This window comes from Somniosus microcephalus, unplaced genomic scaffold (assembly GCF_052327205.1).
Source record: "Somniosus microcephalus isolate GS21.2 unplaced genomic scaffold, FLI_Smic_1.0 unresolved_chr8, whole genome shotgun sequence".
NCBI classification, from domain to species: domain Eukaryota; kingdom Metazoa; phylum Chordata; class Chondrichthyes; order Squaliformes; family Somniosidae; genus Somniosus; species Somniosus microcephalus.
The window spans coordinates 40,433,740-40,577,918 of record NW_028225186.1 but is presented as its reverse complement, the minus strand read 5'-3'; the positions used below and the strand labels follow the sequence as shown (position 1 = coordinate 40,577,918).

The 144,179-nt window shown below is 45.2% G+C and overlaps 1 non-coding gene across 1 annotated transcript in view; it reads left to right on the top strand.

Annotated features, from left to right (window-relative positions):
• The first annotated feature begins 144,158 nt into the window (after window positions 1–144,158).
• The window catches only part of trnaq-uug (transfer RNA glutamine (anticodon UUG)), an 89-nt gene continuing 68 nt past the window's right edge, over window positions 144,159–144,179 (top strand). Inside the window, exon 1 of the tRNA in view lies at window positions 144,159–144,179. This exon is cut by the window's right edge and continues 16 nt beyond it. This is a non-coding gene — a tRNA (tRNA-Gln).

Here is a 144,179-nt window from a genome sequence, read left to right as displayed (position 1 = left end):
CAGCCTCAGCAAGCTCTTTCTCAGATCGGGCAGCTCCATTCAAAGTCTCAGAAAGCTCATCTTACAGATCCTGATAGATCGATTTCCAGACACAAACATCTCAATTCACAGACCAAGACAGCACCATATCCAGACTAAGAAAGCTCATTTCACAGACACAGACAGCTCCAGTCAAATACTAGGACAGCTCCATTAACAGTCTCAGAGAGCCATTTTTACAGACAAAGACAGCTACAGTCACAGACCCAGACATCGCCATTCGCAGACATAGACAGCTTCATTCACAGACTCAGAAAGCTACATTCACCGATCCAGACAGCACAATTCACAGTCCCAGACAACTCATTTCACAGACTAAGACATCTCCATTCACTAATAAAGAGAGCTCAATTGACGGACCCAGACAGCGCCATTCACAGACACAGACACGGACAAATCATTTCATAAACACAGACATCTCCATTCACAGACCCAGACGTCTCAATTCAAAGACACTGGCAGCACATTTCACAGACCCAGGCAGCGCCATTGACACGCACAGACAAATCATTTCACAGGCTCAGACAGCTCCATTCATAGACACAGACATCTCAATTCACAGTCTCTTGAAGCTCATTTCACAGAAACAGAAAGCTCCAATCACATACCCAGACATCTCAATTGAAAGACACAGGGAACTAATTTCACAGACCAAGACAGCTTCATTCACAGACACAGACAGCTCCATTCACAGACCCAGACAGCGCCATTCACAGACAAAGACAATTCATTTCATAGACTCAGACAGATCTATTCACACACACATATATCTCAATTCACAGAATCTTAAAGCTCATTTCACGGACTCAGACAGCTCCACTAACAGACCCAGACATCTCAATTCAAAGGGACAGATAGCTCATTTCACAGACTCAGGCAGCTCCATTCACAGACCCAGACAACTCATTTCACAGACCGAGACAGCTGCATTCACAGAACAGTACATCTCAATTCAAAGTTCCAGACAGCTCATTTCATAGACACAGACTGCTGCATTCAAATACCCGCAGCTCCGTATTAGACTCTGAAAGCTCCATTCACAGACTCGGAGAGTTTCAATCACAGAACAAGACAGCTCCATTCACAGTCCCAGTCAGCTCGATTCACAGACTCAGACAACTCATTTCACAGACTCAGACAGCTCCATTCACAGACACAGACAGCGTCATTCACAGACACAGAAAGCTCCGTTCACAGATCCAGAAAGCTCCATTCACAGATCCAGACAAGTCATTTCCCAGACCCAGACAGCTCCATTCACACACTCAGAGAGCTCCATTCACAGAACGGGACAGCTCTTTTCATAGATTTAGAAAGCTCCATTCACAGACTCAGACAGCTCCATTCACAGACCCAGACAGCACCATATACAGACCCAGACAACACATTTCACAGACTCAGACGGTGCCATTCACAGAACAAGAAAACTAAAATCAAAGGCGCAGACAACACATTTCATAGAACCAGACAGCTCCATTCGGAGACTCAGAAAGCTCCATCCATAAACCCAGACCACCCATTTCACAGACACATACAGCTGCATGCACAGACCCAGATATCGCAAATCAGATACCCAGACAGCAACATGCACTCAGAAAGCTAATTCCACCGACCCAGACATCTCCATTCACAGACACAGTGATAACCATATACATACTCAGAAAGATCATTTCACTGACTCAGACAGCTCCATTGACAGTCTCGGAAAGCTCATTTCACAGACCCAGACAGCTCGATTCACAGACTCAGACATCTCCTTTCACAGGCCCAGACCGCACCATACACAGACTCTGAAAGCTCATTTCACAGACACAGACAGCTACAGCCAAAGAACCAGACAGCTCCATTCACAGTCTCAGAGAGCTCTTTTCACAGACACAGACAGCTCCACTCACACACCCAGAGCGCTCCATTCACAGGCACAGACAGCTCCACTCACAGACTCAGAAATCTCCATTCACAAATCCAGACAGCTCTATTTACAGTCGTTCCAATCAACTGATTTCACAGATTCGGACATCTCCATTAACAGAACAAGACTGCTCCATTCAAGGGCCCAGACAGCTCCATTCACAGACAGAGACATCTACTTTCAAAGACTCAGACATATTCCTTCACAGACCCAGACATCCCAATTGAAAGACCATGATGGCTCATTTCTCAGCCCCAGACAGCGCCATTCCCAGATCCAGACTGGTCCATTCACAGACACAGAAAGCACCAAATACAGACCCAGGCAACTCAGTTCACAGACCCAGACAGCTCCATTCACAGGCCCAGGCAACTCATTTCACAGACAGAGGCAGCTGCATTCATAGAACCGGACATCTCAATTCAAAGACGCAGACAACTAATTCCATAGACACAGAATTCACATACACACAGCTCCATATTAGAATCAGAAAGCTCCATTCAAAGACTCAGACAGCTCCATTCACAGAACAAGACAGCTTCATTCACAGTCCCAGTCAGCTCAATTTAATGACCCAGATAACTCATTACAAAGTGCCAGACTGCTCCATTCACAGACACAGACAGCATTATTCACAGACTCAGAAAGCTCCATTCACAGATCCAGAAAGCTCCATTCATAGACCCAGGCAAGTGATTTCCCAGACAGAGGCAGCTCCATTCACACACTCTGAGAGCTCCATTCAGAGACCCAGAGAGCTCTTTTCACAGATTTAGAAAGCTCCATTCACAGACTCAGATAGCTCCATTCACAGGACAAGACAGCTCCATTCACAGTCCCAGTCAGCTCAATTCACAGACCGAGACAACTTATTTCGCAGACTCAGACAGCTCCATTCAGAGACCCAGACAGTTCATTTCACAGATTTAGAAATCTCCATTCACAGACACAGACAACGCATTTCACAAACTCGGACAGCTCCATTCACAGCCTCAGATAGCTCATTCACAGACTCACAAACATCTTTTCAGAGACTAAGACATCTCCATTCACAGACACACAAGGCTCGTTTAACAGGCCCAGACAGCTCCATTCTCAGACCCAGGCAGCTCCAATCAGAGACACAGACAGCGCTTTTCTCAGCCCCAATAGCTCCATTCACGGACACAGAAAGAGAATTTCACAGACCCAGGCAGCTCCATTCACAGATACAGGAAGCTCATTTCACGGACAAATACAGCTAAATTCACAGACTCAGACAGCTCCATCCACAGAACCAGACAGCTCCATTCATAGACTCAGAAACCTCATTTCACAGACCCAGACAGCTCCATTCGCAGTCACAGACAACATATTTCACAGTCCTAGACATCTCCATTCAAAGACTCAGACAGCTGCATCCACAGACTCAGGCAGCTTGTCATGAATCTTATCATTCATGAAGAAATGACTCGTTAACTAACACTGGGCGGACAAGCTGGTGGTGCCGTCCAAGTGGTATAAATACTCGGGCGCGGGCACAGCTTGCCCAGGAAGTTTTTGTAACCAGGAAATAGGGATGTAACTAGAATATCATGGTTGTGAAACAGTTGATAAAAGCCTTGTTTTATACTCAACCAAGTGCTCAGTGAGCTTTTTACGTCATAGCTCATTTCACAGACACAGACATCTCCATTGACTGATTCAGACAGCTCCATTCACAGACACAGACATCGCCATTCAAAGACACAAACAGCTCCATTCACAGACCCAGACAGCTCATTTCACATTTCTGATATCTGCATTCACAGACCAAGACAGATCAAATCACTGTCCCAGACAGCTCCATTCACAGAAACCGACAACTAATTTCACAGACTCAGACAGCCCCATTCACAGACCCAGACATCTCAGTTCAAAGACCCAGACAGCTATTTTCACAAACCCAGACAGCTCCATTCACAGACTGAGATAGCTCCATTTACAGACCCTGACAGCACCATATACATACTAAGAAAGATCATTTCACAGATTCAGGCAGCTCCATTCACAGACTCAGTCATCTCCATTCACAGACTCTGAAAGCTCATTTCACAGACACAGACAGCTACAGTCAAAGAATGAGACAGCTCCATTCACAGTCTCAGAGAGCTCTTTTCCCAAACACAGACAGCTCCGCTCACAGACCCAGACCGCCCCATTCACAGGCACTGACAGCTCCACTCACAGACTCAGAAATCTCCATTCACAAAACCAGACAGCTCCATTCACATTCGTCCCAATCAAATCATTTCACAGACTCAGACATCTCCATTAACTGAACAATACAGCTCCATTCAAGGACCCAGACAGCTCCATTCACAGACCCAGACAACTACTTTCAAAGGCCCAGACATCTGCCTTCACAGATCCAGATATCTCAATTGAAATACCCTGACTGCTCATTTCTCAGCCCCAGACAGCCCCATTCCCAGATCCAAACAGGTCCATTCACAGACAGAGACAGCAGCAAATGCATACCCAGGCAACTCATTTCACAGATCCAGACAGCTCCATTCAAAGACTCAGACAGCTCCATTCACAGGCCCAGACAAATCTTTTCACATGTCAGACATCTCCATTCACAGACCAAGAGAGCTACAATCAGTGACCCAGACAGCTCCATTCAAAGACACAGACACAGACAACTAATTTCACAGACACATACAGCCCCATTCACAGACACAGACATCTCAATAAAATGACCCAGAAAGCTCTTTTCACAGACACAGACAGCTCCATTCAAAGACCCAGATAGCTCCATTCAAAGATCCGGACAGCAAAATATACAGACCCAGAAAACACATTTCACAGACTCAGACAGATCCATTCAAAAACCCAGATATCTCAATTCAGATACATAGACAGCACAATACACTCTCAGAAAGCTCTTTTCACAGACCGAGACAGCTCCATTCAAAGACCCAGACAGCTCCATTCACAGGCCCAGACAGCAACATATACAGACCCAGACAACTCATTACATAGACCCAGACAGCTCCATTCACAGTCTCAGAGAACTCTTTTCAGAGACCCAGACAGCTCCTTTCACAGAACAGACAGCACAATTCACAGGCTCAGAAAGCTCCTTTCACAAATCCAGACAGCCCCATTTACAGTCCCAGACAACTCATATCACAGATTCAGACATCTCCATCCACAGACCAAGACAGCTCCATTCACGGACACAGACAGCTCCATTCACAGACACAGACATCTCCATTGAATGAGCCTGACAGCTCATTTCACAGCCCCGGACAGTGCCATTCACAGACCCAGACAGGGCGATTCACAGACACAGACAGCACCATATACAGACCCAGACAACTCATTTCACAGACTCATACAGCTCCATTCACAGACCCAGACATCTCAATTCGAAGACCCAGAGAACGTATTTCACAGACCCAGACAGCTCCAATCACAGACAAAGACAGCTCCATTCACAGACACAGAAAGCTCCATTGACAGATCCAGACAGCTCCACTCATAGACACAGAAAAATCATTTCACAGACAATGACAACTCCGTTCACAGACCCAGACATCACAGGTCAAAGACAGACATCACATTTCATAGAGATCCTAGACAGCTCCATTCACAGACACAGACCGCTCCATGCACAGACCCAGACAACTAATTTCACAGACAAAGACAGCTCCATTCACAGAACCGAACATCTAAATTAAAAGACCCAGACAGCTCATTACATAGAAACAGACAGCTCCATTCACATAAACAGACAACTCCATTCACAGATTCAGAAAGCTGCATTCACAGACTCAGACAACTCCATTCACAGCCCAACACAGCTCCATTCAAAGAACAAGACTGCTCCATTCCCAGTCCCAGACAGCTGAATTCACAGACCCTGACAAATCATTTCACAGACCCAGGCAGCTCCATTCACAGACCCAGCCAGGTCTATACACAGATCCAGGCATCTCCATCCACAGATCAAGACAACAAATTTCCCAGAACCAGACAACTTATTTCACAGACTCAGACAGCTCCAAACCCAGCCCCAGACAGCACCAAATACAGACTCAGATAGCTCAATTCACAGACCACGGCAGCTCCATTAACAGTCTCAGAAAGCTCTATTCACAGACCGAGACAGCTCCATTCACAGAACCCGACAACTCCATTCACAGGCCCAGACAAAAACATATACAGACCAAAACAACTCATTTCATAAACCCAGACAGCTCCTTTCTCAGACACAGACAGCTCCATTCACAGACTCAGAAAGCTCCATTCACAGATCCAGAAAGCTCCATTCAATGACCCAGACAACTCATTTCACAGACACAGACAGCTCCATTCACAGACCCAGACATCTCAATTCAGATACCCAGATAGCACCATACACAGACTCAGAAAGCTCATTTCACAGATACAGAGAGCTCTAGTCAAAGACCCAGACAGCTCCTTTCACAGAAACAGACAGCTCCATTCACAGTCCCAGGCAACTCATATCACATATTCAGACATCTCCATTCGCAGACCAAGACAGCTCCATTCACGAACCCAGACAGCTCCATTCACAGACACAGACATCTCAATTGAAAGAGCCTGACAGGTCATTTCTCAGCAGCAGACAGCTCCATTCACAGACACAGAGAGAACCATACACAGACTCAGAAACCTCATTTCACAGACCCAGATAGCTCCATCCATAGATGCAGAAAACTCATTTGCCAAACCCAGACTGCGACATTCACGGACCCAGGCAGCTCCATTCACAGAGTCAGAAAGCTAATTTCACGGACTCAGACAACTCAATTCACAGAAAGAGACAGCTCCTTTCACAGTCCAGGCAGCTCGTTACACAGATTGGAATGCTCCACTCACAGATTCAGAAAGCTCATTTCACAAACTCAGACAGCCCCATTCACAGACTCAGACAGCTGCATTCACAGATGCACAAACATCATTTAACAGAACCAGACAGTTCCATTCACAGACTCAGAAAGAGCATTTCACAGACCCAGACAGCTCCATTCACAGACTCAGAGAGCTCCATTCACAGTCGCAGAAAGCTCCATTCACAGACTCAGAAAGCTAATTTCACAGAACCAGACAGCTGCATTCACAGATAAGAAAGCTCAATTCACAGACCCAGACAGCTCCATTCACAGATGCTGTAAGCTCATTTCATAGATCTAAACAGATCCATTCACAGACTCAGACAGCTCATTTCACAGAACCAGACATCTCCATTCACAGACGCAGACATCTCCATTCACAGACCCAGACAGGTCCATTCAAGGACTCAGACAACTAATTTCACAGACTGAGACAGCTCCATTCACAGTCACAGACAGATCAATTCAAAGACCCAGAGAGCTCATTTCACAGACACAGACAGCTCCATTCTGGGACCCAGAAAGCTCCATTCACATTCCCAGACCGCCCCATATAGAGACCCAAAAAAACATTTCACAGACTCAGACACGTCCATTCACAGACCCAGAATTCACAATTTCAAGACCCAGACAACACTTTTGACAGACCCGGCTCCATTCACAAACACAGACTGCTCCATTCACAGACTCAGAAAGCTTCATTCACAGATGCAGACAGCTCCATTCACAGACACTTAATGCTCCATTCACAGACTCAGAAAGATCCATTCGCAGATCCAGACAGCTCCATTCACCGATCCAGACAACTCATTTCACAGACACAGACATCTGCATTCACAGACACAGAGGTCACAATTCAAAGACACTGACAGCTCATTTCAGAGACCCAGATAGCGCCATTCACAGGCCCAGACAGCACCAATCACAGACCCAGACGGCACCATATACAGACACAAACAACTCAGTTCACAGACTCAGATATCTCCATTCACAGACACAGACATCTCAATTCATAGTATCACAACGCTCATTTCTCTGACCCAGACAGGTTCATTCAAAACTCAGAAAGCTAATTTCAAAGTACCACACAGCTCCATTCACATATTCAGAATGCTGATTTCATATACCTAGACAGCTCCATTCACAGACTCAGAGAGCTCCATTCACAGGCCCAGACAACGCCATTCACAGACAAAGAGAGCTCCATTCAAAGAATCAGACAGCTCCATGCATAGACCCAGACAACTCATTTCACAGACACAGATATCTCCATTCACAGACCAAGACAGCTCCATTCACAGATCCAGACAGCTCAATTCAAAAACCCAGTCAGCTCATTACACAGACCAAGACAGCTCCATTCACAGACACAGACAGCTCCATTCACAGACCCAGACAGCAACATATACAGCCATAGAAAACTAATTTCAGAGGCACAGACAGCTCCATTAATGTAATGTTATCTTAGTAATTACGAGTCTCCCAAGCAGTTGTAGTGGAGTGCCATTTATTCAGTCCTGACTCTGTGTCTCGTAGTACAGCAGCTCAAGCATGGCCAAGATTGCGTCGGATCCCGCCCCCGGATATGACGTCAGCCGTCAACGAGCTGTCAATCAAAACCCGCTGTCTTTACGACAGCTACGGTTATCCGTACAATTAACAAACTCAGACATCTCCATTCACAGACCCAGACAGAACGATTCACAGACTCAGACAGCTACTTGCACAGACCCAGACAACGCATTTCACAGAAATAGACAGCTCCATTCAAAGAATCAGATAGTCCATTCATAGACCCAGACAACTCATTTCACAGACTCAGATATCTCCATTCACTGACCCAGACAGCTCCATTCACAGACCCAGACTGTGCTGCCTTCCTTTAGGAATTTATGTTAGTTTTCAAGTTAATTCAGTGGTTTAATTAATTTGGGTCGATTCCCAATGTGTGCCACCACCTAGTGGATATTTGGTACCTAGCAAGTGCAGTAAAGTGCCGTAAAGTAAAGTGATGTAAATTAAATTGCTGTAGATTACAAGACATGCAGCTGGACACATGGTGTTGCAAGTTATTATCCTGTTACGTTTCGGCCTTGGACACTATTTGTCTGTAAGTGCTTGAGAATGTTATAGATGATTAGTGTACGCTATATTTTGTAGAAAATGTTTAATTTGTAACCTTTCTCTGTAAGCAAACCTACACAGCTAGCTGTGAATTGCTCGCTATCTGTATCTAACTTGTCAGCTTGTAGCTGTATTTTGATGCACTATGTACAGGGCTAATTTAAAGTGAATGTAAGAGAATGCTTTTCAGTTTGCTAAATGAATATTCACAGTAAGCTGTGTTTTCACGTGTTTTGGTAAGTTACATGCCAAATGTACTGTGTTGCTCATGCTCACCTAAATTTGTGTATGCATATCAGTTATGTGCTTGTTTACTAATGTATGCTTCCACTTCTGTATTGTATTCAGTTTCACAATAAGAATCTTTCAGTAAAGTTTACAAGAAAAGTCAAGCCTTGTGATTTTTATAGGAAGATATCAAGTTGTTAGCTACCTGTCAACTCTGCATAGGAATGCGCTGCAAGGACAGTATAGTGAAAAGACAACAGCACAGCGGGCTCAAGCACAAGAAGATACCACTCAGCTACCATGAGTCTACGCTCAGGAAGACAATGGGGCAGAAATTCGGGTCGGGGGCTTGCCGCGCGTGCAAGCCCCCGATCTGCACTTACCCGACGCGCCTGCCGTTCACCTCCAGGGACGCCTGGAATTCCTTTTTGAAAGAGTAGAATCCCGGGCAGCGTTTGACATCACGCTGCCCAGGAGTGCAGCCAGCGCGAAGCCTGTAGCGCGCTGTGCAAGTGAGACACGCCCCTTGAGGTCTCATTGTAACAGGACTCGCCCCCAATGTTTCCAAGCAGCTGCAGAGAACTTTGTCGTTACACAGCTGCAGGGAAAGTAAGTTATCTGCTATTTTATGAATGTTTTGTGAACTTTTATCAAATTTTAAAAACATTTAAATGATTTTGATGACTCTGAGATAGTTATAAAGAGAATTGAAGCTATTTAAGCATTATTTAAAGCCTTGAAAACATTCTATTAATTCTTTTCAGTTAATTAGCAAAGTGAAATGGCTGGAATGAGCACATTTCATGTGATTAAAAGAACTCAGAACTTCACTGATGATGACCTCAGCAATCTCCTCAACGAGGTGGAGGCGAGGCGCCTGCGCATCATGGGGAATGAGCAGTCGAGAGCTCCGCAAAAAGGTCAGATGGCAGCGTGGTCGTAAGTTGCACAAGCTCTCAGCGCGACCTCCACCATTGCACGCACAGCGGAACAATGTCACAAGAAATTCAGTGACTTGCTGCGATCTGTCAGGGTTTGTACAGTTATTACTAAAGTGTACTGTAACATTGCTTAGAATTTAAGTTAGCCAGATTTCAAAAGGCTTTCTCAATGCATTTACTGCAGTCAATTTACTTCTTGGTAAAGTCACCTGAGGTAGCAATAAAACTTTATGGCTTTGGGGCCAGCTCAGGGATACCTACTGTTCTCTTATCTTGATTCCATTGCTTGGAGCTGTAAAACTTCAATCAAAGATGTAAAGAAACACCCCACCCAGTCTTCAAAGCCTTCGCTCTCCATGTCAGAAATGCAGCTGTGTGATTCTCTTATTTCTGGTGTAATTTCAGACTGAAAGTGCTCACAACTCCAGGGAACGCACACTCACAGGCGGTGGTGTTGCCATGCTGAGGGTTTTGACTGAACATGAGGAACGGGTCCAGCAGATGCACAAATTTGCTAGCAATCGCCCCGTGGATGATTCTGAAACAGACATTGCTGACCCTCAATGTGAGTTGGCCTGGCCAGCTATATGTTAAAGAAGGTTAGGTGTGTGCTGAATATCTGTGATGTGGCACATCGTGCTTTACCTTAGCAAATGTTTTCTGCTTCCTTCCCACAGCTGGACAGAGTACCTCTCACACACGGGATGAGCAGTGCGTGGAGTCAGCAGCCACAGAGGACATTGGGGAAGGTTTTTCTGATGCAATGGCAGCAGTTACTGAGGTGGCTGAGTTGGCTGAGGAACAGGAGCAACCTGTCCTATGTCAGCAAGTGCAGCAGGAGTGTATAGACCCTGTGTCGCTGGCCACTATCTCACCATCTCGTGGCCCTTGTGGCTCTGTGCTAGTCACTGATGACTGTAGCTCCAAAGGCAGACACCATATTGACACTTCAGTGCAGGTGGGAGGAGCAGAAGTACAGCAGCACCTACAAGATGAGCAGCAAGATATTGCAGGTTTCAGGCAATTGCTGAGCTCTCTCACTGAGAAGGAAGTAGACGCTAGAGACTATCAGGCAGGGAATGGAGAATATTGGCATTACACTAAATCAGATGTCATCGCAGTTTGTGGTGCTTAATGATAATTGTCTTAATCAGATATCATCGCAGTTGGTGATGCTTAATGATAATTCTCTTAATCAGATATCATCGCAGTTGGTGATGCTTAATGATAATTCTCTTAATCAGATATCGCAGTTGGTGATGCTTAATGAAACTGTGATTGCACTAATTAATTCGCTTGTATCTATCACTACTGGCATAACGCTGACTCCAGCACAAATGCCCTCCCCAGGTCACAGTGCAGAGCCACTTTGGTCCCAGGAGCAGCAGCTGCGCCAGTCATGATGCAGGGCAGCGTAGAATTGCCTCAGCAACAACCCTTTCCTCAAGCCGCTGCTGAAGAGCAGGAACAATCTGACAGGGCCCTTGCAAATAGATCTGGAGGGCTCCAGTCACGGGTAGTGAAAAGGCACAGGAAACGTTAGAGTGTCACCTTCAGCTCACTCCGCCACCTTCAACCCTCAGTCACACAGGCCAGTTGGCAAATCGTTAAATAGTTATATTTTTCACTTTATTTAAATGTTAAATGTTTTCTTACATATTTAAATTCAAGTGTTTATTTATGAAGGAAAGGATAGGTAACCTTATCGTTTCAGCAGTACACCCAGTAATCAACGTTGAAAGAAATTAAACTTTTATTTAACTTCAAAAACTTTTACAACAAATGTTACAAAATTGTAAAATAGCTAGTTTGCACTTTGAATGTCTGTATTGCAGAAAGAAAGTAAAAATTACTGTAAAATGTTTACACTTTCTTTTCTAACAGTCACCATTTTGCACATGTTTCAAAACGTTAAAAGAAGTAGTTAGCATCTTAATATTTGTAATTTCACTAAGAATCAAACACAAATTAGTTAAACCTGTTTACAAAGTGATTTAAAACTGTTAACGTTAACATTTTTAAATTGCATAAAATATGTCATTAACATCCTTGAACGAAGAAAGAAAGAGAAGTAAAGACAAACTCTTTCCAAGAACACTTCCTCACTGTTCCTGTCCATACATTTTTTTAAAGTTCATAACTGTTACTTAAAATTTACAAGTTATTCACTTTAAATATTGAAACTGAATCAGAAAAGTGTTTGATTATGCAATAAAAGGTCACTGTTTCACTTCAATATGTGACTGCTTCTGTCTTTGCCTTGCGGGGGGAGGGGTAGGTACAGGGCGTAACTACCGCGTGAAAGTGTTGGCTACCAGCAGTTTGCGAGCAGCCTTAGATTCGGTGGCACTTGGCTCCTCCCCATGAGGCCTGGCAACATGCACATTGCCATCGCCTTCATCCTCCACTTCAACAGGCAGCTGTTCCTCATTGTTAAGGGTCAGTCCTTCCTGCAGGGCAAGGTTGTGCAAAGCACAACAGGCCAGCACAATACTTGCCACTTTCTGGTGAGAGTACTGCAAGGTCCCCTCTGACCTATCCAGGCACCGGAAGCGTGATTTCAGAACTCCGTTTGTCCTCTCCACCACTTGATGTGTAGTCACGTGTGCCTGGTTGTATCTGTCCTGAGCCTCATTATTGGTATTGCGGTAGGGGGTCATCAGCCATGGTTTTAGCGGGTAGCCCTTGTCGCCCAATATCCATGCGGATCCTGTAGGCAATTTGCTGAGAGAATCATACAATTTAGAGTTACGGAGGACGAAGGAGTCATGATTACTTCCCCGGTGTCCTGAATTAACGTTTAGGATCCTCAGGTGCGCATCACACAATATCATTACATTCAATGAATGATACCCCTTCCTGTTAATGAATGTCACAGGTGCATCCTTGGGTATCTTCAATGCAATATGTGTTCCATCGACGGCCCCAATCACTTTGGGGAATCCAGCAATGCGATGAAATGCTAAGGCCATCTCCTTCTGATGACGAGCGGACAAGTCATACATAATGAAATCAGAAATCCGACGGCAAATGGCTGCTGTGACCTGGTGAATGCAGACCCTCGCAGCATTCCTGGAGATGTTGGTTATGTCACCGGTGCCTGCTTGAAATGATCCTCTTGCAAAGAAGTTCAATGCTGTGGTTACCTTCATGTTCACTGACAAGGCAGTGCGGGTCTTCGAGCGTGGCTCCAAGTCTGCCTTCAACATGTCACATAGTCGTCCAATTGCCTCTTTACTGAAGCGCAGCCACCTGATACACAACTCCTCGGACAGCATTTCAAATGATCGCCTCTCCCTGTAAACTCTGCGGGGTGGGTAGTTGTTCCTTCTGATCAAGAGACGTTCATGGTTCCTCAATTTTCTACGTTGCTCCCTGGCATTCCTATTTCTTTGAAGCAAATACACAAATAACATCATGGCAAAATTTCTACAACAGGGCATGTTCCTCGCTCACAGGACTACTCCGCACACAGATGTACCTGTCCGGAGTAAATGGAAATAGTTGTTACACTTATTTTAATAAACTGAGTGCCTATAACATCAACTCGGCCTATGACAGGAAGCATGCTTTAACGGCTTGCAAACACATCCTTCCCGCCTGATGAATATCACAGGCCTACATCTTTTTCTAAATTGCAGAAAATCATTATTACATAAATACATTCATCCACGTACTGAAAGGAATACATACATAAATGCACATCCTAAATGGAAAATATACAGACACACATACAATCATACATACATACTTACTAAATATTACTGATGACAATTTCATTTTGTAAGCATTTTATTATTTTTAAAACATTAAATTTCACATTTTATAAAAATAAATTCAATGAGGCCTTGGCCACAACCACAATTGCTCCTTCTAACTACAGTACTGAAAACACGTTTTAAACAAAACATGTGTAAGTTGTCAGGACTTACCCTCACTGAATCCATGAATGAAATCGACGAAGTTCACTGCGCACACGCTGCCTGTGCAGTCGCACGCGCTGTGCCTCTGAACCCCTTCGTTCAGAGGACTGGAAATGCCGGTTTTCCCCACATGCGCTGTGCATGCTGAAAACAGGCATTTCCTCCGGCCAGACACATGAGTACCCCGACCGTACTCACGCGTTCAGAGAGGAATTACTGGGCCATTATACCAAAGAGGACGTCGACCAGCCAACCGAGAAGCATGAGCCTCTTCGAGCAAATAATGCCAAGTCACATTCCTCTAAAGCATCCTCTAGATCATCCCGGCTGTCCAGCAGATCGTCGTCATCGACAGCTTCTGCAGCCGCCAAAGCACATGCTAAAGCAAAAACTGCCCAGGCTCAATTGTCCTTCGCTGAAAAAGAAGCTAGTGTGATGAAACAGGGAGCTGACCTCGACGCTAGTGTGATGAAGCAGAGAGCTGACCTCGACTCCAGTCTCCACATTATCCAAAGCCAGAGAGCTGCTGCTTCCGCTGAAGCAGCAGCTGCAGCTTATGAAGAAGGTGAGGAGAATGAAGGCGGGAAGCACAGCTGTGAACCATATGTTCTTGAACAGCTCCTCAGTCAAGTGCAATGTACAAGTGAGTATGTCCAACAACACTCCAAATTGTTCTTCAAGGAAGCATCATCGAAACACAAGCCAGCAGACTCATAAGAGAACATAAGAAATAAGAGCAGGAGTAGGCCAATCGGCCTCTCGAGCCTGCTCCACCATTCAATAAGATCATGGCTGATCTGATCCTAACCGCCAATCTACTATCACAGAACCATCTCCTGAATCTAACAGAATTAGACACACGAAATAGGAGCATGATCAGGCTACATGGCCTCTGGGCCTGCTCCGCTAACTACAGGGCCATGACCGATCTGAACCTAGACTCATGTCCAAATTCCTGCCCGATCCCCGTAACACTTAATTCCCTTTACTTCTAGGAAACTGTCTATTTCTGATTTAAATTATGTAATGATGTAGCTTCTACAGCTTTTTGGAGCAGCATATTCCATGGACCTACCACCCTCTGAGTGAAGTAGTCCCTCCTCATCTGAATTTTGAAAGAGCAGCCCCTTGTTCTAAGACTATGCCCACTAGTTCTAGTTTCACCCATCATCGGGAACATCCTCCCCGCATCCAACCGATCCAACCCCTTCGCAATCTTATATATTTCAATAAGATCGCCTTTCATTCTTCTGAACTCCAATGAGTAGAGTCCCAATCTACTCAACCTTTCCTCATATGTCCATCCCCTCATCCCCGGGATTAACCGAGTGAACCTTCTTTGGACTGACTCGAGAGCAAGTATGCCTTTTCTTAAGTATGGACACCAAAACTGTATGCAGCATTCCAGGTGCGGTCTCACCAATACCTTGTACAAATGAAGCAATACGTCCCTATTTTCATATTCTATCCCCCTAGCAATAAAATCCAACATTCCATTGGCCTTCTTAATCACTTGCTGCACCGGCATACTAACCTTTTGAGTTTCGTGCACCAGGACCGCCAGATCCCTTTGTACTTCAGTACTTTCCAGTTTCATGCCATTAAGACAATATCTTGCTCTACGATTTTTCCTGACAAAGTGCATAACCTCACACTTTCCAGTATTGTATTCCATCTGCCAAATCTCTGCCCACTTACTTTGCCTGTCTATGTCCGCTTGCAGGTTTTTTATGTCCTCCTCACTCACTACTTTCCCTGCCATCTTAGTGTCATCTGCAAACTTTGATATATTACACTCGGTCCCCTCCTCCAAATAGTTAATACAGATTGTAAAGAGTTGGGGACCCAGCACTGACCCCTGCAGAACACCACTAGTTACTGATTGCCAGTCTGAGAATGAACCATTTATCCCAACTCTCTGCCTTCTATTAGATAGCCAATCCTCTATCCATGCTAGAATATTACCCCCAATCCCGTGATTTTTTATCTTAAGCAATAATCTTTTGTGTGGCACCTTGTCTAATGCCTTTTGGAAGTCTAAATACACTACGTCCACTGGTTCCCCTTTATCCACCCTATATGTTACTTCCTCAAAGAACTCCCGCAAATTTGTCAAACATGACTTCCCCTTCCTAAAACCATGCTGACTTTGTCCTATTCAATTATGTTTATCCAAATGTCCTGTTACTGTCTCCTTAATAATGGACTCCAAAATTTTACCTACCACAAACGTTTGGCTAACTGGTCTATAGTTTCCAGCCTTCTGTGTACTGCCCTTTTTAAATAAGGGTGTTACATTAGCAGTTTTCCAGTCTGCCGGGACCTTTGCTGAGTCCAGGGAGTTTTGGAAAATTATTACCAATGCATCCACAATCCCGACCGCCACTTCCCTCAAGACCCTAGGATGTAATCTATCAGATCCAGGTGATTTATCCGCCTTGAGTCCCATTATTTTACCGAGTACCAGTTCCTTAGTGATTTTGATCGTGTTTAGCTCCTCCCCCCATAGCCCCCTGTTTGTCCAGTGTTGGGATATTCTTAGTGTCCTCTACTGTAAAGACTGATACAAAATATTCATTCAGTGTTTTTGCCATCTCCATATTTCCCACCATTAATTTCCCGGTCTCATCCTCTAAGGGACCAACATTTACTTTAGCCACCCTTTTTCTTCTTATATATATATAAAAACTCTTACTGTCTGTTTTTATATTTTTTGCTAATTTACTTTCATATTTTATCTTCCCTTTCTTAATCAATCTTTTTATTATTTTTGCTGTCTTTTAAAGTTTTCCCAATCCTCTATCCTCCCACTAGATTTGGCTACCTTATATGCTCTTGTTTTTAGTCGAATACTATCCTTAATTTCTTTACTTAGCCACGGATGGCTGTCTTTTCTTTTACAACCTTTTCTTCTCAGTGGAATATATATTTTTTGGAAGTTGCAAAATAACTCCTTAAATGTACACCACTGATCATGTATCGTCTTACCCTTTAATCTATTTTCCCAATCCACTCTACTCAATTCCGCTCTCATACCTTCATAGTCTCCTTTATTCAAGCTTAGCACGCTTGTTTGAGCTCCATCCTTCTCACCCTTTAATTGAATATGGAATTCAACCATGTTATGGTCACTCATTCCAAGGGGATCCTTTACTAGGACATTTTAAATTAATCCTGTCTCGTTACAAAGGACCAGATCTAAGGTTGCTTGCCCCCTGGTCAGTTCATTACATACTGCTCAAGAAACCCATCCCTAATACACTCAATGAACTGATCCTCAAGGCAGCCCTGCCCAATTTGATTTGTCCAATTAATATGATAGTTAAAATCCCTCATAATGACAAATGTTCCCTTATTACAAGCCTCAACTATTTCCTAATTGATACTCCGTCCAATAGAGTTGCAACTGTTCGGAGGCCCAGAGACTATGCCCACTCGTGTTTTTTTCCCCTTATTATTCCTTATCTCCACCCAAACTGTTTCATTATCCTGATCTATTGACCCAAAAGCAATTCTCTGTATTACAGTGATTCCTTCCTTTATTTACATAGCCACCCCACCTCCCTTTCCTTCCTGCCTGTCATTCCTCATCGTTAAATAACCTGCAGCCATGTTTCTGTAATGGCCGCAAGATCATACCCATATGTCGTGATTTGTGCCATTAGCTCGTCTATTTTGTTATGAATGCTACGTGCATTCAGATAGAGAACTTTCAAATATGTTTTGTGACATTTAGTTCCTGCTTTTGCCCTTTTTATTACTTTACCTTTTACTCCATACCATCTGCCCCTTCCTGACACGCTCTGGTTTTTAATTTCCCCACTGCTACCTAAGTGTATGATCTTCTCTGTTGTCATTTTTATTATTTGATCTCTAGGAACCTCCCCCCCACTAGGTAATTTAAGACCCTCTCTACAGCCCTAGTTATATGATTCGCCAGGACTCTAGTCCCAGCACTGGCCAAGTGAAGCCCGTCCCAACGGAACAGCTCCCTCCTGCCCAGTACTGGTGCCAGTGTCCCAGGAAGCACAACCCATTTCTCCCACACCAGTCTTTGAGCCACGCATTTAACTCTCTAATTTTATTTGTCCTAGCCAAATTCGCTCGTGTTACCCTTGAGGTTCTGTTTTTTAATTTGACCCCTAGCTGCTCATACTCCTTTAACAGAACCGGCTTCCTAGCCCTATCTACGTCGTTTGTGCCAACATGGACCACGACAACTGGGTCCACCCCCTCACACTGCAAGTTTATTTCCAGCCCAGAGGAGATGTCCTTAACCCTGGCACCGGTTAGGCAACACAGCCTTCGGGAATCTCGCTCTCGGCTGCAGAGAACTCTATCTATCCCCGCAATAATATTACCCCCTACCACTACAACATTTCTATTTACTCCCCACTGTTGAATGGCCCCCCGTTCCACGGTGCTGTGGCCAGGTTGCTCGTCCTCCCTTCAGTCCCTGCTCCCGTCCCCACAGGGAGGAAAATCCTCGAACCTGTTGGACAAGAGCAAGGGCTGCGGCTCCTCCAACACTACCTCCTGGATCCCCGTACCTGCCTCACTCGTAGTCACAGCGTCCTGTCCCTTACCATGGGCTACATCTGAATTACTTAACTTCATAGGTGTGACCACCTCCTGAAACACAGAATCCAGGTCCTTCTCCCCCTCCCTGATGTGTCGCAGTGTCTGAAGCTCAGACTCCAGCTCATCAACACGGAGCTGGAGTTGCTGTAGCAGCAGACAATAGTCACAGATGTAATCACCGTGAGCCTCAATGGGGTCCACCGGCTCCCACATCTTGCAACAGTAACACATCACTTGCTCCATTCTATGCAATTGATTAAAATTTTTATTGTTAGTTATGGACACCCTCTGCTCAATTATAGATGCTAGTATCCCCTTTAATTATTTGGATTTAAATTAAATCAATCCCTCTAATTACACCAGTTAAATGGTTTACCAGCATTCACTCTGCACCAGAAAGGCCTTATTAACAACAACCCACAGAGTTAAAGTTTGAAAAGAGCAACCAGCACCCCACTTACCCAAACTCACACTTACCCAAACTCACAGCACTCTCTGCTGACTCGCACTCAGTGATTGCTCGCACTAGGACTGGTCTTTTTATACTGTTTGTACAAAAAGCATCCAGGTATCTCGACGCAGAACCAGCTACACAGCACAATAACAAGCAGCCTGTTTTCGGAGACACTGAGCTTAAAAGAGAAGAAGCAAGTAAGACTTACCTGCAGAGACCTCCACAGCACTCGGCCAATCCAGCCAAGGAGTCCTTACATGAGCCGCAAATGCACAAGACTTCGCTAGGTACCTCATCCGCCGAGAATTGTTAAGTTCAGGTCTTCTAGAATTTGATGACCGTCCTGAAAATTATTGGTCATGGAAAGTGTCCTTCCTGAGTACCACCAAGGACTTGAATCTGTCAGCCAGAGAAGAACTAGATTTGATGAAAAAGTGGCTCGGAGATGATTCGTCAGAACAGGCGAGGAGAATTCGCTCAGCGCACGTCCGCAACCCCACAGCAGGCCTCAACCTGGTTTGGCAACGTCTCGAAGACTGTTATGGGACACCAGAAGTCATTGAACACGCACTACTTAAGAAGATTGAGGACTTTCTGAAGCTAACCAACAAAGATAATGTCAAGCTTCGAGAACTGGGTGACATTCTCCTCGAACTGGAGTGTGCTAAGGGACAAGGTTACCTGACAGGCCTCTCGTACTTGAGAAAGCTCGTGGGGTAACCCCAATAGTGGAAATGCTCCCCTAAGATCTTCAAGAGAAATGGATAGCTAAGGGATCCAAGTACAAGGACGAGTACAGAGCGGCATTTCCTCCCTTCACCCTCTTCTCCAGGTTCGTCCAACAACCGGCAAATGTGAGGAATGATCCAAGTTTCACTTTCTCCACCTCCTGCAGTCACGCTCCTTCGAGAACAGAGAAACCCACAAAGCATAGCAACAAAGCCTCTGTGAGCATGCACAAAACAAAGGTTCCAGCCGAACCCTCAGTCAACCAATCCAGTTCTGCTGGGAATAATATGGATGATCCAGATCGTCAGTGTCCAATACACAAGAAGCGCCACCCACTCAAAAATGTCGAAGCTTTAGAGGCAAGCCTATTGACGAGCGCAAATTATACCTGAAAGTGAATCGCATCTGCTTCAGGTGTTGTGGGTCGATTCTGCACATGGCAAAAGACTGCAAGGCGACAATCAAGTGCTTCGAGTGCAACATTGAAAAACACATCGCAGCCCTGCATCCAGGTCCTTCTTCGACGACCAAGAGTGCTGCTGTTGACAAAGAGGATAGCGGGGAGCAAAGTGAAATCGCATCTTCGTCAGTCACCTCCAAGTGTACAGAGATTTGTGGAAATGCAAGCAGCCCACGCTCATGCTCCAAAATCTGCTTGGTTAAAGCATATCATGCAGGGAGAAAGGAGAAGGCAATCAAGATGTATGCAGTGCTTGATGAGTAAAGTAACAAGTCTCTAGCGAAGACAGAATTCTTCAATCTCTTTGAAGTCAAGGCCAGTGCAGCTCCAGACACGCTGAAAACGTGTTCATGGCCAACAGAGTCTATGGGTAGGACAGTTGGCAACTTCATGATCGAGTCCATGGATAGGAAACTACAGCTTACCCTCCCCAACTTAATTGAGTGTGACAAGATGCCAGATGATAGGACGGAAATTCCCTCCCCAGAGGTCGCATGCCATCAGCCCCACCTACAGCCAGTTGCCAACAAGATTCCAGCTGTGGACCCGGACGCTCCAATCCTCCTGCTCTTGGGAAGAGACATCTTAAGGGTGCACAAGGTGCATGAGCAAATCAACGGGCCCCACAATGCTCCTTATGTGCAGCGGCTTGACCTGGGATGGGTCCTCATGGGTGGAGCTTGCCTGGGAACAGTCCACAAACCAGCGGATGTCAATGTCTATAAAGCAAACGTGCTGCTCAACGGTCGCACATTCTTTCTCAGCCCATGTCCAAACAGGGTCCAGGTAAAGGAAGACTACAATGGCATGACGCAGCATCATAGGTCAACCTCCTCTGTCTGTGAGGAAGAGGCAGGCCTCACTGTGAGCATAGACAGCCTAGGATGCTCAGTGTTTGAAAGGTCCAAGGATGATGACAAACCAGCACTATCCATGGATGACAAATCTTTCCAAACCATCATGGATGAGGAGGTTTACCAGGACGATGGACACAGCTGGGTGGCACCCTTACCATTTCGCTCTCCTAGACGCCGTGTTCCGAGCAACAGGGAACAAGCTATGAAGCACTTGTGCTCACTCAGGAGAACACAGCAGAAAAGGTTAGAAATGAAGGGCCATTACATAGAGTTCATGCAGAAGATGCTGGACAACGACCAAGCCTAGCCTGCTCCACCTTTGGAGGAAGGTAATGAACACTGGTACCTGCCAACATTCGGTGTGCATCACCCACAAAAGCCGGACCAGTTATGAGTTGTGTTCGATTCAATTGCTGAATGTGAAGGAGTGTCTCTGAACGATGTACTCCTCAGCGGCCCAGACTTGAACAACACCTTGTTGGGAGTTCTTTTGTGTTTCAGGAAATAATATGTAGACCTGACAGCAGATGTGCAGCGAATGTTTTATTGCTTTGTCTTCTGAGAAGACCACAGGGACTATGTCCGCTACCTCTGGCATGAGGACAACGACATCAACAAGAATGTGGTGGAGTACAGGATGAAGGTCCACGTGTTTGGAAACAGCCCTTCACCTGCTGTGGCCATCTACTGCATTATGCGAGCCGCTCAGAAAGATGAGCAAGAATATGGCTCCGATGCAAAGCATTTTGTTGAGAGACAGTTCTATGTTGACGATGGTGTCACCTCGGTTACCACACCTGAAAAAGCAATAGATCTCCTGACATGAACCAGAGAGATGTTGGCAGAGTCCAACCTGAGACTACACAAGGTAGCATCGAACAGTGGACAGGCTATGGAGGCCTTCCCTGCAGAGGACCGTGCTAAGGATCTGAAGGATTTGCACCTGGGAGTGTATCCTCTCCCCCTTCAACGGTGCCTGGGGCTCTCCTGGAACCTGGAAACAAACAGCTTCACATTCCTGCTGTCCCGTGAGGAAAGGCCATTCACACGGAGAGGTGTCCTGTCCACAGTCATCAGTTTGTACAACCCTTTGGGGTTCGTAGCTTCAATAACAATGCAATGAAAAGCATTAGTACGGGAACTCTCATCTGATCAGAGTGAGTGGGATGCTCGGCTCCTCCCAGAAAAAGGAGCAAAATGGAACCTATGGAAGGAGTCCTTGAAGGCTTTCGAAGACCTGCACATAGAGAGGTGCTACATTCCAGTCTCGCTGTCTTCAACACAGAGAAGAGAGCTGTGCATCTTCTCAGACGCTTCCACAGTAGCAATAGGAGCTGTGGCCAACTTGAGAGCAGCTGACACTGACGGGAAATACCATGTTGGATATGTTATGGGGAAGTCCAAGTTGGCCCCTCGGCCTGCACACACCATTCCATGTCTCGAGCTTTGTGCAGCTGTGCTGGCTGTTCAGCTGTATGAGTTGATCAGAGACGAGATTGACATCGATGTGGGCGCTGTCAAGTTCTTCACGGACAGCAAGATTGTACTTGGTTACATCCACAACTCCACAAGAAGATTTTATGTGTATGTTTCCAACCGGCTGACTCGTATCAGACGATCCACTCACCCTGATCAGTGGTGTTATCTCTCCACAGACCTGAACCCTGCAGACCATGCTACCAGGTCTATACCAGCAGCACACCGACAGCAAAGCAGTTGGTTCTCGGGCCCCTCTTTCCTGTCTCCTGTCAACACAGAGGAGACCCCTGAGTCCAATCTCTTCACCCTTGTGGAGCCTGAAGCTGATACTGATATTCGGCCTGAAGTTACGACTCTGGTCACCAAAGCCTCAGAATCTCAGTTGGGCTCACAACACTTTGAGCGATTCTCAAGCTGGAGGACACTATGTCGAATCACAGCCCGACTCATTCATGTTGCAGCATTCTTCAAGGGGAATTCTGACAATGTAGAATGCAAAGGATGGAAATGTTCTAAAGAAGTATCCAGCAAAAGTGAGCTTTCACAAGCCAAAGGTGTGATCATTCGCTCTGCCCAGCATGATGTCATCAAGGAGGGACTCAAATGTCTTGAAGAAGGACAGACATTCCTCAAGCAAAGCCCACTTAAGAAGCATAACCCAGTTACAGATGAAGATGTTTTGCTTCGGGTCGGAGGTCGCATATCATCCGCAGACTTGTCAAGAGAAGAAAAGCACCCTCTGATCATCCCACGCACCCATCACATTGCCACACTGCTCGTGAGATACTATCATGAGCAAGTGGCTCACCAAGTGTGGCACATAACACAAGGAGCTATCCGAACAGCCGGATACTGGATAATCGGGAGCAAGCACTGGGCGGTGCTCTTTACGTGCATGTCTACCAGAGCTGTGCACATTGAGGTGATTGAATCCATTTCAACAGACAGCTTTATCAATGCACTTAGGAAGTTTTTCTCAATCCGTGGTCCAGCCAAACTTCTCCGCCCCGACAGAGGGACTAACTTCGTGTGTGCCTGTAAGGAGTTGGACATCCACACGGGCGATGTTGTGCTACGAAGCTACCTCCAAAAGAAAGGATGCGCGTGGGTGTTTAACCCCCCGCATTCATCCCACATGGGTGGTTCATGGGAGAGGCTCATCGGTGTTGCCAGGCTTATCTGGATGCTATGCTGCTTCGGACGGGACCCACTCGTCTCACACACGACGTCTTGAGCACTCTGATGGCTGAAGTCATGGTAATCATGAATGCAAGACCCCTGGTGCCGGTGTCCACCGACCCAGGCATGCCTGCAGGCCTCACCCCAGCGATGCTCCTGACTCAAAAGCTGAGTGCTATTTCAGCCCCCTCTGGAAAATTCGACATGGCTGATCTGCAAGGGAAGCAGTGGAAGCAAGTCCAGTGACTTGCAGACACTTTTTGGAAGAGATGGAGAGGAGAGTATTTGTCCACCCTACAGAGCCGTAGGAAATGGACAGAAGACAAGCCAAATGTCAAAGTGGGAGATGTTGTCTTGCTGAAAGACAGCCAAGCACACAGAAATGCATGGCCAGTGGGACTGGTTTTCAAAACTCTGCCCAGCAGGGACAAGAAGGTACGCAAAGTGGAGGTGAAGATTGTCAAGGAGGGGACGGTCAAAGTGATTCTGAGCCCAGTCTCAGAGATCGTAGTCCTCCTTTCTGAAGAAACCTAGAGAAAGGATTCTGAGTATGTTTGCAGCCAACGGACGTTTTCTTTAGGTTTTATTTTGTATCTGTAGTGGTACAATGGAATTATACCAAGCGGGGAGTGTGCTGCCTTCCTTTAGGAATGTATGTTAGTTTTCAAGTTAATTCAGTGGTTTAATTAATTTGGGTCATTCCCATTGTCTGCCGCCACCTAGTGGATATTTGGTACCTAGCAAGTGCAGTAAAGTGCAGTAAAGTAAAGTGATGTAAAGTAAATTGCTGTAGATCACAAGACATGCAGCTGGACACATGGTGTTGCAAGTTATTTTCCTGTTACGTTTCGGCCTTGGACACTATTTGTCTGTAAGTATTTGAGAGTGTTATAGATGATAAGTGTACACTTTTTTTGCAGAAAATGTTTAGTTTGTAACCTTTCTCTGTAAGCAAACCTACACAGCTAGCTGTGAATTGCTCGCTCTCTGTATCTAACTTGTCAGCTTGTAGCTGTATTTTGATGCACTATGTACAGGGCTAATTTAAAGTGAATGTAAGAGAATGCTTTTCAGTTTGCTAAATGTATATTCACAGTAAGCTGTGTTTTCACGTGTTTTTGTAAGTTACATGCCAAATGTACTGTGTTGCTCATGCTTACCTAAATTTGTGTATGCATATCAGTTATGTGCTTGTGTACTAATGTATGCTTCCACTTCGTTATTGTATTTCAGTTTCAGAAGCAGAATCTTTCAGTAAAGTTTACAAGAAAAGTCAAGCCTTGTGATTTTTATGGGAAGATATCAAGTTGTTAGCTACCTGTCTAGCTCTGCATAGGAACGCGCTGCAAGGGCAGTATACAGACAGCTCCATTCACAGACTCAGACAGCACAATATACAGACCGAGAGAACACATTTCACAGACTCAGAAAGTTCAATTCACAGACCGGGGCTTCTCAATTCAAAGACGCAGACAACTCATTTCGCAGACCCAGAGTGCTCCATTCACAGTCCAGGCAGCTCGTTACACAGATTGGAATGCTCCATTCACAGACTCAGAAAGCTCATTTCACAAACTCAGACAGCCCCATTCACAGACTCAGACAGCTGCATTCACAGATGCACAAACATCATTTAACAGACTCAGACAGCTGCGTTCACAGACTCAGAAATAGCATTTCACAGACCCACACAGTTCCATTCGCAGAATCAGAGAGCTCCATTCACAGTCCCAGAAAGCTGCATTCACAGCCTCAGAAAGCTAATTTCACAGAACCAGACAGCTGCATTTGGATAAACATAATTTAATAGGACAGAGTCAGCATGGTTTTACGACGGGGAAGTCATGTTTGACAAATTTGCTCGAATTCTTTGAGGATGTAACATACAGGGTGGATAAAGGAGAACCAGTGGATGTAGTGTGTTTGGACTTCCAAAATGCATTTGACAAGGTTCCACACAAAAGATTACTGATCAAGATAAAAAATCACGGGATTGGGGGTAATATACTGGCATGGGTGGAAGATTGGCTATCTAACTGAAAACAAAGAGCTGGGATGAATGGTTTGTTCTCGGGCTGGCAATCAGTAACTGGTGGTGTTCCGCAGGGGTCAGTGCTGCGAACCCAACTCTTTACAATCTATATTAATGATTTGGAGGAAGGGACCGAGTGCAACATATCCAAGTTTGCCGATGATACAAAGATAGGAGGGAAAGCAGTGAGTGAGGAAGACATAAAAACCTGCATAAGGACATAGACAGGCTAAGTAAATGGGCAGAGATTTGACAGATGCAATATAATGTTGGAAAGTTTGCGCTTATGCACTTTGGCAGAGAAAATCAAAGCGCAAGTTATTATCTAAATGGAGAGAAACTGCAAAGTGCTACAGTACAAAGGGACCTGGGGGTCCTGGTGCAGCAGGTGATCTTGAAGGCCAATGGAGTCTTGGCTTTTATTGCAAGGGGGATGGAGTATAAAAACAGGGAAGTCTTGCTGCAGTTATACAGGGTATTGTTGAGGCCACATCTGGAATACTGCGTGCAGTTTTGGTTTCCATATTTAAGTAAAGATATACTTGCTCTCGAGGCGGCTCAGAGAAGGTTCACTCGGTTGATTCCAGAGATGAGGGGGTTGACGTATGAGGAAAGGTTGAGTAGGTTGGGACTCTACTCATTGGAGTTCAGAAGAATGAGAGGCGATCTTATCGAATCATATAAGATTGTGAGGGGGCTTGAATGGGTGGATGCGGTGAGGATGTTTACACTGATGGGTGAGACTAGAACTAGGGGGATAATCTTAGAGTAAGGTGCTGCCCTTTCAAAACTGAGATGAGGAGAAACTTCTTCACTCAGAGGGTAGTAAATCTATGGAATTTGCTACCCCAGAGAGCTGTGGAAGCTGCAACATTAAATAAATTTAAAATGGAGATAGACATTTTCCTAGCAGATAAAGGAATTAGGGGTTACGTGGAGAGGGCAGGGAAGTGGACATGAGTCTAGATTCAGATCAGCCATTATCCTATTGAATGGCGGTGCAGGCCCGAGGGGCCGTATGGCCTACTCCTGCTCCTATTTCTTATGTTCTTTTGTTCTTATGCCCTTATTCACAGATAAGAAAGCTCAATTCACCGACCCAGAAAGCTCCATTCACAGATGCTGAAAGCTCATTTCATAGATCCAGACAGGTCCATTCACAGACTCAGACAGCTCATTTCACAGACCCAGACAGGTCCATTCAAAGACTCAGACAGCTAATTTCACAGACTGAGACAGCTCCAATCACCGTCACAGACATCTCAATTCAAAGACTCAGAGAGCTCATTTCACAGACCCAGACAGCTCAATTCAGGAACCCAGAAACCTCCATTCACATACCCAGACCACCCCATATAGAGGCCCAAAAAAATCATTTCATAGACTCAGAGACGTCCATTCACAGACCCAGAAATCACAATTTCAAGAGCCAGACAACACTCTTCACAGGCCCAGCTCCATTCACAAGCACATACAGCTCCATTCACAGACTCAGAAAGATCCATTCGCAGATCCAGACAGGTCCATTCACAGATCCAGACATCTCATTTCACAGACATAGACATCTGCATTCACAGACTGAGACGTCACAATTCAAAAACTCTGACAGATCATTTCACGGACCCAGACAGCGCCATTCACAGACCCAGACAGCACCATTCGCAGACCCAGACAGCACCATATACAAACACAAACACCTCATTTCACAGACTCAGATATCTCCATTCACAGACACAGACATCTCAATTCACAGTATCAGAAAGCTAATTTCACTGACCCAGACAGTTCCATACAAAAACTCAGAAAGCTAAATTCACAGTACCGGACAGCTCCATTCACATATTCAGAATGCTCGTTTCATATACCTAGACAGCTCCATTCAGGGACCCAGAAAGCTCCATTCACATACCCAGACCGCCCCATATAGAGACCCAAAGAAACATTTCACAGACTCAGACACGTCCATTCACAGACGCAGAATTCACAATTTCAAGACCAAGACAACACTTTTCATAGACCCACCTCCATTCACAAACACAGACTGCTCCATTCACAGACTCAGAATGGTTCAGTCACAGATGCAGACATCTCCATTCACAGACACGTACAGCTCCATTCACAGACTCAGAAAGATCCATTTGTAGATCCAGACAGCTCCATTCACAGATCCAGACAACACATTTCACAGACACAGACATATGCATTCACAGACCCAGACGTCACAATTCAAAGACACTTACAGCTCATTTCACAGACCCAGATAGCGCCATTCACAGACACAGACAGCATCATTCACAGACCCAGACAGCACCATTTACAGACACAAACACCTCATTTCACTGACTCAGATATCTCCATTCACAGACACAGACAACTTAATTCACAGTATCAGAAAGCTCATTTCACTGACCCAGACAGGTCCATACAAAGACGCAGAAAGCTAATTTCACAGTAGCAGACAGCTCCATTCACATATTCAAAATGCTAATTTCATATACCTACACAGCTCCATTCACAGACTCAGACAACTCCATTCACAGACCTAGACAACGCATTTCACAGAAAAAGAAAGCTCCATTGAAAAAATCAGACAGCTCCATGCATAGACCCAGGCAACTCATTTCACAGACACAGATATCTCCATTCACAGACCAAGACAGCTCCATTCACAGATCGAGACAGTTCAATTCAAAGAACCAGTCAGGTCATTTCACAGGCCAAGATAGCTCCATTCACAGACACAGACAGCTCCATTCACAGACCCAGACAGCAACATATACAGAACCAGACAACTAATTTCACAGGCACAGACAGTTCCATTAACAGACTCAGACAGCTCCATTCACAGAGCCAGACTGCACTATACACAGACTCAAATAGCACATTTAAAGACCCAGGCAGCTCAATTCACAGTCTCAGGAAGCTCATTTCACAGAGTCAGACATCCCGATTCACAGGCTCAGACATCTCCATTCACAGACCCAGACAGAAGCATTCACAGACTCAGACATCTCCATTCACAGACCCAGACAACGCATTTCACTGAAATAGACAGCTCCATTCAAAGAATCAGACAGCTTCATTCATAGACCCAGACAACTCATTACACAGACTCAGATATCTCCATTCACAGAACAAGACAGCTCCATTCACAGACCCAGACAGCTCCATTCACAGACCCAGACAGCTACATTCACAGACTCAGACAGCATGATATACAGGCCGAGACAACACATTTCACAGACTGAGACAGTTCAATTCACAGACACAGACAGCACCATATACAGATCCAGACATCTCAATTCACATACTCAGGCAGCTCCATTCTCAGACCAAGTCATCTCAATTCATGTTATCAGAAAGTTCATTTCACTGACCCAGACAGCTCCATTCAAAGACTCAGAAAGCTAATTTCACAGAACCAGACAGCTCCATTCATATATTCAGAATGATCACTTCATAGGCCTAGACAGCTCCAGTCACCGACTCAGACAGCTCATTTAACAGACCCAGAGAGCAGCATTCACAGACGCAGGCAGCTCCATTCACAGACGCAGACAACGCATTTCACAGACAACGACAGCTACATTCATAGACACAGAAGCTCAATTCAAAGACAGAGGCAGCTCATTTCACAGACCAATGCAGCTCCATTCACAGACTCAGATATCTCCATTCAAAGACCCAGACAGCTCAATTGAAAGACCCAGACAGTTCATTTCACAGACCAAGACAGCTCCATTCACAGAACAAGACACCTCATTTTAAAGACCCAAACAGCTCATTTCACAGACCAAGACAGCTCCATTCAGAGACTCAGACAGCTCCATTCACAGACCCAGACAACTCATTTGACAGATTCAGACAGTTCCATTCACAGAACCAAACATCTCAATTCAAAGACGCAGACAAATCATTTCACAGATCCAGACAGATCAATTCTCAGACAGAGACAGCTTCATTCAAAGACTCAGAAACCTCCATTCACAGATCCAGACAGCTTCATTCAGAGACACAGACGTCTCAATTCAAGACACCGACAGCTCATTTCACAGACTGAGACAGCTCCATTCACAGAACCGGACATCTCAGTTCAAAGACCCAGTTAGCTCCATTCACAGAACAAACAGATCCATTCAAAGTCCAAGAAAACTCAATTCACAGATTCAGACAACTTAGTTCACAGACCCAGACAGCTCCATTCACAGACAGCTCCATTCACAGACTCAGAATGCTCCATTGACAGACCAAGGCATCGCCATTCACAGACAGACAAAACATTTCCCAAGCACAGATAGCTCCATTCACAGACTCAGACAGCTCCATTTACAGAGCCAGAAAGCAGGCAGCTCCATTCACATTCTCAGAAAGCTCATTTCACAGAGCGAAATATCTCGATTCAGAGACTCAGACATCTCCATTCACATACCCAGGCAGTACCATTCACAGACTCAGACAGCTCCATTCACAGACACAGGAAAAGCATTTCACAGACAAAGACAGCTCCATTCAAAGAATCAGAAAACTCCATTCATAGACCCAGACAATTCATTTCACAGATTCAGATATCTCCATTCACAGACCAAGACCGTTCCATTCACAGACACAGACAGCTCCAATCACAGACGCAGACAGCACCATATACAGACCCAGACAACTCATTTCACAGATTCAGACAGTTCCATTCACAGACCGAGACATCTCCATTCACAGTCTCGGAGAGCTCATTGCACAGTCACAGACAGCTACACTCACAGACACAGACAGCTCCATTCACAGTCTCAGAAAGCTACATTCACAGATACAGACTGCACAATTCACATTCCCGGAAAATTCAATTCACAGACTCAGACATCGCCATTCACAAACCAAGACAGCTCAATTGACGGACACAGACAGCTCCATTCCCAGACACAGACAACTCTTTTCACAGACACAGACATCTCCATTCAAAAACCACGGCGTCTCAATTCAAAGACTCTTACAGCTCATTTCACAGACGCAGACAGCGCCATTCACAGTCATAGACAGCTCCAATCACAGACACAGACAGCACCATATACAGACCCAGACAACTCATTTCACAGACACAGAGAGCTCCATTCACCGTCTCAGCAAGCTACATTCACAGATCCAGACAGCACAATTCACAGTCCCAGAAAACTCAATTCACAGACTCAGACATCGCCATTCACAAACCAAGACAGGTCAATTGACAGACACAGTCAGCTCCATTCCCAGACACAGACAACTCTTTTCAGGGACACAGACATCTCCATTCACAGACCCAGACGTCTCAATTCAAAGACCCTTACAGCTCATTTCACAGACACAGAGAGCGCCATGCACAGTCATAGACAGCTCCATTAATAGAGACAGACAGCATCATATACAGACCCAGACAACTCATTTCACAGACTCATACAGCTCCATTCACAGACCCAGACATCTCAATTCACAGTATCAGAAAGCTAATTTCACTGATGCAGACAGCTCCATTCAAAGACTCAGAAAGCTAATTTCGCAGAGCCAAACAGCTCCATTCATATATTCAGAATGCTCATATCATAGACCTAGACAGCTCCATTCACGGACTCAGAGAGCTCATTTCAAAGACCCAGACATCTCCATTGAGAGTCTCAGACAGCTCCATTCACAGACTGAGGCAGCTCCATTCAAAGACCAAGACAACGCATTTCATAGACACAGACAGCTCCATTCTCAGTCTGCTCCATTCACAGACACAGACAGCTCATTTCAGAGATCCAGGCAGCTCAATTCACAGTCTCAGAAAGCTCATTTCACAGAGTCAGACATCTCCATTCACAGACCCAGAAAACGCATTTCACAGACAAAGACAGATCCATTCAAACAATTAGAAAGCTCCATTCATAGAACCAGACAACTGATTTCACAGACTCAGATATCTCCATTCTCAGACGAAGACAGCTCCATTCACAGACCCAGAAAGCTCAATTCAAAGAGCCATACTGCTCATTTCACAGACCCAGACAGCTGCATTCACAGACACAAACAGCTCCTTTCACAGACCCAGACAACTAATTTCGCAGACTCAGACAAGTACATTCACAGACACAGATGTCACAAATCAAAGACCATGACAGCTCCAATTCACAGACCCAAACATCGCCGTTCACAAACCCCAAAAGCTCCATTCACAGACCCTGACAGCATCATATACAGTTCTAGTCAAGTCATTTCAAAGACTCAGACAGCTCCATTCATGGAACCAGACATCACAATTCGAAGGCCCAGAGAACTCTTTATACAGATGCAGACAGCTCCATTGACATACACAGACAGCTCCATTTTCAGACACAAAAAGCTCCATTCACAGACCCAGACAACGCATTTCACGACCCAGACAGCTCCATTCTCAGACACAGGCAACACATTGCACAGATTCAGACAGCTCCATACACTCGCAGAAAACAATTTCAAACACCCAGACAGCTCCATTCACAGACCCAACAGCACGATATGCAGAATCAGAAAGCTCATTTCACAGACCCGGGCAGCTCCATTCACAGTGTCGGAAACCTTATTTTGCAGACCCAGACAGCTGGATTCACAGGCTCAGACATGCCATTCACTGACCCAGAGAGCATCATACACAGACAAAGAAAGCTCATTTCACAGACACAGACAGATCCAGTCAAAGTCCCAGACAGTTCCATTCACAGTATCGGAGAGCTCATTTCACAGAAACGGACAGCTCCACTCTCAGACCCAGACAACTCCATTCACAGACACAAACAGCTCCATTCACAGACTCAGAGAGCTCCATTCAGAGATCCAGACAGCTCCATTCACGTACCCAGACAACTCCATTCACAAACCCAGACAACTAAGCTCACAGACTCAGACAACACAATTCAGAGATTCAGACATCTGAATTCAAAGATCATGACAGCTCCATTTCACAGACCCATACAGCGCAATTCACAGACACCGATAGCTCCATTCATAGACCCTGACAGCACCATATACAGTCCCAGACAAGTCATTTCACAGATTTAGAGAGCTCCATTCACAAAACCAGACATCACATTTCGAAGACCCAGAGAACTCTTTATACAGATGCAGACAGCTCCATTCACATACACAGACAGCTCCATTTCCAGACAAAGAAAGCTCCATTCACAAATCCAGACAGCTCCACTCACAGACAAAGACAATTCATTTCACAGACTGAGACAGCTCAATTGACAGACCCAGACATCTCTGTTCAAAGACACAGACAGCTCATTTCACACACCTAGAGAGCTCCATTCACAGACACAGGCAGCTCAATTCACAAACCGAGACAACTCATTTCACAGACCGAGACAGCTCCATTCACATAACCGGATATCTCAATTCAAAGACCCAGACAGCTGATTTCGTAGGCACTGACAGCTCCATTCACATGCAGATTGCTCCATTCACAGACTCAGAAAGCTCCATTCACAGACTCAGACAATTTATTTTACAGACCCAGACAGCTCCATTCACAGCCCCAGACTTCTCAATTCGAAGAACCAGACTACTCATTTCACAGACCCAGACAGCTCCATTCAAAGACTCAGAAAGCTCCATTCACAAATCCAGAGAGCTCCATTCAAAGACCCATACAACAAATTTCACAGAATAAGACAGCTTTATTCACAGATCCACACAGCTCCATTCACAGACACAGGCAACTAATTTCAGACTCATGCAGCTCCATTCACAGACCAAGATGTCTCAATTCAAAGACACAGACAGCTCATTTCACACGCCTAGTCAGCTCCATTCACAGAGACCTACAGCACAATTCACAGACTAACACAGCTCCATTTATAGATACAGACAGCTCCATTCACAGATACAGACAGCTCCATTCACAGACCAAGACATCTCATTTCACAGACCGAGACAGCTCCATTCACAGAACCGGACATCTTAAGTCAACGACCCAGACAGCTCATTTCATAGACACAGAGAGCTCCATTCATATACAGACAGCTCAATTCACAGACTCAGAAAGTTCCATTCACAGAGACAGGGAGCTCCATTCACAGACCAATATATCTCAATCCACAGACTCAGACGACTCATTTCTCAGAGCCAGACAGCTCAATTCACAGGCCCAGACATCTCAATTCAATTACCCAGACTACTAATTTCACAGACTCAGATATCTCCATTCACAGATAACTCCATTCGCAGACTCAGAATGCTCCATTGACAGACCCAGACATCTCCATTCACAGGCACAGACAACTGATATCCCAGACCCAGAGAGTGCCATTCAGAGACTCAGACAGCTCCATACACAGACTCAGATAGCTCATTTCACAGATCCAGGCAGCTCCACTCACAGTCTCAGAAATCTCATTTCACAGAGACAGACATCTCCATTCACAGACACAGACAGCACCATTCACAGACACAGACAACTCCATTCACAGACCCAGACAACGCTTTTCACAGACAAAGACAGCTCCATTCAAAGAATCAGACAGCTCCATTCATAGACCCAGACAAACCATTTCACAGATTCAGATATATCCATTCACAGACCAAGACAACTCAATTCAAAGAGCCTGAAAGCTCATTACACAGACCCAGTCAGCCCCATTCACAGCCCCAGACAGCTGCATTCACAACCCCTGACAGCAGCATATACAGACCCAGACAACTCAATTCAGAGAGGCAGACAACTCTTCTCACAGACCCAGACAGCTCAATTCACAGACACAGACAGCTCAATTCAAAGAATCAGAAAGCTCCTGTCACAGATCCAGACAGCTCCATTCATTGACCCTGTCAACTAAATTTCACAGACTCAGACAGCTCCATTCACAGACCCAGACATCTCAATTCAGATGCGCAGACAGCACCATACACACTCAGAAAGCTAATTTCACAGACTCAGACAGCTCCATTCACAGTCTCAGAAAGCTCATTTTACAGATCAAGACAGCTCGATTCCCAGACTCAGATTCCCATTCACAGAGCCAGACAGTACGATGCACAGACTCAGATAACTCATTTCACAGATCCAGGCAGCATAAAGGCTCCAGACCAAAAGTTGGAAAGTGGGGTTAGGCACAAACACGATGGCCAGAGTGGCCTCCTGTGCAGCAAATTTCTAAAATTATATGGTTATATTGTACACGATATTCCTATGTTGCGATCCCAATTATTATTGACACAGTTTTAATCATTTCAAATCCAGCGCAGGATTCAAAGTTCTCAAAAATAACACTCGTGTACACATACATAGAGAAAACAATTAACAAACTTAAAACCGAATATGCTTCTGGATACTGAAACCGGAAACATACATCAAACAGACATTTTTACAGAGATTTACAAACAAATCAAATGAAGTAGTAACATTCTTAGCATTCTTAATGTTAATCAATCAGCTATTTACACATCCACACACACTGTCCTACACACTAAAACCACAAACAACAGCCTTTGCCTTCTGTTACAGGACTGATGTTAATCTTTGTTTCTAACCCATTTCTTCCTTCTACCTCACTATTTTTAGCCGATCTTCTAACATGCGCACCTACTCATCAGCACATGTTCAAAGTGCGTGGTCTGTTGGACAGTTTCCGGGTGCTTGGTCAGTTTCTGGACAATTGCTCATTTGCTTGCTGCTTGGTAAGATTTTGGTCAGTTTCCGGGAAACCAGTTATGTGATCGTCAATTGGTTAGTTTCTCAGTGATCAGTCAGGTTGTGGTAAATAGGTCAGTTTCTGGGGACTCGGTCAGGCTGTCATCAGTTAGTCAGTTTCTGGATGGTAGTCAGGTTGAGTGCAACTGGTCAGTTTCTGAGTATTCGTTCATGTAGTGGCCAAATGATCGGTTTCTGTTTGCTCGATCAGCTTCTTGTTAGCTGGTCAGTTTCTGTGTGCTTGGTCTCGATGTGGTCGTTTGGTCAGTTTCTGTGTGCTCAGTCACGATGTGTTGAGTTGATCAGTTTCTGTGCATTTTGTCAGGTTGTGATCAGCTGGGCACTTTCTCTGTGCTCAGCCAAGATATTGCCAGTAGCTCATTTTCTTGGTGCTCGGTCAGGTTGTGGTAATAGGTCAGTTTATGCGTGTTCGTTCAGGTAGTGGTCAATTGGTCAGTTTCTAGCTGTTGGGTGATGCAATAGGAACTTGTCTGGATGTTCCATCAGATTGTGGTCAATCGGTCACAGTATGGATGTTCGGTCAGTTGTCCAATTTCTACTGCTTAAGCAATTTCTAGACAGTTGATCAGTGTCTGGACATTCCAGTTAGTGGTCAATTGGTCAGTTTCATGGTGTTCGGTCAGGTTGTGGTCAGTTGACCAGTTTCTGGGCGTTCGGTCAGTTTGTGATCAGACTTTCAGTCAATCGGTGCTTGGTTAGATTGTGGTCAATTGATTAGTCTATGGGTGATCGGTTTGGTTGTGGTCTGTTGGTCAGTTTCCGGGTTTTAGTTCAGACTGTTGTGTATAGGTATGTTTCTGGGTGTTTGGTAAGATAGTGATCAGTCGGCCAGTTTCTGGGAGCCCAGTCAGGCTTCATTAGTTGGTCAGTGTCTTGGTGCTCGGCAGTTTGTGGTCAATTTGCAAGATACTTGGTATGGGATTAGATTTGGTCAGTTAGTCAGTTTGTGTGCGCTTTTTCAGTTAGTGGGTCTTTTTTCTGTTTGGCAGGCAGTGCCTAATGGTTTACCGCAGGAATTAGTGCTTGGGCCCCAGCTATTCACAATATATATCAATGACTTGGATGAGGGAACCAAATGCAATATTTACAAGTTTGCTAATGATACGGAACTCGGTGGGATTGTGTGTTGTGAGGAGGAAGCCAAGAGGCTTCTAGGCAGTTAAGACAAGTTGAGTGAGTGGGAAAATACATGGCTGATTAAGTATAACGTGAATAAATATGAAGTTATCCACTTCGGTAGCAAAAACAGAAAGGCAGAGTATTATATAAATTGTGATAGTTTGGGAAATGTTGATGTACAGAGGGACCTAGTTGCCCTTCTACACCAGTCACTAAAAGCAAACATGCAGGTGCAGCAAGCAGTTAGGAAGGCAAATGGTATGTTGGCCTTCATTGCAAGAGGGTGTGTGTACAGGAGGAAAGAAGAATTACTACAGTTATACAGGGCCTAGTTGAGACCACACCTGGAGCACTGCGTGCAGTTTTGGTCTCCTTACCTAAGAAAGGATATACTTGCCATAGAGGGAGAGCAGCGAATGTTCAGCAGACTGATTCCTGGTATGGCAGGACTGTCATATGAGGAGAATGGGTCGACTAGGCCTGCATTCACTAGTGTTTAGAAGAATGAGAGGGATCTCATTGAAACGTGTACAATTCTGACAGGGTTAGACATACTGGATGCAAGGAGAATGTTTCCCCTGGCTTGGTGTCTAAACAAAGAGTCAGAGTCTGAGGATACGGGTTAGGATATTTAGGACTGAGATGAGGAGAAATGTCTTCACTCAGTGAGTGAAACTGTGAAATTCTCTTTCACAGAAGGCTGTGGATGCCAATTACTGAATATATGTAAGATGGAGATAAATAGATTTCTAGACACAAAAGGCATCAAGGGATATGGGCAGAGAGCAGGAATATGATAATGAGACAGCAACAGCAGCGGCGGCGGCAGCGGAACTAAGTGGAACGAGGCAACAGCGGTGAGTTTAAAGAGCGGGTGAGGATCGAGAGGCTTATCAATCTTCGAGCTCAGAGGAAGGGAGAGAGAAGTTAAACGTAATCGAGGTATGATGTCACCAGAAAGCAGGTAATTGATTGGTTGGTGAGTATTTCTCTCCTTCTCCAAACTTAAACTCTCTGGTTTATAGTTTCTAAACTCTGTGGTGTAGCGGGGGCTGTTGGTACACCAGGGCCCTTAAGTATATCAGACAACTACAGTGTAATTGGTGTGATTGATTCAATTTAATTCAATTTGAATTAATTAAAGGGTAAGTCATGGCAGGGGAGCTCGGCCCCATGGTATGCTCCTCCTGCACTATGTGGGAACACGGGGACAGGTTTGCAGGAAGTGTATCCAACTGCAGTTTCTGGCAGAACGCATTGCGGTGCTGGAGCTGTGATTGGATACATACTGGATCATTCATGATGCTGAGGAAGTCGTGGATATCATGTTTAAGCGGTTGGTCACATCACAGGCAAAGCTTGCACAGGCAGAAGAGGAATGGTTGACCAACAGGCAGAGTAGTAGGCGCAGGCAGGTAGTGCAGGAGTCCCCTATGGACATCCCCCTCTGAAACAGATATACCGCTTTGAATACTGTTGAGGGGAATGGCTTATCAGAGGAAGGCAGCAGCAGCCAACTTCCTGGCAACAGGGGTGGTTCTGCTGCACAGGACGGGAGGAAAAAGAGTGGTAGAGCTATAGCAATAGGGGACTCTATTTTAAGGGGAATAGATAGGTGTTTTTGCGCCTGCAAACGAGGCTCCAGGATGGTGCATTGCCTCCCTGGTGCAAGGCTCCAGGATGTCTCAGAGCGGCTGCAGAACATTTTGGAAGGGGAAGGTGAACAGCCAGTTGTGATGGTGCATATAAGTACGAACGATATAGCTAAAAAAAGGGATGAGGTCCTAAAAGCTGAATGTAGGGAGCTAGGAGGTAAATTAAAAAATAGGACCTCAAAGGTAGTAATTGCAGGATTGCTACCAGTGCCACGTGCTAGTCAGAGTAAAAATAGAAGGATATTTCAGATGAATTCATGGCTAGAGGAATGGTGCAAGGGGGAGGGAATCAAATTCCTGGGGCATTGGAACCGGTTCTGGGGGAGGTGGGAGCAGTACAAACCAGATGGTTTGTGACTGGGCAGGGCCGGGACCGATGTCCTAGGGCTAGTGATCTGCGGGAGGGTTTAAACAATAATGGCAGGGGGTTGGGAACCTGAGCAGGGAGACAGAGGAAAGGGAAACAAGGATAAAAGCAAAACATAGGATGGAGAAAAACGGAAGTGGCAGTCAGAGAAATCAACGGTTTAAATCAAACATGGCCACATTAAATAATAATTTTCTTCGGTCTAAGAGCGTTAAGAAAACAAGCCTGTAGGCTTTGTGTTTAATGCGAGGAGCATTCATAATAAAATGGATGAATTAGCTGCCAAGTAGAGGTAAATGACTGTGATTTGATTGGGATCACGGAATCATGGCTCCAGGTGGCCAAAGCTGGGAACTCAACATCCAGGGGTATTCGATATTCAGGAAAGATAGGCAAAAAGGAAAGGGAGATGGGGTAGCTTTGCTGGTTAAAGTGGGATTTACACAATTGTAAGGAAGGATATTAGCTCTGATCATGTGGAATCTGTATGGGTAGAACTGAGGAATACTTTGGGGCAAAAAACGTTAGCGGGTGTAGTAGATAGACCTCCAAACAATATTGCGGAGGTTGGGGATGGCATTAAAAGGGAAATTAGAGAAGCGTGCAATAAGGGCACAGTAGTCATCATGGGTGACTTTAATCTTAATATAGATTGGGCTAACCAAATTGGTAACAATACTGTGGAGGAGGAATTCCTGGCGTGTTTACAGGATGGTTTCCTGGACCAATATGTCGAGGAAACAACTAGGGATCGGGGCATTTTAGACTGGGTATTATGTAATGAGAAAGGATTAACTAGCAATCGTATTGTGCGAGGCCCCTTGGGTCGCAGCGATCATAATATGATAGAATTCTTCATTAAGATGGAGAGTGAAGTAGTTGACACAGAGACTAGGTTCCTGAATTTAAATAAAGGAAACAACGATGGTATGAGATGCGAGTTGGGTAGGGTTGATTGGGGAATGTCACTCAAAGGGTTGAAGGTGGATAGGCAATGGCAAACATTCAAAGATCGCATGGATGAACTACAGAATTTGTTCATCCCAGTTTGGCTTAAAAATAAAGCAACAAAGGTGACTCAAACGTGGCTATCAAAGGAAATTAGGGATAGCATAAGATCCAAGGAGAGGACATATAAATTGGCCAGAAAAAGCAGTAAATCTGTGCACTGGGAGCAGTTTAGGATTCAACAAAGAAGGACAAAAGGATTAATTAAGAAGGTGAAAATAGAATATGCGAGTAAGCATCCAGGGAACATAAAAATTAAGTGTAAAAGCTTTTATAGATATGTGAAGAGAATAAGATTGATGAAGTCAAGCGTAAGTCCCTTGCAGTCAGAATCAGGGGAATTTATAATGGGGAACAAAGAAACGGCGAACCAATTAAATACATATTTTGGTTCTGTCTTCACAAAGGACGACACAAATAGCCTCCCAGAGATGTCGGGGAACATAGGGTCTGATGAAAGGGAGGAACTGAAAGAAATCAGTATTTGTAGGGAAATGGTGTTAGGGAAATTGACGGGATTGAAGGCCGATAAATCCGCAGTGCCTGATAATCTACATCCTAGTGTCCTTAAGGAATTGGCCCTAGAAATAGTAGATGCATTGCTGATCATCTTCCAACATTCGATTGAATCTCGAACAGTACCCATGGCTTGGAGGGTAGCCAATGTTACCCCAATGTTAAAGATGTAATAGTAGAGCACTTGGAAAACAGTGACTCTATCGGACAAAGTCAACATGGATTTACAAAAGGTTAATCGTGCTTAACTAATCTACTGCAATTTTTTGAGGATGTAACTGGTAAAATAGATAAGGGAACCAGTTGATGTTGTGTATTTGTGACATACCTTCGTCCGAAACTAGAGTTTTAGACTTTAGTGAAGCCAGTTAAGGTTATTAGGGTCGAGTAGGCTATGATAGGTTGGAAAATAGATTAAACGATATGTCGGTAGATAAGCAGTGGCTTGCATTTAAAGAAATAATTCATAATTCTCAAAACAAATATGTCCCATTGAGAAACAAAAACTGCACTGGAAAAGTAATCCAACCGTGTCTAACTATATAAGTTAAGTGTAGCATTAGATTGAAAGAATAACCTTATAATGCTGAAAAGAGAAATGGTAAACCTGACGATTGGGAAAGTGTCAGAAACCAGCAAAGGTTGAACAAAAAATTGATTAAAAGGAAAAAAAAGAATGTGAGAGAAAACTAGCAAGAAATATAAATGCACATTGGAAGAGTTTATACATGTATGTACAAAGGTAAAGAGCAGCAAAAGTAAACTTTGCTCCCTTAGAGGCTGAGAAAGGAGAAATTATTATGGGGAACAAGGAAATGGCAGAAATATAAACAAATATTTTGTATCTCTCGTCACAGTAGGATTCACAAAAAAATTCATAAAATGGTGGGGAACCAAGGGCCTGATGAAGTTGAGGAATTTAACGTAATTAATATAAGTAGTGAAAAATTACGAGAGAAACTAATGGGATTAAAAGCCTACAAATCGGCTGGACCTGATGGCCGACACGTCATGGTTTTAAAGAGGTGGCTGAAGAGATAGTGGATGCATTGGTTTAGATCTCCCAAGATTCCCTTGATTCTGGAATTGTCCCAGTGGATTGGGCAGTTGCAAATGGAGCATTGCTTTTCAGGAAAGGAGGGAGAGGAAAAACAGGGAAATACAGGCAAGTTAGCCTAACATCCGTCGTCGGGAAAATGCTGGAATCCATTTTTAAGGAAGTGTTATCAAGCCACTTAAAAATCATAACATGATTAGGCATGGTTTTATTAAAGGGAAATCGTGTTTGACTCATTTATTAGAGATTTTTGAGGATTTAACTAGCAGGGCATAAACGGGAACCAGTGGATGTCATATATTTGGATTTCCAAAAGGCATTCGATTAGGTGCCACATTAAAGGTTATTGCACAAGATTAGTGCTCATCGAGTTGGGGGTAATATATTAGAATGGGTAGAGGATTGGTTAACGGACAGAAAACTGAAAGTAGGGATAAACGGTTCGATTTCAGGGTGGCTGACTGTAAATAGTGGGGTGCCACATGGATCAGTGTTGATGCCTCAGCTATTTACAATCTATATTAATGAGCTAGGTGAAGTGACGGAATGTAATCTATCCAAGTTTGCTGATGATACAAAGTTGGTGGGACATTAAGCCGAGAGGAGAACAAAGAGAGTCTGCAAAGGTATATATATCAACTAAGTGAGTGGGCAGTAAGTTGGCAAATGGAGTATAATGCAAGGAAATGTGAGGTTATTCACTTTGGCAGGAAGAATGCTGAAATAGAATATTTTTCCAACGGTCAGAAACTTTCTAATGTTGGTGTTCAGAGAGATTTGGGTGTCCTCGGGCAAGAAACACAGACAGCTTGCATGCAGGTACAGCAAGCAATAAGGAACGCAAATGGCATGTTGGCCTTTATTGCAAAGGGGTTGGAGTATAAGAAATAGGGGCCGAGAAATTCACTAGCCTTAGCGCCGCTTTTGAGGCGCTTGAGGGACTAGCGCCAGAGTTATGGCCAGTTGAAAAATTCCCTGGGGCCCTAAAGCGGCGTTGCACCGGTAGCGCTGCGCCGGCACCGATGACGTCATCGGTGTGCGCAGCGTCCCGGTTGCCATGCCGACTGGCCCCAGCGCCGATAATCAGTTGCGGCCGCCTCACCTGTGGCAGCCGCAACTAAGACTCTGGCAACAGAGTCCAACATGTGTTTGCGCCGGCGCATTAAAGGCCCCGCGGCGGCCGGCCGCTTTCCCGCCGGCCGCCTGCCCGCAGCTCCCTCCCCGGAATTCTCCCCCCCCCCGCCGGAACAGATGCAAGCCCGGCACTTGTCCAAGGTGCCGGGCTCCTTTTTAAACAGATTTGCGCGGGCCGCGGCCGGGTGCATGCAGCTCCTCCTTAACGGGAGGAGGAGGCCTGCACTTCCCCAGCCTGCCGCACCGCATCGGGTGCCGCAGCGAAGAATTGCGGCGCTAAACGGCAGTTAGCGCCCTTTTCCAGGCGCTAAGACCCTTCAGTAGCGCCGGCAGTCTTTTTGGCGCGCGCAGGGGGACTTAGCGCCGGCACTAACTTCCGGCGCTAAAGCCCTGGCTAAGCCAAAACCCAATTTCTAGGCCAGGATGTCTTGCTACAATTACACAGGGCCTTGTTGAGACCACAACTGGAATACCGTGCACAGTTTTGGTCTATTTATCTAAGGAAGGATATACTTGCCTTGGTGGCGGCGCAACGAACGTTCACTAGATTGATTCATGGGATGAGAGTGCTGTCCTATGATGAGAGATTGTGCAGAATGGATCTATACTCAGGAGTTTAGAAGATTGAGAGAAGATCGCATAGAAACATACAAGATTCCAAAAGAGATTGACAGGGTAAAGGCTGAGAGGTTGTTTCCCTGGCTGGAGTTTCAAGAAGTAGGGGGCATATTCTCAGTATAAGAGTTAGGCCATTTAAGATTTAGATTAGGAGGAATTTCTTCACTCAGAGAGTTGTGAATCTTTTGACTTCTCTGCCCCAGAGGGCTGTGCATGCTGAGTCTTTGAGTATATTCGTGGCTGGAATAGTTAGATTTTTGGACTCTCGGGGAATTATTGGTTATGGCTGTCGAGTGGGAAAGTGGGTTTGAGGTCGATGACCAGCCATGATCTTATTAAATTGTGGAGCAGGGGTGAGGGGCCGTATGGCCACTCCTAATCTATTCTTATTTTGTTCTTATGTCCTTTTGACACCAGTCTGTAGCAGGATGAATGCCTCATGCCTGCTGCCAGGATAGCGGGCATTGACGGCGAGGGTGATCTGCCTGTGGTCGCACACCAACTGAACGTTCAGAGCGTAGTGGCCTTGGCTTTTACGGAACACTTTGCATTGTAATCAGGTGCCCGCAATGCCACGTGGGTGCAGTCAATGGCGCCCTGACACATGGGGAAGCCCGCTTTCCTTGAAAAGCCACATGAGCATTAGTCCTGCTTATCTCTGGTGATGGGGAATTAGATGTACACGCTTCTCCTTCTGCACAGAGCGTCTGTTACCGCGTGGATGCAGCAACGGCCGGCGAAATGCGAAGCATTTGCAATATCCCCTGTTAACAACCAGTGTATCCATTATTTCCATGGCTACTTCTTTTAGTACGCTGGAATGCAGATCCTCAGGCCCTGGGGATTTATCTGCATTCAGTCCCACTCATATCTCCAGCACTATTTTTTATTTCAACTAATTTCCTTTAATTCCTCCTTCTCACTAGACGCTTGGTTCCTCAGCATTTCTGGGAGTTATTTGAGTCCGCTTCCGTGAAGACAGAACCAAAGTATTTGTTTAATTGCCCAGCCATTTCCTTGTTCCCCATTATATATTCTCCCGTTTCTGAGTGTAAGGGACCTACGTTTGTCGTCACTAATCTTTTTATTTTTACATACTTGTATAAGCTTTTATAGTCCACTTTTATGTTCCTTTCAAGTCCCCTCTCAAAATCGACTTTTCCCCTATTAATCAATCTCTTGGTCCTTTTTTGCTGAACGCTAAACGGCTCCCAGTCATCAGGCTTGCTACGTTTTCTGGCAACCTTATATGACTCCACTTTGGATCTAATATTTTCTTTAATTCCTTTTGTTAGCAATGTTTGTGCCACTTTTCCTTTTGTGTTTTTGCGCCAGAAAGAAATGTATAACTGTTGCAATTCATGCATTCGTTCCTTAAATTTTAACCATTTCCTATCTACCGTCATTCTTTTAATGAGGCTTTCCAATTTATCATAGCCAACTCCCACCTCATACCTTCGTAGTTTCCTTTGTTTCGATTTAGGATACTAGTTTCGGATTGGAGTACTTCACTTTCCATCTTAATGAAGAATACTATCATGTTATGTTGACATTCCCTGAAGCACCATGCACAACAAGATTATTAATTAACCACTTCTCATTGCACAATATCCAATCCAGTATAGCCTGTTCGCTAGTTGGCTCCTCAAAGTACTGGTCTAAAAAAGCTATCTCGTACATACTCCAGAAATTTATCCTCCATAGAATTATTGCTAATTTGGTTTAGCCAGTCTATATGTAGATTAAAGTCACCCATGATTACCGTAGTACCCTTGTTACGTGCATCTCTAATTTCCTCTTTATTACCTTCCCACACATTACCACTACTGTTTGAACACCTATAGACAACTCCCACCAATGTTTTCTGCCCCTTGGTGCTCCTTAGCTCCAACCAGACTGATTATACAACTTGATTTCCTGAGCCAATATGCTCTCTCTATATTGCTCTGATTTCAATCTTTACTAACAACGCCGCCCCACCAACTTTTCCTTTTTGCCTGTCCATCGTAAATTTCGATTATCCTTGGATACACAGCTCCATGGTCAATGATTCACTCTCCAACCCAGCTCCCTATTTCTGGACTAGATATTCGTCCACACTCGCGGTTCACTGCTTCATTCTCCTACCCAGCTCATCAGGACTTGTTATTCATCTTGGGCGTGGCGATAAATGTGTGGTGTCGCATCAACCACCTTTTATATGTTTACTTTTAAACTCTAGGAATGGAGTCTTGTTACTTCAGGGCCATCATACCCGACACAACCCACCCGCATCAGTCAGCCACATCCACACTTTCCAAAGCAGCAACTGTGGAATGACTGACAGCTCAATCCTGGACTGATGTTGCGTCAGTACACAGAATCACCGAGCAGTGATCAAAAGGAGACACTTAGTCTGATTCTCTCCGTAACCCAGGTTCACTGAGTAAAGATCAGGATCAAGAACTTTGGCTGATTCCCCCAGACTAGCTCAGGGTCATTGTGTAATGCTCAGGAGCAGGAACCGGGGTTGATTCCCCCATACTAACCCAGGGTTACTGGGTAATGATCAGGAGCAGGAACCGAGGCTGATTCCCCCACACTAATCCAGAATTACTGGGTCATGATTTGTAGCAGGAACCTGGGCTGATGTCACCCAAACTAATCCAGAGTCGGCCGTTAATGATCAGTAGCAGGAACCTGGGCTGATTCCACCCGCACTAACCCAGAGCCATTGGGTATTGATTAGGAGCAGACTGAATCCAGCACACTAACACAGGGTCACTGGGTAATGATCAGGAGCAGGAACCTGAGCTGATTCCACCCACACTAACCCAGAGCCATAGGGTAATGATCAGGAACAGGAGCCTGGTTTGAACCCACCAGCCCAACACACGGTCCCTGAGTAATGATGAGGAGCACAAACCTGGGCTGCTCCTATACTAATCCAGGATCACTGGGTAATGAAAATGAGTAGGTACCTGGCCTGATACCTTATAATATCGCCAGGTCACTGTTGTGATCAGGAGCAGTATAGCTGGAATTAATCCCCCTCACTCACCCAGGGTTACTGGGTAATGAAAAGGAGCAGTAATCTGGGCTGATTCCCCTACAGTAACCCAGTGTAACTGGGGAATAATCAGTAGCAAGAACCTGGTCTGATTCCCCCACACTAACTCTGGATCACTGTGTAATGATCAGGAGCAAGAACCTGGGCTTATTCCCCTAGACTAACACAGGATCACTGTGCAATCATCAGGAGCAGGAGCCTGGACTTATTCCCCCTACACTAACTCAGGATCACTGTGTAATCATCAGGAGCAGAACCCTCGTCTGATTACCCCACAGTAACTCAGGGTCAATAGTTAGTGATCAGGAGCAGGAACCTGGTCTGATTCCCCTACACTAACTAAGGATCACTGTGTAATCATCAGGAGCAGAACCTTCGTCTGATTACCCCACAGTAACTCAGGGTCAATAGTTAGTGATCAGGAGCAGGAACCTGGGCTGATTCCCCTACACTAACTCAGGATCACTGTGTAATCATCAGGAGCAGAACCCTCGTCTGATTACCCCACAGTAACTCAGGGTCAATAGTTAGTGATCAGGGGCAGGAACCTGGGCTGATTCCCCTACACTAACTAAGGATCACTGTGTAATCATCAGGAGCTGATTCCCCCGCACTAACTCAGAGTCAATAGGTAGCAGGAACCTGGGCTGATTCCCCCACACAGGCCAGGTGTCACTGGGTTGTGATAAGGGTCACTGAGCTCCGTTCTGCTTCCCTCAACTGAAGCTTGTCTCTTGTGGTCTTTATTAGTTGCCGAAACACTCCGCTCTGTTTACTGCAGCGTGAAAGAAACTCTCAGCTCAGAAGCGACCTTTATCTGATTTCTTATAAACGGCTATTCTGCGTGTGCTATTGCATCCCCAATATTAATAACCTTGTAATATTAGTTAAGTTGAATGCCAACCTCTTTCCAGCAGATAAACCTGTCACATTTACCATCATTTCAATAAATCACTGGATACAGTAACGCATTTGCAAATCTCAATAATTACTCTGGCAAACTGATAACTTTTCTCCCAGCCTGATTTATAATTTCCCTTTTTATTTCCCTTCCTCTCATATAACATAGTGACGGTTGTGATCCTTACTCGTGGAAAGTGCAGTCTCTCAAAATGGTGGCCATGGCAGCGGCGGATCTACTGGTCGTTATACTTGAACTGATATTGAAGCAGATTCCGACAGCTTTATTTCGTGCAGTGCATCCAAATGTGTAATATCCACGCCGCCCTGCTGGATGCAGCCACATACTGTTCGGTCACAGTCACTTTCACCTTTGATTGATTTGTGGCCATTTGTTGCCAGGAACTGAAAATTAAAAATTGCACCGAGAAAACGGCTGTAGTTGTTTTGGGAACAGTGAATGTGATGAGCTGTTTAAAGGACATTAGCTGGTATTTTATATACACAGGTCGATATTTGCTTATGGACTACGCCTGGTTTTCTGACGTAACAAGCGATGTTGTGGAATCACCGGTCAGGAACAATCGAATTCCTTCATAATATTCTCACTCTTTGTGTCCCATTTGTTCTGATTCTATTCATCAATGTTTTAACCGTCATACACAATTTAGTGGCTAGAAGAGCCCGCAGGATAGTCCGGGGTCCCAGCGGTGGGGAGAGTCCCAGAGACCCAGAGATGGAGAGTCGGAGGAAATCCATCATTTTACTTCTTGTTATCTCGGGGATTATCAAATTGTTATGGTCATTGCTGATGGTGTATTCCATGTGGTAGCAAATTTGGATTTTGCAGTATAGGTCTGTGTCTCTACCACTTTTTGTACAAGAAATGGCATTGACGCTCCAGCTCCTGAGCTGCTACACAAACAATTGTTTTTATTCCGTGCCCCACAGTGGTTATGCTAGTGGAATAATATTCCAGAGTCCTGGATAAATGCTAATTAAATAAATCTGAAATAAAAATCTTGTATCATTAATGGTAATCATGAAACAATCAGAATTTTGTAAAATAATCTGCCATACTTACCTGGTCTGGACTGCATGTGACTCTAGACCCCCAGCATGTGGTTGATTCTTAACTGCCCTCTTAAATTGTCTAGCAAGCCATTCAGTTGCACACAACCGCTATGACTAATCACAATAAGATTAACATCTGATGGAACACCTGGCATCGACCTCAACACCGGCTACGGACACAAAAATGGTACACCCAGCCCAGTCGACAATGCAAAGACTTCCTCACTAACATGTGGGGCCTTACGAATTAATTGGGAGATCTGTCAAACAGACTAGTCAAGCAACAGCCTGACATAGTTACACTCACAGCTTCATATCTTTCAGCCAATGTCCCAGAGTCCTCCATGCGTGGGTATGTACAGTCCCAGCGTCAGGGCAGAAAAACCAGAGATAGTGGCACAATGGGTGGGGACTTCAAAGTCCATCAGCAAGAATCAATCGGTAGCAACACTACTGACCGAGCTGCCTGAGTCCTGATGGACAAAAGTGCCAGATTAGGACTACGGCAGGTAGTGAAAGAACCAACAAGAGGGAATAATCTTACTTGAGCTCATCCTCCCCAATCCACCTGTCGCAGATGCAGCTGTCCATTAATGAATTGGTAGCAGTGACTACCGCACGGATCTTGTGGAGACGGAGTTCGCTTTAAAACTGAGAACCCCCTCCATCATGTTGTGGGGCACTACCTCCGTGCAAATTGGGATAGATTCTGGACTGATCTAGCAGCTCAAACTGTGCATCCATGAGACGCTGATGACCAACAGTACTTCACCATTAAATGGCTACCCACGGTTGCCCTTTTCCCTGCTGTGGGTGAAACCACAATACATCCCAAGGCACAGCGACCGTGACTCGTGGTTTCTGAACATGGATCCGGGCTCCAGCTCCACGCCCAGATTGTGCCGCCTGTGACACCTGACCCGAGGCTGCAAAGCACTTTCGGGAAATCCTAAGGTGTTCAAAGGCAGAACTATCCCATAAACAAGAACAACAAATCTATAAAAATATGTGATAGAGTGGATCGCAAAGACCTATTTCCCTTTGCAGTGCGGTCTATAATCAGGTGACATAGATTAAATTAATTGGTAGAGGGATTTGAGGGGAGTTCAGTAGAAATGGGTTCACCCAGTTAGTTGTTGGGGTCTGAAACTCACTGCCTGGAAGTGTGGTCGAGGCAGAAACCTTCAGTGCATTTAAGAAGTACTTGGATATGCACTTAAAGTGCTGCATCCTACAAGGCTATGGACCAAGAGCTTGAAAGTGGGACGAGCTTGATGGCTGTTTTTCGGCCGGCACAGACATGATGGCCTAGAAATTCAGTAAGGCCCCGCCAGGTCTTCAGCGCCCGAAATTTAGCGCTCGCCCGGATTCCCGCAGCACCCGCCTGAAATTCGGTTGCCACGGGCGAAGACGGAGGCGGGCGCTACTGCAGGGTTTGGCCGCCTCGATTGGGGCGATGAACGTCTAGTTCAGCCGTCCAGCTGCCGCTGCGCCACCCGATGCGGTGCGGCAGGCTGGAGTACTGCAGGCCTCCTCCTTCTCTTAAGGAGGAGCTGCCTGCAGCCGTGAGATCACCGTTGGATTCTCCCGGCAAATGAGCCCGGCACCACGGAGAAGTGACGGGCTCGCGGGAGTCAGACAGCAATGCAGTGGGGGGGTGGTGCAGGAGTCCAGGGAGGGAGGTGCGGCCATGCGGCCGCCGGGAAAGCGGCCGGCCGCCCCTCCACCTTTATGCGCCGGCCTTTCGGAGCTGCAAGGCACCGTTTTCAAAACGTTGTTTGCGGCCGCTGCGGGCGAGGCGTCCGCAACTGAATTTGGCTTCGGAGCGGAATCGCATTGTAACCGGGGCGCTGCGCACACCAATGACGTCATCGGTGCCGGCGCAGCGCTACCGGCTAACGCCGATGTTAGGGCCCAACTTAATTTCGGGCACTAAAAAACTTCCGGCGCAACCCACTCTTTCGCCCCTAAGTGGGCGAAAACGCAACTGAATTTCTAGGTCGATGTGTCGAATGTCCTCCTTCTGTGCCATAAACTTCTATGAGACTATGATTGCAAGTGGGGTTGTGGAGCAGAGGAATAAGCTGCTGTGGTTGGGAGGAGCTGATGATATTTGGTGGGGGTTGGGTGGAGCTGCAGATAGAAGGTGTTAGGAGCCGTGGAAATTAGATGGACGTGGGGATGAGTTGAAAATAGTAGGTGGTGGACGGGCTTAGCATATTCACTGGAGGAGCTAATGGTATTAGGTGTGGTTTGGAGAAGCTGATGTCATTATTTGGCATGGAGAGGAGCAGTGGATATTAGATGGGGTGGGGAAGAGATGAGGATATTAGGTGGAGTTTGGAGAAGCTGATGTCATTATTTGGTATGGAGAGAAGCAGATGATATTAGATGGGGTGGGGAGGAGATGAGGATCTTAGGTGGGGTTTGGAAAAGCTGGTGTAATTTTGATGCATGGAGAGGAACAGAGTATCTTAGGTGGTGTAAGAAATAGCTATTAGATTCATAGATGAAGTTTGACTCTTAGAACAGAAATTAAAATGCATTAAGGAGCAGATGGTTGAATTGTCAGCAAGATGAATTAAAAAACACCAAAATACAAATGGAAATGTTAAGAGAATCGTTAAATGCAAGGAAACACAGTATAATAAAGGCGTAGCTAGACAATAAGGAGCCACGAAGTCATGAAATGACATTACAGACACATCACAAAACATTCCTCAGGAAGATAAGAGAAAGGTCTCGTCAGCCATGCAGAAAGGGACAGTGAGAAATGTATTACCACAACACACTTTGATTATAGATGATTGACACTAGAAAGATCAAAGCCCTCCAAACTATCTATAAAGATAGAGGGCTAAGAGCGCGTATAAGACAGCGAGGGGCCAAGGCTTCTTCGAGGTGGAAATCAATGTTGGCTCGGGCCTAACACCTTGACTAATTTTAGCCTCTGAGGTGGATCATTGCTGGCCTATGCCTAACACCTCCAACAGCTCGAGGGACGCATTAGCAGAAGGGACTGCTGTTACTGGCTGCGGAGACCCGCTGACCCGAGACCTTCACGCTGTCTCATTGGGCATCTATCCAACCTTCCATCCGGTCGGGCATTCCAATTCGGGAGTTGTAGACCGCTCTCTACTGTCACGGGTTGTATGTCTATTATACTTAGCTTAAACCATATGTAATATCTGATTATGCTTTAAAACTGTAGCTCTTTAATATAAAGCCTTGCAACTCCTAAGACTCTTTGGATAATCTGTGTGTGACCTGTGAACCTAAACAGGGGTGGGGAGTAGCTGAGGATATTAGGTGGGGTGGGGAGGAGCTGAAGATATTAGCTGGGTTGGGGGGAGCAGAAGATATTCGTTGTGGGTGGGGAGGAGCTCAGGAAATTAGGTGGGGAGTGAGGAGCTGTGGACATTAGTTGGGATGGGAGGAGCTGGGGATATTAGTTGGGGTGGGGAGGAGCTCAAGATATTCGTTGTGGGTGGGGAGGACCTCAGGAAATTAGCTGGGGAGGGAAGAGCTGATGATATTAGGTGAGGTGGGGAGGAGCTGATGATAAAAGGTGGGAGTGCGGTCGAGCTGAGGATATGAAGTGGGCGTGGGGAGGAGCTGGTAACATTAGTTTGGGTGGGAGCGGCTGAGGATATTAATGGGGGGAGGAGCTGGTAACTTTAAGTGGGGTGGGAGGAGCTGGGGACATTAGTTTGGGGGAAGAGCTGAGGATCTTAGGTGGGCTGGGAGGAGCTGAGAATATTAGGTTGGGTGGGGTGGAGCAGAGGATATTAGGTGAGGTGGGGTGGAGCAGACGGTATTAGGTGGGTTGGGGAGGAGTTGGAGTATTAGGTGGGGAGTGCTGAATATATTAGGTGGGGTGAGCTGGAGCTGAGGGTTTTAGGTGCAATGGGGAGGAGCTGACGAAAGTAGGTGGGGTGGGGTGGAGCTGAGTATATATGAGTTGTGGGTTGTAAGGAGCACAGGATATTAAGTGCGGAGGGAGGTGCTAAGGATGTTATTTCGAGTTGTAGAGAATCTGATGACATAAGTTGGGATGGGGAGGAGCTGAGGAAATTAAATGGCATGGGGAGGATCTGTGGATATTTGTTGGGCTGTGCAGGAGCTGAGAATATTAGGTGCTGTGGGGAGGAGCTGAGGATGTTAAAAGTGGGTGAGGTGGAGCTGAGAATATTAGGTAGGGTTGGAAGATACTGAAGATAGGAGTTGATGTTAGTCGGGGTAGGTAGGAGCTAATGAAATTATTTGGAATATAGTGGATCGAGGATATTTGATATGGGTTAGGAGTAGCTGAGGATATTCGGTGGTCATGGGGCGTTGTTGTCTCTGTTAGATGGGGTGGGTGGAGCTGAGGATTTTAAATGGTGTGAGGAGGAGCTGTGGATACTTGATGGGTGTGGAGTATCTGAGCATGTAAAGTGGGAGTGGGGAGGAGCTGAGGATTTTAGTTGGGGTGAGGAAGAGCTGAGGATATTTGGTGGGGTGGGGAGGAGCTGAGGATATTAGGTGGGGTGGGGAGGAGCTGAGGATATTTGGCGGGTTGTGGTGGAGGAGAGGGTATTGGTGGGGTGGGGAGGAGCTGAGGATATTAGGTGGGGTGGGGAGGAGCTGAGGATATTTGCTGGGGTGGGGAGGAGCTTAACATATTTGGTGGGGTAGGCAGGTGCTGAATATATTAGTTGGGGTGCGGAGGAGCAGAGGATATTGAGTGGGGTGAGATGAGCTGAGGATATTAGGTGGGTTCGGGAGGAGCTGAGGATATTTGTTGGGGTGGGGAGCAGCTGATGATATTAGGTGGGTTCGGGAGGTGCTGAAGATATCAGGTGCGGTGGGGAGGAGCTGAGGATTTCAGGTGCGGTGGGGAGGAGCTGAGGATATTAGTTGGGGTCGGGAGGAGCTGAGGGTATTTGATGGGGTGGGCAGCAGCTCAGGATATTAGGTGGGATCGGGAGGAGCTGAGGATATTAGGAGGGTTTGGGAGGAGCTGAGGATGACAATGTTGGGTGGGATATTATCTGCTGTTGTGGTGGTGCTGACGAAGTTTTGTGGTATGGGGAGGAGCTGAGGATTTTTGATGGGTGTGGGGAAAAGTTGAGGATATTGAGCGAAAGTGGGAGGTGCTTTGTATGATAGATGCATAATTAGACACCGAAAGACACAAAGATAGGCTGAAGAGGGACAGCGCTCCTGTTAGTTGACATAATTAATAACTTCATCCATTTTATCGAAAAGCTGTAGGACAAAGTGACAAGAAAAGTGTTTCCTCCGCAATGAATCTTCAGATTTTCTGATAAAATTCAAAACCTCACAAAGTTTGAGATGTCTGCATTTATTAATTATTATTGCTCATTTTTAATTTGGAAGCAAGTCATCCTCGGTTCCTAGGGACTGCCTAAGAAGAAGAGAGACAAGATACTGCACAAGTTAAAAAATCACGGGATTGGGGGCAATATACTGGCATGGGTGGAAGATTGGCTATCAAACAGAAAACAGAGAGTTGGGATAAATGGTTCATTCTCGGGTTTGCAATCACTAATTAGTGGTGTTCTGCAGGGGTCAGTGCTGGGACCCCAACTCTTTACAATCTATATTAACAATTTGGAGGAAGGGACGAAGTGCAACGTATCCAAGTTTGCTGACGATACAAAGATAGGAGGGAAAGCAGTGAGTGAGGATGACATAAAAAACCTGCAAAAGGACATAGACAGGCTGGGTGAGTGGGCAAAAATTTGGCAGATGTAATATAATGTTGGAAAGTGTGAGGTTATGCACTTTGGCAGGAAAAATCAAAGAGCAAGTTATTATCTAAATGGAGAGAAACTGCAAAGTGTTAAAGTAAAAAGGGATCTGGGGGTCCTGGTGCATGAAACACAGAAGGTTAGTATGCAGGTGCAGCAGGTGATCAGGAAGGCCAATGGAATCTTGGCTTTTATTGCAAGGGAGATGGAGTATAAAAGCAGGAAAGTCTTGCTGCAGTGAGGTCACACCTGGAATACTGCGTACAGTTTTGGTTTCCATATTTAAGAAAATATATATTTGCTCTCGAGGCAGTTCAGAGAAGGTTCACTCCGTTGATTCCGAAGATGAGGGGGTTGACTTATGAGGAAAGATTGAGTAGGTTGGGCCTCTACTGATTGGAATTCAGAAGAATGAGAGGCGATCTTATCGAAACATATAAGAGGGGCCTTGATCGGGTGGATGCGGTGAGGCTGTTTCCACTGATGGGTGAGAATAGAACTAGGGGTCATAATCTTCGAATAAGTGGCTGCCCTTTCAAAACTGAGATGAGGAGAAACTTCTTCACTCAGAGAGTCGCAAATCTATGGAATTTGCTACCTCAGAGAGTTGTGGAAGCTGCGACATTAAATAAATTTAAAACGGAGATAGACAGTTTCCTAGCTGATGAGGGAATAAGGGGTTACGGGGAGAGGGCAGGGAAGTGGACGTGAGTCTAAGTTAGGATCAGCCATGATCCTATTGAATGGCGGAGTAGGCCCGACGGGCCATATGGCCTACTCCTGCTCCTACTTCTTATGTTCTTATGTTCTTACAGTCGAATTGGTCCGAATGGCCTGTTTTGCTGCATATTCTACGTTATATAATCATCTAAACTACAGATCAGCTCTTTTTGCTTAACTATTTTGGACGCTCTTACTCTTGAAGCTGCAAAAGAGTTGCTGCACTAAATAGCTGAATTGACGCTTTACAGAAGAGCTCAGACGGAGTGCAACAAACTAGTGGTCCTGCCACGAAAGGCAATGCATGAACTGTCTATCAGGAATAGTGCCGTGTCCTAAACACAGTGGTTGCCCTGCCGCTGGTTGTATTTTCAAATTAAAAGCGATTCCCAGCGTAATTCAGTTGATGGTACCTTTGTCTAAATATTTCATTCATGGACTCGAAACCCTGGGACCCACCTATGGGCTGCGCTCAGTTGTTTTGTTTATTAATGAATTGAATAATTGAGGTAACCGGATATTTTACCGCGCTCTTGACCTGCCCTCTGAACTTCGACTGGGTCACCCCATAAATAAATGTGTTTGTGCAGCAATTTAAAATCTGCAGCATATATCCGACATTTTGAAAGCTATACAAATAATTATTGGAATCTCCGGGATCTGTTCTGGAAATGTTATAGTACAAGAAAAACATAACGTTTGCAAATAACAGAAGTATGAAGCTGCCGGATATGCTGAAGAGTAAAATCACAGACTTCCTTCTATTCTCAATCTCTGGGTCACTGCGAGTCTCTCCCTTGCTCTGATCCCTCAGTCCCTTACGGACTCGACTGGCCACTAAAATATTTCTGACTGTCAGAGTGTTGAGCAACAAAGTTAACGTGAATGGGAGCAATGGGGTTATAACCGTATCAATCCAATCAAACCCCACCCATCCAGGCTCAGTTTAATAGCTTGGGATTGTAATACAGAGCAATGGCACATTGTCTATCATCTTTCCAGGTTCATATGCGATGTAGTGGGGAACATTTTTTAAACAGAGCACAAGGCAGGTTGTTGCCAGGACCACATGGTGCAGGATGACCCATTGAATATGTAGGCAGGTGAGGAAAAGAGGAACCGTATCATGGTTCTGGGAAGGAGGGGAAAGGTGAGAGCAGAAGTGCAGGAAATGGAACGGATACGGTCGAGGGCCGTGTCAACCATGGTAGAGGGAATCCCTCATTGAGGAGCAAGGAAGACACACTGGAAGTACTATTATGGAACGTGGCATTATCAGAACAGATGCAGCGGAAATGGAGAACGTGGGAGAATGGAATAGAGTTGGTACAGAAAGTAGGGTGGGAGGTAGTTTAACCCAGGTAGCTGTGGGAGTCAGTGGCATTATAGTGTCAGAGTTCTCGCTCAGGCCAACATCCCTAGCATCGAAGCTTTGGCCACGCTCGATCAGCTCCAATGGACGGGTCACATCGTCCGCATGACCGATACGAGAGTCCGAAAACAAGTGCTCTAATCGGAGCTGCAACACGCTGAGAGAGCCCGAGGTGGGCAGAGGATACGCTGCAAGGACACCTCAAATCCTCTTTGAAAAAGTGCAATATCCCAACGACATCTGGGAATCTCTGACCCAAGACTACACAAAGTGGAGTAAAACACCCGGGAAGGCACTGACCACCTCGAGCCTCTTGGCCGGAAGCAATTGGAAGCCAAGCGCCAGCAGCGCAAGGAGCGCACGTCAACCCAAGCACCCGACCCACCCGCCCCTTCAACCACCGTCTGCCCCACCTGTGACAGAGCCTGTAGGCCCCGCATTGGACTCAGTCACTTGAGAACTCATTTTTAATGTGCAAACAAGTCATCCTTGGTCCCGAGGTTCTGCAAAAGAAGAAGAAGAGTGGATGTTGGTCGAAAGCCTAACCCCAGAAATGGAGACAGAGAAGTCGAGAAAGGGAAGGGCAGAGTCGTAGATGGGCCATGTGAAGGTGAGGGAACGGTGCAAATCGGAAGCAAAGTGATAGAAATTATCTAGATAACGGCGAGAGCAGGAAATGGCACCGATACACTCAGCAACGTGCCAGAAAAAGAGGTGAGGGAGGGGACCTGAGTAGGACTGGAACAAAGAATGTTCCACATAGCCCATGAAAAGGCAGGCATAGATAGGACCCATGCGGTTACCCATTGCAACACTGTTAATTTGGAGGAAGTGAGTGGAGTCAAAGGAGAAGATGTACAATGTGAGAACAAGTCCAGCCAGGCAGAGCAGGGCGCTGGCAGACGGGGACTGGTCAGGCCTCTTTTCAAAGAAGAAGTGGAGCGGCTTAAGGAAATGGTAAACAGGCTGGGTCCGTTTTCTCTTGAAAAAAGAAGGCTGAGGAGTGACCTAATAGAGATCTTTAAAATTATGAACGCTTTTGAAAGAGAGAATACAAAGAGAATGTTTCTACTTGTGGGGAAGGGCATAACTAGACGACATGAATATAAGATAGTCACCAAGAAATACAATAGGGAATTCAGGAGAAACTCATTTACCCGAAGAGTGGTGAGAATGTGGAGCTCGCTACACCAGAGAGTAGTTGAAGCGAATAGTATAGATTAATTTAAGGGGAAGCTAGACAAACATATGAGGGAGAAGGGAATAGAGGGTTATGCTGATAGATTTAAATGAGGAAAGACGGGAGGAGGCTCGAGTGGAGCATACACGCCGACCTGGACTGGTTGGCCAAGTGACCTGTTACTGTGCGGTTTGGTAATAATGAGTGATTAAACCCAGGGATTGTATTGGTTTCAGTTCTATTCTTTGCACTCCAAACCGATTACCGGCTGTGAACCATTCACTGATTGTAATACGAGAATTCCCTTTGGATCTGGAATTGTGCATTTAACACTGAAACACTCCGCAGGGCAGAACTCAGTATTAACAGATTTGCTTCAAATTAATGCTGGTCCTGTGTGAATTTCAATCTAAACTTTTTAAGAAATAACAAAATTAAGAAACTACCCTCCCCCCACAAAATCAAATAGCCCGTATGAGGATCGAACCTGCGTTGTTAACACCACGCTGTATGCAGCTGAGCTACCCGGCCTTCATGATTTGCTCTTTCCGTCAAACTCTACCCAAGCTTATATTTTCGAGACACTATCTGACAATTTCCTGCATTAATCTTTCAGCATACAACCTGTGGTTGTCAATCATACACTATCCGATCAGCAAATACTGTACATATGTCACTGTGTGCCACACATAACCACAGCTAACACAAGTGCCAGACAATGGCCAGCTCCATAAAGCGAAAGTCTAACCACCGCCCCTGGACAGTCAACAGCATGACCATCACCGAATCCCCCATCATGTTAAACAACAACAACAACGTGCATTTATATAGTGCCTTCAACGTAGTAAAACTTTCCAAGTCGCTGCACAAGAACATTTTCTGAAAAAAATTGACACCATTCCACATAAGGAGAAATTAGTGCAGGAGACCAAAAGCTTCGGCAAAGAGGTAGTTTTTATGCAGCGTTTTAAAGGAGGAAAGAGAGGCGGACAGGTTTAGGCAGGGAAATCCAGAGCTTAGAGCAACAGAAGGCACGGCCAGCAAAGGTTGAGTGATTATAATCAGGGATGCTCAAGAGGGCAGAATTAGAGGAGCGCAGTTATCTCAAGGAGGGTTGTGGGGTTGAAGGAGATTACAGAGATAGGGAGGGGCGAGTCCAAGGAGGGAGTTGAAAATAAGGATGAGAATTTTGAAATCGTGGCGCTGCTTAACCGGGAGCCAATGTACGCCAGGCAGTGGTGATGTTTGAACGGGACTTGGTGCATTTTAGGACAAGGGCAGCCGAGTTTTGGATTACCTCAATTTACATAGGGTGGAATGCGGGAGGCCAGCCAGGAGTGCATTGGAATACTCAAGTCTAGAGGTAACAAAGGCATGGATGAGGGTTTCAGCAACGGATGAGCTGAGCAATTGACGGAGATGGGTGATGTTACGGAGGTGGATGTAGGCAATTTTTGTTAAGCTGCGGATATGTGGTTGGAAGCTCAAGTCAGGGTCAAATATGGCAACAAGGTTGCGAAAAGTGTGGTTCAGCCTCAGACAGATGTTAGGGAAAGGGATAGAGTCAGTGGCTAGCAAATGTAGTTTGTGGTGGAGGCCAAAAACAATGGTCAAAAACAGTCGAAAATATTAACATCATATGGGTTACCATTGACCAGATCCCTAACTGGAGCAGTCACATAAATAGTGTGGTTAGAAAAGCAGGTCAGAGGCTAGGTATACTGCGTCGAGTGTCTCGCTTCCTGACTTCCCAAAGTGGAATACTCTCCGCTTGCTTGGATGAGTGCAGCTCCAACAACACTCAACAAGCTCGCAAACATCCAGGACAGAGCAGCACGCTTGATTGGCACCCCATCCACCACCATAAACATTCACTTTCTTGACCACCAACACACCGTGTCTGCAGTGTGTACCATCTACAGGATGCACTGCAGCAACTCACCAAGGATCCATCGACAGCACCTCCCAATCCCGTGACCTCTACCACAACCAAATCTGCTGATGATACAAAGATATGTGGGAAAGCAAGTTGTGAAGAGAATACAAAGAGTCTTCAAACGGATTTAGATAGATTAATTGAGTGGGTACACATTTGGCAGATGGAGTGTAATGTGGGGAAATGTGAGGTTATCCACTTTTGTAGGAAGAATAGAAAAGCGAAATATTATTAAAACGGAGAGAGACTACAGAATGCTGCGGTAAAGATGGATATCCCTTACTCTGGCTCCAGGTAGGCAACACACCCTTCAGGATTCTCGTTCTTGGCTGCAGATTATGCTATCTATCTCCCTAATTATAGAGTTCCCTATCACTATCACATGTCTATTCTGCTCTTCCGCCCTTGGACAGCCTTCTGAGCCACAATGCCTTGGTTTGCATTGTGGCTGTCCTTCCTGCAGTCTTTCTCCTTGCCCTCACAGGCAGCGAGTATATTGTACCTGTTGGACAGGACCAGTGTCTGCAGGACCTTCTTCTCGACCTCTCCTAAATTTCTGCTACCAGTCTCTCGAACAGTCACACCCCCACCTTTGCTGAACCTGTGCTATCCTCTGGGGTGTGACGATACACCTCCTGCAGATGTGCTCATGCGTGATAGTCTTGCTGTCCAAAAACTGCTACTCGCTGCAGTCCCGACAGAAACCCAGCCCCGCCATATATATTCTAGCCTTATTTTATTCATTTAATTCGTTGAAATCCTAAATCACCGATTATTTATAGTTATATATTTTATTTTACCAGTTAATATATATGAATTGAATACAATATGTTATTGTTACCTGCACCTCGTTTTAACCACTGTCCTAGGTTGGAAAAGAAAAAAACCTTAATACTCACCAACCAATCATGGATCTGCTGTCCTGCGACATCACACCTTGCTTTTTGGAAATCATGGACGGTCCCACCGCCACTGATACCGCCTCCGTTAAGGTCGGCGCTATTTCTCTGCTCTTTCCTTTATGACCCGCCACCACTGGTGTCTCTCAGAGCAAGTTTCAGCCGGGGAAAATTTAGGCAACAGTGATCATAGTGCCTCAGATTTACATTTGCAATGGAAAAAGACAGGGAGCAATCTCGAGTCAAATTACTGGGCAAGTTCAGTGGATTGAGATTAGATCTGGCCCGGGTGAACTTGAATCAAGGATTGGCAGGCTAAACTGTAATCAAACAAAGTGCTGCATTAAAGAGGAGATGGTTCGGTACACTCAAGGTACATTCCCAAAGACAGACTTCTCTGGATCAAGAAAGAGATAGAGAGAAAGATGAAGTAGAAAAAGGGCGTGTATGCCAGATGCCAGGTTGAAAATACAAGTGAGCACAAGTTTGAATATTTGAAGTTCAGAGCAGAAGTGAAAAAGGAAATAAGAGCGGAACAGAGAGATTATGGGAATAGATTGGCAGCAAACATAACAGGAAATGAAAAAGTCTTCTTTCAGCTTATAGATAGTAAACGGGTATTAAGAGGGGGGGTGGGGACGATTAGGAACAAAAATGGAGACCGATGCATGCAGGCAGTGGTCATATATGAGGTACTATACGAGTGCTTTGCCTCTATCATTACCATGGAAAAATATGTTGGCAAAGTCACTGTGAAAGAGGAGGTAGTTAAGATACTGGATGGGATAAAATGTGATTAAGTGGAGATACTGGAAAGGCTGGCTGTACCTAAAGTAGATAAATCAGCAGTAAGAAGGAGATGCATCCTACGATGCTGAGGGAAGTAAAGGTGGACATTGTGGAGGTACTGGCCATAATTTTGCAATCCTCCTTGGATACGGGTGTGGTGCCAGAGGACTGGAGAATTGCAAATGATACACCACTTTTCAAAAAAGGGTGTAAGGATAAACCCAGCAACTAGAGGCTAATCAATTTACCTCCATATTGGGGAAGCTTTTAGAAACGAATATCCAGGACAAAATTAAATGTCACTTGGATATGTGTGGATTAATTAAGGAAAGCCAGCCCGGATTTGTCAAAGGCATATCATGTTTAACTAACTTTATTGCGTGTTTTGTTGAGGTAACAGAGAGGGTTGCTGAGGGCAATGCGATTGATGTGGTGTACATGGACTTCCTAAAGACGTTTGACAAAGTGCCACGTAATTAGCTTGCTAGCAAAGTTGAAGCCCATGCAATAAAAGGGATATTGGCAGCATGGATACAAAATTGGCTAAGTGACAGGAAACAGAGAGCAGTGGTGAACGGTTCTTTATCAGACTGGAGGAAGGTACAGAGTGTTGTTCCTCAAGGATCGGTAACAAGACCATTGCTTTTCTTGATATATGTTTCTAGCTTGGACATGTTTGTAAAGGGCACAATTTTAAAATTTGCAGATGACACAAAACTTGGAATTATAGTTAACAGTGAGGCCGATAGGGTTAGACTACAAGAGGAGATAGACAGGCTGGTGAAATGGGCTGATACGTGGCAGATGAAATTTAACGAAGAAAAGTGTGAACTTATACATTTTGCAAAGGAAGAACGAGACGAGGCAATATCAACTAAATGGCTCAATTATAAAGGGTGTGCTTCAACAGAGAGGCTTGGGGGTATATGTTCACAAATCGATGGAGGTGGCAGGACAGGTTACTAAATCGGTTAAAACAGCTAACGGGATCCCGGGCTTCATAAATAGAGGTACAGAGTACAAAGGCAAGGAGGTTATCTTGCAGCTTTATTAAACACTGGTCCGGCGTCAACTGGAGTATTGTGTCCAATTCTGGTCACTGCACTTTAGCAAGAATGAGAAGGCCTTAGAGACGGTTCAGAAAAGATTTAGCAGAATGGTTCCACGGATGAGGGTTTCAGGGATGAGGGACTTCAGTTACATGGTTAGACTGGGGAATCTGGGGCTGTTCACCTTAGACCAGATAAGATTGAGAGGGCATTTCACAGTTGTGTTCAAATTCATGAGGGGTCTGCACAGAGCAGGATAGTTTTATACATCAGTATGTTGTCGAACCAACGATGGAACCGACAATTTTAGATCGAGTATTGTGCAATGAGAAAGGGTTAATTAATAACTTTGTAGTAAAGGAGGGGCCTTTCCGATGTCCCTACGGGTGTGTACAAAGCCCATACGCATCCGCAGGCATGGGAAAATAGGGGCCATTGTTATTACTAGAAAAGTATTACTGGAGAAATTAAAGGAACTGAAAGCGGATAAAGCACCTGGACCTGTTGACCTACATCCAAGGGGTTGGAAAAAGTTGGCTATAGAGCTAGTGGATGCATTGGTTGATATTTTCCAAAATTCCATAGATTCCAGAATGGTTCCCGTGGATTGGACGGTAGCAAATGTAACCCCACTATTTATGAAAGGAGGGAGGGAGAAAACGGGGAACTACAGGCCAGTGATCCAGACATTAGCAGTCGGGCAAATGCTAGAATCCATTATTAAGGACGTGGTAACAGGGCACTTAAAACATCATATTCGGATTGTACAGAGTCAACAAGGATTTAGGAAAGCCAAATCGTGTTTGACAAATCTGTTAGAACTTTTTGAGTTTTAACAGCAGAATAGAAAATGTGGAGCCAGTGGATATGGTGAATTTTGGATTTTCAGAAGGCATTCGATAAGGTGCCACACCAGAAATTATTAAACAAAATTAGGGCTCACGGGATTGGGATTAATGTAGTAGCTTGGTTAGAGGATTGGTTACGAGACAGAAAACAGAGTGTAGGAACAAACCAGTCATTTTAGGGTGGGAAGGCTGTAACTAGTGGGGTACCGCAAGGATCAGTGCTCGGGCCTCAGCTATTCACAATATATATCAATGATTTGGATGAGGGAACCTACTGTAATAATCCAAGTTTTTTGATGATACAAATCTAGCGTGGGAATGTAAGTTGTGGGAAAGATGCAAGGAGGCTGCAAGGGGAAATAGGCAGGCTAAATCATAGAATCATAGAAAGTTTCATCATGGAAGGAGGCCATTTCGGCCCATCGTACCTGTGCCAGCAATCACAGAGCTATCCAGCCTAGTCCCAGTTCCTAGCTGTTGGTTCATAGCCCTGCAGGTTAAAGCATCCCAAGTGCACATCCATGTACGTTTTAAATGTGGTTAGGATTCCTGCTTCTAGCACCCTTTCAGGCAGTGAGTAGCCAAGCACATGTCAAAAGGAATATGATGCGGAGAAATGTGAAGTTATCCACTTTGCTAGGAAAAATAGAATTGATGAGTATTTTTTCAATGGTAAGAGATTGGAAAATGCTGTTGTTCAGAGGGACTTATGTGTCCTTGATCCCGAATTACAGGAAGTTAACGTGCAGGTAGAGAAAGCAATTTGGAAAGCAAATGGTTGTTTGGTCTTTATTACAAGAGGATTTGAGCATAAGAGTAAATACGTTTTACTGAAATTTTATAGGGCACCGATTAGACCACAGCTGGAGTATTGTGTACAGTTTTGGTCTTCATAGCGAGAGGATTCGAGTACAGGAGCAAGGAGGTCCTGCTGCAGTTGTACAGGGGCTTGGTGATACCACACCTTGAGTATTGTGTGCAGTTTTGGTCGCCTTATCTGAGGAAGGATGTTCTTGCCATGGAGGGAGTGCAGCAAAGATTCACCAGACTGATACCTGGGATGGCAGGAATGATGTATGAAGAGAGATTGGGTCGATTAGGCTTGTATTCACTAGAGTTTAGAAGAATGAGAGGGGATCTCATTGAAAATTACAAAATTCTAACAGGACTAGACCGACTAGATGCAGGAAGGCTGTTCCCAATGGTGGGGGAGTCCAGAACCCGAGGTTACAGTCTATGGATAATGGGTAAGCCATTTATGACTGAGATGAGGAGGAATTTCTTCACCCAGAGAGTGGCGAACCTGTGGAATTCTCTTCCACAGAAGGCAGATGAGGCCAATTAATTAATATATTCAAGAAGGTGTTAGATAATTTCTTAAGGCTAAGGGGATCAAGGTATATGGGGAGAAAGCAGTGACAGGGTACTGAATTTGGATGATCAGCCATGATCACATTGAATGGTGGAGCAGGCTCCAAGGACCAAATGGCCTACTCCTGCTCCTATCTTCTATGTTTCTATGTTTCTATGGAAGGGTACACTTGTCATATACAGAATGCACCGACGGTTCACCAGACCTGTTCCTTGGAAGGGGGATTGTCCAATGAGGCGAGATTGAGTAGACAAGGCCTATATTATATAGAGTTTAGAAGACTGAGAGCTGATCTCATTGAAACACACAAAATTCTTACAGTGCTTTACAGAGTGAATGCATGGAGGATGGTTCCCCTGGCTGGGAGTCTAGAACTAATGGTCACAGTCTCAGAATAAGGGGTTGGCCGTTACTGACTGAGATGAGGAGAAATAGCTTCATCAGAAGGTAGTGAATCGTTGATATTCTATACGCAGAGGGCTGTGGGTTGAGTAGATTCAAGACACAGATCGATAGATTATTGGATATTAAGGGAATCAAGGGATATGGGGGCAGCTCAGGAAAGTGGAGATGAGGAAGAAGATCAGCCATTATTTTTTGAATGGCGGAGCAGGCTCGTGTGGCCAAATGGCCTAGACTTGCTCCTATTTCTTATGTACTTATGTTATGTTAAGTAGATAGATAGAAACTGTTCCTATTCGCGGAAGGGTTGAGAACAAAAGGAAACAGATTTAAGGTGAGTGGCAGATGAACCAAAGGTGATTGAGGAAAAACATTCTTTATGCAGCGAGCAGTTAGGATCTGGGATTCATTGCCTGAAAGTGTCTGGAGGCAATTTTATTCGTGGTTTTCGGAAGTGAATTGAATATAACTGAAGGAAAACATTTGCACGGCTATGGGGAAAGGGCGGGGGAGTGGGACTAGCTGAAGTGCTCTTGCAGAGATCCGGCACGGGCTCGGTGGGCCGAATGCACTCCTTCTTTGTATTAACCATTCTATGATACTCTGATTCTATAATTTATCTCATTGGTTAATATTATAAGCGTTGTCCTTTGAATCCTTGTTATCAATACTTTGCTCCTTTCATGTATAATTCCCCTCGGTAAAGCATCGGTAAAGCAGCATGACATATTTGGCTGGGTAAGGCAATTCTTCAGAAACAACTTGTTCATGTTCTTGTTTTAGATTCAGGCAGCAGAGAATGCGCAGGGAATGAGATTCCTGGACTGAGGCACGAGCAGTGTAATCTAGGCGGCCCAGGGATTATATTCCCAAACTGCGGCAGGAGCAGTGTCATGTAGGCCAGTCCCATCGTTCCATCACTGGGATCATTTCTAAGACCCTGTCATTTAGGAACATTTATTTCTGGTGAATGATTTTGCTCTGACGGCCTAGCATGGAATAAACCAGAAAACAATTTTGGGGCAATCCAGCTTTGTTTTTCTGTTAGTCATTCCTTATTCCTGCCACTTCCTCATCTTCGGCTCTCAGTTTCAGTTCAATAGGACAAGGAAGGAGATTCTGCTGAGGGAGTTTGAGCAGCTAGGGGACAAATTAAAAAGCAGAACCAGAAGGATTATTACCTGAGCCACGAGCGAATTTGGCTAGGACAAATAAAATTAGAGAGTTAAATGCGTGGCTCAAAGACTGGTGTGGGAGAAATGGGTTTTGCTTCTTGGGACACTGGCACCAGTACTGGGGCAGGAGGGAGCTGTTCTGTTGGGATGGGCTTCACTTGGCCAGTGCTGGGACTAGAGTCCTGGCGGATCATATAACTAGGGCTGTAGAGAGGTCTTTAAACTAACTAGTGGGGGGCGGAGGTTCCTAGAGAGTAAATAATATAAATGACAACAGAGAAGGTCATAGACTTAGGTAGCAGTGGGGAAATTGAAAACCAGAACGTGTCAGGAAGGGGCAGAAAGTATGGAGTAAAAGGTAAAGTAATAAAAAGGGCAAAAGCAGGAACCAAGTGTCACAAAACACATTTGAAAGTTCTCTATCTGAATGCACGTAGCATTCGTAACAAAATAGACGAGTTAATGGCACAAATAACAACATATGGGTATGATCTTGTGGCCATTACAGAAACATGGCTGCAGGGTGACAATGGCTGGGAAATAAACATACCAGGTTATTTTACGATTAGGAAGGACAGGCAGGAAGGAAGGGGAGGTGGGGTGGCTAAGTTAATAAAGGAAGGAATTACTGTAATACACAGAAATAATATTGGGTCAAAAGATCAGGATAATGAAACAGTTTGGGTGGAGGTAAGGAATAATAAGGGGAAAAAACACTAGTGGGCGTAGTCTATAGGCCTCCGAACAGTGGCAACTCTGTTGGACGGAGTATCAATCAGGAAATAGTTGAGGCTTGTAATAAGGGAACATCTATAATTATGGGGGATTTTAACTATCATATTAATTGGACAAATCAAATTGGGCAGGGCTGCCTTGAGGATGAGTTCATTGAGTGTATTTGGGATGGGTTTCTTGAGCAGTATATAACTGAACCTTCCAGGGGGCAAGCAACCTTAGATCTGGTCCTGTGTAACGAGACAGGATTAATTAAAAATGTCATAGTAAAGGATCCCCATGGAATGAGTGACCATAACAAGGTTGAATTCCATATTCAATTAGCGGATGAGAAGGTTGTATCTCAAACAAACGTGCTAAGCTTGAATAAAGGAGACTATGAAGGTATGAGAGCGGAATTGAGTAGAGTGGATTGGGAAAATAGATTAAAGGGTAAGACGATACATGATCAGTGGTGTACATTTATGGAGTTATTTTACAACTTCCAAAAAAATATATTCCACTGAGAAGGAATGGGTGTAAAAGAAAAGACAGCCATCCGTGGCTAAGTAAAAAAATTAAGGAAAGTATTCGACTAAAAACAAAGGCATACAAGGTAGCCAAATCTAGTGGGTGGATAGAGGATTGGGAAAACTTTAAAAGACAGCAAAAATAAAAAAATGATTGATTAAGAAAGGGAAGATAGATTATGAAAGTAAATTAGCAAAAAATATAAAAACAGATAGCAAGAGTTTTTATAGTTATATAAAAAGAAAAAGGGTGGCTAAAGTAAATGTTGATCGCTTAGAGGATGAGACGGGGAAATTAATGGTGGGAAATATGGAGATGGCAAAAACACTGAATGAATATTTTGTATCAGTCTTTTCAGTAGAAGACACTAAGAATATCCCAACACTGGACAAACAGGGGGCTAAAGGGGGGGGAGGAGCTAAACACGATCAAAATCACTAAGGAAGTGGTACTCGGTAAAATAATGGGACTCAAGGCAGATAAATCACCTGGACCTGATGGCTTACATCTTGGGTCTTGAGGGACGTGGCGGTAGGGACTGTGGTTGCATTGGTAATAATTTTCCAAAATTCCCTGGACTCGTCAAAAGTCCCGGCAGACTGGAAAACTGCTAATGTAACACCCTTATTTAAAAAGGGCAGTAGACAGAAGGCTGGAAACTTTCGACAGGTTAGCCTAACATCTGTGGTAGGTAAAATTTTGGAGTCCATTATTAAGGAGACAGTAACAGGACATTTGGATAATCATAATTTAATAGGACAAAGTCAGCATGGTTTTATGAAGGGGAAGTCATGTTTGACAAATTTGCTGGAGTTCTTTGAGGAAGTAACATATAGGGTGGATAAAGGGGAACCAGTGGACGTAGTGTATTTAGACTTCCAAAAGGCATTTGACAAGGTGCCACACAGAAGATTATTGCTTAAGATAAAAAATCACGGGATTGGGGATAATATTCTGGCATGGATAGAGGATTGGCTATCTAACAGAAGGCAGAGAGTTGGGATAAATGGTTAATTCTCAGACTGGTAATCAGTAACTAGTGGTGTTCCACAGGGGTCAGTGCTAGGTCCCCAACTCTTTACAATATATATTAACGATTTGGAGGATGGGACCGAGTGTAACATATCAAAGATTGCAGATGATACTAAGATGGGAGGGAAAGTAGTGAGTGAGGAGGACATAAAAAACCTGCAAGGGGACATAGACAGACTAAGTAAGTGGGCAGAGATTTGGTAGATGGAATACAATACTGGAAAGTGTGAGGTTATGCACTTTGGCAGGAAAAATCGTAGAGCAAGTTATTATCTTAATGGCAAGAAGCTGGAAAGTACTGAAGTACAAAGGGATCTGGGGGTCCTGGTGCACGAAACTCAAAAGGTTGGTATGCAGGTGCAGCAAGTGATTAAGAAGGCCAATGGAATGTTGGCTTTCATTGCTAGGGGGATAGAATATAAAAATAGGGAGGTATTGCTTCAGAGGTATAAGGTATTGGTGAGACCGCACCTGGATTACTGCATACAGTTTTGGTGTCCATACTTAAGAAAGGACATACTTGCTCTCGAGTCAGTACAAAGAAGGTTCACTCGGTTAATCCCGGGGATGAGGGGATGGACATATGAGGAGAGGTTGAGTAGATTGGGACTCTACTCATTGGAGTTCAGAAGAATGAGAGGCGATCTTATTGAAACATATAAGATTGTGAAGGGGTTGGATCGGGTGGATGCGGGGAGGAATTTCCCGATGATGGGTGAAACTAGAACTAGGGGGCATAGTCTTAGAATAAGGGGCTGCTCTTTCAAAACTGAGATGAGGAGGAACTACTTCACTCCGAGGGTGGTAGGTCCATGGAATATGCTGCCCCAAAAAGCTGTAGAAGCTACATCATTACATAAATTTAGAACAGAAATAGACAGTTTCCTTGAAGTAAAGGGAATTAAGGGGTATGGGGAGCGGGCAGGAATTTGGACATGAGTCTATGTTCAGATCGGTCATTGCCCTCTGGGTAGCGGAGCGGGCCCAGGGGCCATGTAGCCTGATCCTGCTCCTATTTCGTGTGTCTAATTCTGTTAGATTCAGAAGATGCTTAAGTGATAGTGGATTGGCGGTTAGGATCAGATCAGCCATGATCTTATTGAATGGCGGAGCAGGCTCGAGGGGCCGATTGGCCTACTCCTGCCCCTATTTCTTATGTTCTTATGTTAATACAGGAAGAGAAACTCCGTTCTCCCTATTCTGAGCTCGACATTTGATGGGCGGTTGAAATATTTCAGATTCCCTCACCTTTAATTTAAAACTGTGTACAGTAAGATGAGCTAGAGTGTGATGCTGTAAAGTGTTGTTGTGACATTGGTTCAATGAGTCTGTTTTTTCAATGTCTCTAATTAAGGCCAGTTACAGTGAAGCCTAATGATGGCTCTCGGGGGATTACTCTCTGCTCTAGATAAGAAGCACCCTTCACTGTTCACCTCACACTATCCAGCATAGATATCACCAGCCACTCACAGAAGTGATATCATGGTTGTTCCACCCGCCCCACTACTTCCTGATAATTTTGTTGAAGAAGTGCGGATAACTTTAATATTTGGTGATATACAAAGTATCTACTTTCCCCTCCTCGCTGTTTTTGGTGTTCCGAGTAAGTATCTATATCCAGTGATTATTTGTATCAACCATGTTACACTGCGCTATTATTCTTGCTATTTAACGTTGTATACTCAATTATTAATGATATTCTGTGTTCCAAGTTGTTGCACCATTGTCAATGCTTGGTTTGTTATATAAAAATACTGGCACGTTCTTTGTGCAGTTTATCAATAATTAATTCTGTAAATCGTTACTGTCTGTATTACTGTTCATGTCATTTCCTCCCGCCTCCTCCGCCCTCGCTGCTGTTGGTGTCCCTGGTAAGTGTCTGTATCCTGCTATTAATTCTGTAAATGATGCTTAACTGTATTTCTCTCCTTGTCATTCACTATCCCACCCGCGCTCCTCTCGGCTATTGATTTTGTGAATGCTAATGTGTTAATAAGCTAAAAATACTCTACATTCAACTCAAGCAATGATACTGGACGAGACTCTTTATTTACCGAATTTCAGACTGCTATTGATAGTGAACATTTGTGACAGATCAGAAGAATGGGTTCTTTGTTCAGGATTTTTTTTTCAACGAATGCCGGCAGCTCATCGATCTAACATATTAACTCTGAAACTCTCTCCACAGATGCTGCCTGACCTGGTGAGTATTTCCAACATGTTCCGTTTTCATTTTAGATTTTCAGCGTCCGCAGTATTTTGCTTTGATTTACACCTAATGCTCGGTGTGGTTCCTTACAGAGAGTCACGTGAACAAATCCTGGCAGATCACATACACGTCTTCAAATATCTGAAATATGCGCTAATCATTCAGTTGCAGTCAGTGCCTCCATTCACACCATATCCAGTTCTGCATTACTGGCACTGCTTTTGATGGTTAGAATAGGTTTATGAGGATAATTTACATGCTCACAAAATATGCATTCAGCCAAATTTCAATATATTTATTTTCAACCTTTGTTTTGAATTTAAAATTGGATGCCGTGCCCGTCTGTCACATTTCAGTAGATCTCTCAGTGAGACCCAGAGTGATTCAATTTTTCCTCCTGCTATACTTCAGGATAACCGATCCCAGCTGATTGTAACTGAATTACTGAGGATAAGAAAATCCTCTGACCTTCCTCGACAAAATTCTCTGCACAAGTTGGCAACCAACAAGTGAAAAAGTGCAAGGATAATTTTCTTCAATTTGTTTTCAGCTCCTTTACAAAAGCAATCAGCGGCACTTTGCCTGTGGGATAATTCGTCTGATTTCACTGTTAATAAATGCATTCAGTTGGACATTACCTGGTAAATGATAACTGATTATTTTAATCTAGAATCCATTCGTTGTAATGTTAATTGGAAAATCTTCCTTTCAATAAGCTGCAATTTTGTATTTCAAAATAATGCACAACTCTAAAGGTTCAAAACACATCGGGCTAGATTTTCAGTTGATAGTGCCAGCAGTTAGCGCCTTAAGAGAAGTGATTTTCGGGCGCTATGCGTGTAGCGCCCGTGCGCAGCGCAGTCTGCGCCCCGCCCCAAATTAAGTTGCCCGTTAGCGCCGGCGCAAAGTTTAGCGCCCGCCCGGATGCGCGCGCAGAAAATTACGTCACATCCTCGTGCAACGCCCTTTGTGCGCCCCGATTCCAAACTTAAGTTGGACCGCCCCATTGTGCGGCTGGCGGCCGGAGCGTTTGGAAAAAGGAACGCAACACAACCAGCGTGGGCCCCGGGGGGCGCAAATTAAAGGGGACGTGCTCTCCAGTATAAAGGCCAGCCTTTTTTCAGAAAACACTCTTGTGCAACGCATTTCTGGAGACACAACAAGGAGGATAGCTAACTGGTTTCAAGCAGCAAGAGCTCAGGTATTTTTGGACTCAGGCCAGAGCGCTGCAAGCGGCCTTTTGGAAATTTGAGTTTTTGCCAGGATTTGATGGGGGTTGCATGGGGTGCCAACGCGGAGCTGCAGCTCCATGTCCGTAGGGCTCGCAGACGCATTGTGAGAGGGGCAGCCCTGGCTAGAGGCAGAGGGGGCTACAGGTGTCGGCCACGTAGGCCTTACCCAGTCAGGCTATACCGCCAGCAGCGCTCCTACCTAAACATGAGTGCCGCGCGATGTGTTAAAAGGCTCCGATTCTGAAAGGAGGTGATTGCAGAGGTCTGCCACCTGCTTCGCCAAGATCTGTGGCCAAAGCTCAGGTGCAGGACGTCTCTGTCGGTGGAAGTGAAGGTGACGGTGGCATTGAACTTCTATGCCACCGGCTACTTCCAATATGCTGCTGGGGGCATAGCAAACATCTCCCAGTACGGTGCGCATTGCTGCATCTGCCAGGTGACCGAAGCACTGTTCAGAAGGAGAAGCCAATTCATCTCCTTCCCCATGGCCCTGGAGAGCCAGCATCAGTGCGCATTGGGATTTTCCAGACTCGGGGAATTCCCCTTGGTGCAGGGTGCCATTGAATGTACGCATGTGGCTTTGCGGGCCCCTCTGGAGCATGGCGAGCAGTATCGCAACAGGAAGGGCTACCATTCTCTGAATGTGCAGCTGGTCTGTGACCACAAGCAGTGCATCATAGCAGTCAATGCTAGCTTCCCAGGCAGCAGCCACGATGCCTTCATCCTGCGGCAGAGTACTGTGCATGACATGTTCCAGGCAAAGCCTCCCCCAAGAGGATGGCTACTCGGGGACAAAGGCTATCCTTTGTGCACCTGGCTCATGACCCCGCTCCGCGCGCCCAGGACCACTGCTGAAGAGGCCTACAACGAGAGCCATCAAACCACCCGCAACATCATCGAGCTAACTATTGGGGCCCTCAAGCAGCGGTTCCGCTGCCTTGATCGCTCCGGAGGAGCTCTCCAGTATTCGCCGGACCGGGTCTCCCAATTTGTGGTGGTTTGCTGCATGCAACACAACCTGGCTATCCGCAGGACTCAGGCACTGCCACCTGACGTTGGACCTGCACCTCAGGAGGAGGAGCAGGAGGAGCATGAGGAGGAGGAGGAGGAGGAGCAGGAGTACGTTCCCAGGAGGGTGCGACCAGGGCCAAAGGCCGCACGACGCCACCTTATTACACGGTACTTCTAAGCCCCCTGTCAGGGAATGGCCAGGGGCCATGAGGGAAGATGAATGCAGCCGCTCCGCAACCCCTCAGCCGGCGAAGCCAACAAAAACTAAGAAGAACAACCATGGAGACTGCATGAATAAAGATAATTTTTTATTACACAAAAATGAAAAGCCCTTCCCACATGAATCCCCCAAAAAAATAAACGGGCCCCACAAAAAGCCCAACAAACGAGTCACTCCCACAAACTGGGGAGGAGTCACTCCACCTTTCTTCAAACCGGGCCTCAACGTCGGCCTAACGCAAAAAATAAGCCCTCCAACAACACAACCATGGGCAAAATAAAGTTGGCCACCGCCATATAAAAGGAAAGCTGGCCACACCCTCTACTGAGTGGCCCGCAAGGGCGAGACCTTGCCCAGCCTTTTCCCTCCCCTGCCCGGCCTGCTGCTCCTTCGCAAGCTCTGCCCAGTGGCTGCTGCGAGGCTGGGGGAAGGTGCCTGAGGCTCAGATGCCCTTCCGCCAGATGTCGCTGGGGGGCGGCCTACACGGCGTTTGGGCCTCGAGGGGCCGTCGGCTGAGTGGCGCACCTGAGTCTGGCCACCATCAGCTGCAGCCGCTTGCCCTTGACGCCCCAGTGGGGGAATGGCGGCGATGGATGGCGAAATGTGGGCCAGCTGGCGTCTGGGATGCGCTGGCTGGTGCTGTGGCGTGGTGGCACTCGGCCGGGCCCGCACTGCAGGATCCGCAACAATCAGCCGAGGGGCGGCTTGCTGTGATGGCCCAGCGCGGTGGCTGCCCTGGCGATGCCTGCCTGAGACAGCGCGTGTGGCAGCAGTGAGTGCCCCTGTTGTCCTGGTGTGCGCGCGCATCACATCCGCCAGGGTCTTGATGGCATCAGTCAGCATGCGGCCACTCGCGGCAGTTGCTGCCCCGAACTCGCGCACACTGGTCGCCAGCGACTCGATGGCCTCGGCCATCTTATCCAGCTTCCGCACCTCCTCCGAGGTGAAGGTGTCCGGACTGGAGTCGCGACTCTCCCGCTGGGGAGGAGGGGGCCGAACTAAGGGACCCTTGCCACGTTGGTGGCGGCGAGTGTGCCGATCAGCAGCACTCCCCTCTGATCCTTGCCCCCTTTGGGGGGAAGGCCGCGGGCCACGCGCACGGCTCCTGGGTGGCTGGACGCCACTGGTCCCAGAAGCTGCATTGCCCTGCAACATTTCCTCCAGGCACTCGTCCAGTGAGGAGGTGTCAAGCCTTTCCTCCTCTCCTGCGGGACGTGACTGTTCCCCCGATGGTCCGGCTTGCTCCGCCTCCTCCTCCTGCTCGGAGGTGCTGTCACTGGCAGCTTCAGGGTCCTGGTCGTCACCAGCTGAAAGCAGGAATACACAAGAGTAGCTTCAGAGTGAGGAGACGGCGTCAGCGAGGGAGTTAGGACTGGTGGCATTCAGCGCATTGGTGGGACAGTGGCAAAGGAGGTAGCTCGGATGGGCCAGTGCGACGCGAGAGGGCCAAAAGGCGAGGTCCTTACCATTGCCGGGCAGTGGAGGGTCGGATACTCCGCACGCTGTGGGGACGATCACACGGGCTCCCATGAGCACACACACGCGCTCCTCCAGCCGAGTGAGCTTCTGCAGCTTGGCGCGGCCACCCCTGGTACGGGCCTGGCGATTAAAGGCTACTTTAGCCTGCAAGAGAAAGGACGGGCTGTAAGTGCACAGTGTAGCCCTGATGTAGTGTGCACTGCCTCCCATGGTGGAATAGCTTGGCCAGAGTGAAGCCCTGATGTAGTGTGCACTGCCTCCCATGGTGGAATAGCTTGGACAGAGTGAAGCCCTGATGTAGTGTGCACAGCCTCCCATGGTGGAATAGCTTGGCCAAAGTGTAGAGTGCTGAATGGCCATTTGATGCTCATGACTGTCCCAATGCTGCTGGCTGAGGGCTGGCCAATAGGACTTTCAGCTCCCTTTGCCCATCATGTCAGGTGTACATGCAAGAATGAGGAGGAGACTGGAAAGGCTACTCACCTTGACAATCCTGGTCAGGTCGTTGTATTTTTTACGATATTGTTTGTTGTTCCTGGGGGCATCGCCGGTGAACGTCACCCTCTGGGCGATCTGCTTCCAGGCTTTGGTGTAGTCGTGGTGGGTTGGATTCCTCCCACTCTCTGGGAACAAGATCTTGCGCCTCACCTCCAGAGCTGTGACCATTATGTCCAGATCACCCTCTGAGAAGCGCAGGGCACGCTGACGGGCCTTCTCTGGCGTTGCCATGACTCCCTGGGGCTGAGCAGCAGTGTTGAGGCCTCTTTGCAAGGCTGCAGTGTGCAGGGCGTGGCAGCAGACCAATTCGTCCCTTCCCCCTTTAAGAGCTGGTCGGCGCCACGGGGTCTGCTGTCAGTCCAAAAATGACCGCACCCGCGCTGCGCCCTGCCTGGACGCTATCCCTCTGGACCACTGGCTTAGCGCCTAAAGAGAGTAGTGGAATGCCTCTTTTAGCGCTCCACCAACCTCTTAGGGCGAAGCCACTGAATTCCCGGCAACGGGGCGCTACTTTGGGGCGGGCGCTAACTTCGGGCGGGCGCTAAGGTTAGCGCCCCAAAACTGCCTATACTGAAAATCTAGCCCATCGTATAGCCCAGTTATATTTATAACTGCAGTGCACTTGTAGATAGTATCGTAGCATTTGCATATTACAGCCGTTCAGTTTAAATATAATTGCCTATAATTATTACATGTCAAGGGATGCAGTTTCTCTATTTTGCGGTTGCAATCATTTTCTGTTCTAAATATAATGGATATTCTAAACAGGAGCAGGAATCCAAGCAGAAATTGCCCCCTCACTAACGCAGGGGCGTAGAAGTGAATTGCACTGCTCCAAATGCTGACTGATCCTGGGACACAAAGGCTTCCTGAGGGGCTCTAGCCCATTGTATCTGCTACCTTGGGTGGTGCTTTTGTCTGCTGGGTTGAAGGTACATCCAGCATTTAAAATCACATTGATGAAACATCTGTAAATGTGATGTTTTATTTATTCCCATTTAATTTATTGATGGATCATTCTTACAATAATGCTTGAATTCAGCTGTACATTGATAATAGAATTAGATTATGTCTTTGAATATCTCTAATGATTTACACATTTCACACCGAATTCCCGAAGGCTGTGTTGCTTGTCCGGTGCTAGGTTTAAGGACATCTCCTCTGGGCTGGAGAGAAACTTAGAGTGGGAGGGGGAGGATCCAGTTGTCGTGGTCCATGTTGGTACCAACGATATAGATAGGAGAAGGAAAGAAATTCTGCTGAGGGAGTTTGAGCAGCTAGGGGCCAAATTAAAAAGCAGAACCACAAGGGTAATAATCTCTGGATTTCTACCTGAGCCACGTGCAAATTTGGCTTGTGTAAATAAAATTAGGGAGGTAAATGTGTGGCTCAAAGACTGGTGTGGGAGAAATGGGTTTTGCTGCTTGGGCCACTGGCATCAGTACTGGGACAGGAGAGAGCTGTTCCGTTGGGATGGACTTCACTTGGCCAGTGCTGGGACTAGAATCCTGGCGAATCGAATAACTTGGGCTGTAGAGAGGGCTTTAAACTAATTAGTGGGGGGGGGGGGGAGGTTTTAAAGAGCTAAAAATAAAAATGACAGTGGAGAAGGCATTAGAGCAAGGTTGCAGTGGAGGAATTAAAAACCAGAGCGTGTCAGGAAGGGACAGAATGTATAATGATAAAGGTAAAGTAGTAAAAGGGGAAATAGCAGGAATACATTGTCAGAAAACATATTTGAAAGTTCTTTATCTGAATGCACGCAGCATTCATAACAAAATAGACGAGTTGACGGTACAAATAACTGCACATGGTTATGATCTGGTGGCCATTACAGAAACATGGCTGCAAGATGATCATGACTGGGCACTAAACATACAAGGGTACTTGATAATTAGGAAGGACAGACAGGAAGGAAAGGGAGGTGGGGTTGCTATGCTAATCAAGGGTGGAAACACTGCAATAGTCAGAAATGTTATTGGGTCAAAGGATCAGGATAGTGAAACAGTTTGGGTGGAGATAAGGAATAATAGCGGGAAAACGTCACTAGTGTGTGTCGTCTATAGGCCTTCTAACTGTTGCACATCTGTTGGTCGGAGTATATATCAGGAAATAGTTGGGGCTTGTAATAAGGGAACAGCTATAATCATGGGGGATTTTAACTTTCATATTGACAGGACTAATCAATTTGGGCATGGCAGCCTGGAGGAAGAGTTCACAAAATGTGTTAGGGACAGATTACCTGAGCAGAATTTAACTGAACCAACCAGGGGGCAGGCAATCGTAGATCTGGTCCTGTGTAATGAGACAGGATTAATAAAAAATATCCTAGTAAAGGATCCCCTTGGAATGAGTGACCAAAATATGGTTGAATCCCAAATTCAGTTTGAGGGTGAGAGTGTTGGATCTCAAACCAGCATACTGAGCTTAAATAAAGGAGACTATGAAGGTATGAGAGTAGAATTGACTAAAGTGGACTGGGAAAGTATATTAAATTGTAAGATGGTACAAGAGCAGTGGTCTACATTCAAGGAGATACTTCACATCTTTCATGAAAAATATATTCACTGAGGAAAAAGGGGAGCAAAAGAAAAGACAGCCATCCGTGGCTTAGTAAAGTAATAAAGGATAGTATCCGACTGAAAACAAGGGCATATAAAGTAGCCAAATCTCGTGGGAGGATAGAAGATTGGGAAGCATTTAAAAGCCAGCAAAGAATAACTAAAAGATTAATGAAGAAGGGGAAGATAGATTATGAAAGTAAACTAGCAAAAAATATAAAAACAGATAGCAAGAGTTTCTACAGCTGTATAAAAAGAAAAAGGGTGGCTAAAGTTGGTCCCTTAGAGGATGAGACCGGGAAACTAGTGTTGAGGAACATGGAGATGGCAAAGACGCTGAACAAATATTTTGTATCAGACTTTACAGTAGAGGACACTAAAAATATCCCAACACTGGACAAACAGGGGGCAATGGGGGGGCGGGGGGAGGAGCTAAACTCGATTAAAATCACTAAGGGGATAGTACTCGGTAAAATAATGGGACTTAAGGTGGATAAATCCCCCGGAACTGATGGCCTACATCCTGGGGTCTTGAGAGAAGTAGCGGTAGGGATTGTGGATGCATTAGTGATTATTTTCCAAAACTCCCTGGACTCAGGAAAGGTCCCGGCAGAATGGAAAACTGCTAATATAACACCCCTATTTAAGAAGGGAAGTAGACAAAAAGCTGGAAACTATAGACCAGTTAGCCTAACATCTGTGGTTGGAAAACTGTTGGAGTCCATTACTAAGGAAACAGTAACAGAGCATTTGGATAAACATAATTTAATAGGACAGAGTCAGCATGGTTATATGAAGGGGAAGTCTTGTTTGACAAATTTGCTCGAATTCTTTGAGAACGTAACATACAGGGTGGATAAAGGGGAACCAGTTGATGTAGTGTATATCGACTTCCAAAAGGCATTTGACAAGGTGCCACACAAAAGGTTACTGTTCAAGATGAAAAATCACGGGATTGGGTGTAATATACTGTCATGGGTGGAAGATTTGCTATCTAACAGAAAACAAAGAGTTGGGATAAATGGTTCCTTCTCGGGCTGGCAATCAGTAACTAGTGGTGTTCTGCAGGGGTCAGTGCTGAGACCCCAACTCTTTACAATCTATGTTAATGATTTGTAGGAAGGGACCGAGTGCAACATATCCAAGTTTGCCGACGATACAAAGATGGGAGGGAAAGCAGTGAGTGAGGAGATCATAAAAAATCTGCGAAAGGACATAGACAGGCTAAGTGAGTGAGCAGAGATTTGGCAGATGGAATATAATATTGGAGAGTGTGAGGTTCTGCACTTTGGCAGAAAAAAATCAAAGAGCAAGTTATTATCTAAATGGAGAGAAACTGCAAAGTGCTACAGTACAAAAGGATCTGGAGGTCCTGGTGCATGAAACATAAACAGTTAGTATGCAGGTGCAGCAGGTGATCAGGAAGGCCAATGGAATCTTGGCTTTTATTGCAAGGGAGATGGAGTATAAAAACTGGGAAGTCTTGCTGCAGTTATACAGGGTATTGGTAAGGCCACACCTGGAATACTGCGTGCAGTTTTGGTTTCCATATTTAAGAAAATATTTTCTTGCTCTTGAGGCGGCTCAGAGAAGGTTCACTCGGTTGAGTCTGGAGATGAGGGGGTTGACGTATGAGAAAAGGTTGAGTAGGTTGGGCCTCTACTCATTGGAGTTCAGAAGAATCAGAGGCGATCTTATCCAAACATATAAGATTGTGAGGGGAATTTATCGGGTGGATGCGGTGAGGAAGTTTCCACTGATGTGTGAGACTAGAACTAGGGGGCATAATCTTAGAATAAGGGCTGCCCTTTCAAAACTGAGATGAGGAGAAACTTCTTTACTCAGAGAGTGGTGAATCTATGGAATTTGCTACCCCAGAGAGCTGTGGAAGCTGGAACATTAAATAGATTTCAAACGGAGATAGACAGTTTCCTAGCAGATAAGGGAATTAGGGGTTATGGGGAGGCGGGCAGGGAAGTGGACGTGAGTCTAGGTTCGGATCAGCCATGATCCTATTGAATGGCAGAGCAGGCCCGAGGGGCCGTATGGCCTAATCCTGCTCCTACTTCTTATGGTCTTATGTTCTTATGTAATTCCAGAAAACTGCTGCGTTTGGTCCCAGCCTGATTTATAATTTCTCTCTTTATTTTCCTTCCTCACAGTTAACTTAGTGACGATTGTGATCTTGTCTCGGGGAAAGTGCGGTCTCACGAAATGTGTCACTCGATACCTGGTGGCAATGGCAGCGGTGGATCTGCTGGTCATTATCCTCGACTTGATATTGAGGCAGATTCCGATTGTTTATGCGAGACAGTTTGGTTTCATGCACTATATCCCCCTGTGTAACATACACGCCGTCCTGCTTTATGCAGCCACAGACTGTTCTATCTGGTTCACCATCAGCTTCACCGTTGATCGATTTGTGGCCATTTCTTGCCAGAAGCTGAAAACTAAATATTGCACCGAGAAAACAGCAGCTGTGGTTTTAGGAACACTGATTGCGCTGAGCTGTTTAAAGGACATCCCCTGGCATTTTATGATGACTGGTAAATATGTGTTTACGAACACTCCCTGGTTTTGTAGTGTAACATTCGATGTTGTGTATTCATGAGTCTGGGCAACAATCGAACTCCTTCATTATATTCTCACCCCGTGTGTCCCATTTGTTCTGGTTCTGCTGCTCAATGCTTTAACCGTCAGAAACATTTTAGTGGCCAGCAGAGCCCGCAGGAGGCTCCGGGGAAACAGCAGTGGGGAGAGCCCCAAAGACCCAGAGATGGAGAGTCGAAGGAAATCCATAATTTTACTCTTTCTTATCGCGGGAAATTTCATACTCTTATGGGCAATCTTCATGTTGTATTCTGTATGGAGCCGGATGCGGCATTTGGGGTATCAGTCTGTATATCTACCTATTTACGTGCAAAAAATTGGATTCATGCTCCAGCTCCTGAGTTGCTGCACAAACACTTGTATTTACGCCGTGACCCAGACTAGGTTCAGAGAGCAGTTGAAGAATGCGATGAAATATCCGTTTACTCTAATTGTTAAATTAATTAAATGATGAGAAGAACTTTCCAGCATCATAACTATATCCCGCCTCATAAGCTGTCCAAACCAAGAGGCCAGTGACACATGTTAATATTAACACACACACGTTCACACTGTGTGTATGATAACCAACCACCAGAGACACCCTGTGAACCGTGAAGCTTCCCACTTCCCTCAGGGCTATTAACACTCTGACAGAGACAACAGCGTAATATTAACACAGTTCTCTGCCAAGCTCCGACAGTAATCACTAAAACCCTCCCACATATCCGTGACTCATATACACGGATTGGGTGAGATACCCACTCTAAATCTAAACCCAGTCACCATGACAATATTAGTGGAATCACTGAAACCCCTGCAGAAATTAGAACACTACTAAAGGCATTCTTTGTGCAATACAATACTCCCACAGAGCAAAAATGAATATGAAGACACGTATATATAGAAACATTGGTCATAGTAACACTGTAGGAATATATCACTCCTGCCTGGCTTGCTTCACCTCTCCCACTCTCACAGTGACCCATTCTTTCGCCGGTCCCCTCTCACTCTCACCTGGCCCGTCTCTCTCTCTCTTTCTCTCTCTCCCTCACTCACTCATATACACTCTCGCCTGGCCTACCTCACCTCACTCTCTCTCTCTCTCTCTCCCTCTCTCTGTCTCTCTCGCTCGCCTGGCCTACCTCACCTCTCTCTTTCCCTCTCCCCGAAACGACCTCACCTCTTTCTCTCTCTCTTTCTCGCCTGGGCTCCCTAGCTGCACCCCCTCTCATCTGAGCAGTTCCCCTCTCTCTCTCTCTCACTCCCACACTCTGTAGTCTGGCCTATTATCTCCCTCTCTCTCTTTCTCTCTCTCTCTCACACACACACACACACACACACACACTCACTCACATACTCACTCACCAGGCCTACCACTCCTCCCTCTCTCTCTGACTAATGCTGCCGCCTAGCCTGCATCACTCTCACTCACTATATTTTATCCAATGTTCACATTAGAGACAGGAGTTGCGGCTGAGAAACACAGGGGCCATACATTAGCAGAGGGGAGTTAATTGTTCCCTATTACCAGCTGTGTGCTATACATGTACAGGAGGTGGCACTGACATGCACGATCAATACAGTACCAGGCGGAAGTGAGCAGTTCCATTTTACCCGCTGTGTGCTGTTCATGTACAGGAGATGACACTGAGAAAAGAAGAACATAAGAACATAAGAAATAGGAGCAGGAGAAGGACATTCGGCCCTTCTAACCTGTGCCGCCATAAAATGAGATCATGGCTGATCTTCTGCTTCAATTCCTTTCACCGGCCCTATCAGCATATCCCTTGATGCCCTTACTAGTCAGCAATCTATCGACTACTGTTTTGAATATACCCAATGTCTGAGCCTCCACAGCCCTCTGGTAAAGAATTCCAAAGAGTCACCACCCTCTGTGTGAAGAAATTTCCCCTCATCTCCGTTCTGAATGGGCTACCCTTTTATGCTGAGGCTGTGGCCCCTGGTTCTAGACTGCCCAGCCAAGGGAAACATTCTCCCAGCATCCACCCTATCAAGCCCTGTATTAAAATGGTATGCTTCAATGAGTTCCCCTCTCATTCTTCAGAATTCAAGAGAATGCAAGCCTAGTTTACTCAATCTCTTTTCATATGAAAGCCTCGCCATCCCAGGAATCAATCTCCTGAACATTCGTTGCACTCCCTTTATGGCAAGTATATCCTTCCTTAGGTAAGGAAACCAACATTGTACAAAGTACTCCAGGTGCGATCTCACCAACGCCCTATATAGTTGGAGTAAGACTTCTTTACTCCTGTACTCAAATCCTCTAGTAATAAAGGCCCGCATACCATTTGCCTTTCTAATGACTTGCTGCACCTGCACATTCACTTTCAGTGATTCATGTACAAGGACATCATGTCCCTTTGAGCATCTGCATTCCCCAATTTTTCACCATTTAGGAAATACTCTGCCTTTCTGTTTATTCTACCAAAGTGGATATCTTCTGATTTTTCAACATTATATCCCATCTGCCATGTTCTCGCCCACTCCCTGAGCCTGTCGAGAGCCCCTTTAAGCCTCTTCCCATCCTTTTCGCAACTGACACTGCCACCTAGCTTTGTGTCATCAGCAAATTTGGAAAAGTTACATTTAGGCCCCTCATCCAAATCATTGATATAGATTGTAAATAGCAGGGGCCCAAGCACCGAACGTTGTGCTACCCCACTAGTCAGAGCCTGCCATCCTGAAAAAGACCCGTTTATCCCTACTCTTTGATTTCTGTCTTTTAACCAATTCTCAATCCATGCTAGTATATTACCCCCAATTCCATGTGCCCTAACTTTGTTCAAAAACCTCTTGTGTGGGACTTTATCGAAGGCCTTCTGAAAATCCAAATACACCATATCTACCGGTTCCCTTTTGTCTAGTCCACTACTTACATACTCAAAGAACCCCAATAGGTTTGTCAAACAGGATTTCCCTTTCATAAATCCATGTTGACTCCGTCCAATCTTACTATTAGTTTCATATGCCCAGTTATTGCATTCTTTATAATAGAATCCAGCATTTTCCCAAATACTGATGTGAGACTAACAGGTCTGTCGTTCTCCGTTTTCTCTTGCCCTCCTTTCATAAAAAGCGGGGTTACATTTGCTATCCTCCAATCTGCAGGACCGGTTCCAGAACCTATTTAATTTTGGAAGATGACAACCAATTCGTCCAGTATAACAGTGACAACCTCTTTCAAAACCATAGGATGTTGGTCTTCTGGTCCTTGGGAGTTATTGACTTTTAGACCCATTAATTTTGCTAGTACATAATTTTTACTGATAAGTTGATAAGTTCCTCATTCTCGCCACACCCTTGGTTTCATCATAATTCTGAGGTTTTATGTATCTTCCTCCATGAAGACAGAAACAAGTCTTTCTTTAATTACCCAGCCATTTCCTCATTCCCCATTATAAATTCTCCCGTCTCTGACTGTATGGACCTACATATACCTTCGCCAGTCTTTTCCTTTTGAAATACCTGTAGAAACTTTTACAATCCATTTTAATATTTTTTCACTAGTTTGTGCTCATATTACATTTACCCTTTGTTTATATATCAACTTCTTGGCCCCCCTTTGCTGATTTCTAAAATATCCCAATCATCATGCTGACCGCTTTTTCTGGAATCTTTATATGCTTCCTCCTTTGACTTAATACTAGCTTTAATTTCTTTTGTTAGCCATGGCTGGATCACTTTAACTTTTGGGTTTTTATGCCTTAGAGGAATATATGTTTGTTACAAACTATGCATTATTTCCTTGATTATTAGCCATTGTATGTCCACCTTCATACCTTTTAGTGTAGCCTCTCAATCTACCATGGCCAAATTATCCCTCGTGTAGTTTCCTCTGTTTAGATTGAAGATCTTACTTTCAGATTGGTCGACATCACTCTCAAACTTAATATCAAAAAAAATCAAATCAAATCAAATCAAATCAACATTTATTGTCATTGTTAGTGCACAAGTGCAGTACAACAAAATGTAGGCTTGCGGCTCCCGAAAGTGTACATTTAGATTGAGACATTTAAACATTCAAAATACATTTGGCTGGTAATACATTAATATAAACATAACCATAATGAAGTGCATTGGCAGATGTGCAGGCTTTAGAGTTTATTTGTGGAGTTCAGTAGGATGACAGCCCTGGGAAAGAAGCTGTTCTTAAATCTGGTCGTTCGGGTGCGAATGCATCTGTAGCGTCTCCCAGATGGCAGGAGGGCGAACAGACTGTGGCTGGGGTGGTCAGGTTCTTTGATGATGGACCGTGACCTCCGTAAACAGCGTTTCTGGTATATGTGCTCTATGGTCGGCAGCCGGGTGCCGGTAATGCGTTGGGCAGTTTTGACTACCCGCTGCAGGGCTTTCCAGTCATAGTAGCTACAGCAGCCATACCATACTGTGATACAGTTCGTCAGGATGCTCTCTATTGTGCAGCGGTAAATGTTAGAGAGGATCAGGTGTGACAGGTGACATCCCTTCAGCCTCCTTAGGAAATATAGGCGCTGCTGGGCCTTCTTCACCAGAGAGGAGGTATTGAGGGACCAGGAGAGGTCTTCCGTGATGTGGACTCCGAGGAACTTAAAACTGTCCACCCTTTCCACCACAGCTCCATTGATGTGGATGGGGGTGTGACTTCCGCCTTTAGACTTCCTGAAGTCCACAATGATTTCTTTGGTTTTCTTGATGTTAACGCACCACTTCCCGAGATGCTGGACCTCCTCCCTGTAGGCTGACTCATCGTTGTTGGTGATCTGGCCTACTACCGTGGTATCAGCCGCAAACTTGATGATGGTTTTGGAACCATGAACAGCCACACAGTTGTGGTTGAAGAGGGGGTAGAGGAGGGGGCTCAGCACACATCCTTGTGGGGCCCCCGTGTTCAGTGTCAGGGGGGGAGGTGTGGTTACCTAATTTGACAGACTGGGGTCTGTTTGTTAGGAAGTCCAGGGTCCAGTTGCAGAGGGAAGTGTTCAGACCAAGAGTTTGGAGTTTGGTGGCCAGCTTGTTGGGGAGGATAGTGTTGAATGCTGAGCTGTAGTCTATGAACAGCATTCTGATGTAGCTCTCCTTACCATCTAAGTGATTCAGTGCCGAGTGTAGAGCAGTTGGGATTGCATCCTCCGTTGATCTGTTTGCACGATAGGCAAACTGGTGTTGGTCAAGTGAGGCGGGAACACTGGCTTTGATGTGAGCCAGGACCAGTCTCTCGAAACACTTCATTATGATGGGTGTGAGTGCGACAGGTCGATAGTCGTTCAGGCACGTCACGGCCGTTTGTTTTGGCACAGGAATAATGGTGGCGGTCTTGAAGCATGTAGGGACTACTGCCTGGGCCAATGACAGATTGACGATGGTGGTGGAGACATCAGCCAGCTGATCAGCACATTGCTTGAGCACCCGTCCAGGGAAGCTATCTGGTCCAGCAGCCTTTCGTGTGTTCACTCCGCATAGAACACCCCTTACGTCGGAGGTCGACAGAGTGAGCACCTGGTCTTCCGGGGGTGGCAAGGCTTTGGTAGCTGGCTCCCTGTTGTCCCTGTCGAAGCGAGCATAGAAGTTGTTAAGCTCCTCCGGAAGGGAGGCATCGTAAACCGCGGGGCTGGTTTTTTTGCCCTTGTAGTCAGTGATGGACTTGATGCCTTGCCACATGCACCGGGGGTCCGAGTTGTTGTGGAAATGATCCTCTATCCGCAGTGTCTGTTTCCTTTTGGCAGTCCTGATACCCTTTTTTAGGTTGGTCCTAGCTGCACTGTAAGCCGCCACGTCGCCAGATGTAAATGCTGCGTCATATGCTTTCAACAGCGAGCGGACCTCTCCGTTCATCCAGGGTTTCTGGTTGGGTATGTCCTGATATTTTTATGGGTCGTGACGACCTCGACGCAAATGTTAATGTAGAATAGCACTGCGGATGCGTATTCGTCGATGTCATTATGGGCAATCATGCCCCAATCAGTGCGTTCGAAGCAATCCTGAAGCTCCGAGACTGCCCCCTCTGGCCATACTTTCACTGATCTCACTGATGTTCTCAATCTTTTTATGAGCGGTTTATATGCCGGGGCTAGAAACAGGGAGAGTTGGTCAGACATCCCAAGGTGGGAGCAGGGAATGGCCTTATAAGCATCTACAATGCTCGTATAGACTTGATCCAGTGTGTTCTCCCCTCTTGTCGGGCAGGAAACATTCTGGTGGAAATTCGGTAGTACACTTTTTAGGTTTATGTGATTGAAGTCCCCCGCGATGATAAAAGCTTTGTCTCGTTGCGCAGTTTGTTGTTCGCTGATGGCCCTGTAGAGGTCCTTCAGTGCTAGTTTGGCATTAGCGTGTGGTGGGATGTAGGCCCACAAAATTGAATCATATTATGGTCACTTGTCCCTAAATGCCCCTTTACCACAAGATTATTGATTAGCCCTCTCTGATTACACAGTACCTGATCGAGGCTAGCCTTTTCCCTGATTGGTTCCTCCACATACTGATCCAGGAAACCATCTCGCATGCATTCCAATAATTAGTCCTCCACACCATTAGTGGTAATTTGATTTGCTCAATCAATATGTAGATTAAAGTCCCCCATGATTACCGTATTGCCCTTGTTACATGCAATTCTATTCTCTTGATTGATACTGTGCCCTGCATTATCACTACTGTTTGGTGGCCTATACACAACACCCACCAATATTTTCCACCCTTTGCTGTTTCTTAGCTGCACCAAACTGATACCAGACCTACACCACGATCTGGCAAGCCAATACATTTTATCACGACCTTACATGTCTTATCCCTTATTAACAGCACTACGCCACCTCCTTTCCCTTTTTATCTATCCTTCCTAAATGCTGAGTACCCTGGAACATTCAGTTCCCAGCTTTGGTTAACCTACAGCTATGTCCATGTAAAGGCAATTACATCATACACATTTACTTATATTAGTGCCATTAATGCATTCACCTTGTGGCGAATGCGACATGCATTTAGATGAAGTGCGTTCAAATTTGCCTGTTTAATATTTTTCTGCACTTTGTCCCTCTTTACGGTTGGCCTTTGTTTTTGCCCCCTACTAGTTTTGCTGACTACTTTTCTAACTTGCAATTCCACCTTGGTTTTTCTCTGTTCTGGGCCCGCACATAGCTTCCCAGGCTCCTGTCGAACTACTTTAAATGCTTCCCAATAGCAGTAGCAAATCCCGCTGCATGGATATTTATCCCGGTTCGGTCGAGGAGTAACCCGTCCAGCTTGTATGGGCCCACCTTCCCCAGATTCGGTCCCAATGCCTCAGGAATTTAAATCCCTCCCTCCTACAGCATCTCTCCAGTCACGCATTCATCTGGTCTATTCTCCTATTTGTTCGCTCACTGGCACGTGGCACTGGATGTCATCCTGTTATTACTACCTTTGAAGTCCTGCTCTTTAACTTAAATCCTGGCTCCCTATATACTGCTTGCAGGACCTCGTCCCTCTTTCTACCTATGTCGTTGGTACCGATATAGACTACGACCTCTGGCTGTTCACCCCCACCCCCTGCTTCAAAATGTCCTGCAGCCTCTCAGTGACATCCTTGACCCTGGAACCAGGGAGGCAACATATATCCTGCAGTCACGTCTGCGGCCACGGAAATTTCTATCTGTTCCCCTTATGATAGAATCCGCTATCTCAAGTGCTCTCCAACTCCTTTTCCTCCCCTCCTGTGTAGCTGAGCCACTCATTCTGCCACGGACTTGGCGCTTGCTGCATTCCGCTTTCGTTGTCTGTGAATGGACTTGTCTGAGTCTGTGAATGGATCTGCCTGAGACAGTGAATGGAGATCTCTGAGTCTGTGAAGTGACCATTCTGAGTCTGTGAAATGAACTCTGTGTCTGTGAATGGAGCTCTCTGAGCCTGTGAAATGAGATTGCTGAGTCTCTGAATGGAGTTCTCTAAATCGGTGGAATGAGCTTTCGGTCTCTGTGAATGGAGCTGTGCCTGGGTCTGTGAATGGAGCTGTCTGAGTCTGTGAATGGAGCAGCCTGAGTTTGTGAAATGAACTTTACGATTCTAGCAATTAACTTTCTGACTCTGTGAATGGAGCTGTCTGGGTCTGTGAATGGTTATGTCTGTATCGGTGAAATAAGAACATAAGAAATAGGAGCAGGAGTAGGCCAAACGGCCCTTTGAGCCTGCTCCACCATTCAATACGATCATGGCTGATCTGATCCTAACCTCAAATGTACTATCACTCTACATCCCTCCAGAACCCATGTGATCTCCTGGGCAGCACGGTGGCATAGTGGTTAGCACTGTTGCCTCACAGCACCAGGGACCCGGGTTCGAATCCGGCCTCGGGTGACTGTCTGTGTGGAGTTTGCACATTCTCCCCATGTTTGCGTGCGTTTCCTCCGGGTGCTCCAGTTTCCTCCCACAGTCCAAAGATGTGCGGGTTTGGTTGGTTGGCTGTGATAAATTGACCCTTAGTGTTAGAGGAATTAAATACGTGGGGTTACGGGGATCAGGTGGGATATGTGTCGGTGCAGGCTCGATGGGCCGAAATGGCCTCTATCTGCACTGTGGGGTTTCTGTGATTTCTGTGAGATGCGAAAAAACAGTTAAAAAACCCAAAGGCCAAGTTGTGGGAAAAAATCTGGGAAATTCCTCTCCGACCCATCTAGGCGATCGAAACTCGTCCAGGAGATCACTGTCCCTATATTTTCTACAGCACTTACCTTCTGTAAATGGTAATCTCCAGCCCAGCCAGGAACAGGAATAGAACCATCTCCTGAAATCTAACACATAATTAGAACACAAGAAGTAGGAGCAGAACCAGGCTACATGGCCCCTGGGCCCGCTCCGTTACCCACAGGGCCATGAACGTTCCAAACATTGACTCATGTCCAAATTCCTGCCCGCTCCCTGTAACCCTTAATTCCCTTTACTTCTAAGAAACTATCTATTTCTGTTTAAAATTTATTTAATGATGGAGCTTCCACAGCTTTTTGGGGCAGCAAATTCCAAAGACTTACTACCGTCTGAGGGAAGAAGTTTCTCCTCATCTCAGTTTTGAAAGAGCAGCCCCTTATTCTAAGATTATGCCCTCTAAATCCAGTTTCATCCATCATTGGGAACATCCTCACCACATCCACCCGATCAACCCCTTCTCAATCTCATATGTTTCAATATGATCGCCTCTCATTCTTCCGAACTCCAATGAGTAGAGTCCCAATCTTCTCAACCTCTCCTCATATGTCCACCCCCTCATCCCCGGGATTAACCGAGTGAACCTTCTTTGTACTGACTCGAGAGCAAGTATGTCTTTTCTTAAGTATGGACACCAAAAATGTATGCTGTATTCCCGGTGCGGTCTCACCAATACCTTGTACAACTGCAACAATACCACCCTGTTTTTATATTCTATCCCCTTAGCAATAAAAGCCAACATTCCATTGGCCTTCTTGATCTCTTGCTGAACCTGCATACTAACCTTTTGTGTTTCGTGCACCAGGACCCCCCAGATCCCTTTGTACTCCAGTACTTTCCAGTTTCTTGCCATTAAGATAATAACTTGTTCTATGATTTTTCCTGCCAAAGTGCATAACCTCACACTTTCCAGTATTGTATTCCATCTGCCAAATCTCTGCCCACTTACTTTGCCTGTCTATGTCCCTTTCCATGTTTGTTATGTCCTCCTCACTCACTACTTTCCTTCCCATTTTTGTAACATCTGCAAACTTTGATATGTTACACTCGGTCCCCTACTCCAAATCATTAATATAGATTGTAAAGAGTTGGGGACCCAGCACTGACCCCTGCGGAACACCACTAGTTACTGATTGCCAGTCTGAGAATGAACCATTTATTCCAACTCTCTGCTTTCTCTTAGATAGCCAATTCATAACCCATGCCAGAATATTATCCCCAATCCCATGATTTTTATCTTGAGCAATAATCTTATGTGGCACCTTGTGAAATGCCTTTTGGAAGTCTAAATACACTACGTCCACTGGTTCCCCTTTATCCACCCTGTATGTTACTTCCTCAAAGAACTCAAGCAAATTTGTCAAACATGACTTCCCCTTCATAAAACCATGCTGACTTTGTCCTATTAAATTATGCTTATTCAAATGTCCCGTTACTGTCTCCTTAATAATGAACTCTAAAATTATACCAACCACAGATGTTAGGCTAACAGGTCGATAGTATCCAGCCTTCTGCCTACTACCTTTTTTAAATAAGGGTGTTACATTAGAAGTTGTCCAATCTACCGGGACCTTTGCTGAGTCCAGTGAGTTTTGGAAAATTATTACCAATGCATCCACAATCCCTACCGTCACTTCCCTCATGACCCTAGGATGTAAGCCATCAGGTCCAGGGGATTTTTCCGCCTTGAGTCCCATTATTTTTCCAAGTACCACTTCCTTAGTGATTTCAATCGTGTTTAGCTCCTCCCCCCCTAGAGCCCCCTGTTTGTCCAGTGTTGGGATATTCTTAGTGTCCTCTACCGTAAAGACTGTTACAAAATAATTGTTCAGCGTTTTTGCCAACTCCATGTTTCCCACCATAATTTCCCGGTCTCATCCTCTAAGAGACCAACATTTAGTTTAGCCACCCTTTTTCTTTTTATATAACTATAGAAACTTTTGCTATCTGTTTTTATATTTTTTGCTAATTTACTTTCATAATCTATCTTCCCTTTCTTAATCAATCTTTTAGTTATTTTTTGCTGTCTTTTAAAGACTTCACAATCTTCTATCATCCCACTAGATTTGGCTACCTTATATGCCCTTGTTTTAAGTCGGATACTATCCTTAATTACTTTATGTAGCCACGGATGGCTATCTTTTCTTTTACACACTTTTTTACTCAGTGGAATATATTTTTTTTGGAAGTTGTAAAATAACTTCTTAAATGTACACCACTGATCATGTACCGTCTTACCCTTTAATCTATTTTCCCAGTCCACTCTAATCAATTCCGCTCTCATACCTTCATAGTCTCCTTTATTCAAGCTCAGCACGCTTGTTTGAGATCCAACCTTCTTACCATCTAATTGAATATGGAATTCAGCCATGTTATGGTCACTCATTCCAAGGGGATCCTTTATTAGGACATTTTTAATTAATCCTGTCTCATTACACAGGACCAAATCTAAGGTTGCTTGCCCCTTGGTCGGTTCAGTTAAATACTGCTCAAGAAACCCATCCCTAATACACTCAATGAACTCATCCTCAAGGCTGCCCTGCCCAATTTGATTTGTCCAGTTAATATGATAGATTACATCCCCTTAATTATAGCTGTTCCCTTATTACAAACCTCAACTATTTCCTGGTTAATACTCCGTCCAACAGATTTGCAAATCTTCGGAGGCCTATAGACTACGCCCACTAGTGTTATTTCCCCTTATTATTCCTTATCTCCACCCAAACTGTTTCACAATCCTGATCCTTTGACGCAATATCTTTTCTCTGGATTACAGTGATTCCTTCCTTTATTAACATAGCCACCCCACCTCCCCTTCCTTGTTGTCTGGGTCTGTGAATGGAGTTGTCAGAGTCTGTGAATGGATATGTCTGAGTCTGTCAATGGAGATGTCTGGTTCTGTGACATGAGCAGTCTGGTTCTGTGAGTGGAACTATCTAGGTCTATGAAATGCACTTTCTGAATCTGGAATGAAGCTGTCTGGGTCTGTGAAATGAACTTCCTGAGTCTGTGAACGGAACTGTCTGGTTCTGTAAAATAAGTTGCCTTGCTCTGTGAAAGGAGCTGTGTGGGTCATTGAATGGAGCTCTCTGTGTCTGTGAATGGGGAAGTCTGGTTCTGTGAATGGAGCTGTCTGCCTAGGGAATGAATCGCACTGGTTCGTGAAAAGAGCTGTCATGGTCAGTGAATGGAGCTGTCTGGGTCTGTGAATGGAGCTGTCTGTGTCTCTGAATTAACAGATCTATGTCTATGAAATGAGCTTAACGAATCTGGAATGGAGCTGTCTGGGTCTGTGAAATGAATTTCCTGAGTCTCTGAATCCATCTGTCTCGTTCTGTGAAATTTGTTTCTGAGTCTGTGAATCGATCTGTCTGGTTCTGTGAAATGATGTTTCTGAGACTGTATATGGTGCTGTCTACTTCTGTGAATGGAGCTGTCTGGGTTTGTGAAATTAGCTTTCTGACTCTGTGTATGGTGCTGTCTGGGACTGTGAATAGAGCTCTCTGGATCCGTGAATGGTAATTTCTGAATGTGTGAATGGAGCTGTCATGGTCTGTTAATTGGGCTGTCTGGATCTGTGAAATGAACTTTCTGGGTCATGGAATTGAGATGTCTGGTCCGTGAACGGAGCTCTCTAGGTCTGTGATTGTAGCTGTCAGAGTCTGGGAATGGAGATTTCTGAATCTGTGAAATGTGTTGTCTGGATCTGTGAATGGAGCTGTGTGCGTCTGTGAATGGAGCTGTCCTCGTCTGTGAATGGAAATGCCTGAGTTTATGAATGAAGCTGTCTGGGTCTGCGAAATGAGCTGTCTGGTTAATTTGAAATGAGATGTCTTGGTCTGTGAATGGAGCTGTCTGAGTCTGTGAAATGAGCTGTCTGGGTCTTTGAATTGAGATGTCTGGTTCTGTGAGTGGAGCTGTTGGAGTCTGAGAAATGAGTTGTCTGGATCTGTGCATGGAGCTGTCTGGGCCTATGAATGGAGTTGTCTTGGTCTGTGAAAGGAGATGTCTGAGTTTGTTATTGGAGCTATGTGAGTCTGTGAATGGACTTGCTGGGTCTGTGAATTGAGCTTCATGAATCTGAGAATTGAGATTTTTAAGTCGATGAAATGCACTTTAGATGTCTGTGAATCCATCTGTCTGTGTCTGTGAATGGAGCTGTCTGGGTCTGTGAAATGCGTTTTCTGAAACAGTGAATGCAGCTGTCTGGGTCTCTGACTGGAGCTGTCTGGGTTTGTTAAATGAGCTTTCTGTGTCTGTGTATGGTGCTGCCTGGAACAATGAATGGAGATGTCTGAGTCGATGAATGGAGCTGCCTGGGGCTGAGAAATGAGTTGTCCATGTCTGTGAATGGAGCTTTCTGTGTCTGTGAATGGAGTTCTCGGTGTCTGTGAATGGAGCTTTCTGGGTCTGTGAATGGAGTTGTTAGAGTCCGTGAAATGAGTTGTCTGTGCCTGTAAAATGAGCTTTCTGAGTCTGTGAATCGAGCTGTCTGAGTCTGAGAAATGAGATTCCTGAGTCTCTGAATGGAGTTCTCTAAGTCGGTGAAATGAGCTTTCGGTGTCTGTGAATGGAGCTGTTTCTGGGTCTGTGAATCGAGCTGTCTGAATCTGTGAATGGAGCTGCCTGAGGTTTTGAAATGAACTTTCCGATTCTGAGCAATTAACTTTCTGAGTCTGTGAATGGAGCTGTCTGGGTCTGTCAATGGAGATGTCTGGGTCTGTGAAATGAGTTGTCTGGGTCTGTGAATGGAGCTTTCTAGGTCTATGTAATGAGCTTTCTGAATCTGGAATGGAGCTGTCTGGGTCTGTAAAATGAACTTCCTGAGTCTGTGAATGGAACTATCTGGTTCTGTGAAATAAGTTGTCTTGCTCTGCGAAAGGAGTTTTCTGGGCATTTGAATGGAGCGGTCTGTGTCTGTGAATGGAGAAGTCTGATTCTGTGAATGGAGCTGTCTGCGTAGGGAATGCAGCTCTCTTGTCTATGAAATGAGCTGTCATGGTCAGTGAATGGATCTGTCTGGGTCTGTGAATGGAGCTGTCTGGGTCTGTAATTTGAGATATCTAGGTCTATGAAATGTACTTAACGAATCTGGAATGGAACTGTCTGGGTCTGTGAAATGAACTTCCTGAGTCTGTGAATCCATCTGTCTGGTTCTGTAAAATGATTTTTCTGAGTCTGTATATGGTGCTGTCCACTTCTGTGAATGGAGCTGTCTGGGTCTGTGAAATTAGCTTTCTGAGTCTGTGTATGGTGCTCTCTGTGTCTGTGAATGGAGCAGTTATGAGTCTGTGAAGGAGGCTATCTGGGTCGATGAAATGCGATGACTTGGACTGTGAATAGAGCTCTCTGGATCCGTGATTGGTGATTTCTGAATCTGTGAATGGAGCTGTCATGGTCTGTGAATGGGGCTGTCTTGGTCTGTGAAATGACTTTTCTGGGTTTTGAATTGAGATGTCTGGGTATGTGAACGGAGCTCTCTAGCTCCGTGACTGGAGTTGTCTTTGTCTGTGAATGGACCTTTCTGAGTCTGTGAATGGTGGTGACTGTGTCTGTGAATGGAGTTGTCTGGGTCTGTGAAATGTGCTGTCTGGGTCTTTGAAGTGAGATGTCTGGGTCTGTGAATGGAACTGTCTATAACTGTGAAATATGTTGTCTGGATCTGTGAATGGAGCTGTCTGGGTCTTTGAATGGAGCTGTCCTGGTCTGTGAATGGAGATGCCTGAGTTTGTGAATGGAGCTGTCTGGGTTTACGAAATGAGCTGACTGGTTATTTTGAAATGAGACGTCTTGGTCTGTGAATGGAGCTGTCTGAGTCTGTCAAATGAGCTGTCTGGGTCTTTCAATTGAGATGTCTGGGTCTGTGAATGGAGCTATCAGAGTCTGTGACATGAGTTATCTGGATCTGTGCATGGAGCTGTCTGGGTCTGTGAATGGAGTTGTCTTGGTCTGTGAATGGAGATGTCTGAGTTTGTGAATGGAGATGACTGGGTCTGCGAAATGAGCTGTCTCGTTATTTTGAAATGAGATGTCTGGGTCTGTAAATGGAGCTATCAGAGTCTCTGAAATGAGTTTTCTGGATCTGTGCATGGAGCTCTCTGGGCCTGTGAATGGAGTTACCGTGGTCTGTGAATGGAGATACCTGTGTTTTTTAATGGAGCTAGCTGAGTCTGTGAATGGAGTTGCTGGGTCTGTGAATTGAGCTTCCTGTGTCTGAGAATTGAGATTTCTAAGTCGATGAAACGAGCTTTATATATCTGTGAATGTAGCTGTCTATGTCTGTGAATGGAGCTGTCTGGGTCTGTGAATGGAGCTGCCTGCGACTGTGAATGGAGCTGTCTGGGTCTGTGAAATGCGATTTCTGAAAATATGAATGCAGCTGTCTGGGTCTCTGACTGGAGCTGTCTTGGTTTGTTAAATGAGCTTTCTGTGTCTGTGCAGTGTGCTGTCTGGGACAATGAATGGAGCTTTCTGTGTCTATTAATGGAGCTGCCTGGGGCTGAGAAATGAGTTGTCCATGTCTGTGCATGGAGCTTTCTGAGTCTGTGCATGGAGCTCTCTGTGTCTGTGAATGGAGCTCTCTGGGTCTGTGAATGCAGCTGTTAGAATCTGTGAAATGAGTTGTCTGTGCCTGTGAAATCAGCTTTCTTAATCAGTGAATGTAGCTGTCGGAGTCTGTGAAATGAGCTTTCTGAGTCTTTGAATGGCGTTCTCTACATCGCTGAAATGAGCATTTGGTGTCTGTGAATGGAGCTATGCCTGGGTCTGTGAATGGAGCTGCCTGAGTTTGTGAAATGAACTTTACGATTCTGAGCAATTAACTTTCTGAGCCTGTGAATGGAGCTCTCTGGGTCTGTGAATGGAGATGTCTGTATCGGTGAAATGAGTTGTCTGGGTCTGTGAATGGAGTTGTCTGTGTCTGTGAATGGAGTTGTCTGAGTCTGTGAATGGAGCTGTCCGAGTCTGTCAATGGAGATGTCTGGGTCTGTGAAATGAGCTCTCTCAGTCTGTGAATGGCGCTATCTAGGTCTATGAAATGAGCTTTCTGAATCTGGAATGGAGCTCTCTGAATCTGTGAAATGAACTTCCTGAGTCTGTGAATGGAACTGTCTGGTTCTAGAATTAATTTTCTTGCTCTGTGAAAGGAGCTGTCTGGCTCCTTGAATGGAGCTGCCTGCGTCTGTGAATGGAGAAGGCTGGTTCTGTGAATGGAGCTGTCTGCGTAGGGAATGGAGCTCTCAGTTCTGTGAAATGAGCTGTCATGGTTAGTGAGTGGAGCTGTATGGATCTGTGAATGGAGCTTTGTGTGTCTGTGAGTTGAGATATCAAGCTCTATGCAATGAGCTTAATGAATCTGGAATAGAGCTGTCTGGGTCTGCGAAAAGAAGTTCCGGAGACTGTGAATCGATCTGTCTGGTTCATTGAAATTATGTTACTAAGTCTGTATATGGTGCTGTCTACTTCTGTGAATAGAGCTGTCTGGGTCTGTGAATGGAGCTCTCTGGGTCTGTGAAATTAGTTTTCTTTGTCTGTGTATGGTGCTGTCTGTGACTGAGAATGGAGCTCTTATGAGTCTGTGAAGGGAGCTATCTGGGTCTATGAAATGCGATGTCTGGGATTGTGAATAGAGCTCCCTGGATCCGTGAATGATGATTTCTGAATCTGTGAATAGAGCTGTCATGGTCTGTGAATGGGGCTGTCTGGGTCTATGAAATGAGTTATCTGGGTCTTTGAATTGAGATGGCTGGGTCCGTGAATGGAGCTCTCTAGGTCTGGGACTGGAGTTCTCTGAGTCTGGTAACGGAGCTTTCTGAGTCTGTGCATGGCGCTGACTGTGTCTGTGAATGGAGCTTTCTGAGTCTGTGAAATGTGCTGTCTGGGTCTTTGAAGTGAGATGTCTGGGTCTGTGAATGGAGCTTTCTAATCTGTGATATGTGTTGTCTGGATCTGTGAATGGAGCTGTTTGGGTCTGTGAATGGAGCTGTCCTGGTATGTGAATGGAGATGCCTGAGTTTGTGAGTGGAGCTGTCTGCGTCTTTGAATGGGCCTGTCTGGGTGTGAAATGAGCTGTCTGGGTCTTTGAATTGAGATGTCTGGGTCTGCGAATGGAGCTGCCGGTGTCTGCTAAATGAGTTGTCTAGATCTGTGCATGGAGCTGTCTTGGCCTGTGAATGGACTTGTCTTGGTCTGTGAATGGAGACGTCTGAGTTTGTTAATGGAGCTATCTGAGTCTGTGAATGGACTTGATGGGTCGGTGAATTGATCTTCCTGTGTCTGAGAATTGAGATTTCTAAGTCGGTGAAATGAGCGTTAGATATCTGTGAATGGAGCTCTCTGTGTCTGTGAATGGAGCTGTCTGGGTCTGTGAATGGAGCTGTCTGGGTCTGTGAATGGAGCTGTCTGGGTCTGTGAATGGAGCTGTCTGGGTCTGTGCATGGAGCTGTCTGGGTCTGCGAAATGCGATTTCTGAAACTTTGAATGGAGCTCTCTGGGACTCTGACTGGAGAATCTGGGTTTGTTAAATGAGCTTTCTGTGTCTGTGTATGATGCTGTCTGGGACTATGAATGGAGCTGTCTGAGTTTATGAATGGAGCTGCCTGGGGCTGAGCAATGAGTTTTCTGTGTCTGTGAATGGAGCTTTCTGGGTCTGTAAATGGAGCTGTTAGAGTCTGTGAAGTGAGTTGTCTATTACTGTGAATGGAGCTTTCTAGGTCTGTGAATGGAGATTTCTGAGTCTGCGAAATGTGTTTCCTGGTCTGTGAATGGATTTGCCTGAGTCTGTGAATGGAGCTGTTTTCATCTGTGAATGGATGGTCTGGTTCTGTGAATCGAGCTGTCTGTGTCTGTGAATTGAGATGTCCAAGTCTATGAAATGAGCATTCCAAATCTGAAATGGAGCTGTCTGGGTCTGTGAAATGAATATCCTGAGTCGGTGAGTGGAGCTATCTGGGTCTGTGAAATGACCTTTATGAGTCTGTGTATGGTGCTCTCTGAGTCTGTGCATGGAGCTGTCTGGATCTGTGAAATGAGTTGTCCGGGTCTCTGAAAGGAGCGCTCTTTGTCTGTGAATGGTGTTGCCTGAGTCGGTGAAATGACTTGTCTGGGTCTCTGAATTGAAATGTCTGGTTCTGTGAATGTAGCTGTCATGGTCTGCGAATGGAGCTGTCTGTGTCTGTGAATGGGGCTGTCTGGATCTGCGAATGGAGCTTTCTGAATCTGTGAATGTAGCTGTCTGTTTTTCTGAATTGATCTGTCTGGGACTGTGAAATGATTTTTCTGTGTGTCTGAATGGAGCTCTCTGGATCTGTGAAAGCAGCTTTCTGTATCTGTGAATGGAGCTGTCTGGGTTTGTGAAATAGCTGATTGGGTTTTGAATTGTGATGTCTGTGAATGGAGCTGCCTGAGTTTGTGAAAGCAGCTTTCTGATTGAGCAATTAATTTTCTGAGTCTGTGAATGGAGCGCTCTGGGTCTGTGGATGGAGATGTCTGGATCCCTGCAATTAGCTGTCTGGTTCTGTGAATGGATTTATCTAGGTCCATGAAATGAGCTTTCTGAATGTGGAATGGAGCTCGCCGGGACTGTGAAATGAGCTTTCTGAGTCTCTGAATGGAACTCTCTGGTTCTGTGAAATGAGTTGTCTTGCTCTGTGAATGGAGTTGTCTGCGCCTGTGAATGGAGAAGTCAGGTTCTGTGAATGGAGCTGTCTGTGTAGGGAATGGAGATGTCAGGTCTGTGAAATGAGCTGCCATGGTCAGTGAATGGAGCTGTCTGGGTCTGTGAATAGAGCTCTCTGTGTCTGTGAATTGAGATATCTAGTTCGATGAAACGAACTTTCTGAATCTGGAATGGAGCTGTCTGGTTCTGTGAGATGAACTTCCTGAGTCGTTGAATCAATTGTTCTGGTTCTGTGAAATGAGGTTTCTGAGTCTGTAGATGCTGCTGCCTACTTCTGTGACTGGAGCTGTCGGTGTCTGTGAAATGAGCTTTCTGTGTATGTTGCTGTCTGGATCTGTGAATGGAGCTGTCTGAAAGTGTGAATGGAGCTGTCTGTGTCTGTGGATGGAGCTGTCTGGGACTGTGAAATGAGCTGTCTGGGTATTTGAATTGTGATGTCTGTGTCTGTTAATGGATCTGTCTTGGTCTGTGAAATGGAACTGCCTGGTTCTGTGAATGGACCTGTCTTGGTCTGTGAATGGAGATGTCTGAGTTTGTGAATGGAGTTATCAGAGACTGTGAATGGAGCTTGCTGGGTCTGGGAATGCAGCTTTCTGGGTCTGTGAATAGTGTTGTCTGCGTTTGCGAATGAAGTTGGCTGAGACTGTGAAATGAGTTGTCTGGGTCTCTGAATGGATTTGCCAGAGTCTGTGAAGTGAGTTGTCTGGATCTGTGAATTGAGCTGTCTGTGTCCGTGAATGGAGCTCACTGAGCCTGTGAAATGTGTTGTCTGGGTCTATGAATGGAGCTGTCTGGGTCTGTGAATTAAGATGTCTGAGTCTGTGATTGGAGATATCTAGGTCTATGAAATGAACTTTCTTAATCTGGAATGGAACCGTTTGTGTCTGTGAAATGAACTTCCGGATTCTGTGTATTGAGCTGTCGGGTTCTGTGAAATGAGTTTACTGAATCTGTATATGTTGCTGTCTGGGTTTGTGAATAGTCCTGTCTGATTCTACGAAATGAGTTTTCTGAGTCCGTGAAATGAGTTCTCTAGATCTGTGAATGGAGCTTTCTGAATCTGGGAATGGAGCTTTCTGTGTCTGTGAATGGAGCTGTCTCGGTCTGTGAAATGAGTTGTCTGGGTCTTTGATTTGAGATGGATGGGATTGTGAATGGAGCTGTCCTGGTCTGTGAAAAGAGTTGTCTGGATTTGTGAATGGAGCTGAATGGGTCTGTGAATTGAGCTTCCTGAGTGAGAGAATTCAGCTTTCTATGTCGGTGACATGAGCTTTAGATGTCTGTGAATGGAGCTGTATGGATCTGTGAATGGAGCTGTCTGAGTCTGTGAATGGAGCTGTCTGGTCTTTGAAATGAGTTGTCTGGGCCTCTGAAAGGAGCTGTCTAGATATGTGAATGGAGCTTTCTGAAAATGTAAATAGAGCTGTCTGTGCCTGTGAATGGAGCTGTCTGGATCAGTGAAATGAGTTGTCTTGGTCATTGAATGGAGATGTCTGTGTCTGTGTCTGTGAATGGAGTTGTCTTGGTCTCTGAATGGAGCTGTCTGTGGCTGTGAAGGTAGCTTTGAGTCTGTGAATGGAGCTGTCTGTGTCTGTGAATGGAGCTGACTGCATCTGTGAAATGAGTTGTCTGTGTGTTTGAATTGAGATGTTTGGGTCTGTGAAAGTAGCTTTCTGAATCTGTGAAAGGAGCTCTCTGTGTCTGTGAATGGAGCACTCTGGGTCTGTGAAATGAGTTGTCTGGCTGTGTGAATGGAGCTCTCTGGATCTGTGAAATGAAGTTAATCAGTCTGAATATGGTATGTCTGGGTCTCTGAATGGAGCTATCTCGGTCTTTGAAATGAGGTTTCTGAATCAGTGTATTCTGCTGTCTGGGACTGTGAATAGAGCTGTCTGAAGCTCTGAATGGAGATGTCTGGGTCGGTGAAATGAGTTATCTAGTTGTGTTAATGGAGCTGTCTGTGTCTGTGAATGGAACTCTGTGTCTGTGAAATTAATTGTCTGGGTATGTGTATGGAGCTGTCTGGATCTGTGAAATGAGTTGTCTGGTCTGGTGAATGGAGTTTGGAGTTGTCTGAGTCTGTGAATGGATCTGTCTGTGCCTGTCAATGGAAATATCTGGATCTATGAAATGAGATTACTGAATCTGGAATGGAGCTGTCTGGGTCTGTGAAATGAACTTCCTGAGTCTGTGAATGGAACTGTCTGGTTTTGTGAAATGTGTTGTCTTGGTCTGTGAAAGGAGCTGTCTGGGTCCGTGAATGTAGCTGTCTGCGTCTGTGAATGTAGAAGACTGGTATTGTGAATGGAGCTGACTGTGTAGGGAATGGAACTATCTGGTCTGTGAAATGAGCTGTCATGGTCCGTGAATGAAGCTGTCTGGGTCTGTGACTGGAATTGTCTGAGTCTGTGAATTGAGATATCTTGTTCTATGAAATGAGATTCCCGAATTTGTAATGGAGCTGTCTGGGTCTGTGAAATGAACTTCCTAAGTCTGTGAATCGATCTGCCTGGTTCTGTGAAATGATGTTTCTGAGTCTGTATATCTTGCTGTCTACTGCTGTGAATGGAGCTATCTGTGTCTGTGAAAGGAGCTTTCTGAGTCTCTGTATGGTGCTGTCTGGGTCTGTGAATGGAGCTGTCTGAAACTGTGAATGGAGCTGTCTCGGTCTGCGAAATCAGATGTCTGGGTGTGTGAATGGAGCTGTCTGGATCTGTGAAAGGAGCTTTCTGAATAGGTGAATGGAGCAGTCTTTGTCTGTGAATGGAGCTGTCTTTGTCTTTGAAATGAGATGTCTGAGGTATTGAATTGAGATATCTGGGTCTGTGAATGGAGCTGTCATGGTCTGTTAATTGAGTTGTCTGTGTCTGTGAATGGAGATGTCTGGGTCTGTGAATGGAGATTTCGGTGTTTGTGTATGGAGATGTCTGAGTCTGTGAATGGAGCTTTCGGGGTCTCTGAATTGAGCTTCCTGAGTCTGGGAATTGAGATTTCTATGTCTGTGAAATGCGCTTTCTATGCCTGTGAATGGAAATATCTGGTTCTGTGAAATGAGATTTCTGTGTCTGTATATGGGGCTGTCTGGGTCTCTGAATGGAGCTGTCTGTGCCTGTGAAATGAGATTTCTGAGTCTGTGCCTGCTGCTGTCTGGGTCTGTGAATGGAGCTGTCTGAGACTCTGAATGGAGCTGTCTGGGTCTGTGAAATGAGTTGTCTAGGTGTGAGAATGGAGCTGTCTGGATCTGCGAATGGATCTTTATGAATCTGTTAATGGAGCTGCCTGTGTTTGTGAATGGAGCTGCCTGCATCTGTGAAATGAACTCTCTGGGTGTGTGAATGGAGCTGTCTGGATCAGTGAATGCAGCTTTCTGATTCTGTGAATGGAGCTGTCTGTGTCTGTGAATGGAGCTGTCTGGGTTTGTGAAATGAGCTGTCTTGGTCTTAGATTTGTGATGTCTGGGTCTGTGGTTGGAGCTGCCTGAGTCTGTGAAATGAGTTCTCTGGACCTGTGAATGGTGCTGTCTGGTTCTTTGAATGGAGCTGTCTTTGTCTGTGAAAGGAGATGTCTGTGTCTGTGAAAGGAGCTGTCAGGGTCTGTGAATGAAACTGTCTGAGTATTTGAATGGAGATATTTAGGTCTATGAAATGAGCTTTCTTAATGAGTTGTCTGGGTCTCTGAATGGATTTCCCTGAGTCTTTGAATGGAGCTATCTGTGTCTTGAATGGAGCTGTCTGGGTCAGTGAAATTAGTTGTCTGGTTCTGTGAATAGAGCTGTCTAGGTCTGTGAATGAAACTGTCTGAGTATATGAATGGAGATATCTAGGTCTATGACATGAACCTTCTTAATCTGGAATGGAGCTGTCTGGGTCTGTGAAATGAACTTCTTGAATCTGTGAATGGAATTGCTGGTTCTGTGAAATGAGGTTTCTGAGTCTGTGTATGCTGCTGTCTGGGTCTGTGAATTGAGCTGTCTGAACCTGTGAATGGAGCTGTCTGGGTCTGTGTAATCAGATGTCTGAATGTGTGAATGGAGCTGTCTGAATCTGTGAAAAGAGCTTTCTGAATATGTGAATGGAGCAGTCTTTGTCTGTGAATGGAGCTGTCTTTGTCTGTGAAATAAATTGTCTGAGGTGTTGAATTGAGATATCTTGGTCAGTGAATGGAGCTGTCATGGTCTGTTAATGGAGTTGTCTTTGTCTGTGAATGGAGATGTCTGGGTCTGTGAATGGAGATTTCGGTTTGTTTGTGTATGGAGATGTCTGAGTCCCTGAATGGAGCTTTCGGGGTCTCTGAATTGAGCTTCCTGAGTCTGGGAATTGAGATTTCTATGTCTGTGAAATGAGCTTCTTGTGCCTGTGAATGGAAATGTCTGGTTCTGTGAAATGCGGTTTCTGTGTCTGTATATGGGGCTGTCTGGGTCTCTGAATGGAGCTGTCTGTGTCTGTGAAATGAGTTTCTGAGTCTGTGCCTGCTGCTGTCTGGGTCTGTGAATGGAGCTGTCTGAGTCTGTGAAAAGTGTTCTCTGGATCTTTGAATGGTGCTGCCTGTGTCTTTGAATGGAGCTGTCTTTGTCTGTGAAAGGAGATGTCTGTGTCTGTGAATGGAGCTGTCAGGGTCTGTGAAAGGAGATGTCTGTGTCTGTGAATGGAGCTGTCAGGGTCTGTGAATGAAACTGTCTGAGTATGTGAACGGAGATATCTAGGTCTATGAAATGAGCTTTCTTAATGAGTTGTCTGGGTCTCTGAATGGATTTCCTTGAGTCTTTGAATGGAGCTATCTGTGTCTGGAATGGAGCTGTCTGGGTCGGTGAAATTAGTTGTTTGGTTCTGTGAATAGAGCTGTCTTGGTCTGTGAATGAAACTGTCTGAGTATGTGAATGGAGATATCTAGGTCTATGAAATTAGCCTTCTGAATCTGGAATGGAGCTGTCTGGGTCTGTGAAATGAACTTCCTGAGTCTGTGAATGGAATTGCTCGTTCTGTGAAATGAGGTTTCTGAGTCTGTGTATGCTGCTGTCTGGGTCTGTTAATGGAGCTGTCTGTGTCTGTGAATGGAGCTGTTTCAGTCTGTGAAATGATTCGTATTTGTGTGAGTGCAGCTATCTGGATCTGTGAATGGTGTTGTCTGAGTTTGTGAATGGAGCTCTCTGTGTCTGTGAATTAAGATGAATGAGTCTGTGAATGGAGATATCGACGTCCATGAAATGAGCATTCTTAATCTGCAATGGAGCCGTCTGGGCCTGTGAAATGATCTTCCTGAGTCTGTGAAATGAATTTTCTGGGTCTGTGAATGGAGCTGTCTGGATCTGTGAATGGAACTCTTTGTTTCTGTGGAATGAGGTTTCTGTGTCTGTATATGGTGCTGGCTGAGTCTCTGAATGGAGCTGTCTGGGTCTGTGAAATGAGTTATCTGCTTGTGTGAATGGAGCTGTCTCGATCTGTGAATGGTGATGTCTGAATCTGTGAATGGAACTCTCTGTTTCTGTGGATGGAGCTGTCTGTGTCTGTGAAATGAGTTGTCTGGGTATTTGAATTGTGATGTCCGGGTCTGTGAATGGACATATCTTGGTCTTTGAAAGGAGATGTCTGTGTCTGTGAGTGCACCTTTCTGGGTCTGCGAATGGTGTTGTCTGACCTTGTGAATGGAGTTGTCTGAGACTGTGAAATGAGTTGTCTGGGACTCTGAATGGATTTGCCTGAACCTGTGAAATGAGTTGTCTTGGCGTGTGAATGGAGCTGTCTGGGTCCTTGAATGGAGCTCTCTGCATCTGTTAATGGAGATGTCTGGTATGTGAATGGAGCTGTGTGCGTCTGGAATGGAGCTGTCTGGGTCTGTGAATAAAGATTACTGAGTCTGTGAATGGAGATATCTAGGTCCATTAAATGAGCTTTCTTAATCTGGAATGGAGCCGTCTGGGTCTGTGAAATGAACTTTCTGAGTCTTAGTATCGAGCTGTCCGGTTCTCTGAAATGAGTTTTCTGAATCTGTATATGGTGATGTCTGTGTTTGCGAATGGAGCTGTCTGGGTCTGTGAAATGAGTTGTCTGTGTCTGTGATTTGGAGCTGACTGGATCTGTGAATGGAGCTTTCAGAATCTGTGAATGGAGCTGTCTGTGCCTGTGAATGGAGCTGCCTGGATCTGTGAAATGAGTTGTTTGGGTTTTTACAGTGAGATGTCTGGGTCTTTAAATAGAGCTGCCTTGGTCTGTGAATAAGGACATAAGTACATAATGAATAGGAGCAGGAGTAGGCCAATCGGCCCCTCGAGTCTGCCCCACTATTCAATAAGATCATGGCTGGTCTGATCCTAACCTCAAATCTTCTATCACTCTCCATCCCACCCGAACCCATGTGATCTCCCGGGAGATGCGAAAAACCAGATAAAAAACCCAATGGCCAATTTGGGAGAAAAAATCTGGGAAATTCCTCTCCGACCCATCTAGGCGATCGAAATTCCTCCAGGAAATCACACTGTCCCTGTATTTTCTACAGTAATTACGTCTGTAAAGGCGATCTCCACCCCAGCCAGGAACAGGAATAAAACCATCTCCTGAAATCTAACACAGAATTAGAACACAAGAAGTAGGAGCAGAACCAGGCTACACGGCCCCTGGCCCGCTCCACTACCCACAGGGCCATGACCATTCCAAACTTAGACTCATTTCCAATTTCCTGCCCGCTCCCCGTAACCCTTATTTCCCTTTACTTCTAGGAAACTATCTATTTCTGTTTTAAATTTATTTAATGATGTAGCTTCCACAGCTTTCTGGGGCAGAAAAAACACAAACCTACCACCGTCTGAGTGAAGAAGATTCTCCTCATCTCAGTTTTGAAAGAGCAGGCGCTTATTCTAAGATCATGCCTCCTAGTTCTAGTTTCACCCATCATTGGGAACATCCTCACCACATCCACCCGATCCAGCCCCTTCACAATCATATATGTTTCAATAAGATCGCCTTTCATTCTTCTAAACTCCAATGAGTAACTATCTACTCAACCTCTCCTGATATGTCCACCCCCTCATCCCCGGGATTAACCAAGTGAACCTTCTTTGTACTGACTCGAGAGCAAGTATGTCTTTTCTTAAGTATGGACACCAAAACTGTATGCAGTTTTCCGGGTGCGGTCTCAACAATACCTTGTATAACTGCAGCAATACCTCCCTGTTTTAATATTCTACCCCCTAGCAATAAAAGCCAACATTCCATTGGCCTTCTTGATCACTTGCTGCACCTGCATACTAACTTTGAGTTTCTTGCACCAGGGCCCCCAGATCCCATTGTACTACAGTACTTTCCAGTTTCTTGCCATTAAGATAATAACTTGCTCTATGATTTTTCTGCCAAAGTGCATAACCTCACATTTTCCAGTATTTTATTCCATCTGCCAAATCTCTGCCCACTTATTTAGCCTGTCTATGTCCCTTTGCAGGTTTTTTTTGCCCTCCTCACTCACTACTTTCCCTCCCATCTTTGTATCATCTGCAAACTTTGATATGTTACACTCGGTCCCCTCCTCCAAATCGTTAATATAGATTGTAAAGAGTTGGGGACCCAGCACTGACCCCTGCAGGACACCACAAGTTACAGATTGCCAGTCTGAGAACGAACCATTTATCCCAACTCTGCTTTCTGTTAGAGAGCCAATCCTCCACCCACACCAGAATATTACCCTCAATCCCGTGATTTTTTATCTTGAGCAATAATCTTGTGTGGCACCTTGTCAAATGCCTTTTGGAAGTCTAAATACACTATGGACACTGGTTCCTCTTTATCCACCCTGTATGTTACTTCCTCAAAGAACTCAAGAAAATTTGTCAAACATGACTTCCCCTTCATGAACCAAGCTGAGTTTATCCTATTAAATTATGTTTATCCAAATGTCCCATTACTGTCTCCTTAATAATGGACTCTAACATTTTACCAACCACAGATGTTAGGCTATCAGGTGTATAGTTTCCAGCCTTCTGCCTACAAACCTTTTTAAATAAGGGTGTTACATTAGCAGTTTTCCAATCTGCCGGGACCTTTGCTGAGTCCAGGGAGTTTTGGAAAATTATTACCAATTCATCCACAATCCCTAACGCCACTTCCCTCAAGACCCTAGGATGTAAGCCATCAGGTCCAGGGGATTTATCCGCCTTAAGTCCCATTATTTTACCGAGTACCACTTCCTTAGTGATTTTAATCGTATTTAGCTCCTCCCCCCCTAGAGCCCCCTGTTTGTCCAGTGTTGGGATATTCTTAGTGTCCTCTAGCCTAAAGACTGATACAAAATATTTGTTCAGCGTTTTTGCCATCTCCATGTTTCCCACCATTAATTTCCCTGTCTCATCCTCTAATGGGCCAACATTTACTTTGGCCACCCTTTTTCTTTTTATATAACGATAGAAACTTTTGCTATCTATTTTTATATTTTTGCTAATTTACTTTCATAATCTATCTTCCCTTTCTTAATCAACCTTTTCGTTATTTTTTGCTGTCTTTTAAAGACTTCCCAATCTTCTATCCTCCCACTAGATTTGGCTGCCTTATATGCCCTTGTTTTTAGTCGGATACTATCCTTAATTACTTTACTTAGCCACGGGTGGCTCTCTTTTCTTTTACACCCTTTTTCCCTCAGTGGAATATATATTTCTTGGAAGTTGTAAAATCACTCCTTAAATGTACACCACTGATCATGTACCATCTTACCCTTTAATCTATTTTCCCAGTCCACTCTAATCAATTCCGCTCTCATACTTTCATAGTCTCCTTTATTCAAGCTCAGCACGCTTGTTTGAGATCCAACCTTCTCACCACATAATTGAATATGGAATTCAACCATGTTATGGTCACTCATTCCAAGGGGATCCTTTACTAGGACATTTGAAATTAATCCTGTCTCATTTCACAGGACCAAATCTATGGTTGCTTGCCCCTGGTCGGTTCTGTTACTTACTGCTCAAGAAACCCTTCTTTAATACACTCAATGAACTCATCCTCAAGGCTGCTCTGCCCAATTTGATTTGTCCAGTTAATATGATAGTTAAAATCCCGCATAATTATAGCTGTTCCCTTATTACAAGCCTCAACTATTTCCTGATTAATACACCGTCCAACAGAGTTGCAACTGTTCGGAGGCCTATAGACTACGCCCACTAGTGTTTTTTTTCCCTTATTAATCCATATCTCCACCAAACTGTTTCACTATCCTGCTCCTTTGACCCAATATCATTTCTCTGTATTATAGTGATTCCTTCCTTTATTAACATAGCCAACCCACCTCCCCTCCCTTCCTGCCTGTCCTTCCTGATTGTTAAATAACCTGGTATGTTTAATTCCCAGTCATGGTCACCCTGCAGCCATGTTTCTGTATGGCCACAAGATTATACCCATAAGTAGTTATTTGTGCCGTTAACTCATTCATTTTATTACGAATGCTACGTGCATTCAGATAAAGAACTTTCAATATGTTTTGTGACACTTAGTTCCTGTTTTTTGCCCTTTTCCTACTTTACCTATTAGTCCATACCTTCTGTCCCTTCCTGACACGTTCTGTTTTTTTATTCCCCCACTGCTACCTAAATCTATGACCTTCTCCGTTGTCATTTCTATTATTTGCTCTCTAGCAACCTCCCCACCACTAATTATTTTAAAGCCTTCTCTACAGCCCTAGTTATATGATTCGCCAGGACTCTAGTGCCAGCACTGGCGAAGTGGAGTCCGTCCCAACGGAACAGATCCCTCCTGTTCCAGTACTGGTGCCAGTGTCCCAAGAAGCAAAACCCATTACTCCCACAACAGTCTCTGAGCCACGCATTTAAGTCTTTAATTTTATTTATCCTAGCCAATTTCGCTCGTGGCTCAGGTAATAACCCAGAGATTATTACCCTTGAGGTTCTGTTTTTTAATTTGACCCCTAGCTGCTCATACTCCTTTGACAAAATACATTTAAATGACTTTTCTCCCAATTACCAAACTCTCGCAGCACTCAATGCACAGCACTCTGTGCACCAGCACTAGTCCAGCCCCTTTTATACACGGATTCTACTTCCGGTTTAAACTCCCCAGCATTTTAATATACACTTAAAAAATTAAACTCACTTCAAATAATTATCTTTTTAACACAATAAAATTCACAAAATACACTTACATGACTTTTCTCCCAATTACAAAACGCTCGCAGCACTCAATGCACAGCACTCTGTGCACAAGCACTAGTCCCGCCGCTTTTATACCCGGATTCTACTTCCGGTTTAAACTCCCCAGCGGTTTAATATACACTTAAAAAATTGAACTCACTTCAAATAATTAACACTTTAACACACTAAAATTCACAAAATACACTTAAAAGACTTTTCTCCCACTTACCAAACTCTCGCAGCACTCAATGCACAACACTCTGTGGAGCTGTCTGTGTCTGTGAAGGTAACTTTCTGAGTCTGTTAATGTAGCTGTTTGTGTTTGTGAAGGAAGCGGTCTGCGCCTGTGAAATGAGCTGTCTGTGTGTTTGAATTGAGATATCTGGGTCTGTGAATGGAGCTTTCGGAATCTGTAAATGGATCTGTCTGTGTCTGTGAATGGAGCTGTCTGGGTCTGTGACATGAGTTTTCTGGGTGTGTGAATGGAGCTGTCTTGTCTGTGAAATGAGGTTTCTGAGTCTGTATATGGTGCTGTCTGGATCTCTGAATGGAGCTCTCTGGGCCTTTGAAATGAGCTTAATGAGCCTGTGTATGTTGCTGTCTGGGACTGTGAATGGAGCTGTCTGAGTCACTGAATGCAGCTGTCTGGCTCCGTGAAATGATTGCCTAGTTTTGTGAATGGAGCTGTTTGGATCTGTGAATGGAGTCTTCTGAATCTCTGAATGGGGCTGTCTGTGTCTGTGAATGGATCTGTCTGGGTCTGTGAAATCAGTTGTCTGGGTGTGTGATTCCAGCTGTCTGTATCTGTGAATTGTTCTGTCTGAATCTGTGAAGGGAGCTATCTGTGTCTGTGGATGGAGCTGTCTGTGCTAGTGAAATGAGCTGTCTGGTTATTTGAATTGTGATGTCTGGACCTGTGAATGGATCTGTCTTGGTCTATGAAAGAAGATGGCTGGGTCTTTGAATGCAGCTGATTGTGTTTGTGAATGGAGTTGTCTGAGACTCTGAAAAGAGTTGTCTGGGTCTCTGAATGGATTTGCCTGAGCCTGTGAAATGAGATATCGATCTGTGAATGGAGCTGTATGAGTCCGTGAATGGAGCTCACTGAGTCTGTGAATGGAGCTGTCTGGTTATGTGAATGGAGCTTTCTGCGCCTGGAATGGAGCTGTCTGTGCTTGTGAAATGAGTTGTCTGTGACTGTGATTGGAACTGTCTGTGTCTGTGAATTAAGCTGACTGAGTCTGTGAATGGAGATATCTACGTCTATGAAATGAGCTTTTTTAATCTGGAATGGAGCCGCCTGGGTCTGTGAAATGAACTTCCTGAGTCTTTGTATCGAGCTGCCGGGTTCTGTGAAATGAGGTTTCTGGATCTGTATATTGTGCTGTCTGGGTCTGTCAATGGAGCTGTCTGGTTCTGTGAAATGAGCTTTCTGAGACTGTGAAATAATTTTTCTAGGTCTGCGAATGGAGATGTCTGGATCTTTGAATGGGGCTTTCTGAATCTGTGAATGGAGCTGTCTGCGTCTGCAAATGGAGATGTCTGGGTCTGTGAAATGAGTTGTTTGGGTCTTTGAATTGAGATGCCTGCGTTTGTGAATGGAGATGGCTTGTTCTGGGAAAGGAATTGTATGGATCTGTGAATGGTGATGCCTGGGTCTGTGAATGGAGCTGTCTGAGTCTGTGAATGGTGCTGTCTGGGTCTGTGACATGAGTTTTCTGGGTGTGTGAATGGAGCTTTCTGGATCTGTGAAATGAGGTTTCTGAATCTGTAAATGGAGCTGTCTGGAACTGTGAATGGAGCTTTCTGAATCTTTGAATGGAGCTATCAGTGCCTGTGAATGGAGTTGTCTGGATCCGTGAAATTAGTTGTCTGTGTCTTTGAATTGAGATGTCTGGGTCTGTGAATGGAGCTGTCTTGGTCTATGAATGGAGCTGTCTGTGTCTGTGAAGGTAGATTTTTCAGTCTGTGAAAGGAGCTGGCAGTGTCTCTGAATGGATTTGTCTTCACCTGTGAAATGAGCTGTCTGTGTGTTTCATTTGAGATGTTTGGGTCTGTGAATGGAGCTTTCTGAATCTGTCAATGGAGCTCTCTGTGTCTGTGAATGGAGCTGTCTGGGTCTGTGTCATGACTTTCCTGGGTGTGTGAATGGAGCTGTCTGGATCTGTGAAATGAGCTTTCTGAATCTGTATATGCTGCTGTCTGGAATCTCTGATGGACGTGTCTGGGTCTGTGCAATGAATTGTTTGGGTATGTGAATGGAGATGTCTGGATCTGTGAATGGAGTTGTCGGAATCTGTGAATGGAGCTGTCTCTGTCTGTTGATGGAGCTCTCTGTGTCTGTGAAATAAGCTGTCTGGGTATTTGAATTGGGATGCCTGCGTCTGTGAATGGATCTGTCTTGGTCTGTGAAAGAAGATGCCTGTGTCTGTGAATGGAGCTGTCTGGGTCTGTGAATTGTGTTGTCTGATTTTGTAAATGGAGATATCTGAGTCTGTGAATGGAGCTGTCAGGGTTTGTGAAATGAGCAATCTGAGTCTGAGAAATTAAACATAGAAACATAGAAACTTAGAAGATAGGAGCAGGAGTAGGCCATTCTTCCCCTCGAGCCTGCTCTGCCATTCAAAGCGATCATGGCTGATCATCAAAATTCAGTACCCTGTCCCTGCTTTCTGTCCATATCCCTTGATCCCCTTAGTCTTAAGAAATATACCTAACTCCTTATTGAATATAGTTAATGAATTGGACACAACTCTCTTCTGTGGTAGAGAATTCCACAGGTTCACCACTCTCTGGATGAAGAAATTCCTCCTCATCTCAGAGCTAAATGGCTTACTCCTTACCATTATACTCTGACCCCTGTTTATGCACTCCCCCGCCATCGGGAACAGCCTTGCTGCACCCAGTCTGTCTGGTCCTGTTAGAATTTTATAAGTCTCATTCTTCTAAACTCTGGCGAATATAAACCTAATCGACCCAATCTCTCTTCATATATCATTACTGCCATCCCAGGTGTCAGCCTGTTGAATCTCCGCTGCACTCCATGGCAAGAATATCCATCCTCAGATAAGGCGACCAAAACTGTACACAATACTCAAGGTGTGGTCGCACCAAGGCCCTTTACAACTGCAGCAATACATCCTTGCTCCTGTACTCGAACGCTGTCGCTATGAAGGCCAGCATACAATTTGCATTCTTAACTGCATGCTGCACCTGCATGCTTACCTTCAGCGAGTGGTGCACAAGGACACCCAGGTCTCGTCGTACTTCCCTTTTTCCCAATCTGTTGCCGTTCAGATAATAATCTGCCTATCTGTTTTTGCCACCAAAGTGGATAACCACGTATTTATCCACATTATACTGCATCGGCCATGAATCTGCCCAATCGCCCAACCTGTCCAAATCGTACAGGAGTTTCTCTGCATCCTCCTCACAGCACCCACCACCACCCAGCTTTGTGTCATCTGCAAACTTGGAGATATTACATCCAGTTCCCTCGTCTAGATCATTAATATATATTGTGAATAACTGGATCCTAGCACCGATCCCTGCGGTACCCCACTAGTCACTGCCTTCCACTCGGAAAAAGGCCCGTTTATTCCAGCACTTTGCTTCCTGTATTCCAAGCAGTTTTCTATCCAAGTCAGTACATTACCCTCAATCCCATGTGCTTTAATTTTGCACGCTAGTCTCTTAAGCGGGACCTTATCGAAAGCCTTCTGAAAGTCCAAATACACTACATCCACTATTTCTCCCTTATCTATTCTGCCTGTAACATCCTCAAAAGATTCAAGTAGATTAGTCAAGCATGATTTACCTTTTGTAAATCCATGTTGACTTTTTCCGATACTGTCTCTCTTTTCCAAATGCTCTAATTTTACATATTTTATAATGGACTCTAGCATTTTCCCCACTCCTGATGTCAGGCCTACAGGTCTATAATTCCCCGTTTTTTCTCTACCAACTTTTTTAAATAGAGGTTTTACATTAGCTACCCTCCAATTCATGGGAACTGCTCCAGGGTCTATAGAATTTTGGAAGATGACCAGCAATGCATCTATTATTTCTAGGGCCACTTCCTTACTACCCTAGGATGTACATTATCAGGCCCTGGGAATGTATCGGCCTTCAATTCCGTCAATTTCCCTAACACCATTTCCCTACAATACTGATTTCATTCAGTTCCTCCCGCTCATTAGACCCTGTGTTCCCAGACATCTCTGGGAGTTTATTTGTGACTCCTTTGTGAAGACAGAACCAAAGTATGTAATTAATTGGCCTGCCATGTCTTTCTACCTCATTTCAAATTCCTCTAATTCTGATTGCAAGGGACCTTCGCTTCGCTTTACCAATATTTTTATCTTCACATATCTATAGAAGCTTTTACAGTCAGTTTTTATGTTCCCCACAAGCTTACACTCAAATTCTATTTCCCCCCTCTTAATTAATACATTTGTCCTCCATTGCTGAATCCTAAATTGCTTTTTCTGGCCAATTTATATGTCATCTCCTTTGATCTTATGCTTTCCTAAATTTCCTTGTTAGTCACGGTTGATTCACCTTTTTTGCTTTATTTTTTATGCCAAACAGGGAGGAACAAATTCTGTAGTTCATCTATGCCATCTTTAAATGTTTTCCATTTCATTTCACCGTGAACCCTTTAAGTAACATTCCCCAATCCATCCTAGCCAACTCCCGCCTCATACCATCGTAGTTCCCTTTATTTAAATTCAGTACCCACGTCTTTGAATCAACTACTTCACTCTCCATCTTATTGAAGATTTTTATCATATTATGATCGCTCCTCCACAAGGGGCCACGCACAACATGATTGCTAAGTATTCCTTTCTCATTAATTAATACCCAGTCTAATATGGCCTGATCTCAAGTTGGTTTATCGACATATTGGTCCAGGATGCCATCTCGTATACACTGTAGGAATTCCTCATCCACAGTATTGTTACTAATTTGGTTAGACCAAGCAATATGTAGTTTAAAGTCACCCAAGATAACTGCTGTGCCCTTTTGCACGCGTCTCTACTTTACTGTTTAATGCCATCCCCAACCTCAGCATCACTGTTTGGGGGTCTGTATACAATTCACAGTAACGTTTCCTGCCCCTTGGTATTTCTCAGCTCTACCCATACAGATTCCACATCATCAGAGCTAATATCCTTCCTTACTATTGTGTTAATCTCCTCTTTAACCAGCAATGCTACACCACCACCTTTTCCTTTTTGCCTGTCCTTCCTGAATAATGGATACCCCTGGATGTTGAATTCCCAACCTTGGTCACCCTGGAGCCATGTCTCCGTAATCCCAATTATATCATATCCGTTTACATCTATTTGTGCAGCTAATTCATTCACCTTAGTACGAATGCTCCTCACATTAAGACACAAATCCTTCAGGCTTCTTTTGTTTACACTCTTTGACCTTTTAGAATTATTGTTTACTGCGGACATGTTTCATTAACACCATTGATTTCTCTGACATCTACTTTTGCTTTTCTCCTTCCTGTCTTTTGCTTATATCCTTGCTTCCCTTTCCTCTATCTCCCTGCACATGTTCCCAACGCCCTGCCATTTTAATTTAAACCCTCGCCAACAGCACTAGCAAATACTCTACCTAGGACAACGGCCCCGGTCCTTTTCAGGTGCAAACTGTCCAGATTGAACTAGTCACAACTCTCCCAGAACCGGTACCAATGTCCCAGGAATTTGAATAACTTTATGAGTCTGTGAATGGAGCTGTCTGGGTCTGTGAATGAAGATGTCTGAATCTCTGAAATGGGTTTTCTGGGTCTGTGGATAGAATTGTCTGAGTTTGTGAATGGAGCTGTCTGTGACAGTGAAATGAGTTGTCTGGTTCTGTGAATGGAGCTGTCTGGGTCTTTGAAATGACAAGTCTGAATCTGTCAATGGCGATGTCTGGGTCTGTGAAATGAGTGTCTGAGTCTGTGAATGGAGCTATCTAGGTCTATGGAATGTTCTTCCTGAATCTGGAATGGAGCTGTCGGGTTCTGTGGAATGAACTTCCTGAGTCTGTGAATCGATCTGTCTGGTTATGTGAAATGAGGTTTCTGAGTCTGTATATCGTCCTGTTTGGATCTCTGAATGGAGCTGTCTGGGTCTGTGAAATGAGCTTTCTGAGTCTGTGTATGGTACTGTTTGGATCTGTGAATGGAGCTCTCTGAATCTGTGAATGGAGTAGTCTGAGTCTGTGAATGGAGCTGTCTGGGTCTGTGAATTGATCTGTCTTTGTCTGTGAAATGAGCTTTCTGGGACTTTGATTGGAGCTGTCTGGGTCTGTGAACAGATCTTTCTGAGATATTGAATGGAGTTGTCTGCGTTTGTGACTGGAGCTGTCTGGGACTGAGATAAATGAGCTTCGTCAGTCTGTGTATATTGCTGTCTGGGTCTGTGAATGGAGGTGTCTGAGTCTGAAAATCGAGCTATCTGGCATTGTGAAATTAATTGTCTGAGACTGTGAAGGGTGCTGCCTGGGCCTGTCAAATGAACTTTCTGAGTCTGTGAATGGAGCTGTGTGTGTGTGCGAATGGATCTGTCTGTGCCTGTGAATTGAGCTTTCAAGTCTGTGTATGGTGTGGTCTGGGACTCTGAATGGAGCTCTCTGAGTCTGCGAATGGAACTGTCTGGATATGTGAAAGGAGATGTCTGAGTCTGTGAATGGAGCTCCCTGTGTCTGTTAATTGATCCGTCTGGGTCTGTGCAATGAGTTATCATGTTCATTGAATGGAGCTGTCTGTGTCTGATAAATGGAGCTCTCTTGGCCTGTGTGTAGCTGTCTGAGTCTTTGAATGGAGAAGTCTGAGTCTGTGGATTGAGCTGTCTGTATCTGTGAATGGAGATGTCCTGCTCTGTGAAATGAGGTGTCTGGGTTTATGAATGGAGCTGTCTGGGTCGGTGAATGGATCTGTCTAGTTATATGAAACGAAATAGCTTTCTCTTTGAATGGAACTGTCTGGGCCTGTGAAATGAACTTCCTGAGTCTGTGAATCGAGGTGTTTGGTTCTGTGTAATGAGTTTTTTGGGTCTGTATATGGTGCTCTCTGAGTCTGTGAATGGAGCTGTCTGGGTCTGGGAAATGAGCTTTCTGTGTCTGGGTTTGGTGCTGTCTGGGGCTGTGAATGGAGCTTTCTGTTTCTCTGATTGGAGCTGCCTGGGTCTGTTAATGGAGCTGTCTGTGTCTGTGAAATGCGCTGTCTGAATCTGTGTATGGTTTTGTCTGGGACTCTGAATGGAGCTCTCTGTGACTGTGAATGGAACTCTCTGGGTCTGTGAAATGAACCTCCTGAGTATGTGAATCGAGCTGTCTGGTTATGTGTACTGAGATTTCTGAGTCTGTATATGGTGCTGTCTGAGTCTGTGAATGGAACTGCCTGGATCTGCGAAGTTAGCTTTCTGTGTCTGGGTTTGGTGCTGTCTGGGGCTGTGAAATGATTTGGCTGGATCTTTGAACTGAGATGTCTGGGTTTGTGAATGGAGCTGTCTTCGTCTGTGAATGGAGCTGTCTGGGTCTCTGAAATGAGACGTCTGGGTCGGTGAATGGAGCTGTTTGTGTCTGCGAAATGAGTTGTCTGGATCTGTGAATGGAGCTTTCTGTGTCTGTGAATGGATCTGTCTTGGTCCGTGAATGGAGATGTCTGAGTCTGTGAAATGAATTGGCTGAGTCTGTGAAAAGAGCTGTCTGTATCTGATAAATTGAGATCCCTTGGTCTGTGAGCTTAGCTGTCTCAATCTGTGAATGGAGCTGTCTGGCTCGATGAAATGAGCTGTCTGGATATTTAAATGGAGATGTCGGGATCTGTGAATGGATCTGTGTGGGTCTGTTAAATGAACTTCCAGTGTCTGTGAATCGAGCTGTCTGGTTCTGCGAAATGTGTTGTCTGAGTCTGTATATGGTGCTGTCTTAGACTCTGAATGGAGCTGTCTGGGTCTGCGAAATGAGCTTTATATGTCTGTGTTTGGTGCTGTTTGGGGCTGTGAATGGAGCTGCCTGGGTCTGTAAATGGAGCTGTCTGGGTCTGTGAAATGAGTTGCTTGGATATTTGAATTTAGATGTCTGGGTCTGTGAATGGAGCTGTCTGGGTCTGTGAAATGAGCTGTCTGAGTCTGTGAAAAGAGCTGTCTGGGTCAGATAAATGGAGCTCCCTTGGTCTGTGAGTTTAGCTGTCTGAGTCTATGAATGGCGCTGTCTAGCTCTACGAAATGAGCTGCCTTAGTTTGTGAAATTGGCTTTCTGAGTTTTTCAATGGAGCTCTCTGGGTCCGTGAATGGAGCTGTGTGGGTCTGTGAATGGAGCTCTCTGAATCTGTGAATTGAGCTTGCTGAGTTTGTGAAATTAGATTTCTGAGTCTTTGAATGAAGCTGTCTGAGTCTGATAATGGAACTGTCTGGATATGTGAATGGAGCATTCTGAGTCTGTGCATGGAGCTATCTGGGTCCGTGGATAAATCTGTCTGTATAGAAACATAGAAACATAGAAGATAGGAGCAGGAGTAGGCCATTCGGCCCTTCGAGCCTGCTCCACCATTCAATGAGATCATTGCTGATCATTCAAATTCAATTCCCTGTCCCTGCCTTCTCCCCATATCCCTTGATCCCTTTAGCCTCAAGAAATATATCCAACTCTTTCTTGAATACATTTAATGAACTGGCCTCCACCGCCCTCTGTGGCAGAGAATTCCACAGGTTCACCACTCGCTGGGTGAAGAAGTTCCTCCTCATTTCAGTCCTAAATGGCTTACCCCTTATCCTTAGACTATGACCCCTGGTTCTGGACTCCCCGGCCATCATAAACATCCTTCCTGCATTTAGTCTGTCCAGACATAACAGAATTTTATAGGTTTCGATGAGATCCCCTCTCAATCTTCCAAACTCCAGTGAGTATAAGCCCAATCGACACAATCTCTCCTCATTTGTCATTCCTGCCATCCCTGGAATCAGCCTGCTGAATCTGCGCTGCACTCCCTCCATGGCAAGAACGTCCTTCCTCAGGTAACGTGACCAAAACTGCACACAATACTGAAGGTGCGGTCTCACCAAGGCCCTGTACAAAAGTAGCAAGACATGCTTGTTCCTGTACACGAACCCTCTTGCTACGAATGCCAACATACCATTTGCCTTCTTAACCACCTGCTGCACCTCCATGCTTTCCTTCAGCGACTGGTGCACAATAACATCCAGGTCTCTTTGCACTTCCCCTTCTCCCAATTTATTGCCATTCAAATAATAATCTGCCTTCCTGTTTTTGCCACCAAAGTGGATAACCTCACATTTATCCACATTATAATGCATTTGCCATGTTTCTGCCCAATCACCCAACCTGTCCAAATCGTACTGGAGTTTCACGACATCCTCATCACAGCTTACCCTTCCACCCAGCTTTGAGTCGACTGCAAATTTGGAGATATTACGTCGAATTCCCTCGTCCAGATCATTAATATATATTGTGAACAGCTGGGGTCCTCGGACCGATGCTTGCGGTGCCCCACTAGTCACTGCCTGCCACTTGGAAAATGACCCGTTTATTCCAACTCTTTGCTTTCTGTCCGCCAACCAGTTCTCTATCCATTCTGTCCGCCAACCAGTTCTCTATACAAGTCAATACCTTGCCCCAATCCCATGTGCCTTAACTTTGCACGCTAATCTCTTATGTGGGACCTTATCGAAAGCCTTCTGAAAGTCCAAATACACCACATCCAATGGTTCTCCCGTATCTATTTTACCAGTTACATCCTCAAAAAATTCCAGTAGATTAGTCAAACATGATTTACCTTTTGTAAATCCATGTTGACTTTGTCCGATGCTGTCACTGCTTTCCAAGTGCTCTGCTATTACATCTTTTATAATAGAATCTTGCATTTTCCCCACTACCGATGTCAGGCTCACCGGTCTATAATTCATCGCTTTTTCTCTACCACATTTTTTGAATAGTGGGGTAACATTAGCTACCCTCCAATCCATGGGTACCGTTCCAGAGTCTATCGAGTTCTGGGAGATGACCAGCAATGCATCTACTATCTCTAGGGCCACTTCCTTAAGTACCCTGGGATGTAGACCATCAGGCCCTGGGGATTTATCGGCCTTCAGTCCCATCAATTTCCTAACACCATATCCCTACAAATACTGATTTCTTTCAGTTCCTCCCTTTCATCAGACCCTATATTCCCCGACATCTCTGCGAGGTTATTTGTGTCCTCCTTTGTGAAGACAAAACCAAAGTATGTATTTAGTTGGTCTGCCATTTCCTTGTTTCCCATTATAAATTCCCCTGATTCTGACTGTAAGGGACCTACGCTTGACTTGACCAATCTTTTTCTGTGAGTGGAGCTGTCTGGCTCTGTGTAATTAGCTTTCTGATTCTGTGACTGGAGCTGTCTGGGTCTGTGAATGCAGCTCCCTGAATCTGTGAATGGAGCTCCCTGAATCTGTGAATTGTGGTGTCTCGGTCTGTGAATGGAGCTGTCTGGGTCTGTGAATTGTGGTGTCTCGGTCTGTGAATGGAGCTCCCTGAATCTGTGAATTGTGGTGTCTCGGTCTGTGAAATGAAATTTGTGGGTATGTGAGTGGAGCTGTCTGAATCTGTGAATCGAGCTGTCTGGCTCTGTGAATCGAGCTGTTTCGGTCTGTGAAATGAGACTTCTGAGTCTGTGAAGGGAGATTTCTGTGTCTGTGAAATGAGCTGTCTGTGTCTGTGAACTGAGCATTCTGAGACTTTGAATGGAGCTGTCTGCGTTTAGACTGGAGCTGTCTGGGTCTGTTCAATGAGCTTTCTGAATCTGTGTATGGTGCTGTCTGAGTCTTTGAATGGTGATGTCTGTGTCTCTGAATCGAGCTATCTGGCATTTTGAAATGAGCTTCCTAGATTGCGAGTGGAGCTTTCTGCTTTTGTGACTGGAGCTGTCTGGGTCTCTGAAATTAGCTTTCTGAGTCTGTGTATTGTGCTGTCTGTGTCTGTGAATGGTGCTGTCTGGGTCTATGAAATGAGTTGTCTGAGTCTGTGAATGGAGCTCTCTGGGTCAGATGAATGGAGCTCTCTTAGTCTGTAAGTGTAGCTGTTGGAGTCTGCGAATGGAGTTTTCTGAGTCTGTGAATGGAGCTGTCTCTGTCCTTGTATTAACACGTCTGGTCTTTGAATGGAGATGCCTGAGCCTGTGAAATGAGTTGTCTGGATCTGTGCATTGAGATGTCTGGGTCTGTGAATGGGGCTCTCTTGTTCTGTGACTGGAGATGTCTTAGTCTGTGAAATGAGTTGTCCGGGCCTGTGAATGGAGTGGTCTGAGTTTGTGAATGGAGCTGACTGGGTATGTGAATTGAGCTGCCTGAGTCTGTGAATTGAGCTTTATATGTCTGCGAAATGAGCTTTCGGTGTCTGTGAATGGAGCTGTCTGAGTTTGTGAATCGAGCTGTCTGAGTTTGTGAAATTAGCTTTCTGAATCTTTGAATGGAGCTGTCTGGATGTGTGAATGGAGCTGAGAGAGACTCTGAATGGTGCTATCTGAGACAGTGAACTGAGCTTTCTGAATCTGTGAATGTTGCTGTCTTTGTCTGTGAATGGATCTGTCTGAGCCTGTGAATGGAGAGGTCTGGTTCAGTGAAATGAGCTTCCTGAGTCAGCGAAAGCAGCTGTATGTGTCTGGGAATGGAGATGTCAGAGTCTGTGAAATTAATATTCTGGCTTTGTGAATGGCGCTGCTTGGATCTGTGAATGGAGATCTCTGAGTCTACGAAATGAGTTGTGTGGGTTTGTGATTGGAGCAGTCTGTGTCTGTGAATGGATCGGTCTGGGTCTGTGAAATGAGCTTTCTGTGTCCGTGATTGGAGCTATCTGGATCTGTAAATGGAGCTGTCTGGATCTGTGAAAGCAGCTGTCTGTGTCTGTGATTGGAGCTGTCTGAGACTGTGAATGGAGCTGTCTGGTTCTGTGAATGGAGCTGTCTAAGTTTGTGTAATGTGAGGTTCGTGAGTCGGTGAATTGACCTGCCTGTGTCTCTTAAATGAGATTTGTGAGTCTGTGAAATGAGCTGTCCGAGTCTGTGCATGGTGCTCTCTGAGTCTGTGAATGGAGCTGTCTGAGTCTGTGAATGGAGCTGTCTGAATTCGTGAAATGAGCTTTCTGAGTCTTTAAATGGAGCTGGCTGGATCTGGGAATGATGCTGTCAGAGTCTGTGAATGGTGTTGATGGAGACAGTGATGTGAGCTTTCTGAGTCTGTGAAATGACCTTTCTGAATCTGTGAAATTAGCTTCCTGAGTCTGTGAAATATGCTTTCTAAGCCTTTGAAATGAATTTCGGTGTCTGTGAATGGAGCTGTCTGATTTTGTGAAATGAGCTTTCTGAGTCTGAGAAATTAGCAGCCTGATTCTGTGAATGGAGCTGTCTGGGTCTGTAAATGCAGCGGTCTGAGTCTGTGATTGGAGATATCTGGTTGTGTGATGAGATCTTCTGGAGTCTGTGAATGAAGCTGATAGGTACTGTGAAATAAGCTTTCTGAGTCTATGAAATGAGCTGTCTGGGTCTGTGAATGGAGCTGCCTGAGTCTGTGAAATGTTTTGTCTGGGTTTGTGAAAGGAGCTGTCTGGGACTGTGAATGGAGCTGTCTGAATCTGCGAAATGAATTGTGTGGGTTTGCTAATGGAGCTGCTTCAGTCTGTGAAATGCGATTTCTGAGTCTGTGAAATGAGCTGTCTGTGTCTGTGAACTGAGCTTTCTGAGACTTTGAATGGAGCTGTCTGCGTTCGTGACTGGAGCTGTCTGGGTCTGTTCAATGAGCTATCTCAGTCTGTGTATGGTGCTGTCTGGGTTTGTGAATGGTGATGTCTGTGTCTGTGAATCGAGCTATCTGGAATTTTGAAATGAGCTTCCTAGATTGTGAATGGAGATTTCAGCGTTTGTGACTGGAGCTGTCTGGGTCTCTGAAATGATCTTTCTGAGTCTGAGTATTGTGCTGTCTGGGTCTATGAATGGAGCTGTCTGGGTCTGACAAATGGATCTCTCTTGGTCTGTGAGTGTAGCTGTCTGAGCCTGTGAATGGAGCTTTCTGCTTCTGTGAATGGAGCTGTATGTGTCTCTGAATGGAGCTGTCTGGGTCTGTGAATGGAACTGTTTGGATCTGTGAATGGAGCTTTCTGAGTCTGTGATTGGATCTGTCTGGGTCTGTGAATTGAGTTGTCTGGGTCTGTGAATGGAGCTGTCTGGGTCTGTGAATGGAGCGGTCTGGGTCTGTGAAATATGTTGTCTGGGTCTGTCAATGGAGCTGTCAGCGTCTGTGAATGGTGTTGATGGAGACTGTGATGTGAGCTTTCTGAGTCTGTGGAATGAGATTTCTGAGTCTGTGAATGGAGCTGTCTGTGTCTGTGAATTAGTTTCCTGAGTCTGTGACATGTGCTTTCTAAGTCTGTGATATGAGCTTTCGGTGTCTGTGAATGGAGCTGTCTGAGTTTGTGAAATGAGCTGTCTGAGTCTGAGAAATTAGCTGTCTGAGTCTGTGAATGGAGCTGTCTGGGTCTGTAAATGGATCGGTCTGAGTCTGTCAATGGAGATATCTGGTTGTGTGATGAGAACTTCTGGAGTCTGTGAATGAAGCTGATGTGTACTGTGCAATAAGCTTTCTGAGTCTATGAAAGGAGCTGCCTGTGTCTGTGAAATGATTTGTCTGGGTTTGTGAAAGGAGCTGTCTGGAACCGTGAATGGAGCTGTCTGAATCTGTGGAATGAGTTGTCTGGGTTTGTTATTGGAGCTGTCTTTGTCTGTGAATGGATCTTCCTGGGTCAGTGAAAAGAGTTTCGTTGGTCTGTGAAATGAGCTTCCTTGGTCTGTGAATGGAGCTGCCTGGATCTTGGAATGGAGCTGTCTGCATCTGTGAATGGAGTTGCCTGAATCTGTCAATGGTGCTGTCTATGTCACTTAAATGAAGTTTGTGAGTCGGTGAATGGAGCTGTCTGAGTCTGTGAAATTAGCTTTTTGAGTTTGTAAATCGAGCTGTCTGGATCAGTGAAATGAGCTTGCTGACGCTGTGAATGGTGCTGTATGGGTCTGTGAATTGAGCTGTCTGGTTCTGTGACTGGTGCTGTATGGGTCTGAGAAATTAGCTTGCTGAGTCTGTGAATGGAGCTGTCAGATTCTGTGATTAGAGCTCTCTAGGTCTGTGAAATGACCCTTCCCTCTCTGTAAATGGAGCTGCCCGGGGGTCTGTGAATTTAGCTTTCTGCATCTGTGACTGGAGCTGTCAGGTCTATGAATGGAGCTGTCTGGGTCTGTGATTCGAGCTGCCTGGGTCTGTGAATGGAATTCTCTGCGTCTGATAAATGAGCTTTCTGCTACGTTGAATGGGGCTGTCTGGGTCTGTGAATGGAGCTGTCTGCGTCTGTGACTGAAGTTGTCGGGGTCTGTGAAATGAGCATTCTTAGTCTGTGTATTGTGCTGCCTGAGTCTGTGAATGGAGATATCTGACAGACTAGATGCAGGAAGGATGCTCCGAATTGTGTGGAGTCTAGAACCCAGGGTCACAGTATAAGGATAAAGGGTGAGCCATTTTGGACAGAGATGAGGAGGAATTAATTCATCCAGAGAGTGGAACACCTGCGGAATTCTGTGCTACAGAAGGCAGTTGAGGCCAATTTATTAAATATATTCAAGAGGGATTTAGATATATTTCGTAAGGCTAAAGTGATCAAGGGATAGGCGGAGAAAGCAGGGACAGGGTGCTGAATTTGAATGATCAGCCATGATCTCATTAAAAGGCAGAAAAGACTTGAGGGGACGATTGGCCTACTCCTGCACCAACCTTCTATGCTTCTATGTTTCTATGTAAATGGAGCTGTCTGTGTCTGTGAATGGGGCTTTCTCGGTCTGTGAAATGTGTTGTCTGGGTCTGTGAATGGAGCTGTCTTGGCCTGTGAATGGTGCTGTCTGAATCTGTGAATGGAGCTTTCTGAGTCTGTGAATGTAGCTCTGTGTGTCTGTGAATTGAGCAGTCTGTGTCTTTGAAATGAGCTGTCTGGGCCTTTGAATTGAGATGTCTGTGAATGGAGCTGTCTGGCGTTGTGAATTTAGCTGTCTGGGTATTTGAACGGAGATATCTGTGTCTGTGAATGGAGCTGTCTTGTTCTGTGAATGGAGCTATCTCAGACTTTGATTGCTGCTTTCTGAGTCTGTGTCTGGTGCTGTCTGGGTCTGTGAAATTAGCTTTCTGAGTCTGTGTATGGTGCTGTCTGTTTCTGTGAATGGAGCTGTATGAGTCTTTAATTAGAGCTGTCTGGGTCTGTGAAATATGTTGTCTGGTTCTGTGAATGGAGCTGTCTGAGTCTGTGAATGGAACTTTCTGAGTCTGTGAATGGAGCTCTCTGTCTGTGAATTGAGCAGTCTGTGTCTGAGAAATGACCTGTCTGGGCCTTTGAATTGAGATGTATGGGTCTGTGAATGGAGCTGTCTGAGTCTGTGAAATAAGTTGTCTGGGTGTGTAAATGGAGCTTTCTGGTCTGTGAATGGACTTGTCTGAGTTTGTGAATTGAGCTTCCTGAGTCTGTGAAATGAGTTTTCTGAGTCTGTTAATGGTGCTTTCTTAGTCTGTGAAATCAGCTTTCGGTTTCTGTGAATGAAGCTGTCTGGTTTGTGATTGGAGCTGTCTGCGACTGTGAATGGAGCTGTCTTGGATTTTAATGCAGCTGTCTGGGACTCTGACTGGAGCTGTCTGGTCCTGTAAAATGTGCTCTCTGTGTCTGTGTATGGTGCTGTGTCTGTCTGTGAATTAAGTTGTCTGCATCTGTGAATGGTGCTGTCTGCGTCTGTGAATGGAGCTGCCTGAGACTGTGAAATTAGTTCTCTGGGTCTGTGAATGGAGCTGTCTGGGTCTGTGAATGGAGCTGTTGGGTCTGTGAAATGATTTGTCTGTGTCTGTGAATGGAGCTGTCTGGCTCTGACAAATGGAGCTGGCTTGGTCTGTGAATGGAGCTGTCTGAGTCTGTGAATGGAGTTTTCTGAGTCTGTGAATTAAGCTGTCTGTGCCTGTGAATTAAGCTGTCTGGCTCTGTGAATTTAGCTGTCTGGGTATTTGAATGGAGCTGTCTGTGTCTGTGAATGGAGCTGTCTTGTTCTGTGAATGGAGCTGTCTCAGTCTTTGAATGAGCTGTCTTAATCTGTAAATTGCGATGTCTGGATCTGTGAATGGAGCTGTTTGGATCTTTGAATGATGCTTTCTGAGTCTGTGTCTGGTGCTGTCTGGGTCTGTGCAATTAGCTTTCTGAGTCTGTGTATGGTGCTGTCTGGGCCTGTAAATGGCGCTGTATGAGTCTTTCAATAGAGCTGTCTGGGTCTGTGAAATGTGTTGTCTGGTTGTGTGAATGGTCTGTCTTGATCTTTGAATGGAGCTTTCTGTATATGTGAATGGAGCTCTCTGTGTCTGTGAATGGAGTTTTCTGAGTCTGTGAATGGAGCTGTCTGTGTCTGTGAATGAAGCTGTCTGTGTCTGTGATTGGAGATGTCTGTGTCTGTGAATGGAACTGCCTTGGTCTGTGAAGTTAGCTTTCTAATCTGTATATCGTGCTGTCTTGGTCTCGGAATGTAGTTGTCAGGTTTTGTAAAATGAGTTGTCTGGATCTGTGGATGGAGCTGTCTGAGTCTCTGAATGGAGATGCCTGGGTCTTTGAATGGTGCGGTCTAAGTCTGTGAATGTAGATTTCTGGGTCTGTGAAATGAACTGTATGAGTCTGTGAATTGAGATATTTGGAGTATGAAATGAGTTTTCTGAATCCTTGAATGGAGCTGTCCGTGTCTGTGAATTGAGCTTTCTGAGTCTCTGAATGGAGATGTCTGGGTCTTTGAATGGAGCTGTCTGAATCTCTGAATGGAGCTGTCTGGATCTTTCAAATAGGCTTTGTGAGTCTGTGAATGGAGCTGTCTGGGTCTATGAAAGAAGGTTTGTGAATCTCTGAATGGAACTGTCTGAGGCTGTGAATGGAGCTGTCTGCGTCTGTGATATGAGATGTCCGGATCTGTGAAAGGAGATGTATGGATCAGTGAATTGAGCTTTCTGAGTCTGTGAATGGATCTGTCTGAGTCTGTGAATGGAGCTGACTTGATCTGTGAAATGTGTTGTTTGGGGCTGTTCATAGTGCTGTCTGGGTATGTGAATAGAGCTTTCTGGGTAAGTGAATGTAGGTATCTGGTTCTGTGAAATGAGTTGTCTGTGTAGTTGAATAGAGATGCCTGTGTGAATGGAGCTCTCTGTGTCTGTGAAATTAGCTCTCTGGGTCTGTGAATGGAGCTGTCTAAGTCTGTGAATGTAGATGTCTGGGTCTGTGAAATGAACTGTATGAGTCTGTGAATTGAGATATTTGGTGTATGAACTGAGTTTTCTGAATCCTTGAATGGAGCTGTCTGTGTCTGTGAATTGAGCTTTCTGAGTCTCCGAATGGAGATGTCTGGGTCTTTGAATGGAGCTGCCTGAATCTCTGAATGGAGCTGTCTGGGTCTTTCAAATAGGCTTTGTGAGTCTGTCAATGGAGCTGTCTGGGTCTATAAAATGAGGCTTGTGTATCTCTGAATGGAACTGTCTGAGGCTGTGAATGGAGCTGTCTGAATCTCCAAATGGAGCTGTCTAGGTCTTTCAAATGGGCTTTGTGAGTCTGTCAATGGAGCTGTCTGGGTCTATAAAATGAGGTTTGTGTATCTCTGAATGGAGCTATCTGAGGCTGTGAATGGAGCTGTCTTGGTCCGTGATATGAGATGTCTGGATCTGTGAAAGGAGATGTATGGATCAGTGAATTGAGCTTTCTGAGTCTGTGAATGGATCTGTCTGAGTCTGTGAATGGAGCTGACTTGATCTGTGAAATGTGTTGTTTGGGGCTGTTCATGGTGCTGTCTGGGTATGTGAATAGAGCTTTCTGGGTCGGTGAAATTAGCTGTCTGTGTATTTGAATAGAGATGCCTGCGTGAATGGAGCTCTCTGTGTCTGTGAAATGAGCTGTCTGGGTCTGTGAAATGAGCTGTCTGGGTCTATGAATGGAGCTGTCTGAGACTATGAAAGGAGCTGTCTGAGTCTGTGAATATAGATGTCTGGGTCTGTGAAGTGAGCTTTCTGCGTCTGTGAATGGAACAGTCTGAGCCTGTGAATGGAGCTTTCTGAGCCTGTGAATGGAGCTGTCTGTGTCTGTGATTGGAGATGTCTGTGTCTGTGAAATGAGTTATCTGAGTCCTTGTATTGAGATGTCTGTGTCTGTGAATTGAGTTGTCTGATCCTGTGAAATGAGTTGTCTGGATCTGTACATGGTGCTGCCTGGGGCTGTGAATGGAGCTATCTGTGTATGTGAATGGGGCTGGCTTGATCTTTGAAATGAGCTGCCTGGGTCTTTGAATTTAGATGCCTGGGTGTGTGAATGGAGCTGTCTGAGTGTGTGACATTATTTGTCTGCGTCTGTGAATGGATCTGTCTGTTTCTGTGAAATGAGATGCCTAGGTCTTTGTATTGAGATATCGGGCCTGTGAATGCAGCTGTCTGTGTCTGTGAAATGTGTTGTCTGGATCTGTATATGGTGCTTTCTGGGGCTGTGAATGGAGCTCTCTGTTTATGTGAATGTGGCTGTCTGGGTCTGTGAAATGAGCTGTCTCTGTCTTTGATTTGAGATGCCTGGGTCTCTGAATGGAGCTGTCTAAGAATGTGAAATTATTTGTCGTGGTTTGTGAATGGAGCTGCCTGGGTCTTGTTCTGCGACTGGAGCTGTCTGAGTCATTGAGTGGAGCTGTCTGTGTCTGTGAATGGAACTGCCTGGGTCTGTGAAGTTAGCTTTCTAATCTTTATATCGTGCTGTCTTGGTCTCGGAATGTAATTGTTAGGGTTATGTAAAATGAGTTGTCTGGATCTGTGAATGGAGCTGTCTGAGTGTTTGAATGGAGCTGTCTGAGTCTGTGAATGGAGCTGACTTGATCTGTGAAATGTGTTGTTTGGGGCTGTTCATGATGCTGTCTGGGTATGTGAATAGAGCTTTCTGGGTCGGTGAATGTAGCTATCTGGGTCTGTGAAATGAGTTGTCTGTGTATTTGAATAGAGATGCTTGTGTGAATGGAGCTCTCTGTGTCTGTGAAATTAGCTGTCTGGGTCTGTGAATGGAGCGGTCTAAGTCTGTGAATGTAGATGTCTGGGTCTGTGAAATGAACTGTATGAGTCTGTGAATTGAGATATTTGGTGTATGAAATGAGTTTTCTGAATCCTTGAATGGAGTTGTCTGTGTTTGTGAATTGAGCTTTCTGAGTCTCTGAATGGAGATGTCTGGGTCTTTGAATGGAGCTGCCTGAATCTCTGAATGGAGCTGTCTGGGTCTTTCAAATGGGCTTTGTGAGTCTGTGAATGGAGCTGTCTGGGTCTATGAAAGAAGGTTTGTGAATCTCTGAATGGAACTGTCTGAGGCTGTGAATGGAGCTGTCTGCGTCTGTGATATGAGATGTCTGGATCTGTGAAAGGAGATGTATGGATCAGTGAATTGAGCTTTCTGAGTCAGTGACTGGTTCTGTCTGAGCCTGTGAATGGAGCTGACTGTCTGTGAATTGAACTTTCTGAATCTGTGAATGGAGCAGTGTGTGTTTGTGAATGGAGCTGTCTGGGCCTGTGAAAAGTGCTACCTGTGTCTTTGAATTGAGCTTTCTGGGTCTGTGAATGGACCTGTGTGAGTCTGTGAAATGATTTGTTTGGGTCTCTATATGGTGCTGTCTGGGTATGTGAATGGAGCTGTCTGAGTCCGTGAATGGAGATGTCTGAGTCTGCGAAATGAGCTGTCTGGGTCTTTGAATTGAGATCGCTGGGACTGTGAATGGAGCAGCCTTAGTCTGTGAAATTAGCTGTCTGGGTCTCTGAATGCAGCTGTCTCGGTCTCTGAATGGTGCTGCCTTGGTCTGCGAATGGAAATGACTGAATCTGTGAAATTAGTTGCCTGGGTCTGTGAATGGTGCTCTCTGAGTTTTTGAATGGAGCTGTCTGTGTCTGAGAAATGAGTTTTCTGGGTCTGTGAAAGGACCTGTCTGGGTCTGTAAATCGAGCTGTCTGAGTCTGTGAAAGGAGATGTCTGGGCGTGTGAAATGAGATGTCTGAATCTGCGAATGGATCTGTCTAGGTCTATGAAATTAACTTTCTGAATCTTTGAATGGAGCTGTCTGGGTCTGTCAGTTGACTTTTCTGAGTCTGTGGATGGAGCCGTCTGTGCTTTTGAATGGGACTGTCTGGGTCTGTGAAAAGTTTTTTTGCGTCTTTGAATTGAGATTCCTGGGAGTGTGAAAGCATCTGTCAGAGTCTGTGAAATGTATTGTTTGGGTCTCTATATGGTACTGTCTGGGTATATGAATGGAGTTGTCTGGGTACGTGAATGGAGCTGTCTGGGTCTTTGAAATGAGCTGTCTGGGTCTTTGAATTGAGATGTCTGTGTCTGTGAACTGAGCTTTCTGAGTCTGTGAATGGAGCTGTCTGAATCTGTGAATGGAGCTCTCTGAGTCTGTGAATGGAGCTCTCTGGGTCTGTGAATGGAGCTCTCTGAGTCTGTGAATGGAGCTGTCTGAATCTGTGAATGGAGCTCTCTGGGTCTGTGAATGGAGCTCTTTGGGCCTGTGAATGGAGCTGTCTGAGTCTGTGAATGGAGCTGTCTGAATCTGTGAATGGAGCTGTCTGAATCTGTGAATGGAGCTCTCTGGGTCTGTGAATGGAGCTGTCTGAATCTGTGAATGGAGCTCTCTGAGTCTGTGAATGGAGCTCTATGGGTCTGTGAATGGAGCTCTCTGGGTCCGTGAAATAAGCTTTTTGCGCATTTGAATGGAGCTGTCTGGGTCTCTGAAATGAGGTTTGTGAATTTGTGAATGGAGCTGTATGAGGCTGTGAATGGAGCTGTCTTGGTCTGTAAAATGTGTTTTCTGGATCTGTGAATCGAACTGTCTGGATCTGTGTATGTAGCTTTCTGAGTCTGTGAATGGAGCTGTCTGTGTCTGTGAATGGAGCTTTCTGGATCTGTGAATGGATCTTTCTGAGTCTGTGATGGAGCAGTCTGTGTTTGTGAATGAAGCTGTCTGGGTCTGCGAAAAAAGTTGTCTGTGTCTTTGAATTGTGATTTGAGGGTATGTGAATGGTCCTGTCTGAGTCTTTGATTTTGTTGTTTGGGTCTGTATATGGTGCTGTCTGCGTATGTGAATGGATCTGTCTGGGTCCGTGAATGGAGATTTCTGGATCTGTGAAATGAGCTGTCTGCCTCTTTGAATTAAGATGTCTGAGTCTGTGAATGGAGCTGTCTGTGTCTGTGAAATTAGCTGTCACGGTCTGTGAATGGAGCTGCCTGGGCCTGGGAATGGTGCTGTCTGAGTCTTTGAATGGTGCTCTCAGGGTCTGTGAAATGTGTTGTCCGGGTCTCTGAATGGACCTGTCTGTGTCTGTGAATGGAGCAGTCTGTGTCTGTGAATGAAGGTGTCTGGGTCTTTGAAATGAGCTGTCTGAATCTGTGAATGGTGCTGTCTAGGTCTTTGAAATTAGCTTTCTGAATCTGTGAATGGAGCTGTCTGTGTCTGTGAATTGAACTTTCTAAATCTGTGAATGGAGTAGTGTGTGTTTGTGAATGGAGCTGTCTGGGTCTGTGAAAAGTGCTATCTGTGTCTTTGACTTGAGCTTTCTGGGTCTGTGAATGGAACTGTGTGAGTCTTTAAAATGATTTGTTTGTGTCTCTATATGGTGCTGTCTGGGTATGTGAATGGAGCTGTCTGAGTCCGTGAATGGAGATATCTGGGTCTGCGAAATGAGCTGTCTGGGTCTTTGAATTGAGATCGCTGGGACTGTGAATGTAGCTGCCTTAGTCTGTGAATTTAGCTGTCTGGGTCTTTGAATGGAGCTGTCTCGGTCTCTGAATGGTGCTGCCTTGGTCTGCGAATGGAAATGACTGAATCTGTGAAATTAGTTGCCTGGGTCTGTGAATGGTGCTCTCTGAGTCTTTGAATGGAGCTGCCTGGGTCTGGGAAATGAGTTTTCTGGGTCTCTGAATAGACCTTTCTGGGTCTGTGAATGGAGCTGTCTGATTCTTTGAATTGAGGTTTCTGGGTCTGTGAATGGAGATGCCTGTGTCTGAGAAATTATCTGTCTAGGTCTATGAATGGAGCTGTCTGGGTCTGTGAATTGAGTTGTCTTGTTCTGTGAATGGAGATGTCTGAATCTGTGAAATGCATTGTCTAGGTCTGTGAATGTATCTGTCTGAATCCTTGAATGGAGCTGTCTGGGTCTGTGAAATGAGTTGCCGCTGTCTGTGAATGGACCTGTCTGGGTCTGTGAATGGAGCTCTCTGAGTCTGTGAATGTAGCTGTCTAGGTCCAGGAAATGAGCTTTCTGAATCTGCGAATGGAGCTGCCTGGGACTGCGTAATGAGTTTTTTGAGTCTGTGAATGGGGCTCTTTGGATCTGTGAAATGCTGTTTCTTAATCTGTGAATGGAGCTGTCTGGGTCTGTGAAGTAAGGTTTGTGACTCTGTGAATGGAGCTGTCTGGGTCTGTGAAGTGAGGTTTGTGACTCTGTGAATGGAGCTGTCTGGGTCTGTGAAGTGAGGTTTGTGACTCTGTGAATGGTGCTGTCTGGGTCTGTGAAGTGAGGTTTGTGACTCTGTGAATGGTGCTGTCTGGGTCTGTGAAGTGAGGTTTGTCACTCTGTGATTGGTGCTGTCTGGGTCTGTGAAGTGAGGTTTGTGACTCTGTGAATGGTGCTGTCTGGGTCTGTGAAGTGAGCTTTCTGAGTCAGTGAAAGGATTTGTCTAGGTTTGTGAAATGAGCTCCCTGTGTTTTTGAATTGAGATGACTGGGTCTGTGAATGCATCTGTTTGAGTCTGTGAAATTAGGTTTCTGGGTGTGTGAGTGGAGCTGGCTGGATCTAAGAATGGAGCTTTCTGTTTCTGTGAATGGAGCTGTCCGTGTCTGTGAATGGAGCTGTCTGTGTCTGTGAAATTAGTTCTGCAAAACTTTGAATTGTGATGTCTGGGTCTGTGAATGGGGCTGTCTGTAATTGTGAATGGAGCATGTCTGGGTCTGTGAATGGAACTGCCTGGGTGTTTGAATCGAGTTGTCTGGGTCTGTGAAATGACCTTTCTGAATCTGTGACTGCAGCTGTCTGGGTGTGTGAAATGAGGTTTCTGACTCTGTTTATGGTGCTGTCTGGATCTGTGAATGAAGCTGTCTGAGTCTGAGAATTGAGATGTCTGGCTCTGTGAAATTAGCTTTCTGAGACTGTGAATGGAGCTGCCTGCGTCTTTGAAATGAGCTATCTGAGTCTGTGTAGGGTGCTGTCTGTGTCTGAGAATGGAGCACTCTGGCTCTGTGAATAGAGCTGTCTCAGGCTGTGAATGGAGTTGTCTGAGAATGTGAAATGAGCTTTCTGATTCTGTGAATGGAGGTTTTTAAGTCTGTGAAATGAGCAGTCTACGCCTGTGAATGGAGCTGCCTGTGTCTGTGAAATGTGCTTTCTGCTTCTGTGCATGTTGCTGTCTGGTTCTCTGAATGGAGATTTCTAAGTCTGTGAATGGAGCTGTCTGGGTCAGTGAAATGAGTTGTCTGGAACTGTGAATGGAGCTGTCTGGATCTGTGAAATGAGCTGTTTTTGTCTGTATATGGTGCTGTCTTGGTCTGTGAAATGAGCTGTCTTGGTCCATGAATGAAGCTGTCTGGGACTGTGAAATGAGCAGCCTGGGTCTTTGAATTGAGATGTCTGGGACTGTGATTCGAGCTGCCTGTGTCTGTGAAATTAGCAGTCTGTGTCTGTGAATGGAACTCTCTGGGTCTGTGAATGGAGCTGTCTGAGTCTTTGAATGGAGCTCTATGGGCCTGTGAAATGGATTGTCTGGGTCTCTGAATGGACCTGCCTGGGTCTGTGAATGGAGCTTTCTGAGCCTGTGAATGGAGCTGTCTAGTTCTATGAAATGATCTTTCTGAATCTGTGAATGTAGCTGTCTGGGTCTGTGAACTGAGCTTTCTGAATCTGTGAATGGATCCATTTGTGTCTGTGAAAAGAGTTATATTTTTCTTTGAATTGAGATCTGGGTCTGAATAGACCTGCCTGGGTCTGTGAAATGAGCTGTCTGACGCAGTGAATGGAGCTGACTAGCTCTATGACATGAGATTTCGGAATCTGTGAATCGAGCTGTCTGTGTCTGTGAATTGACCTTTCTGAGGGTGTGAATGGAGCAGTCTGTGTTTGTGAATGGAGCTGCCTGTGTCTGTGAATGGTGTTGTCTGGGTATTTGAATCGAATTTTCTGGGACTGTGAATGGACCTCTCTGAGTCTGTGAATTGAATTGTTTGGGTCTCCATATTGTGCTGTCTGGGCATGTGAGTACAGCCGGCTGGGTCCGTGAATGGAGCTGTCTGGGCCTGTTAGATGAGCTGTCTGGGTCTCTGGCTGGAACTGTCTGTGTCTGTGAATGGAGCTGGCTGGGTCCATGAATGAAGCTGTCTGGGTCTGTGAAATGAGCAGCATGGGTCTTGGAATCTGATGTCTGTGTCTGTGATTCGAGCTGTCTGTGTCTGTGAAATTAGCTGTCTGTGTCTGTGAATGGAGCTGTCTGGATCTGTGAGTGGAGCTGTCTGAGCCTTTTACTGGAGCTATCTGTGTCTGTTTGATGAGCTGTCTGGGTCTCTGAATGGAGCTGTCTGTGTCTGTGAATGGAAATGTCTGAATCTGGGAAGTGAGTTGTCTGGATCTCTGAATGGACCTGTCTGGGTCTGTGAATGTAGATGTCTGGGTCTGTGAAATGAATTGTATGAGTCTGTGAATTGAGATATTTGGTGTATGAAATGAGATTTCTGAATCCTTGAATGGAGCTGTCTGTGTCTGTAAATTGAGCTTTCTGAGTATCTGTATGGAGATGTCTGGGTCTTTGAATGGAGCTGTCTGAATCTCTGAATGGAGCTATCTGGGTCTTTCAAATGGGCTTTGTGAGTCTGTGAAGGGAGCTGTCTGGCTCTATGAAATGAGGTTTGTGAATCTCTGAATGGAGCTGTCTGAGGCTGTGAATGGAGCTGTCTGTGTCTGTGATATGAGATGTCTGGATCTGTGAAATGTGTTGTTTGGGGCTGTGCATGGTGCTGTCTGGGTATGTGAATAGAGCTGTCTGGGTCTGTGAATGTAGCTATCTGGGTCTGTGAAATCAGTTGTCTGTGTATTTGAGTAGAGATGCCTGTGTGAATGGAGCTGTCTGTGTCTGTGAAATTCGCTGTATGGGTCTGTGAATGGAGCTGTCTGGGTCTATGAATGGAGCTGTCTGTGTATTTGAATAGAGTTGCCTGTGTGAATGGAGCTGTCTGGGTCTGTGAATGGAGCTGTCTGGGTCTATGAATGGAGCTGTCTGCGTCTATGAATGGAGCATCTGAGGCTATGAAAGGAGCTGTCTGGGTATTTGAATAGAGATGCCTGTGTGAATGGAGCTGTCTGTGTCTGTGAATGGAGCTGTCTGTGTCTGTGAATGGTGCTGTCTGGGTCTGTGAATATAGATGTCTGGGTCTGTGAAGTGAGCTGTCTGCGTCTGTGAATGGAACAGTCTGAGTCTGTGAATTGACCTTTCTGAATCTGTGAATGGAGCTGTCTGGGTCTCTGGTAAGTGTTGTCTCTGTCTTTGAATTGATCTTTCTGGGTCTGTGAATGGACCTGTCTGAGACTGTGAAATGAAATATTTAGATCTCTATATGGTGCTGTCTGGGTATGTGAATGGTGCTGTCTGGGTCCGTGAATGGAGATGTCTGGGTCTGTGAAATCAGCTGTCTGGGTCTTTGAATTGCGAAGTCTGGGAATGTGAATGGTGCTGTCTGAGTCTGTGAAATTAGCCGACTGGTTCTTTGAATGGAGCTGTCTCGGTCTTTGAATGGTGCTGTCTTGGTCTGTGAATGGAGCTTTCTGAATCTGTGAAATGAGTTGTCTGGGTCACTGAATTGACCTGTCTGAGTTTCTGACTGGAGCTGTCTGAGTCTGTGAATGGAAATATCTGGGTCTGTGAAATGAGCTATCTGAATCTGTGATTGGAGCTATCTAGGTCTATGAAATTAGCTTTCTGAATCTGTGAATGGAGCTGTCTGGGTCAGTGGATTGAGCTTTCTGAGTCTGCGAATGGAGCAGTCTGTTTTTGTAAATGGAGCTGTCTGGGTCTGTGAAAAATTTGGCTTGGTATTTGAATTGAGATTTCTGGGTCCCTGAATGGACCTGTCAGAGTCTGTGAAATGAATTGTTTAGGTCCCTATATGGGGCTGTCTGGCTATGTGAATGGAGCTCTCTGGGTCCGTGAATGGAGCTGTCTGGGCCTATGAAATGAGCTGTCTGGGTCATTGAATAGAGATGTCTGCGTCTTTGAATGGAGTTGAATGTGTCTGTGATATAAGCTGTTTGGGTCTGTGAATGGAGCTGTCTGGTTCTGTGAATTGAGCTTTCTGAGTCTGTGAATGGAGCTCTCTGGGTCTGTGAATGGAGCTGTCTAAATCTGTGAATGGAGCTCTCTGGGTCTGTGAATGGAGCTTTCTGTGTCTGTGAATGGAGCTTTCCGGATCTGTGAAAGGAGTTTTCTTGCTCTGTGAATGGAGCAGTCTGTGTTTGTGAATGGAGCTGTCTGGGTCTGTGAATTGAGCTTTCTGAGTCTGTTAATGGAGCTCTCTGGGTCTGTGAATGGAGCTGTCTAAATCTGTGAATGGAGCTCTCTTGATCTGTGAAATAAGCTATGTGAGCATGTGAATGGAGCTGTCTGGGTCTCTGAAAAGAGGTTTGTGAATTTGTGAATGGAGCTGTATGAGGCTGTGAATGGAGCTGTTTGGGTATGTGAAATGTGCTGTGTGGATCTGTGAATGGAGCTGTCTGGATCTGTGTATGTAGCTTTCTGAATCTGTGAATGGAGCTGTCTGTGTCTGTGAACGGAGCTTTCTGGATCTGTGAATGGAGCTTTCTGAGCCTGTGAATGGAGATTTCTGGGTCTGAGAAATGAGCTGTCTGTGTCTGTGAAATTAGCTGTCTTGGTCTGTGAATGGAGCTGCCTGTGCCTGGCCATGGTGCTGTCTGATTCGTTGAATGAAGTTCTCTGGGTCTGTGAAATGTGTTGTCCGGGTCTCTGAATGGACCTGTCTGTGTCTGTGAATTGAGCTGCCTGTGTCTGTGAATGGAGATGTCTGGGTCTGTGAAATGAGCTGACTGAATCTGTGAATGGAGCTGTCTAGGTCTTTGAAATTAGCTTTCTGACTCTGTGAATGGAGCTGTCTGTCTGTGAATTGAACTTTCTGAATCTGTGAATGGAGCAGTGTGTGTTTGTGAATGGAGCTGTCTGGGTCTGTGAAAAGTGCTATCTGTGACTTTGAATTGAGCATTCTAGGTCTGTGAATGGACATGTGTGAGTCTGTGAAATGATTCGTTTGGGTCTCTATATGGTGCTGTCTGCGTATGTGAATGGAGCTGTCTGAGTCCATGAATGGAGATGACTGGGTCTGCGAAATGAGCTGTCTGGGTCTTTGAATTGAGAACGCTGGGACTGTGAATGGAGCAGCCTTAATCTGTGAAATTACCTGTCTGGGTCTCTGAATGGAGCTGTCTCGGTCTCTGAATGGTGCTGCCTTGATCTGCGAATGGAAATGACTGAATCTGTGAAATTAGTTGCCTGGGTCTGTGAATGGTGCTCTCTGATTCTTTGAATGGTGCTGTCTTGGTCTGGGAAATGAGTTTTCTGGGTCTGTGAATGGATCTGTCTGGGTCTGTAAATCGAGCTGTCTGAGTCTGTGAAAGGATATATCTGGGCGTGTGAAATGAGCTGTCTGAGTCTGCGAATGGATCTGTCTAGGTCTATGAAATTAACTTTCTGAATCTGTGAATGGAGCTGTCTGGGTCTGTGAGTTGATCTTTCTGAGTCTGTGAATGGAGCCGTCTGTGTTTGTGAATGGGACTGTCTGGGTCTGTGAAAAGAGTTGTCTGCGTCTTTGAATTGAGATTTCTGGGAGTGTAATAAAATCTGTCAGAGTCTGTGAAATGTACTGCTTGGGCCTCTATATGGTGCTCTCTGGGTAAGTGAGTGGAGCTGTCTGGGTCCGTGAATGGAGCTGTCTGGGTCTGTGTAATTAGCTGTCTGTGTCTTTGAATTGAGATGTCTGCGTCTGTGAATGGAACAGTCTGAGTCTGTGAATTGACCTTTCTGAATCTGTGAATGGACCAGTTTGCGTTTGTGAATGGAACTGTCTGGGTCTCTGATAAGTGTTGTCTCTGTCTTTGAATTGATCTTTCTGGGTCTGTGAATGGACCTGTCTCAGACGCCTTATCCATTAGGCCACGTGGTCACTAGCAGGAGTTTGCAGCTCAGGTGACATCTGTGGACAGAGAAATACAGGGTCAACCTTTCAGTTCCTTGAGCTCTCTGCAGAACTAAGTATTTCAGCTCCAATCCTTTCAGCAAATAGCAAAATTAAGAAACTACCCACACCATCAAAAAGTAAATGGCCTGTACAGAGATCGAACCCGTGACCTTTGCGTTAATAGCACCACGCTCTAACCTACTGAGCTAACATGGCCTGACTTTGTTCCTTTCGCTGTTAAATTCAATTTATGTTGATTTTTGGTTTTTGTCAGTTGACTTCGAAGGCTGTAAAAGAAAGACTCGCATTTCCACAGCGCCTTTCACCTCAGGACATCTCAAAGCACTTTACAGCCAATGAAGTTGTAGTCACTGTTGTAATGTAGGAAAAACAGCAGCACCCAATTTGTGCACAGCAAGCTCCCACAATGTGATAATCGAGGATAACCTGTTTTAGTGATGGTGATTTGCGGATAAATATTGGCTACAGGACAACGGGGTAAACCTCACCACACTATGCTCTTCTTGCAATAGTGCCATGGGATCTTTTATGTCCACCCAAGAGGGCAGAGGAGGCATCAGTTTTGGAATTGTATTCCACCACAATCTGTAACCTTATGGACCGGCATATCCCTCACTTTACTATTAGCATCAAGACGCAGGACCAACCCTGGTTCAATGAAGTGTGTAGAAGAGCATTTCAGGAGCAGCACCAGGCGTACCTAAAATGAAGTGCCAACCTCATGAAGCTACAACTAAGCTATGGAAACAGCATGTGTAGACAGAGCTAAGCGATCCAGCAACCAACGGATCAGATCAAAGCTCAGCAATCCTGTCACATGCAGTCGTGACTATTTTAATTTAATTTAATTTGTTCCTAGGACTTGGGCATCGCTGGCAAGGCCAGCATTAATTGGCAATCCCTAATTGCCCTTGAGAAGGTGGTAGTCAGAAGCCCTCTTGACCTGCTGCAGTCAATCTGGTGAAGGTACTCCAATAGTACTGTTAGGGAGGGATTTCCAGGATTTTGACCTAGTGACGATGAAGTTATGGTGATATAATTTCACGTCTGGATGGTGTGTAACTTGGAGGGGAACTTGGAGGTGATGGTGTTCCCATGCACCTGCTGCCCTTATAAGAACATAAGAAATAGGAGCAGGAGTAGGTCATTTGGCCGATCGAGCCTGCTCCACCATTCAATAAGGTCATGGCTGATCTGATCTTGGCCTCAACTCCACTTTTCTGCCTGTTCTCTCATAACCCTTGACTCTCCGATAGTTCAACAATCTGTCTATCTCAGCCATGAATATAATCAATGATTCAGGCTCCACAGCTCTCTGGGGTAGATAATTCCAAAGATTCACAACCCTCTGAGAGAAGACATTCCTCCTCATCTGCGTCTTAAATGGAGAAACCCTTATTCTGAAACTATGCCACCTGATTCTAGATTCCCCCATGAGGGAAAACAGCCTCTCAGCATCTACCCTGTCAAGACCCCTCAGAATCTTATATGTTTCAATAAGATCACCTCTCATTCTTCTAACCTCCAATGAGTATAGGCCCAACCTGCTCAACCTTTCCTCATAAGACAATCCCTTCATCCCAGGAATCAACCTAGAGAACCTTCTCTGAACTGTCTCCAATGCAAGTATATCCCTCCTTAAATAAGGAGAACAAAAGTGTATGCAGTCCTCTAGGCGTGGCCTCACCTGTACAGTTGTAGCAAGACTTCCCTACTTTTATACTCCATGCCCCTTGCAATAAAGGCCAACATTCCATTTGCCTACTTAATTACTGCATGCTAACTTTTTGTGTTTCATGTACGAGGACACCCAGACCCCTCTTAACCGCAGTATTCTGTAGTCTCTCTCCATTTTAATAATATTTTGCTTTTCTATTCCTCCACGGCCTCGCCCCTCCCTATCTCTGTAATCTCCTTCAGCCCCACAACCTTCTGAGATATCTGCGCTCCTCTAATTCTGCCCTCTTGAGCATCCCTGATTATAATTGCTCAACCTTTCTGTTGCCTTAAGCTTTGGAATTCCCTGCCTAAACCTGTCCACCTCTCTTTCCTCCTTTAAGACGCTCCTTATAACCTATCTCTTTGACCAAGCTTTTGGTCACCTGCCCTAATTTCTCCTTATGTGGATTGTTGTCAAATGTTTTGTCTGAAAGTACTCCTGTGCAGCGCCTTATGACGTTTTACTACGTTAAAGGTGCTATATAAATGCAAATTTTTGTTGGTAATGGTGGTGGCGGATTCGGTGATGGTCTTGCTGTTGAATGTGAAGGGGCGGTGGTTAGACTTTCGCTTGTTGGAGCTGGCCATTGCCTGGCACTTGTGTTGGCTGTTGTCATGTGTGGCACACAGTGACATATGTACAGTATTTGCCGATCGGATAGTGTTTGATTGACAACTGCAGGTTATATGCTGAAAGATTAATGCAGGAAATTGTCAGCTAGGGTCTCGAAAATATAAGCTTATACACATAAGCAACACTCAATGGCCGGTTAGCTCAGTTGGTTAGAGCATGGTGCTAATAACGCCAAGGTTGTGGGTTTGATCCGCGTACGGGCCATTTGATTTTTGGTAGAGAGGATAGTTTCTTGATTTTGTTATTTGTTGAAAAGTTTGGATGGAAACTCACACGGGACCTGCAATACTTTGAAGCAAAGCTGGAAATCCTGAGTTCTGACCTGCGGAGCGTTTCCAACATTAAATGAACAATTCCAGATCCATCCGGATTTCTCGTATTTCAATCAGTGAACGGTTCACAGCTGCTGTTTGGTTTGGAGTGCAAAGAATAGAACTGAAATAAATACAATCCCGGGGTTTAATCACTCATTATTAACATACCGCCAGAAACAGACCGTTCGGTCCAACCAGTCCATGCCGCCGTTTATGCTTCACTCGAGCCTCCTCCCGACTTTCCTCATCTAAATCTATCAGCATAACCCTCTATTCACTTCTCCCTCATTTGCGAACCTAGCCTCCTCTTAAATGCATCTAAACTATTCGCTTCAACCACTCCCTGTGGTAGCGAGCTCCACATTCTCACCACTCTCTGGGTAAAGAAGTTTCTGCTGAATTCCCGATTGGATTTCTTGCTGACTATATTACATTGATGGCCTCTAGTTATGCTCTTCCCCACAAGTGGAAACATTCTCTCTGTATTCACTCTGTAAAAACCTTTCATAATTTTAAAGATCTCGATTATCTCACTTCTCAGCCTTCTTTTTTCAAGAGAAAAGGGACCCAGCCTTTTAATCCTTTCCTGATATGTAAACCTTCGCATTTCTGGTATCTTCCTTGTAAATCTTCTCTGCAGCCTTGGTCTAACCAAGGTTTGTTACTGGTTTAGCATAATTTCCCTACTTTTCAATTGTATCCCTCTAGAAATAAACCGTAGTGCTTGGTTTGCTTTATATATGGCCTTGTTAACCTGTGTAACAACTTTCAGTGATTTGTGTATTTGTACTCCGAGATCCCTTTGTTCCTCTACCCCACCTAGACTCGCACCCGCCAAGAAATAAGTGACCTCCCTATTCTTCCTAACATAATGAAATACGTCACACTTATTTGTGTTCAAATTCATTTGCCAATGCTATGCCCATTCTGCAAGTTTATTAATGTCCTCCTGTAACTTGTTGCAGTCCTCCTCAGTATTGACTATCCCCCCCAATTTGGTGTCATCTGCAAATTTATAAATTGTGTTTCTGATTACTAAGTCTAAATCGTTAATACAAATTGTGAACAGCAGTGGCTCCAGCTCTGATACTTGTGGAACACCACGACCCACCTTCTGCCACTGTGAATAAGCTACCCGGTAGTCGGACTATCTGCCTTCTCTCCTTAAACCAGCCAGCAATCCATTCCGCTACTTCTCGCCTGACCCCGAATTCTCTGACCTTGTTCATCAGTCTATTATGGGGTACATTATCGAAGGCCTTCTGAAAATCCAGATAAATTACATCTACTGCATTACCATTGTCTACTCTCTCTGTTGGTTTGGAGTGCAAAGAATGAGACTGAAATGACATCGGCCATCTCCAGTTCCCTGCTCCCCTCACCCACTCCAACCTAACTCCCACTGAACTTGCAGCACTCCGTTCTCTCCGATCCAACCCTAACATTGTCATTAAACCTGCTGACAAAGGTGGTGCTGTTGTTCTTTGGAGGCTGAACGGCAACTCTCTGACAGCTCCTCCCACCTCCCCCTGGACCATGACACCACTACTGAACATCAAGCAATTGTTTCCAAGACTGTCACTGGCCTCATCTCCTCTGGAAATCTTCCCCCCATGGCCGCCAACCTCTCAGTTCCTCAACACTGCACTGCCCACTTCTACATCCTTCCCAAGATCCACAAACAGGACTGCCCTGGTTGACCAATTGTTGCACCCTGTTCTTGCTCCACAGAACTGATTTCTCCCTATCTTCACTCTGTTTTTTCTCGACTTGTCCAGTCCCTTCCCACCTACATGTGCGACTTTTCCAACACCCTCCGTATTTTAACAGTTTACAGTTTCCTGGCCCCAAATGTCTCCTTTTCACTCTGGATGTCCATTCCCTCTACACCTCCATCCACCACCAGGACGGCGTTAAGCGGCTCCACTTCTTCCTTGAACAGAGGCCTCACCAGTCCCCATCCACCACCGCCTTCGTCCGCCTGACTGAACTTGTTCTCACATTGTACAACTTCTCCGTTGATTCCACTCACTTCCTCCAAATTAAAGGTGTTGCTATGGGTACCTGCATGGGCCCTAGCTATGCCTGCCTTTTTGTGGGATATGTGGAACATTATTTGTTCCAGTCCTACTCAGGTCCCTCTTTTTCCGGTACATCGATGACTGTATTGGTGCTGTTTCCTGCACTCGCCCTGAACAAGATAATTTCTTTCATTTTGCTTCCAAATTCCACCCTTCCCTCACCTTCACATGGTCCATATCCGACTCTTCCCTTCCCTTCCTCGACTTCTCTGTCTCCATTTCTGGGGATAGGCTATCGATCAACATCCACTATATGCCCACTGACTCCCACTGCTAACTGGACCACACGTCCTCCCACCGCGCTTGCTGTAAGGACTCATAGAAACATAGAAACATAGAGACATAGAAGATAGGAGCAGGAGTAGGCCATTCGGCCCCTCGAGCCTGCTCCAAAATTCAATGAGATCATGGCTGATCATCCAAATTCAGTACCCTGTCCCTGCCTTCTCCCCATATCCCTTGGTCCCTTTTGCTTAAGAAATATATCGAAATCCATCTTGAATATATTTAATGAATTTGCCTCCACTGTCTCCTGTGGTAGAGATTTCCAGAGGTTCACCACTCTCTGGATGAAGAAATTCCTCCTCATCCCTGTCCTAAGTGGCTTTCCCCTTATCCTTAGATTGTGATCCCTGGTTCTGGAATCCCCGGCCATCGGGAACATCCTTACTGCATCTAGTCTGTCTAGTCCTGTTAGTATTGTATAAGTATCAATGAGATCACCTCTCATTCTTCTAAACTCCAGCGAGTATAAGACCAATCGACCCAATCTCTCCTCATACATCATTCCTGCCATCCCAGGTATCAGTCTGGTGAATCTTCACTGCTCTCACTCCATGGCAAAAAGATCCTTCCTCAGATAAGGTGACCAAAACTGCACACAATGCTCAAGATGTGGTCTCAGCAAGGCCCTGTACAAATGCAGCAAGACATCCTTGTTCCTGTACACGAACCCTCAAGCTACGAAGGCCAACATACTATTTGCCTTCTTAACCACCTGCTGCACCTGCATGCTTACCTTCAGCGGCTGGTGCACAAGGACAACCAGGTCTAGTTGCACTTCGCCTTCTCCCAATCTATTGATGTTCAGATAATAATCTGCCTTCCTGTTTTTGCCACCAAAGTGGACAACCTCGCCTTTATCCACATTATACGGCATCGGACATGCTTCTTCCCAATCACCCAAACTGTCCAAATCATACTGGAGTTTCTCGGCATCCTCCTCACATGCCCACCCAGCTTTGTGTCATCTGCAAACTTGGAGATGTTACATCAAGTTCCCTCGTCTAGATCATTAATATATATTGTGAATAACTGGGGTCCTAGCACCGATCCCTGCGGTACCCCACTAGCCACTGCCTGCTACTTGGAAAAAGACCCGTTTATTCCAACTCTTTGTTTCCTGCCTGCCAACCAGTTATCTATCCAAGTCAGTACCTTGCCCCCAATCCCATGTGCCTTAACTTTACACGCTAATCTCTTATGTGGGACCTTATCGAAAGCCTTCTGAAAGTCCAAAAACATCACATGCACATAGCATTTTCCCCACTACCGATGTCAGGCTTACCGGTCTATAATTCCCCGTTTTCTCTCTACCACCTTTTTTGAATAGTGGGGTAACATTAGCTACCCTCCAATCCATGGGAACTGTTCCAGAGTCTATCGAATTTTGGAAGATGACCAACAATGCATCTTCTATTTCTAGGGCCTCTTCCTTAAGTACACTAGGATGCAGATTATCAGTCCCTGGGGATTTATCCATTCCATTCTATTCCGTTCTCCCAGTTTCTCTGTCTCCATTGCATCTGTTCTGATGATGCCACCTTCCATACCAGTGGTTCCGGTATGTCTTCCATTTTCCTCAACTGAGGATCCCCCTCTACCATGGTTGACATGACACTCGACCGAGTCCATTCCATTTCCTGCACTACCGCTCTCACCCCTTCTGCTCACTCCCAGAAACATGATAGGGTTCCCCCCTTGTCCTTACCTATCACCCCACCCGCCTCCACATTCAACGGATTATCCTGCGCCATTTCCACCACCTCCAGCATGATCCCACCACCAAACACATCTTCCCCTCCTCCCTTTCAGCATTTCGAAGGGACCGCTCTCTCCGTGACAGCCTGGTCCACTCCTCTATCACCGCAACACCCCTTCTCCTTCGCCCAGCACCATCCCATGCAAGTGCAGGAGATGCAACACCTGCCCTTTTACCTCCTTCCTTCCCATCGCCCAGGGCACCAAACACTCCTTCCAGGTGAATCAGCGATTACCTGTACTTCTTACAATTTAGTTACTGTATTCGCTGAATCTACATTGTGACACCAAATGCAGATTGGGTGCCCGCTTTGCAGAACAGTCGGCAAGTGTGACCCCGAGCTTCCGGTCGCCTGTCACTATAATTATCTGCTCCACTCCCTCTCTGATCTCTCCTTCCTTGGCCTGTTGCACTGTTCCAATGAAGCTCTACGTAAGCTCGAGGAACAGCACCTCATCTTTCTATTAGGCACTTTACAGCCTTCTGGACTTAATATCGAGTTCAACAATTTCAGACTATAAATTGGCCCCTGTATTTCTTTTATTTTTATTAATTGGTTCTCATGTTTCCTCACATGACAGTTGTTAATGTTTCTGCCATAATCATTCACACCTCATCTTGAGCCATCTTTTGATCGTTAACTTGTCCTATTACCTCTCCTTTTGCCTTGCACCATCATCCCTTTTGTAAGTCAATCTCTCCTGCCTCCCATTCTATCACAGACATTCCCTTTGTTCTTACCTCGCCTCCACCCACCCCTGCTTAAAAATCCCTCTTCCCTAACCTTTTCCAGTTCTGACGAAGGGTTCAACCTGAAAGGTTAACTCTGTTTCTCCCTCACTCGATGCTGCCTGACCTGCTGAGTGTTTCCAGCATTCTCTGTTGTTATTGAAATGAACACAATGACGGAGTTTAATCACTCATTATTAGGATTTGTTTACTTTGCATTTATTTGGCTGCGTGGCCTAATGGATA